This window comes from Aotus nancymaae, unplaced genomic scaffold, assembly GCF_030222135.1.
Source record: "Aotus nancymaae isolate 86718 unplaced genomic scaffold, 86718_ANA_hifiasm-v0.15.2.pri h1tg000049l, whole genome shotgun sequence".
Lineage (NCBI taxonomy): Eukaryota > Metazoa > Chordata > Mammalia > Primates > Aotidae > Aotus > Aotus nancymaae.
In genome coordinates this window covers 28,941,801-29,063,384 of record NW_026988463.1, presented here as the reverse complement: position 1 = coordinate 29,063,384, position 121,584 = coordinate 28,941,801, and the positions used below count along the sequence as shown (strand labels likewise).

At 40.6% G+C, this 121,584-nt stretch overlaps 1 protein-coding gene and 1 pseudogene across 3 annotated transcripts; one reads left to right on the top strand and one right to left on the bottom strand.

The window, feature by feature from the left end:
• Window positions 1–13,029: 13,029 nt before the first annotated feature.
• Window positions 13,030–13,807, top strand: LOC135269071 (RNA-binding protein 4-like; annotated as a pseudogene).
• Window positions 13,808–31,862: 18,055 nt separating this feature from the next.
• Window positions 31,863–111,634, bottom strand: LOC110569393 (zinc finger protein 722-like). Of its 3 annotated transcripts, XM_064362702.1 has the most exons (10): window positions 111,579–111,634; window positions 93,332–93,630; window positions 90,848–90,954; window positions 73,040–73,080; window positions 72,762–72,849; window positions 69,343–69,438; window positions 68,502–68,564; window positions 46,003–46,129; window positions 45,449–45,544; window positions 31,863–32,169 (listed from the first exon to the last, which is right to left on the bottom strand). In XM_064362702.1, exons 6-10 carry the CDS (start codon window positions 69,358–69,360, stop codon window positions 32,099–32,101), a joined length of 375 nt encoding a protein of 124 aa, XP_064218772.1. In that variant the 5' UTR covers window positions 69,361–69,438; window positions 72,762–72,849; window positions 73,040–73,080; window positions 90,848–90,954; window positions 93,332–93,630; window positions 111,579–111,634; the 3' UTR covers window positions 31,863–32,098. The 3 variants fall into 3 exon arrangements, with proteins under 3 accessions (XP_064218772.1, XP_064218773.1, XP_064218774.1); XM_064362703.1 differs by lacking the exons at window positions 31,863–32,169; window positions 111,579–111,634 and adding an exon at window positions 39,210–39,627 and having other exon boundaries at window positions 93,332–93,523; XM_064362704.1 differs by lacking the exons at window positions 31,863–32,169; window positions 111,579–111,634 and having other exon boundaries at window positions 39,210–45,544; window positions 93,332–93,523.
• Between the last annotated feature and the right edge of the window lie 9,950 nt (window positions 111,635–121,584).

Sequence of the window (121,584 nt, the reverse complement as noted above, 5' to 3'; positions counted from 1 at the left end):
ACTGCTAATTTTCAAATGTATGTAGGTGAGTTGTAATTTAGGAGTTTTTACATAGTCAACAGGTGCTAAAAGTAATACTAAGATCATATTGGAGGTTCATAAAAACGTTTTACATTTTTTATTGAAACTTAAGCTTTAGTTAGGAAATCACTTCATTAGTCCAGTTGATGTCTAGGTCTGAGCTGTCCAGTATGGTAGCCATAAGTGACAATTTAGAGTTAGAATGAACTTAATCAAAAATTCATTTTATAGTTGCCCTAAGTACATTTTAAGTAACCATATGTGGCTAATGGCTAAATGACTGAAAAGTACAGATATGGAATATTTCCAGCCTTGCAAAAATAGATATTGCTGATGTTGACACTTAAGGTGAATAAAAAGCAACTTAACCATAGTATATAACCTTAGCAGAGGTAACTCATCTAATTTATAGCATAACAGAGAGCAATGAAATTGGGGATGGTTAAGGAGTTTCTACCCTTGTTCAGTGAACAAATACATTATCTCTTCATAAAGAAATAAATGAAATTTACTGTTTTTCCCTGGGTATTGCCTGGATTGTAAAATGCTTCTTCCACGTCCTTACCCCAACCTTCTTCCTTGTAGGTTAAAGTTACTTGTTATTGGTAAATAGCCTCTAAGGGGGGTAAGGATCAGAAAAAAACACAGAAAGAGGAACAGTGGGCCCAAAGCTGAAAAGAAAAACAAGCAGCATCTGCAGGATCTCCAACTAGAAGACGAAGATGATGCCAGGAAGAAAAATCCCAAAGCTTTTGCAGTTCAATCTACTGTGCAGGTGGCTCTATCCTTTCACAGGTATGTTTAGCTGCAGTCTGGTGGTTCTTCTGCTGATTCTTTTTAAATAGTAGGAGCCTCTCACAGGTGACATTTAGATTCATGAGTCTAGTCCAGCTCCAAAGGACATAGAGATGCATGCTGTGTGGCTTTCACGAAAACGTGGGAAGCCTTTCCCATAGAAGCTGCCTTGCCTCCAGCATCTGCACACTGGTTGGTGTTTCTTGCTCAAGATAAAAGAATTCACAGAATTTGTTTGTTCCTAAACTTGAAACTGTTTCTCTGGTGATAAGTGTGCTTTTTCTCTCTGGATATGTTTTACATAGTGGTAATATGAAATACAAAAATTACAATATTTAATACTAATATAGCTTTATTTATTGAGTCCTCATGATATGCCTAGCAGCATACTTTAAACATTTTTCCACTAAATGCTTCCAGCAGCCTTACCAGAGTAGGAATCATTCTTGCCCTCATTTTATGGATAAGAAAACTTAGGTCAAGAAAGCAAGTTACCTCCAATCATATAACCAGTAAGTAGGAGAGTCAAATTTAACTCTAGAGCTTCTACTCTTATCCGTTCTGATGCACTGCCTCGGTAGTTACGTTTTGTTTTCTTTTTCAAAACTATTAAAATCACTCACAAAACAGTCAGATTTAAGGAGTGTTTAATTTTCAATGCTCTATACTATTAATGTTATCTTATTACATCTTATTGAACAGCAATTATTTGGATGGGGACCAGAAGTTAACAAGCCAATAATTGGCAAGTTAATATATTTATATATTGTCTGTTGTACTCTCTAATTAATATGCTAAAGTATTCTCTATAAGTATACTAAAAAAATGTCTACTTATAAGGTTGATGCATTTTATTCTATTTTGAAAGTAAGTTTACTATTTCTTTTTTTTGGAGACGGAGTTTCGCTCTTGTTACCCAGGCTGGAGTGCAATGGCGCAATCTCGGCTCACCTACTGTTTTTTTTTCATGAATAGGACTCAGGATTTGAAGACAAAGAAGCATCCTATTCCAGTGGTTGATGGAACTCCACTAGAGCCCCCACCAACAGTGGTGGTGGTGATGGGGCCTCCAAAAGTTGGAAGCAGCGCTTTGATACAATGCCTCAGTCAGAACTTCACCCAGCAGAAGTTGAGATCTGAGACTCTGACAATTGTGTCAGGTAGGAGATGCTGCCACAGACACAGTTGGCGTGGCTGTTGTCATGTGAGGGTCATGCATGTATTTGTTGTTTTCTTGAGTGGAACATGTTAAATATTGTCACATCATGTTATCTCTCTTATGCTTTTACTAAGTTGGCTATGGCTTCAGAAAAGGGTAAGTTCCCAGAGATAAGGATGTGATATATATCTTATCTTAACTGCCCTATGGCTTTGCCAGGTATGTTCCTTGGAAGGGCCTAGCAGGCCTGGTTACCATGAAGACATCATTTAACAGATAGCACCCACTTCCTATGTGCCAGGTGCACATGATTGCCCTTATGGAGCCACATACTGGTGGAAGCGAGAGTTTTCTCTTTTTCCTATGAGAATTTGTCTGCACTGGGAGATGATGACCTTTCCAAGTTTGAGGGAAAATGAAACAAGCTTCCAGTGGTAAAATGGCAATGTACAGTCTGAAATCTTTTGTTATTGTAAGAATATAGTTGGATTTGGGCATTTCTTTATCTTTGGAGCATCCATATTTTCTTTTTCTTTTTTTTGAGACAGAGTCCTACACTGTGGCACAGGCTGGAGTGCAGTGGTGTGATTACAGCTCACTGCAACCTCAACCGCCTAGGCTCAAGCAGTCCTGACTCCTGAGTAGTGTACACCACCATACCTGGCTAATTTTTCTTCCTTCCTAACCACCGTCCCCCCCTGCCTGCCCACTGTAGAGATAGCATTTCCCCGTGTGGCCCAGGCTGTTCTCAAAACTCCTGGGCTCAAGGGATCCACCTGCATTGGCCTTCCAAGGTGCTGGGACTACAGGCATGAGCCACTGTGACCAGCCCATATTTTCTTGACCATTTTCCTTTTACCTTAATTTTTTTTCTTTTTTCCCCCTTCTTCTTCTTTTTTTTTAATGCATTTTATGTTTTGGGGTACATGTGAAGAAATGCAAGATTGTTGCATAGGTACACACATGGCAGTGTGATTTGCTGCCTTCCTCCCCATCACCTATATCTGGCATTTCTCCCTATGCTATCTCTCCCCAACTCCCCAGCCCCTGCTGTCCCTCCCCTCTTTCCCCATACAGACTCCAGTGTGTGATGCTCCCCTCCCTGTGTCCATGTGTTCTCATTGTTCAACACCCACCTATGAGTGAGAACATGCAGTGTTTGATTTTCTGTTTTTGTGTCAGTTTGCTGAGAATGATGGTTTCCAGGTTCATCCATATCCCTACAGAGGACACGAACTCATAATTTTTCATGGCTGCATAATATTCCATGGTGTATATGTGCCACATTTTCCCTGTCCAGTCTATCATTGATGGGCATTTGGGTTGGTTCCAGATCTTTGCTATTGTTAACAGTGCTGCAATGAACATTCGTGTGCATGTGTCCTTAGAGTAGAACGATTTATAATCCTTTGGATATATACTCAGTAATGGGATTGCTGGGTCAAATAGTCCTTGAGGAATCGCCACACTGTCTTCCACAGTGGTTGAACTAATTTACACTCCCACCAACAGTGTAAAAGTGTTCCTATTTCTCCACATCCTCTCCAGCATCTGTTGTCTCCAGATTTTTTAATGGTCGCCATTCTAACTGGCGTAAGGTGGTATCTCAATGTAGTTTTGATTTGCATTTCTCTAATGACTAGTGATGATGAGCATTTTTTCATATGTTTGTTGGCCTCATGTATGTCTTCTTTTGTAAAGTGTCTGTTCATATCCTTTGCCCACTTTTGAATGGGCTTGTTTGTTTTTTTCTTGTAAATCTGTTTTAGTTCTTTGTAGATTCTGGATATCAGCCCTATGTCAGATGGGTAAACTGCAAAAATTTTTTCCCATTCTCTTGGTGGCTGATTCACTCTAATGAACAGAAGAACCACCATATTTGCACTTGAAAGCAGCATTAGTTCTATAAGCAAGAGATCACTAAATAATGACAGAGTAAGAAATAGTCTTCTGATGATAGAGTTCATGGTATGAAAGCAAACAGTATTTACTGATATGCAGAAGATTGCTCAGAGTCACATTGAAAGAAGCCATAGTGTACAAGATCAGATTACTACTGAAAAAAAAATGAGAAAAAATAAAAGAACAAGAAATGCCAGGTGAAAATGATGGATTTATGGTTAAACCTCACCAACCAGGAACTGCTGGGGCTGACTATTGTGGCCTGAAGCAAACTCAAGAGGCAGGTCCTGCAGATGGAGAATCTTCTCATTAACTTGTTTTGTAGAAAATATTTTACACTTGAAGTCACTCTGGAAATATAGTGACTCAGACAGAACTGGAGACAACAATAACACCATAGTAAAAAGCATCACTATATAGATGAGGGCCAGGTCATAAATGGTCAGGTCAGATCAATGGTTAGGCCTGCATTACACAAAAGGTGTGAAGACATGGAAGAAAATAAAGAAGTTGATCTGCTGATCAAGATTCCAATGCCAGCTTGGAAAAAAGAGGCATTCTTCAATGAAAATGTAATTGGAATGTAATAATCTAAACTGCAAAAGAGAAACATAATTTCAGTAGCTCAAAATAATAGACTTTACATCACAAATGTTATTTATTGTATGTTCAAAATCATCACTAACATATTTTTATCTCATGAACATTTTTTCTTAATTCTATTACATTAATTTTAAAAAATACTCAGCATTATTTTATACACTATAATGTATAATAGAATATTTGTGTGTGCATACATAATTGAAAAAACTTTAAACAATCTGAGTGACTCTCTAATTACAGCATTAATTTTCTCAGCCTCTCTTTCAGATTTAAGAACTTTTGTGATTACCTTAGGCTCAAACTCAATTCAGATAAAATCAGATGCATTCAGGGTGGTATGACTGTAGACACCAAACTCATAACTCAATCTTATTTTAGAGTCAACTGATTATCACCCATTTTTATATCTGCAGCCTCAATTCTTCTTTGTCATATACCATACTACATTTCTAGAACACAGGGGTTAAAACATGGGCACATTTGTGGAGATGTGGGCACATTTATGGGGCATTACTTTATCACAACTCCTATTAAGGTTATTTTATTAAAATAATCCTGGCCCTGTCCAACTTTTATTTCCATTTCAGAGAACATTTATATAAACTGTTTTTATCTTGGAAGAAAATTGAAACCAGGTGCAGTGACTCATGCCTGTAATCTCAGCACTCTGGAAGGCTGAGTTGGGCAGATCACTTGAGGTCAGGAGTTTAAGACCTACCCAGGCAACACTATGAAACCCTGTCTCTACTAAAAATTCAAAAATCAGCCAGAAATGGTGGCACATTCCTGTAATCCCAGCTACTCAGGAGGCTGAGGCAGAAGAATCATTTGAACCTGGGAGGAAAAATTTGCAGTGTGCTGAGAACATGCCACTGCACTGCAGCCTGGGTGACAGAGTTAGAAATTGTCTCAAAAAAAAAAAAATGCTGAAATACAGCTCTCAATATTAAGACAACTTACACTATCATTCTCTGTCTTTTACCATGAAAAAAATTGCATTAAAATAATCACATGATGATCTTCATTGAAACATCAGTTATTAACAAGATATTCATCTATGCCTTGAAAAAATACTAAGGTCTTTAATACAGAAGATAATTTGCTATATCTTAAAGAGAATATTTCTGTGTGAGAATATTTTATAAATTTATGGAATACTTTTGCAATTACTTTCTCTTGTTACTGTTCTTGGATATAGGCACTATTATTGTACCCAATTAAGTTAATCCAGGGCTTACAATAATTTAACTTTATAATACACACACACAAAAAAATTAAATAAATTACTCCGAGTTTAAATAAAAATGTTAGATTATGATTTCAAGTTCACTTGCAAATATACCAACTTATAAATATGGAAAACAATGAAAATAACATTTTTGACATTTTTAGATTATACTCAGATATTCACATCTGAGTTAGAAACTGCTCTAATACCAACTGATATAAATGCATTTACAAAACAGAAATTGTTTAGTTGATAAAATTGTTGTTGTTTTATCTTTCAATGAATAATCTAGTATAGGTACACATTTATCTCAATGTCCAGAACCAAACAGCAGACATTTGCCACCAACATATACTGGTGCCTTTAACATACTTAGGTTTTGCTTCCATGTTAGATCCAGAAGTTCCAGCATTATGTCAGATTAAAGGCATGATAATCTCTCCATTTGAAGTACAACAGTCTGGTACTAGCAAAACAATCATTGAACTACTAATATATAACAATCAGTTTACGAATATACTGTGTGTATTGTAAGTCATGTACCAGAAAAAAATAATAAAAATTAGAAAAAAATACACAAAAATTATAGTATTTTTCCTTCCCCAATGTCATATCTGGGTCACATATTTTAATACTGGCTTTATATTTTTTAAATAACTACTACCTACTGCAAAAGAGTTTATCTGTTAAATTATCTTTTTTTTTTTTTAATCTCCAATGAGAATTTTGAGGATATTGGTACTAAGTCCAGAGGAAAAATTAATGGTTTTCACAGAAAACAGTTAAAAAAATTAAGGATACTTTAATTTGAATTTTAAATAAATAATAATTATTGATCCAAGATGGCCAGTTAGGAGCAGCTCAGGAATGCAGCTCCCAGTGAAAGCGCAGAGGGTGAGTGGACACCACATTTCCAGATGAATATTTATTGCCCACAGACCAGGAGATTCCCAGGCGGAGGAGCCCCTCGGGTCACCAGTGTGGCTGTTTTGACCAGAGCGGCTTTTTTGCCAGCAACCTGGAATGGCGGCGTGGTGGTTCCCAGTGCAGACTAAACAGAACTGTGTCCCCATTTATCCAGCAAGGGGAGCTGAAACAGGGAGCCAGGCCAGGAGATTCTTGGGCAAAAAAGTGCCACGAATCTCAGAGCTGTGGTTTCTGCCAGCGCAGTGGGTCGCCAAACAGGAAATCACACAGATCCCAGTGCCTTTTTTAACAGGTGACCAGGACACCTGTGAGAGAGCTGACCACTCAGTTAAAAAACAAAAGGCTCTGAGGCAGGAAGCCAGGTGATCAGGCCCAGCTGGTCCCACCCCCACAAAAACAAAAACAAAAACAAAAAAAACAGCAATTGGAAATGCTCTGGGTTGAGACTTTCACAGAAAGCACAGCTGAACCCGGGACAGTCCAGCTCTGTGGCAGAGGGGCATCCACTATTACTGAGGCACTCCAACACTATGAAGGCAGCCCACCATTGCTGAGGCAACCCGCCATTACAGAGAGAGTCCATCATTACAGAGGCAGGCCACCATTGCCAAGGCAGTTCTAACTACACCCATATAAACAGGAATGCAGGGAAGTTCACACGGGAGCTGGGCAGAGCCCACAGCAGCTCAGTGAAGCCTCTGCAGGCAGAGAGTGACTAGGCTGCTTCCTTGTGGGCAGGGCAGCCCTGAAGAAAAAAAAAGGCAGCAGCACAGTGGAAACTCATAAAGCCCTAACTCCCTGGGACAGAACACCTGGGAAAAAAAAGGGGTTTATGAGTTCTGCTGCTGCAGACTTAAACTTACCTGCCCAGCAGCTCAGAATGAAGAACAGAGCTCACAGCTCAGCACTTGAGCTACTATAAAGGAGAGACTGTTTCCTCAAGCAGCTCCCTGACCCCCATATATCCAGAATCACCTCATAAAGGAGAGCTCAGAGTGACATTTGGCAGATATCCTTCTAGGATAAAGCAGAAGAAGAAACTGGTAGCAACTTTTACTGCTCAGCAGCTGCTGCAAGTGATCCCCAGGCAGGCAGGGCCTGGAGTGGACCTCAGCAGTCCTACAGCAGAAAGGCCAGACAGTTAAAAGGAAAACTAAGAAACAGAAATAACAACATCATCAACAAACAGGATGTCCACTCAGAGACCCAATCAGAAAGTCAGCAACTACAAAGTCAACAGGTGGATAAATCCACAAAGATGGGAAGAAACCAGTGCAAAAAGGATGAAAACACCTGAAACCAGAACACCTCTCCTCCTCCAAGGGATCACAACTCCTCACCAGTAAGGGAACAAGACTGGATGGAGAATAAGTGTGATGAAATGACAGAATCAGGCTTCAGAAGGTGGGTAATAAGAAACTTCCGTGAGCTAAAAGAACATGTTCTAACCCAATTCAAAGAAACTAAGAACGTTGAAAAAAGATTTGATGAAATGCTAACAAGAATGGACAACTTAGAGAGAAATATAAGTCAATTGATGTGAAACACAATTGTGAAAACACAACACGAGAACTTCGTGAAACATGCACAAGTTTTAACAGCCAAATTGACCAAGCAGAAGAAAGGATATCAGAGGTCGAAGATCAACTCAATGAAATAAAACGAGAAGGCAAGATTAGAGAAAACAGGGTAAAAAGGAATGAACAAAGTCAACAGGAAATATGGGACTATGTGGAAAGACCTAATCTACGTTTGATAGGTGTACCTGAATGTGACAGAGGGAATGAATCCAAGCTGGAAAATACTCTTCAGGATATTATCCAGGAAAACTTCCCCAACCTAGGAAGGCAGGACAATATTCAAGTCCAGGAAATACAGAGAACACCACAAAGATATTCCTCAAGAAGAGCAACCCCAAGGCACATAATCGTCAGATTCACTAAGGTTGAAATGAAGGAGAAAATGCTAAGGGCAGCCAGAGAGAAAGGTCGGGTTACCCACAAAGGGAAGCCCATCAGACTCACAGGAGATCTCTCAGCAGAAACCGTACAAGCCAGAAGAGATTGGGGGCCAATATTCAACATCCTTAAAGAAAAGAACTTTCAACCCAATTTCATATTCAGCCAAACTAAGCTTCATAAGTGAAGGAAAAATAAAATCCTTTGTGAACAAGCAAGTACTGAGAGATTTCATCACCACCAGACCTGCTTTACAAGGGCTCCTGAAAGAGGCACTACACATAGAAAAGAACAACCAGTACCAGCCACTCCAAAAACATACCAAATGGTAAAGAGCATCAACACAATGAAGACTCTGCATCAACAAATGGGCAAAACAGCCGGCTAGCATCAAAATGGCAGTATTAAATTCACACATAACAATATTAACCCTAAACATAAATGGATTAAATGCCCCAATCAAAAGACACAGACTGGCAAATTGGATAAAAAGCCAAAACCCATCAGTGTGCTGTATCCAGGAAACCCATATCACATGCAAGGATACACAAAGGCTCAAAATAAAGAGATGGAGGAAGATTTAACAAGCAAATGGAGAGCAAAAAAAGCAGGAGTTCCAATTCTCATCTCTGATAAAATAGACTTTAAAGCAACAAAGATCAAAAGAGACAAAGAAGGACATTACATAATGGTATAAGGATCAATGCAACAAGAAGAGCTAATGATCCTAAATATATATGTACCTAATACAGGAGCACCCAGATACATAAGGCAAGTAAATTCTTAATGACTTACAAACAGACTTAGACTCCCAGACAATAATAGTGGGAGACGTTAACACACCATTGTCAATATTAGACAGATCAACGAGACAGAAAATTAACAAGGATATCCAGGACTTGAACTCAGACCTCAACCAAGCAAACCTAATAGACATTTACAGAACTCTCCACCTCAAAGCCACAGAATATACGTTCTTCTCAGCACCACATCACACCTACTCTAAAATCGACCACATAATTGGAAGTAAATCACTCCTCAGCAAATGCAAAAGAATGGAAACCATAACAAACAGTCTCTCAGACAACAGTGCAATCAAGTTAGAACTCAGAATTCAGAAACCAACCCAGAAACGCACAGCTTCATGGAAACTGAACCTTTCTCTTGAATGTTGACCGGATAAACAATGAAATGAAGGCAGAAATAAAGATGTTCTTTGAAACCAACGAGAATGAAAATACCACATACCAGAATCTCTCGGACACATTTAAAGCAGTCTCTAGAGGAAAATATGTAGCAATAAGTGCCCACATGAGAAGCAAGGAGAGATCTAAAATTGACACCCTATCATCAAAATTGAAAGAGCTAGAGGATCAAGATCAAAAAAACTCAAAAGCTAGCAGAAGACAAGAAATAACTAATATCAGAGCAGAACTGAAGGAGATAGAGACACAAAAAACCCTTCAAAAATTCAATAAATCCAGGAGCTGGTTTTTTGAAAAGATCAACAAAATAGACAGACCACTAGCCAGATTAATAAAAAAGAAAAGAGAGAATAACCAAATAGATGCAATAAAAAATGATAAAGGGGATATCACCACAGATTCCACAGAAATACAAACCATCATCAGAGATTATTACAAACAACTCTATGCACATAAACTAGAAATCCTGGGAGAAATGGATAAATTCCTGGACAGTTGCCTCCTCACAAGCCTAAACCAGGAAGAAGTCAAAACCCTGAATAGACCAATAACAAGGTCTGAAGTTGAGGCAGCAATTAAGAGCCTACCACCCAAAAAAAGCCCAGGTCCAGATGGGTTCACAGCCGAATTCTACCAGACATACAAAGAGGAGCTGGTACCATTCATTCTGAAACTATTCCAAACAATCCAAAAAGAGAGAATCCTTCCCAAATCACTTTATGAGACCACCATCATCCTGATACCAAAACCCGGCAGAGAATCAGCATGAAAAGAAAACTCCAGGCCAATATCCATGATGAACATAGATGCAAAAATCTTCAATAAAATACTGGCAAACCAATTGCAACAGCACATCAAAAAGCTTATCCACTGTGATCAAGTTGGCTGCATCCCAAGGATGCAAGGCTGGCTCAACATATGCAAGTTTATAAATGTAATTCACCACATAAACAGAACCAAAGAGAAAAACCACATGATTATCTCAATTGATACAGAGAAGGCCTTTGACAAAAATCAACAATGCTTTATGCTAAAAACCCTCAATAAACTAGGTATTGATGGAAAGTATCTCAAAATATTAAAAGCTATATACAACAAACCAACAGCCAAAATCATACTGAATGGGCAAAAAAAAACCTGAAAGCATTCCCTTTGAAATAGGCACTAGATAAGGTTGCCCTCTCTCACCACTCCTATTCAATATAGTAATGGAAGTGCTAGCCAGATCCACCAGGAAAGAAAAAGAAAAAAAGGCTATTCACATAGGAAAGGAGGAAGTCAAATTGTCTCTATTTGCAGATGACATGATTGCATATTTACAAGACCCCATGGTCTCAGCCCAAAATCTCCTGAAACTGATAAGCAACTTCAGCAAAATCTCAGGATACAAAATCAATGTGCAAAAATCACAAGCATTCCTATACACCAATAACAGACTTAAAGAGAGCCAAATCAAGAATGAACTGCCATTCACAATTGCGACAAAGAGAATAAAATACCTAGGAATACAACTAACAAGGAACGTAAAGGACCTCTTCAAGGAGAACTACAAACCACTGCTCAATGAAATAAGAGAGGACACAAACAGATGGAGAAACATTCCATGTTCATGGTTAGGAAGAATCAATATCGTGAAAATGGCAATAGTGCCCAAAGTAATTTATAGATTCAACGCTATCCCCATCAAGCTACCAATGACCTTCTTCACAGAACTGGAAAAAAACACCTTAAACTTCATATGGAAACAAAAGAGAGCCTGCATAGCCAAGTCAATTCTAAGCAAAAAGAACAAAGTGGGAGGCATCACACTACCGGACTTCAAACTATACTACAAGGCTACAGTAATCAAAACAGCATGGTACTGGTACCAAAACAAAGATATAGACCAATGGAACAGAACAGAGGCCTCGGAGGCAACACCACACATCTACAATCATCTGATCTTTGACAAATCTGACAAAAACAAGCAATGGGGAAAGGTTTCTCTGTTTAATAAATGGTGTTGGGAAAACTGGTTAGCCATGTGCAGAAAACTGAAACTGGACCCCTTCCTGACACCTTACACTAAAATTAACTCCAGATGGATTAAAGACTTAAACATAAGACCTAACACCATCAAACCCTAGAAGAAAACCTAGACAAAGCCATTCTGGACATAGGTGTAGGCAAGGACTTCATGACCAAAACACCAAAAGCATTGGCAACAAAAGCCAAAATAGACAAATGGGACCTAACCAAACTCCACAGCTTCTGCACTGCAAAAGAAACAGTCATTAGAGTAAATTGGCAACCAATGGAATGGGAAAATAATTTTGCAATCTACCCATCTGACAAAGGGCTGATATCCAGAATCTAAAAAGAACTAAAACAGATTTAGAAGAAAAAAACAAATAAGCCTGTCCAAAAGTGGGCAAAGGCTATGAACAGCCACTTTACAAAAGAAGACACGTATGAGGCCAACAAACTTATGACAAAATGCTCACCATCACTGGTCATTAGAGAAATGCAAATCAAAACTACATTGAGATACCATCTCATGCCAGTTAGAATGGCGATTATTAAAAAATCTGGAGACAACTGATGCTGGAGAGGATGTGGAGAAATAGGAACACTTTTGCACTGTTCCTGGGAGTGTAAATTAGTTCAACCATTGTGGAAGACAGTGTGGCGATTCCTCAAGGACCTAGAAATAGAAATTCCATTTGACCCAGCAAACCCATCACTGGGTATATATCCAAAGGATTATAAATTGTTCTACTATAAGGACATATGCACACGAATGTTCACTGCAGCACAGTTTACAATGGCAAAGACCTGGAACCAACCCAAATGCCGATCAATGATAGACTGGACAGGGAAAATGTGGCACATATACACCATGGAATATTATGCAGCCATCAAAAACGATTTGTGTCCTTTGTAGGGACATGGATGAACCTGGAAACCATCATTCTCAGCAAACTGATGCAAGAACAGAAAATTAAACACAGCATATTCTCACTCATAGGTGGGTGTTGAACAATAAGAACACATGGACACATGGAGTGGAGCATCACACACTGGGGTCTGTCAGGGGGAATCAGGGGAGGGACAGTGGGGGGGGAGTTGGGGAGTGATAGCATAGGGAGAAATGCCAGATATAGGTGAAGAGGAAGGCAGCAAATCAAACTGCCATGTATGTACCTATGCAACAATCTTGCATGTTATTCACATGTACCCCAAAACCTAAAATGCAATTAAAAAAAAGATTATGTCTTCGTCCATGCTCATGGAACGGGCAAAGGATGCAGTGGAGGGCATCAGGGTCCTTGGTAACACACAATTTCAAGGCAAACATATACACATCCAGTTGTCCCACCACCTGGCTCAGCACTGCATGTAGGATAAGACCAGAGTGGCTGCTATCGGTGCAGAAAAGAGAAGCACTCATGCAGGAAAGAGAAGTACTGGTCCAAACAGTGTCCAATAGATCATTGAGGCCATGTGGCAGACTTCACTGAGCAATATAATGAGCAATATGGAACAGTGTGTAGTAAGTCTTACACCATGATCTATGCAGATTCCTTGTATTACAACAACACATACAGAGCATTCGATGCCTACTACAAGTGCTGCCATGTTGCCCTGTCCTATGAGGCAATGGTGACTGCAGCTGCATCCATGTATAATTATGCAGAGTAGACCCTGTCTCATACTGGGTCATGTCAAACACAAGTCCAGAATACAGTCATGGCCAGTCACCTCTCCTCCACCTCTCTTGATCCCTATGACAGACACCCATTTCCAACCTCAGGGGCTGCTACCTCCACTGCTGCTGTTATGTCAGCTTCCACATCATACTACTGTCAGGATCAGAGCCCTCTGAAATGTGCTACAGCCCCAGTGCCCACTACTGGAGAGGGCTACAGTTATGGGCATGATAGTGAGCTATCACAAGCTTCAGCAGCTGTACAGAATTCTGTTTGACATGACCCAGTATGAGCATGATCAGTATACCAATTGGGTGTGATGTTCAGCCTTTTAAAGCTTGACGTGGGCTGTGTGTGAGCTGAAATTCTGAGTTGTGGTATTGCATGAGAATACATCCTTTGTAATACCCCAGCTCCGGGACATTCTTAACTCCATGTATTCAGTCCCTCAGGAACTGTTGACCTTAATTTGCATTGCTAAGTTCAGACTTATCTTCCTTTCCTTTCTCTTTCCTTTCCCTTTTCTTTTCCTTCTCCTTCCCCTTTCCCCATTCCCCTTCCCTCCTTCTTCCCTCCCTCCCTTCCTTCCTCTGTTTCCTTCTCTCCCATCCTCTCCCCTCCCCTCTCCTACCTATATTCCTGTTCCTATGTCCTTCAATACCTCTGTAGCTTCCCATTCATGTTCTATTCTCCTATTGTGTGATGAAACTGTGGTACACGCCTTATTCTGTGCAGAAACTGTAGTGAGGGATGTGCTGTCTCTTTCCTGCCTCCTGCCTCCTGCCTCCTGCAGCTGTTGGATTTGGGAATTACTTTAGTGAGACTCTCACTGACCCTGGATCTCTTTTTTGTTCAAAGGCAACACCTGTAGAGTTGGATTATTTTTCCAGTAAATAATTTTTCAAATCAAAGCAATAGTAATAGGGAAAAGATCCATCATATACAAAGGTTTAACAGTAAAATTAATGGTAATTTCTTACTAAAAACCATAGAGTCATGAGACAGCAGGATGACATATTTAAAGAGGTGAAAATTCAAAATGGAAACAAATAAGTCTATTTTCAGCAAACTGTTCTTCAAAGATAAAAGTGATATCAAGATATTTCTATTTTGAACAAATACATAGGGTTTGTTACAAATAGATATTCCCTGATACACATGATAAAGGCTACCTTTTTGGCTGAAATAAAAGGATACACTATAAAATAACAAGGCCATATAAAAAATAACACCAGTAAAAGTAAACATATGGAGAAATATAAATGCCATTATTAAAATGTTTTTATTACATTACATTTTATTTTTTTAAATTCCTTGCATATGATTCAGAAGACTAATGCAGAAAAGTAGTTATAAATCTCTATTAATTTCAGGCAATGCATAATTATATAAGCTGGAATTAGCTGGAAATACAAAAGTTGTAGAAACAAATTTGTATGGACACAATTGTTTTAATTAGTCCAAATTTAAAATGGTATTAACTCATATACAAATTCATGAGATTAGTTATAAATCCTTAATCGTTAAAACTAAAAAAAGTAAAAAAAAAAAAAAAAAAGACTAAAAGAGAATATAAACTGTAGACCAAAAAAAATCAATAGAATAAAAATCTCAACAATAAATAAACTAGATTTTAAAAAGATATATGACAAAATATAAATAGCAAAATAGTAGAATTCCATCTTTTGTAAATACTTTAAATAGAAATAAAACTGTACAGTTACAGTGCAAACAGTGGAAAATTATTTAAAAAAAGAAATATAATCCAGCTTTATGTTATCTGCAAGAAACTCTCATTAGTGCTTCTCCGTAAGTCGTAAGTGAAGGAATTCCTAAAGATACTTTAGACAAAGAGTAACCAACAGAGCTGGGGTGGGAAAGTAAATATTGAGATGAAAATCTTACAAGAGACAAAGGAGGACATCATATGTTGAAGAATTGTAAACATACCAATATGACATAAAAATTGTAATTGTATCTACACCAAACAAAGATCCCAAAATATGAAACAAAAAGACAGTTAATGACAGAAGAAAATTATACAGATTTGTTGACATAACAATAAGAAATAGATCTACCAATCAAATACAAAAACTCTTTACATTACTTGCAAAAGAAATTAATTTAGTTTTCAGATTCTGAGTTGGTTTTCAAAAATTAATTTAGCAATCTTATTATATGAAATGGTTGTTTTTGGAAAGATATATATATTTTAAAATTATACTTTGAGTTCTGAGATACATGTGCAGAACATGCATGTTTCTTTCATAGGCATGCATATGCCACGGTGGTTTGTTACACCCATCAATCCAACATCTAGTTTTTTTTAAAAATTTTACTTTAGGTGCATACTATATCCGGCATTTCTCCCCATGTTATTCCTCACCACCCTCTGCTGTCCCTACCGTAGCCCCCACAACTTCCCCCAGTGTGTGATGCTCCTCTTTGAGTCCATGTGTTCTCTTTGTTCAACACCCACCTGTGAGTGAGAACATGTGGTGATTGGTTTTCTGTTCTTGTGTCACCCTGCTGAGAATGACAGTTTCCAGATTCATCCAAGTCCTTATAAAGGACACGAACTCATCGTTTTTTATGGCTGCATAGCATTCATTTCTGTATATGTACCACATTTTCTTTGTCCAATCTATCATCAATGCACATTTGGGTTGGTTACAGGTTTCTGCTATTGTACACAAGGCTGAGAAAACATATGTGTGGATGTGTCTTTATAGTAGAACAATTTATAGTTCTTTGGGTATATACACAGTAATGGGATTGCTGGGTCAAATGAAATTTCTATTTCTAGATCCTTGAGAAATCACCACACTGTCGACCACAATGGTTGAACTAATTTACACTCCCACCAACTGTGTAAGAGTTTTCCTATTTCTCCACATCCTCTGCAGCATCTGTTGTCTCCAGATTTTTTAATGATCATGATTCTAACTGGCATGAGGTGGTATTTCAACTTGGTTTTGAGTTGCATTTCTCTAATGACCAGTGATGATGAGCATTTTTTCATGTTTGTTGGCCTCATAGATGCCTTCTTTTTAAAATCGTCTGTTCATATCCTTCACCCACTTTTGAATGGGGTTGTTTTTTTCTTGTAAATCTGTTTTAGTTCTTTGTAGATTCTGGATATTAGCCCTTTGTCAGATGGGTAGACTGCAAAATTTTTTTCCCATTCTGTTGGTTGCCAGTTTGTTCTAACAGTGATTTCCTTTGTTGTACAGAAGCTCTGAACTTTAATTAGATCCCATTTGTCTATCTTGGGTTTTGTTGCTATTGCTTTTGGTGTTTCAGTGATGAAGTCCTTGCCTATGCCTATGGCCTGGATGGTTTTCCCCAAGTTTTCTTCTAGTGTTTTTGTGGTGTTAGGTTTTATGTTTAAATCTTTAATCCATCTGTAGTTCATTTTAGTATAAGGAGACAGGAGGGGTCCAGCATCTGCTTTCTGCACACTGCTAGCCTGTTTTCCCAACAATACTTATTAAACATGGAGTCCTTTCCCCATTGCTTATTTTTGTCAGGTTTGTCAAAGATCAGACAGTTGTAGATGTGTGGTATTGCTTCTGAGGCCTCTGTTCTGTTGCATTGGCCTATGTCTGTTTTGATACCAGTATCATGCTGTTTGGATTACTGTAGCCTTGTAGTATAGTTTAAAGTCCAACATCCTGATTCCACCAGCTTTGTTCTTTTTGCTTAGGATTGCCTTGGCTATGCAGGCTCTCTTGTGATTCCATATGAAGTTTAAAGTGTCTTTTTTTTTTGAGTTCTGTGAAGGTCATTGGTAGATTGATGGGGATAGCATTGAATCTATAAATTACTTTGGGCAGTGTGGACATTTTCCTGATATTGATTCTTCCAAACCATGAGCATAGAATGTTTTTCCATCTATTTCTGTCCTCTCTTATTTCCTTGAGCAGTGGTTTGTAGTTCTCCTTGAAGAAGTCCTTTACATCCTTTGTTAGTTGTATTCCTAGGTATTTTGTTCTCTTTGTAGCAATTGTGAATGGGAGTTCACTCTTGATTTGGCTCTGTTTGTCTGTTATTGGTATATAGGAATAGACTCAACTTTGAGTCTATTCCTATATACCAATAACAGACAAAATCAGTTGTGATTTCTGCACATTGATTTTGTATCCTAAGACTCTGCTGAAGTTACTTATCAGTTTGAGAATATTTGGGGCTGAGAAGATAGAGTCTTCTAGATAAACAATCAGAACATCTGCAAATAGAGACAATTTGACTTCCTCCTTTCCTAATTGAATATCTTTTATTTCCTTTTTTTCTCTGATTACTCTGGCTAGAACTTGCAATACTATATTGAATAGGAGTGGTGAGAGAGAGCATCCTTGTCTAGTGCCAGATTTCAAAGGGAATGCTTCCAGTTTTTGCCCATTCAACATGATACTGGCCATGGGTTTGTCATAAATAGCTTATATTATTTTGAGATACATTCCGTCAATACCGTTTATTGAGAGTTTTTAGCATGAAGTCCTATTGAATTTCGTTGAAGGCCTTCTCTGCATCTATTGAGATAATCATGTGGTTTTTGTCTTTGGTTCTGTTTATGTGATCGATTCCGTTTCTGGACTTGCATATGTTGAACCAGCCTTGCATCCCCGGAATGAAGCCTACTTGATCGTGATAGATAAGCTATTTGATGTGCTGTTGCAATCAGTTTGCCTGTATTTTATTGAAGATTTTTGCGTTAATGTTCATCATGGATATTGGCCTTAAGTTTTCTTTTTTATTTGAGTTTCTGCCTGGTGTTGGTATCAGAATGATGTTGTTCTCATAAAATGAGCTAGGGAGGATTCCACCCTTTTGTATTGTTTGATACAGTTTCAGAAGTTACAGAACCACATCCTCTTTGTACGTCTGGTAGAATTCAGCTGTGAATCCATCTGGACCTGGACTTTTTTCGGTTGGTAGGCTATTGATTGCTGCCTCAACTTCAGCCCTTGATATTGGTCTATGCAGTGTTTCAACTTACTCTTAGTCTTGGTAGAGTACAAGTGTCCAGGAACTTATCCATTTCTTCCTGGTTTACTGGTTTATGTGCATAGAATTGTTAGTAGTAATCTCTGATAGTGGTTTGTATTTCTGTGGGATTAGTGATTATGTCCCCTTTATCTTTTTTTATTGCATCTATTTGATTCTCCTCTCTTTTCTTTTTTATTAGTCTGGCTAGCAGTCTGTCTATTTTGTTGATTTTTTCAAAAAATCAGCACCTGGATTTGTTGATTTTTGAAGGGTTTATTGTGTCTCTATTTCCTTCAGTTCAGCTCTGATCTTAGTTATTTCTTGTCTTATGATAGCTTTTTAGTTTTTTTGATCTTGCTCATCTAGCTCTTTCAGTTTTAATGATAGGGTGTCAATTTTAGATCTTTCCTTGTTTCTCATTTGGGCATTCATTGCTATAAATTTTCCTCTAGACACAGCTTTATAGGTGTCCCAGAGATTCTGTGACTTCATTCTGATTGGTTTTGAATAACATCTTTATTTCTGCCTTCATTTCCTTTTTTATCAAGTTGACACTCAGAAGCAAGTTGTTCAGTTTCCAGGTGGTTGTGTGGATTTGAGTGTATTTCTTAATCCTGAGTTCTAGTCTGATTGCGCTGTGGTCTGACAGATTGTTTGTTATGATTTCTGTTCTTTTGCATTTGCTGAGGAGTGGCTTATTTCCAATGATGCGGTCAATTTTAGAGTTAGGTGATGTGGTGCTGAGAAAAATGTATATTCTGTGGATTTGGAGTAGAGTATTCTGTATACGTCTATTAGGTCCCCTTGGTCCAGCTCTGCATTCAAGTTCTGTATGGCCTTGTTAATTTTCCATCTTATTGATCTGTCTAATATTGACAGTGGACTGTTGATGTTTCCCAATATTATAGTGTGGGAGTCTAAATCTCCTTTAGGTAGTTTATAACTTGCTTTATGTATCTGGGTCCTCCTGTGTTGAGTGTGTATATATTTAGGTTAACTATTCCTGTTGGATTGATCATTTTACCATTATGTAATGCCTTTCTTTGTCTCTTTTGATCTTAGTTGGTTTGAAGTCCATTTTATCAGAGACAAGGATTGCAAGTCCTGCTTTTTTTTTTTTTTTTTTTTTTTTTTTTGTTCTCCATCTGCTTGGTAAATCTTCCATCCCTTTATTTTGAGTCTATCTGTGTCTTTGTATGGGAGATGGATTTCCTGAATACAGCACTCATGGGTCTTGACATTTTATCTATTTTGCCAGTTTGTGTCTTTTGATTGGGGCATTTAGGCCGTTTACATTTAATGTTAATATTATTATGTGTGAATTTGATCCTGCCATTTTGTTATTAACTGGTTTTCTTTCCCAAGAGTTGACTCATTTTCTTCATTGCATTTTTGGTCTTTACCAATTGGTGTGCTTTTGCAATGACTGGTACTAGTTCCTTTCTATGCTAAATGTTTCTTTCAGGAGCTCTTGTAGGGCAGGTCTGATTGTGACAAAGGCTCAGTAATTGCTGGTCCATAAATGACTTTATTTCTCCTTCACTTACAAAACTTATTTTGGCTGGATATGAGATTCTGGGTTGAAAATTCTTTAAGGATGTTGAATATTGGCCCCCACTCTCTTCTGGCTTGTAGGGTTTCTGCCAAGAGATCTGCTGTGAGTCTGATGGGTTTCCCTCTATGGGTGACCTGATCTTTCTCTCTGGCTGCCTTTAGCATTTTTTCTTCATTTCAACCCTGGTGAGTGACGATTGTGTGCCTTGGGGTTGCTCTTCTTGAGGAATATCTTTATGGAGTTCTCTGTATTTCTTGAATTTGAAATTTGGACTGCCTTGCTAGGCTTGGGAAGTTCTCCTGGAAAATATCAGAGAGTGTGTTTTCCAGCTTGGATTCATTCTCCCCATGATATTCAGGTACATCAATCAAGCATAGATTAGGTATTTTCACATAATCCCATATTTCTTGGAGGCTTTGTTCATTTCTTTTCACTGTTTTTTCACTTGTCTTGCCTCATCTTTTTATTTCATTGAGTTAATCTTCAATCTCTGATATCCTTTCTTCTGCTTGATCAATTCAGCTATTAAAACTTGTGTTGGCATTGCATAGTTGGGGGGCCTACAGGAGAGACAATGGGGGTGGGGAGGGAGGGGAGGGATAACATGGGATGCAATGCCAGATATAGTATGCACCTAAAGTAAAATAAAAATAAAAATTAAAAAATCTTGTGTTTGCTTCATGTAGTACTCGTGCTGTGTTTTTCAACTCCACCAAGTCACTTATATTCTTCTCTAAGCTGGTTAATCTAGTTAGCATTTCATCTAAACTTTTTTCAAGGTTTTTGGTTTCTTTATATTGGGATAGATCCTGTTCCTTTGCATTGAGGTTTCTTTGCATTGAGATAGAACGTGTTCCCTTAGTTGAGAAAAGTTTGTTATCATCCACCTTCTGAAACCTGTTTCTGTCAATTCATCACACTCTTTCTTGGTCATGTTGTGTTCCCATGTTGTTGAGTTGTGATCCCTTGAAGGAGAAGAAGTTTTCTGGTCTTTGACAGTTTCATCTTTTTTGCACTGGTTTTTTTCTCCATCTTGGTGGATTTATCTGGCTGTGATCTCAGGGAACTGCTTGATGAGGTTGCTTGTCTGCCTATGGAGGCACTACTAGATTTCTAGGCACACTTTCAGGTTACTAGGTAAGCTTCATGTGTCTTGTTTATACTGGGAGAATAGGCCCACCTCTTCTGCGGACCTAGAGGGGCTGCTGGGTGGTCAAGAACACCATCCCATGGCTATGTAGTCTTCCTGTGTTTTTTATTAAAACATGAAGCCAAGTACCACCCCTTTAAGGATTGGTTGTCTTTTTTCCACTGGGCTAGATCATTCAGTGTTCAGCTCAGACTGTGGCACTGGCTGCACAACCCACTAAAGCTATTGCTTCAGCACTCTAGGGTTTGTGGGGGAGGGCAGGGACCTGCCCAGCCACACCTGGCCATCTCCCCAATTTCCACTTCCTCTCTCTCTGATCATGGGGGAGGGGCCCACCCAGCTGCTCCATCCGTCCTCCTGCTCCCTCTCTGGGCAGGGAGAGGGGGCAATAGCTCAGTCAGCAGGCTCTCATGGCCGGCTTTTGGGATTATGCATTTGCTTAGATCTGTGCACCAATCCTGGACACCATCCTGGATTATTATTCAACTCCATGCTTGTAATTTCCAGTGCTTGATTGGCAAAAAACCCCTGTTCTGTGTATTGCTGAGGCTTTGGGGGAAGCACTGTATCTGGACCAGAGTGCCAGAGAGGGAGCCTCTGACTTCCCAGATACACTGTCTGGGTGAAGTGGCACCCCTCACTTGCCTCAGTCTGCCCTGTATGGGCTTTGCTCTCAGACCACAGCTGTTGAAATGCATCTGGTACCTCGGTTGGAGCTAGGAGATCTCTGGATTTCTGCATCTCTCTCACTGGGTGTTGTGCACTCGTTTTGTCTATCCAGCCATCTTGGCTCCTCTGGAAAAATATTATTTTAAACTTTGCATAATCACACTCAATTCAATGTTTCTGGTATATTTTTTGTTATAAAATCATAGAAGTACAAACTATTTGCATTTTCATCAAAATAATCATGAATCTGTGACTCTATTGATGTCTTTTATTAACATTCCTTTTCAAAAAACTGCATTGTGATATAATTACATTTTCTATCTATACGCTAGTACATTTTATCATATTTCAATCTGCTTTCTTTTCACTTATGATGTATTTGAGATACATTCTTCTTTTTCTTATGTATTGGGAAATGTGTTTAAAAGAAAAACAGAAAAAATCTACATTGATTTATATTTCTGCTTTTTCTTTTTCTTTAGAAATGTTAAGTCAAGTATTAGCAAAAATACTTAATCAAGAATTAAGAAAAATACACTTGACCGGGAACACTGGCACATGCCTGTCATCCCAGTACTTTCAGAAGCTGTGGCAGGTGGATCACTTAAGGCCAAGAGTTAGAGAACAGCCTGGCAAACATAGTGAATGCCATTTCTACTAAAAATAAAAAATTGGCTAGCATGGTAGTATGTGCCTGTAATCTCAGCTACTCAGAACACTGACACATGAGAATCTTTTGAATCCAGGAGGCAGAGGTTGACATGACTCAAGATCATACTACTACACTACAGCCTGGGTGAGAAAGTAAAACTGTCAAAAAAAAAAAAGAAGAAAAATGAAGGAAGAATGGAAGGATGGAAGAAAGGAAGGAAGGACAAACAAAATAAAAGACAAACTAAAAAAAAATCTAGGGTTGTTAAAACAATAGAGAGACTAGTTAACACTACTTTATTGTATGTCTCGAAATAGCTAAGGGAGAAGTTCTGGAATATTCCCAACACAAAGAAATTATAAGTGTTCTGGAACCAAGCCATGAAAAAAATTTTCTTGAATAAATGTTTCAGCTGACTTAAAACTAACAAAGCTAATAAAACTACTAAACTTTATTACACATTGTATGCTTGTGTCAAAATACTACATGAGCTCTGCATATATGTACAATTTTTATGTATCCATAGAAATAAAAAATAAACAAAATTCTCACAAATAGTAAGATAAAATTTTAATTTATAAAATGATCAGAGAAAAGGGTAGTTAATATTGAATCACTTATGAAAGTAAACTTTAGGGAGTCTAGTCAACTTTTGCTTTGTAAAATTCTTCATTCTAATTCACTTTAAAGTGCACAGAAAAATGACAGCTGCCCTTCAGGAGAATAGGAGTTTCAGTGTTGTACTGTACCACATTCTTTGTCTTCTCTTTTTGGTTCTCATTTTCATTTTTGATCACAATCAAGGAGTGTAATTACCTAATGACTTCCTGTTTTAAGAGATTATGCAGTGTCCTTTATCTTTTGGGTGGCAGTGAGAGATCTGAATTTGTTATCCCTATAAGACAACACCAGACACAGCTGATCCTGAATGACCATAACACAGAACATTTTAAAGGCCAAGCCCTGAACTTTTTAAACACAAATATTCACCTTTGCTTTCTGGTATATGGTAGACGCCTGAGAGGTGTGAGTAAACTATTAGGAAATCAGAGAACCCTATTTGCTGACATTAAGCAGGTTTAATCAGCAGAGATCTGGGGAACCCACACAGCCTCAAAAGGGAAGCTCATCAGACTAAGAACAAATCTTTCAGAAGAAATCCTACAAGTCAAAAGAGATTAAATCTCAATATTCAATGTTCTTTAAAATGAATTCTAACCAAAAATTTATGTCTGATTAAATTTAGTTTCAGAAGTGAAAAAGAGATCACGTACTATTCAGATAATAAAATGCTAGGCCAAGCATGATGGCTAATGCCTATAATCCCAGCTACTCAGGAGGCTGAGGCAGAGAATTCCTTGAACCTGGGAGGAGAAAGTTGTACAGTGAGCCAAGATCATGCCATGGCACTTGAACCTGGGTGACAGAGTGAGATTCTGTCTCAAAAAAAAAGAAAAGAAAAGAAAATACTAAGAAAATTTGTTACTACCAGGACTACCTTACTAGAACTGCTAAAGAAAGAACTAAGGAAAGAGAATTACCAGATACTACAAAAACACATGAAGTACACAAACGAGTGATACAACAGCAACCATAAAACACATTTACACAATAAACAATTCTGTAAAATAACAAGATAAGATTATGATGACAGAATAAAATCCACACTTACCAATACTAACCTTAAATGTAAATGGGCTAAATGCCCCAAAGAAAAGACAAAGTGACAAATCTGCATAATCAAGACACAGTTGTATACTGTGTCCAAGAAATTTACATCACATAGATGCAAAAAGATGGATAAAAACCTACCTTGCAAATAAAAAGACAGAAAAAAGCAAGTGTTGCAACCCTTGTCTCTGACAAAACATAATTTAAATCAAGAAAGATTATAAAAAGGTAAAGAAGGGCATTATATAAAGGTAAAGAATTAACTATGCTAAATACATATACATCCAATGTAAAAGCATCCAGATTCATAAATCAAGTTCTTAGAGACATTTAAGAGACATCAACTCTTATACAATAGTAATGGGGAAATTTAACACTTCAATAACAATAATAGATCACTGATACAGAAAATTAGCAAAGATATTAAAAACCTAAATTTGACACTGTGTCAAACTGACCTGAGAGATATTTATAGAACTTTGTAACCAAAGATAAAACATACATTTTTTTTACCACCATGACGCATGCTCTAAAATCAATCATATAATTCGAAATAAAACACTCCTCAAAAAATGCAAAATAGCTGATATAGCAATCTCTTGGACCACAGCAAAATCAAATTACAAATTGACTAAGAAATTCACTAAAAACCATAATTACATGAAAATTGAATAACCTTGCTATATCAGAATAAATAAGTTTTTTGAAATTAGTCATAACAAACCAAAATCTTTAGAATGCAGCAAAGGGAGTGTCAACACAATAATTCACAGAGTTAAATGCTCACAACATAAAGTTAGGAAGATCACATTAAAAGCCTAATTTTACAAGTACATAAACTAGAGACAAGAAAGCAAATCTCAATGCCAGAATAACACAATATTAAGAACAAAATTTAGAGCTAAAAATACTGAATCTATTTTTAAAAATCAGCAAATGCAGGAGCTATTATTCTTTTTAAAAATTTGATATTTCTGTGAAAATGTTGGAAGGTATTCCTTTTAAATTTTTCTGTGTATAAGATCTGTAATGCAAGCAAAAGTACTGCATTTTTCCATTTTTAATTTTTCTGTACAGTAAATTTTTACAAAGTAAAATTGTGGACTGTAAGTCTTTTTAAAATGCCCCTCAACAGTAATTAAGTTTATATTGTATATTTTCAGTATGAAATCTCCAATATTCAACAAAATTTGGGGACCTTTTAAAGGCTTTTTTATATTTTCAACACTTGTAGAGTTTTTCTTCATTATGAATAGTGTCATGTTTAGTAAGGGTTGAGAAGCACTTCAAGATTTTGCTGCATTCTTCACATTTGTTAGGTCTGCTTCTAGCATGAATTCTCTTCCACTTAATAAGGTTTGAGGAGTGGAAAAAGTTGTGCCATACTCTTCACATTGATAGGGTTTGTCTCCAGTATGAGTTCTGTTATGATCAATAAGACCTGAGGACAACATATAGGCTTTGCCACATTCTTCACATTTTTAAGGTTTCTCTCCACTATGGATTCTCTTGTGTCTAACAAGAGTTGAGTTGCAGCCAAAGGCTTTGCCACATTCTTCACATTTGAACAGTCTCTCTCCTGAATGAATTATCTTGTGTAAATGAAGAACTGTGGTGCAGCCAAAGACTTTGCCACATTCTTTACATTTGTAAGGCCTCTCTCCAGTATGAATTCTTACCTCTGAAAGAACCCTAAAGACTGTGCCATTCTTCACGTTTGAAAGGTCTCTCCTCAGTATGAATTCTCTTGTGTTTTTTAAGATTTGAGGAGCAACCAAAGGCTTTGCTGCATTCTTCACATCGGTAAGGCCTCTCTTCATTATGCATTGTCTTATGAACAGTAAGCTCTGAAAAATCCCTAAGAACTTTGCCACATTCTTCACATTTGTAAGGTCTCTCTCCAGTATGAATTCTCTTGTGTCTATTAAGAATTGAGGAGCAATCGAAGGCTTGGCCACATTCTTCACATCTGTAAGGTCTCTCTCCAGTATGAATTCTCTTGTGTCTAACAAAAATTGAGGACCAAACAAAAGTTTCACCACATTCTTCACATTTGAACGGTCTCTCACCAGTATGAATTCTCTTGTGTTTTTTAAGACATGAGGAGTGACCAAAGGCTTTTCCGCATTCTTCACATTTGTAAGGCATCTCTAGTATGAATTATTTTGTGTCTCTTAAGAGTTGAGGAACGATCAAAGGCTTTGCCGCACTCTTCACATCTGTAAGGTCTATCTCCACTATGAATTCTCTTGTGTCTCTTAAGAGTTGAGGAACGATCAAAGGCTTTGCCACATTCTTCACATATATAAGGTCTCTCTCCAGTATGAATTCTCTTGTGTTTATTAAGAGTTGAGGAGCAACCAAAGGCTTTTCCGCATTGTTCACATTTGTAAGGCCTCTCTCCAGTATGAATTCTCTTATGAACAGTAAGCTCTGAAAATCTCCAAAGGAGTTTGCCACATTCTTCACATTTGTAAGGTGCCTCTACAATATGAATTATCTTGTGTCTGTTAAGACGTGAGGAATGATCAAAGGCTTTGCCGCACTCTTCACATCTGTAAGGTCTATCTCCTGTATGAATTCTCCTATGAATAGTAAGCTCTGAAAAAACGCTAACGGCTTTGTCACATTCTTCACATTTGTAAGGTCTCTCTCCAGTATGAATTCTCTTGTGTCTATTAAGAATTGAGGGGCAATCAAAGGCTTTGCCACATTCTTCACATCTGCAAGGTATCTCTCCAGTATGAATTCTCTTGTGCCTAGCAAAATTTGAGGACCAAGCAAAGGTTTTGCCACATTCTTCACATTTATAAGGTCTCTCTCCAGTATGAATTCTCTTGTGTTTATTAAGAGTTGAGGAGCAACCAAAGGCTTTTCCGCATTGTTCACATTTGTAAGGCCTCTCTCCAGTATGAATTCTCTTATGAACAGTAAGATCTGAAAATGCCCAAAGGACTTTGCCACATTCATCACATTTGTAAGGTCCCTCTCCAGTATGAATTATCTTGTGTCTGTTAAGACGTGAGGAATGATCAAAGGCTTTGCCGCATTCTTCACATCTGTAAGGTCTATCTCCAGTATGAATTCCCTTATGAAAAGCAAGCTTTGAAAAAATCCTGAAGACTTTACCACATTTTTCACATTTGTAAGGTTTCTCTACAGTATGTATTCTGTTGTGTTCAATAAGAGTTGAGGAGCAGATAAAACCTTTGCCACATTCCTCACACTTGTAGGGTTTCTCCCCAGTATGAATTTTCTTGTGTTGACTAAAGTCTGAGAAGCTATTAAAGGCTTCAACATATTCCTCACACGTGTAAGATATCACTCTGCTACAAATTTTCTTATCTTCGTTTAGAAATGAGCACCACTCAGAAGTTTTGCCACATTTATTACATTGACATGTTTTACTATGGGTGGTTGATAAACATTGATGAGGGCAATTACAACTACTCTTCGGCCCCTTGCAATCATTCACATTTGGCCATTCTTCCCTTAAGTATAAATTATCAAGGTGACACTTTTCATATTTTCTCAGTATTATGTTTTTAGATGAATCTTTTATGTACTGCTTTGGCAATACCTCTGCAGAAAAAAAAAAAGACCAAGTTGAAAAACAAATGATCTTACTTGTTAGATTAAGGTGAATACACTTTATGCATATAAAATTATACTAATTACGTTAACACAGTGAGACAACAAAATGCTACCAGCTCTAATTTCTTTATACACATATAAACTTAATAGAAATATACTAACTAAAATAAATACAAAAACCAGTTAACTATTTGCAACAACACAAGTGAGTATAATGCCAAGAATTATATAGAAGTGGAAGAAAAGTTATTTAGCCACTACACCCATTCTTTTTCCCTACTACAGCACAGTGCCTTTGAGTATAAACACCCAATTTCTGGCTTCTCCTTTGAAAAATAAATAGTGCCAATGTGTCCATACTCCTGGCTTTCTTTGGCCTTGCCAAAAAACAATTTCTATGTTCCATGACAGTGCTGAAAGAAATGGTGATATACTTTGAATGACAGGTTTGGTCAGCTGAAATAAATGACAGTTACAAAAGACGAAAAACCATAGATGGGCAATGGGTATAGAAAGTGATTGTAGGTTCTATATAAAAAACATGGGAATCTTCTTTAATGGAAAAACTCACAAGCCCAGAGAAATCACATTCATATAACAGGTTTGAGAGACTCAAAAAATCTCTAGCCTAAAAAATTGGTGCCATATTAGCCCAAACCAAAGCCACTACATAAATATTTTGACATGTGGCTTTTTTTGTACAAATCACAACCAGAGATTACATACACAAAACATCAGGATGATGTGGCTGAATCAAAGAATAAAATGAATATCCAGAAATCAATCCTAGAAAAATGGATGTGTAAAAATTACCTGAAACAATGTGAATTTAGCTAGAACTGTTTTTTGAAAGAAAAACAAATCACCTTAATGATGCTTAATTAGTGAAATGGGTACATAGAAACAAAATAAAAAAAAAAAATGAAACTATCACCTAAGAGATAAACACATACAAAAAAATTTGAAGCAGAAGTACAAAGTAAGACTGATACACATTTCCACATTTTAAAAAATAAACTAAAAATCAAGAAGCTAAGCAAATTTTAACTAAGATTAACATGAAGAAATACCAAACAACAAAAACAACAACAACTCCACAACATAATAATGATTTGAAAGTCACAAATAAGAAGAGAATCTGGAATGCAAGAGAAAAGAAAAGAAAGGTATCATTTATAGCCATGATCCTGCAAGATTGCCATGAGATTTCTAAACAGAAACCTTTGAGGCAAGAAAAAAGTTGGATGATAAAGTTAAAACACTAAAAAATAATTTTTAAAAATGTCTAAACAAGACTACTATGTTCAGCAAGGTATCCTTTCAAATAAAAGAAAAAATTGACTTTCCAAGGTAATCAAAATGTAGAAAACAGTGTGAAAACTTTTCTACAAGAAATGTATAAGTTTCTCTCACTGAAAATAAGATAAACAAAAAACATAAAATCATGTAAAAATAAATAACTCTCTAAAAAAATATGCACATACTCAACTATAAAAATGTGTAGTACGGAGAGGAAGATCCAAGATGGCCACTTAGGAGCAGCTCAGAATTGCAGCTCCCAGTGAAAGTGCAGAGAGTGAGTGGATGCCGCATTTCCAGATGGATTTTTATTGCCTACAGACTAGGTGGAGGAGCCCCATGGGTCGCCAGCACAGCTGTTTTGCCAGTGTCCCAGCACGGTGGTTCTCCATACAAAACACACTGGTCTGGGTCTGGTGAGTGGAGGTCTGGGAAGCCACAGTTGCCCATTCATATGATTAAAAAAGGGGGCTGAAACAGGTAGCCAGGCCAGGATATACCTGGGCAAAAAAAAAAAAAAAAGCTCCACGAATCTCACTGCCGCTGTTTCAGCCAGCTCAGTGGGTCACAACATGGGAAAGCACACAGATCCCAGCAACTTTTCAGCAGGCAAGAGAGTCAACTATTCAACTAAAAGAAAAAAAAAAGGGCTCTGAGGCAGGGAGCCAGGTGATCAGGCTCGGCTGGTCCCACATCCACAAAAAAACAAACAAACAAACAAACAACAACAACAAAAAAAAACAGCAATTGGAAATGCTCTGGGTTGAGAGCTTCACAGCAAGCACAGTTGAAAAAGAAATAAGGGTATTCAAATAGGAAAGGCGGAAGTCAAATTGTCTCTATTTGCAGATGACATGTTTGTATATTTAGAAGACCCCAACGTCTCAGCCCAAAAGCTCCTGAAACTGATAAGCAACTTCAGCAAAATCTCAGGATACGAAATCAATATGCAAAAATCCCAAGCATTTCTATACACCAACAACAGACTTAAAGAGAGCCAAATCAAGAATGAACTGCCATTCACGATTGCTACAAAGAGAATAAAATACCTAGGAATAAAACTAACAAGGAATGTAAAGGATCTCTTCAAGGAGAACTACAAATCACTGCTCAATGAAATAAGAGTGGACACAAACAGATGGAGAAACATTCCATGTTCATGGTTATGAAGAATCAATATTGTGAAAATGGCCATACTGCCCCAAGTAATTTACAGATTCAACGCTATCCTCATCAAGCTACCAATGACCTTCTTCACAGAACTGGAAAAAAACACCTTAAACTTCATATGGAAACAAAAGAGAGCCTGCATAGCCAAGTCAATTCTAAGCAAAAAGAACAAAGTGGGAGGCATCACACTACCGGACTTCAAACTATACTACAAGGCTACAGTAATCAAAACAGCATGGTACTGGTACCAAAACAAAGATATAGACCAATGGAACAGAACAGAGGCCTTGAAGGCAAGACAACATATCTACAACTGTTCAATCTTTGACAAACTTGACGAAAACAAGCAATGGGGAAAGGTTTCTCTGTTTAATAAATGGTGTTGGGAAAACTGGATAGCCATGTTCAGAAAGCAGAAACTGGACCCCTTCCCAACACCTTACACTAAAATTAACTCCAGATGGATTAAAGACTTAAACATAAGACCTAACACCATCAAAACCATAGAAGAAAATCTAGACAAAACCATTCAGGACATAGGCATAGGCAAGGACTTCATGACCAAAACACCAAAAGCATTGGCAACAAAAGCCAAAATAGACAAATGGGACCTGATCAAACTCCACAGCTTCTGCATGGCAAAAGAAACAGTCATTACAGTGAATCGGCAACCAACGGAATGGGAAAAAATTTTTGCAATCTACCCATCTGACAAAGGGCTGATATCCAGAATTTACCAGGAACTAAAGCAGATTTACAAGAAAAAAAAAAAGCCCATTCAAAAGTGGGCAAAGGATATGAACAGACACTTTACAAAAGAAGACATACATGAGGCTAAGAAATATGAAAAAATGATTGATCATCACTGGTCATTAGAGAAATGCAAATCAAAACCACATTGAGATACCATCTCACGCCAGTCAGAATGGCGATCATTAAAAAATCTGGAGACAACAGATGCTGGAGAGGATGTGGAGAAATAGGAACACTTTTACACGGTTGGTGGGAGTGTAAATTAGTTCACCCATTGTGGAAGACAGTGTGGCAATCCCTCAAGAACCTAGAAATAGAAATTCCATTTGACCCAGCAATCCCATTACTGGGTATATATCCAAAGGAATATAAATCGTTCTACTATAAAGACACATGCACACGAATGTTCATTGCAGCACAGTTGACAATAGCAAAGACCTGGATCCAACCTAAATGCCCATCGATGATAGACTGGACAGGGAAAATGTGGCACATATACACCATGGAATATTATGCAGCCATCAAAAACGATGAGTTCGTGTCCTTTGTAAGGACATTGATGAACCTGGATACCATCATTCTCAGCAAACTGACACAAGAACAGAAAATCAGACACCGCATGTTCTCACTCATAGGTGGGTGTTGAACAATGAGAACACATGGACACAGGGAGGGGAGCACTACACACTGGGGTCTGTTGGGGGGAAATAGGGGAGGGGACAGTGGGGGGTGGGGAGTTAGGGAGGGATATCATTGGGATAAATGCCACATATAGGTGAAGGAGATGAAGGTAGCAAATCACATTGCCAAGTGCGTACCTAGGCCACAATCTTGCATGTTCTTCACATGTACCCCAAAACCTAAAATATGATTAAAATATAGTACTATATTATGATCAAAAATTTTTTTTAATTATGCCTGCAATTTAAATATGTTTCAGCTATTCCTTGATTTGTTAAAATAACAGGAAAAAAAAAGAAAGATAAAAGCATACAAATAATTTTGAAAATGTTAATATGTAGGAAACATAGCATATTATTAGTGATACTGATAACGTTGAGAGTAAATATAATGAAGATAAATTTTTGTGTGCAAAAGATGGCAAGTCGTTAGCAGTTTAAAATCAATAGTAACTTTAAGAGGTTTTCAGTAATCCCCACGTTTACCACATGGAAAATACCTATAAAGAAAAACAAAAAGTTGGAGTCAAGGGATTTCACTATCAAGTAAATATTACACAAAGAAAGAAGAAGCAATAGAGACAAAATTGCTAAAAGTGTCAAATAAAACAACAGAATGGTGATAGTAAGATTTTGTTTTTCATAAAATTATTTAAGTAATAATGGAGTAAACTTTCTAATCTAAACTCATATACTGACTATGAAAACTTAAAAAAAAAAAAAAAGATCTAACTATATCATGTCTCCAAGAGACTCACTTCAGATCCAATTTAACAGTAGATTGAAAATGGCAGGATAGAAAAAACATTCCATACAGGTATTAACCAAATAAGGAGAGGCAACGATTAATCAACAGCTGTCATATTTCATGTAGTTTCCTTTAAGTCAAAATTCACAACAAAGTAAGACAATAAAATGTAGGAGGGTTCATTCATGAAGAACCTACAAATAGAACTCACATTAGTTTTTTTTTTCCCAACATATGAAGCAAACATTGACAGAATTGAAGCAAAACATAGATAACAATGTAATAATGGTAAGGTAGTTCAATATCCCACTTTCAGTAATGAATAAAGCAAAACTAAATATAAATAAGGGAACAAAAAGTTGAACGCAGTATACAATAATTACAGTTAACAAATGTATACAGAGAGCAGAATACACATTCTTTTTAATAGATCATGAAACGTTCTGTTAGGTAGACCACCTGTGATACCACAAGTCTTAACAAATGTTTTAACATTGAAATTTTGAACTATTCTTTATATCCCAAATGGAATGAAAATATAAATCAGTACCAGAAGGAAAACTGAAAAATTTACACACTATAAAAATTAGCACATTCTTCAGCATGCTCTTGTTCAAGGGTTGAAAGATATAATAATGTGAAGATGTCCATACTGCCCAAAGTGACTCACATATTGAGCACAATTCTTTTAAATTTCCATTTTTACTTTTCTGAAAATAGAAAACAACAAAAACAAAATTATATGAAATTTCCAGGGACCATAAAAAGCCAGATAATTTTAAAGAAGAAGAAAACTGAGATTCAGGATGGCTGATTAGACACAACTCCAGTGCACAACATCCAGCGAGAAGAGATGCAGAATTCGAGATCTCTTAGCTCCAACTGAGGTACCAGGAGCATTTCAATGGGTCTGGTCTGATGGTGAGCAAAGCCCACTCAGGGCAGGCTGAAGCAGGGAAGGGTGCAGCTTCACCCAGGAAAGTGCATCTGACCAGCAAGTCAGAGGCTCTCTCTCTAGCACTCCAGTCCAGATACAGTGCTTCCCCCAAAGCCTCAGCAATACACAGAACAGGGGATCTTTGCTACTCAAGCACGGAATTTACAAGCATGGGGCTGAATAAGAGCCTGCAGACGGACCTAACGCCCCCTCACCTTTCCCAGAGAGAGAGAGAGCTATAATCGGGAGCAGCTGGGCCGGCCACTACCCCATGACTGAAGAAGCTGAAAGGGGGAGATGGCCAAGTGCGGCTGGGTGGGTCCCTACCCTATCCCACAAACCCCAGAGGGCTAAAGCGCTGACTCTAGTGGGTTGTGCAGCTAATGCCACAGTCTATGAACCCTGAATGATCCAGCCCAGTGGAGGAAGGGCACAACCCATGACTAGAGGGGTGGGACTGGGCTACACGTTTTAATAAAAAACACAGGAAGCCTATGTAGCAACGGGATTGTGTTCTTGACAACCCTGCAGTGCCTACAGGTCAGCGGAAGAGGTGGGCCTAATCTCCCAGTATAAATGAAAAAGATACAAGAAGCTTCCATAGTAACTTGAAGGAGTCCCTAGAAACCCAGAAGTGCCTCCACAGGCGGAAAAGTGACCCCATCAAGCAGCTCCTTGACATCACAGCCAGGTAAATCCACAAAGATGGGAAAAAAACAGTTCAGAAAAGGTGAAACCATCAAAGACCAGAACACCTCTTCTCCTTCAAGGGATCACAACTCCTCAACAACACAGGATCACAACTTGACCAAAGAGTGTGATGAATTGATGGAAACAGGCTTTGGAAGGTAGATAATAAACTTTTCTGAGCTAAAGGAACACATTCTAGCTCAATGCAAAGAAACCAAAAACCATGAAAAAAGGTTACACGAAATGCTAACTAGAATAACCAGCTTAGAGAAGAACATAAACAACTTGATGGAGTTGAAAAACACAGCACAAGAACTACCTGAAGCAAACACAAGTTTTAATAGCTGAATCAATCAAGCAGAAGAAAGGATATCAGAGATTGAAGATTAACTCAATGAAATAAAAAGAGAAGACAAGACAGAAGGAAAAAGAGTGAAAAGAAATGAGCAAAGCCTCCAAGAAATATGGGATTGTATGAAAAGACCTAATCTACGCTTGATCAGTGTACCTGAATATGATGGGGAGAATGAATCCAAGCTGGAAAACACACTCCAGGATATTATCCAGGTACCCCAAGGCACACAATCATCAGATTCACCAGGGTTGAAATGAAGGAATAAATGCTGAGGGCAGCCAGAGAGAAAGGTCAGATCAGACTCGCAGCAGATCTCTCAGGAGAAACTCTACAAGCCAGAAGAGAGTGGGGGCCAATATTCAACATCCTTAAAAAAAAGAACTTCCAACCCAGAATCTCATACTGAGAAAAACTAAGTTTTGTAAGTGAAGGAGAAATAAAATCCTTTATGGACAAGCAATTACTGAGAGATTTTGTCACCACCAGACCTGCCCTACAAGAAAATAAGCAAAATGTTTATTTTCCTAAAAGAAACACTAAGCACAGAAAGGAACAAGCACCAGTCACTGCCAAAACAAACCAGTGGACAAAGACCAAAAATGCAATGAAGAAAATGAATCAACTAATGGCAAAGAAAACCAGCCAGTAGCAAAATGGTAGGATTAAATTCACAAATAACAATATTAACATTGAATGTAAATGACCTAAATGCCCCAATCAAAAGACACAGACTGACAAACTGGATAAAAAGTCAGAACTCATCAGTGTGCTGTATTCAGGAAACCCATATCACTCACAAAGACACACATAGACTCAAAATAAAGGGATGGAAGAATATTTACCAAGCAAATAGAGAACAATAAAAAGCAGGGATTGCAATCCTAGTCTCTAATGAAATGGACTTCAAACCAACAAAGATCAAAAGAGCCAAAGAAGGACACTACATAATCGTAAAAGGATCAATCCAACAGGAATAGCTAACTATCCTAAATATATATGCCCCCAACACAGGAGCACCCAGATACATCAAGCAAGTTCTAAACGACCTGAAACAAGATTTAGACGCCCACACAATAATAGTGGGAGACGTCAACACTCCACTGTCCATATTAGACAGATCAATGAGACAGAAAATTAACAAGGATATCCAGGAATTGAATGCAGAGCTGGACCAAGAGAATCTAATAGACATATACAGAACACTCCACCCCAAATCAACAGAATATACATTTTACTCAGCACAACATTGCATGTACTCTAAAATTGACCACATCATTGGAAGCACATCACTCCTCAGCAAATGCAAAATAATAGAAATCATAGTCTATCAGACCATAGCACAATCAGACTAGAACTCAGGATTAAGAAACACACTCAAACCTGCACAACCACTTGGAAACTGAACAACTTGCATCTGAGTGTCGATTAGATAGACAATGAAATGAAGGCAGAAATAAAGATGTTCTTTGAAGCCAAGCAGAATGAGACACAACTTATCAGAATCTCTGGGACACCTTTAAAGCAGTGTCGAGAGGGAAATTTATAGCAATGAATGCCCACATAAGAAACAAGGAGAGATCTAAAATTGACACCCTATTGTCAAAATTGAAAGAGCTAGAGTAGCAAGATCAAAAAACCTCAAAAGCCAGCAGAAGACAAGAGATAACTAAGATCAGAGCAGAACCAAAGGAGATAGAGACATAAAAATCCCTTCAAAAAATCAATAAATCCAGGAGCTGGTTTTGTGAAAAGATCAACAAAATAGACAGACTGCTAGCCAGATTAATAAAAAAGAAAAGAATCAAATAGATACAATAAAAAATGGTAAAGGGGATATTACCACTAATCCCACAGGAATACAAACTACCATCAAAGGTTACTACAAACAGCTCTACTCACATAAACCAGTAAAACAGGAAGAAATAGATAAATTCCTGGACACTTGTACTCTACCAAGACTATACCAGGAGGAAGTTGAAACCCTGAAGAGACCAATAACAAGGGCTGAAGTTGAGGCAGCAATCAATAGCCTACCAACCAAAAAAAGTCCAGGTCCAGACAGGTTCATAGCCAAATTCTACCAGACATACAAAGAGGAGCTGGTTCCATTCCTTCTGAAACTGTATCAAACAATACAAAAGGACAGAATCCTCCCTGACTTATTTTATGAGACCAACATCAGCCTGATACCAAAACTAGGCAGAGACTCAACTAAAAAAGAAAGCTTCAGGCCAATATCCATGATGAACATCGACACAAAAATCTTCAGTAAAATACTGGCAAACATATTGCAACAGCACATCAAGAAACTTATCCATCACGACCAAGTAGGCTTCGTCCCGGGGATGCAAAGTTGGTTCAACATACACAAATCCATAAATGTAAACTGACATATAAATGGAACCAAAGACAAAAACCACATGATCATCTAGATGCAGAAAAGGCGTTTGATAAAATTCAACAGCCCTTCATGCTAAAAACTCTCGCTAAACTAGGTATTGATGGAATGTATCATAAAATGATAAAAGCTATATTAGAAAAACCTACAGCCAATATCATACTGAACAGGCAAAAGCTGGAAAAATTCCCTTTGAAATCAGGCGCTAGACAAGGACTCCCTCTCTCACCACTCCTATTCAACATAGTATTGGAAGTTCTAGTTAGAGAAATCAGGCAAGAAAAAGAAATAAAGGGCATTCAATTAGGAAAGGAGGAAGTCAAACTGTCTCTATTTACAGATGACATGATTGTATATCTAGAAGACCCCATCGTCTCAGCCCAAAATCTTCTGAAACTGATAAGCAACTTCAGCAAAATCTCAGGATACAAAATAAATGTGCAAAAATCACAAGCATTCCTATATACCAATAACAGACAAACAGAGAGCCAAATCAACAGCAAACACCCATTCACAATTGCTACAATTGCATTCTACCCATCTGACAAAGGCTAATATCCAGAATCTACAAAGAACTAAAACAGATATACAAGAAAAAAACAAACAACCTGATTCAAAAGCAGGCAAAGGATAAGAACATTTTTCAAAAGAAGACATGTATGAGGCCAACAAATATATGAAAAAATGTTCATCATCACTAGTCATTAGAGAAATGCAAATCAAAACCACATTGAGATACCATCTCACATCAGTTAGAAAGGTGATCATTAAAAAATCTGGAGATAACAGATGCTGGAGAGGATGTGGAGAAATAGGAACAGTTTTACACTGTTAGTGGGAGTGTAAATTAATTCAACCATTGTGGAAGACAGTGTGGCAATTTCTCAAGGATCTAGAAATAGAAATTCCATTTGATCCAGCAATCTCATTACTTGGTATATACCCAAAGAACTATAACTTCTTCTACTATAAAGACACATGCACATGTATGTTCATTGCAGCCCTGTGTACAACAGCAAAGAACTGGAACCAACCCAAATGCCCATCAATGATAGACTGGACAAAGAAAATGTTGTACATGCACACCATGGAATACTACACATACATAAAAAATGATGAGTTCGTGTCCTTTGTAGGGACTTGGATGAATCCGGAAACCATCATTCTCAGCAAACTGACACAAGTACAGAAAGCCAAACACCATATATTCTCACTCATAGGTGGATATTGAACAACGAGAACAGGCAGACTCAGGGAGAGGAGCATCACACACTGGGGGCAGTTGGGTGGGTAAGGGAGAGATAGCATGGGGTGGGGAGGGATAACATGGGAGAAATGCCAGATATAGTATGCACCTAAAGTAAAATAAACAAATTTAAAATGAATAAATAAATAAAAAGAAAAATATTGAAGGCATCACACTTAATAATTTCCAAACACAAAACAAAGCTACAGTAAACAAAACACTTCAGTACCGGTATAAAGGCAAAACACCAAAAGCAGTAAACTAGAAGGAAGCACAGATATAAACTCTTGCATATATGTTTAAATGAGTTATTTACACATAATTTATTGAAGCATTATCTACAAAAGCTAATAGGTGAAAACAATTTAAACATCTTGTACCAAATAAATGGACAAATATAATTTGAAATACAAAGAAAATGAAGTATTACTCCACTTTTAAAAAGCAGAAAATTTTCTAGTATCTACCATAAAGACAAAATTTGAAGAAATTATGTTATATTTAATGTTAGTCACACACACAAAAAATACTGTAAGAATATACTTACAGGGAGTATCTAAAATAGTAACATCTTTAAAAAGAGAAAACAGAATGATGTTTGGAAAGTGCAAGTTAATAGGAATTAATAGTGTCTTCATGTATATTGCATATTTATTTTATAAAAATATGTTCTAGTGATATGTTGCTAATATACTTAAGTATAAAATTGAAAATATTAAAGATTGTAAATTTTGTTATGTATTTTTTAGAATTAAAAATAAAACAACTATTCACAATCAACCAAAAAAACAAAGCCAACTCTTCAAGTCATGAAAGAGGGACAATATTTATACAGTCAAACAAACACAGAAATAATTATATTGGAAATAAATATATAGATTCATATCTCATTGTCTTAATGTATACAGGATTAAATATTGACATAGAAAATTTTACTTTGTAAATAAAAACAAAAACACAATTAATTAATGTGACATAGCCTGTACTAAAATCAGACACAGGAATGTAAAATGGCAGAACACAATTTAACAACAACAAAAAAAAATTAATGAAAACAATTTAAGAATAATATACTACTAAAGAAAGACTTCTTCTAGATAGCTACAGTTTTCAACTATGACTGCACATTTACAAAGAGAACATATTTTGGGTTTTTTTTTTTCAACTTTTACTTTGGGTTCAGAGGTTACATGTGTAGGTTTGCTATATGGGTATACTATAGACTGCTAAGCTTTTGGGGTACTACTACTATACAGGTAGTAATCACAGTACACAATAGGTAGTTTTTTAGCCCTTGTATTCTCTCCCTTCCTCCTCTAGTGGTCCCCCATGTCTATTGTTTTCATCTTTATATTTACATAACCCCATACTTAGCTCTCACTTACAAGTAAGAACATGCATCTTTTGGTTTCCTGTTTCTGCATTAATTTACTTTGCATAATGATCTCCATATGCATCAACATTGTTACAAAGAATTTGTTTGTCCTGTTTTTATGATGATGTCGTATTTCAGGGTGTATAGGTATCATATTTTCTTCATCCAATCCACCACTGTTGGGCATCTAGGTTGATTCCATGTCTTTGCTATAGAAGGCCATGAAGTTTGAATCATTAGTGTACAATGAAAGCCATAACATTTTATAGAAAATGCATTATTATCATTCATACTTTAACAAATTTAAAGAAACAAGCACTGAAATGGTACAGAAGAATCTTCTTTATTACATCATTATTATTTTGCTATTTTTACACAAAATGTAAAGGTTATAATTTGACCTTTGGAAGCAAAGCAAACTATTAACATTTCTAAATAATATAAACATTATAAATACTGTACAATATGGTATGAAACACTAATACACTAAATGAACAATTAGAAACAAATGCATATGATTATTTAAATCACATAGTTTGAGAAAAGTGAATAAAAATGCTAGTAACTTTTTTTTTTTTTTTTTTTTTTTTGAGGTTATTTTTGCCTATAGAAGGAAGAGTAATAGTGTGGCTACTTGGAGCAATGATGGCTCTCATTAGAAAAAAAAATGTGTATTGTATAACCAGCATTTAGAAGACCACTTGAATTATGTGGGGTTCCTAGTAAGGTACTGGCTGTCATATATATGTTTGTGTGTGTTTAGGACATATACATGTATATATATACACATATATGACATATACATTTATACATATATTAAATATTTAGAGAAGTATACATAGACACACACACATGCATATATATATATGCTTATCTAAATAATTGATTTCTTTTTTTTTTTTGCACTTAAGCTAAAATAATATTGCATCAATTTTCTTTGTTTAAAAAAATCCCTGTGACCCATCAATTCTACATTTTTCCCTAAAGGGTGTTATTTTTACACCATGAATATTCTAATTATAGACTCCATGTTGGAAATCATCTGTAATTATCAAACAAAGCAAAGCCAATTATTACAACCTGGTTGGAAGAGACCTGAGGGTTGGTCTGAACCTTGTTTGCCATGAACCATCTTCTTAGAACCATCCCCTGGAGGTCCTCTGACCCTGCTCTAGTGGCCACTGCAGGAAGATCTGCTCTGCTGAAGAGCAGGGGTTTTGGATTCAGTCGCATATGGATTTGAATCCCAGCTCTGGTCCTCAGCAGTGAGCTCTTAGGCAATTTACTGAAGATCTCTGAGACTCAGTATCTTTTTTTTTTTTTTTTTTTTTAAAGAGAAAGAGAGAGAGAGAATAGGAAGGAGGAAAAAGGAAGAGAAAGAGAGAGAGAGAATGGGGAGGAGGGAGAAGGAAAAGAAAGAGGGAGAGAGAATGGGAGTATTGCTTTCTTGCCCAGGCTAGAATGCAATTTAGTAATGGGTATTGAAAACCTCTTTTATACTGATAATTATACTTAATGATGTAGTCAGGAAGGAATAAGGGAAGAAGATAACAAACAAACAGCCAACCAATATTTAATTTAAACCTATGAAATGCTATGCGATTACTGAGGAGTGATTTACTTCCAATTATATAGTCACCTTTGGAATAGGTGTGAGGTGGTAATGTATGTTTTGTGTATTTGAAGTGGAGCGTTCTATAAATGTTTATTAAGTTTACTTGTTCCGGGTCTGAGTTCAAGTTCTGAATATCCTTGTTAATTTTCTATCTCGTTGATCTATAGAATCGTTAGCTCTTCTTGTTGCATTGATCCTTTTGCCATTATGTAATGTCATTCCTTGCCTCTTTTGATCTTTGTTGCTTTAAAGTCTACTTTACCAGAGGCGAGAATTGCATCTCCTGCTTTTTGTTTATTAGTTTATTTTTACTCTCTGTTTGATTGGTAAATCTTCCTCCTTCTCTCTGAGTCTTTGTGTATTGTTGCATATAAGATGGGCCTGGATGCAGCATACCGATGGGTTTTGGCTTTTTATCCAATTAAAATATATATAAGTTTAATACCGGCGTTTGATGCTAGCTGGCTGTTTTGCCCATTAGTTGATGTAAATTTTTTATTGTGTTAAAGTTCTTTGCTTTTTGATATATTTTTGGAAAGGCTGATATTGGTTGTTCCTTTATATGTATAGTGCTTCTTTCAGAAGCTCTTGTAAAGCAGGCCTGGTGGTGGTGAACTCTCTAAGTACTTGTTTGTTCGCAAAAAGATTTAATTTTTCCTTCGCTCATAAAGCTTAGTTTGGCTGGATAGGAAATTCTGGGTTGAAAGTTCTTTTCTTTAAGGATGTTAAATATTGGTCCCCACTCTTTTCTGGCTTGTAGGGTTTCTGCTGAGAGATCTGCTGTAAGTCTGATAGGTTTCCCTTTATGGGTAACCTGACCTTTCTCTCTGGCTGCCCTTAGTATTTTCTCCTTCATTTCAACCCTAATAAATCTGGCGATTATGTGCCTTGGGGTTGGTCTTCTTGAAGAATATCTTTGTGGTGTTCTCTGTATTACCTGGAGTTGAATATTACCTTGCCTTGCTAAGTTGGGAAAATTTTCCTGAATGATATCCTGAAGAGTATTTTCCAACTTGGATTCATTCTCTTCATCACATTCAGGTACACCTATCAAACGTAAATTAGGTCTTTTCACATAGTCCCATATTTCCTGGAGACTTTGCTCATTCCTTTTCATTCTTTTTTCTGCATTCTTGTCTTCTCGTTTCATTTCACTGAGCTGGTCCTCGACTTCTGATATCCTTCCTTCTGCTTGATCAATTCGACTGTTTAAACTTGTGCATGCTTCGCGAAGTTCTCGTGTTGTGTTTTTCAGCTCCATCAATTGACTTATATTCTTCTCTAAATTGTCCATTCTCGTTAACATTTCATCAAACCTTTTTTCAAGGTACTTAGTTTCTTTGCATTGGGTTAGAACAAGTTCTTTTAATTCACAGAAGCACCCACGTTTTGAAACCTGCTTCTGTTATTGGAACACACGTGTAATCTATTAAGCCTTGTTCCGTTACTGATGAGGAATTGCAATCCCCTGTAGAGGGAGAGGCATTCTGATTTTGAGTATTCTCTACCTTTTTACGCTGGTTTCTTCCCTTCATTATATATTTGTCCTTCTGTTGTCTTTATAATTACCGACTTTCTAACTGGGTCTCTGACGTCCAATTGTTGATTCCCTGCGCCGAAATCTGAGCAATCTACTGAGCCGGCCAAAACAGCAGTGTTAAGATTGATGGTGCTTTTCTGCCTGGGAATCTCCGGACTCTGCACCAAGAACTGGCGTGCTAAGGCACCAGCAAAACCGCCACGCCGGCCACAAGAGTCGCGCTGGCGACCCGTGGAGCTCCTCCACTGGGAATCTCCTGGTCCGTGAGCAACTAATATTCGTCTGAAAGTGTGGCGTCCTCTCGTTCTTTGCGCTTTCACTGGGAGGTACGTGCCCGAGCTGCTAATCATCAGCCATCTTGGATCTCTCTCTCGCTAGTAACTTTTTATATTCAGTAAATGTATAAAAATTTTTAACGAATGAGGTGCCTATTAATTATATAATTCTGTTTTTATATAACATATACATTCAAGTACATTACCTTAGAACTTGTGAAGTTACAGGCAAAGTTGGCATACAGAGAATGAGAAAGTAAAAAGAAAAAATGTAGGACACAGTCCTCCATTTCTACTAATCTTCACAGTCCTACTAATCTTCATAGTAAGATAAAATTATGGAATAGTTATTAAAAAATTAGTAATAATTGGGAGTTTACTATATGCCGAGCAGTGTTGTAAGTAACCTATGATATTAGTGTTTTTAATAAATTTATGTGGTGACTAAGTAAAATCAAATATTCAACCATTAAGTTATTTGTCATAGATGTTTTGTGCTCTGATGAAAGTTCTGTCTCGTTTTTTATATGATCACCTGACTGGAAATTACAAGGCAGAGAAAATATGACATTTGTTTCTGGTGCCTCTGGAATCTCTTAACCAAATTTTAATGCTTCCATTACTCCTCTCATAGATGTCTAATGTAATGTAAAAACAGATCTTTTAAAACAATCTAACATAGTGGTTTTTGAAAATGCACGCACTTAGAGAATTTAAGAGCATAGTAAGCATACATCACAAAATTTTTCTCCATCACAGTAACATAAACAAACCTGGTTTTTAAGAATCAATTCCATTTGGAACACAAAATTTCAATCCCTATTTTAAACTGTGGTTTTTCTCTTTTACTTTTGAAGCTTTCACATATGTTACCTGCTAAATCATTTATACTAAGTGTATGACTATTATTTCCCCTCTTTCGCATTCCTGGAACTTTTCTATGCTGCAGAAGGTAACCAGGTTTAGCTTAAGACTGTCCAACACAACCAACACAATGATAAAGTAATGCTGAGAAGAAAGGTAAATGCTTGTCACAATACTAAAGTATTGCAATGTCAAAATCAACTAGAAAAGCAAAAGATTATAAATTCTTAAAAGAAAATGAGAAAAAATCTCTTTAACTTAGAAATAACATATAAAAGTAACAAGACACAACTGAGAACATGTTTGTGAAACACTAAATATCCATAGCCTGGAGTATTGCTTTAATCACTCCTCAAGTAAGTCTTTCAATATTAGATTAGATGGCTATGTATTGCTTTCCAAATTTCAGCAAAGGATCTCAGGACAAAAGAAAAAAAGGCGGTGGGGAAGGATAACATGGGAAGAAATGCCAGATACAGTATGCACCTAAAGTAAAATAAATAGATTTTTTACAAAAAGAAAAAAAGCAGAAAATTTACCCCACTTGAAGAAACAAAAGGTGGGGAAAATAAGAGATGTTGTTCAAATGGTACAAATTTTTAGTCATAAAACAATTTATGGTGACTTAATTTACAGCTTGATGACTATAGTTAATAATGCTCTTATGTAGGCTGAAAATTTGCTGACAGATCTTAATTGTTCTCACTACACAAAAGGTAACTATATAAGGTGATACATCTGTTTGTTCACTAATTTTATTATACTAACCATTTAGTATGCATACATATAAAATCAATGAACTGTATACAATAAATATCAAAATATTCAGTTATTATATGTGAAAATATTCACATTAAAAACACATACATATATACACAGATGTATACCTATAAGCATTGTGTGTATATATACATATACACATATATTTGAATGACAGAGGCCCAGTAAGCCTTATATTAAAAAAGAGAAAATTATGAAATACAAATTATTTAAAAATAAAGCTAAAATTGAGCTTTTAGTATATACTCAACAATGTTTTAAACTCCTCAATGACATAGTCTATTTTATAAATGTATGAAGCAGATAAACTGCAGCATATTACAGTTGAGGGATTTAGGCATAGAGAGTTTAATTTATCAATATCAGTTTATATAAAAAGAGTAACATTTTCAAGTAACAAAATTTTAGACATTCTTATATTTAGGGAGATGCTTAGTGTTTTGATTAAATTACTGAGTATAAATTTCTATAAAATCACATTTAAAACCCCTGTAGGATAGAAAAGTATAAAGCAGAAACATACATCTTTTTGATGTTCCTGGGATTTCTTAACTAATTCCCAATATCATTAAAACTCTAATATATTTTAGACATCATACAAAAAAAGAACCTTAAAAATTGTTTAACATAGTTTCTCAAAATTACAGATATTACTATTTCTTTCAAAGCAATGAAAGAGCATTCAGATCGCACGTTCTTTTAAGTTATGAGTAAGACTTTCATTATCACTGTAAACTAAGAAAACAATCAAAATAACCATAACTGAAGAGGACATTAAAAGTTAATGAGAATGAGACAAAAGATGTCCTTATGTCAAAGCAAGAGAAAGAAATGTAGGCTAATCAGAAACTATTTCCATTGGCAGAGAGCCTCTTAAATTATAATTAAAAATCTGGCACCCTCCTTGACACTGGGAACTCTCATTTGTGTCATTTTCTTCATTCACTCCTACCTACCTGGGTGTTTGACAACTGTCTCCTGTCTCTTCACATTCCAAGGATCTTTTCCTTGCTCCAGATGGGTAATTAATTCTGGCTTGGAGTCACCAAGACCTGTTTTATTAAAAAACAGAACATAACTTTTGCTAGAACAGTCCAATTACCAATCTAGTACTGTGCTCAGTAGAGAAGAGAGAACATTATAAACGATTCTAGAAAATTAATCTCAACATAACTGTTTCCTAAGGGGAATTTTATAATATTTATATAGCATTTTGAATTTGTGGTTTCTTAGCTCTACTACTCAGTAACAATAAAAAAATTAGTGGTGAAAATTTGATTTTAAAGTGTAGGTGACAATATTTTATGCCACTACATTTCTGGTATTAAAAAAGATTATTGTTAAGATAAATCATCTTGAAAGTTTTTCTACCTCAACAGATACCCATTTTCTTGCTTTATTTTGAAGCAGAATTCTGAAACTCATTCATGCAAAGCATAAATTCTGAGAAAACAAAACAAAATAAATTATTAAGTGTGGAATGTGAGTTGTATATTGAAATTATTCTCACCCAGGAACACCAGGTTTCTGTAGTTCTCTAACATCACATCCCTATACAAATGTTGCTGAGAAGAATCAAGGCATTCCCACTCTTCTGGACAGAATCCTATGGCCACATCCCTGAATGTCAACATTTCCTGAAAAACATAACATATTTAGCAAGTGGTCATAGGAAGAATTCTAAACTTTACATCAGGTAAATTGAGAGCAAAAAGAACTGTTTCTGACTTATATCAGTGTAATTATCCAATGATATATATATATATATATATGTATATATTTGAAACAGAATTTCAATGCTGGAGTGCAATGCATGATCTCTGCTCATTGTAACCAATGGCTCCTGGATTCAAGTAATTAACCTGCCTCAGTCTCCCAAGTAGCTGGGATTACAGCCATGCACCACCATGCTCAGCTAATTTTGTACTTTTAGTAGAGACAGGGTTTCACTATGTCGGTCAGTCTGGACTCAAACTTCTCACCTCAGGTGATCCACACACCTCAGCCTCCCAAAATGCTGGGATTACAAGCATGAGTCACTGCACGAGGCCCAATAAAATACTAAAATACTCTCTAATGTATTCTTTAACTCTGATAAAAGAAAATGGCATAGGATCCACAAAACTACTGTATATACAACACTTTTCTTGATCATACAGTATAAAATGAAGGACACCAACACAGACATATACTTCTGAAAGCTATATTTATATAATATAAAATAAGCTCTCTACAGTTAGTAAATAAAAACTTCATAGTAAAATAGAAACGCATTTCTCAAATCTTATTGTGTGCAACAATAAACAGGAGCTCTTGTTAAAATGTAGATGTTGATTCTGGAGATTTAGAATAAAGCTTGAGTTTTTGAATTTCTAACAAGTTTGCCACTGGTGTCATTGCTTTTGGCCCAAGGATAATATTTTGTCAAAAATATAGTAAGTGGCACAGCACAGGTTTTCAGATTATTTGACCAGTAAATGAAGATGAGAGTCTTCATTTTTTACAGCACGCTATATGTCAAGAGAATCTAAGAAAAAAGAACTATCAGATTAAATTCAGTTTAATGTTGGGAGCCTTCCTGTGTGAAATCTTGTAGAGCGAGTTTCACAATACAGGGAGGCTAGAATCCAGATACAGTGTCTCTGGGAAGGAGGAACTTGAGATCAGATATCCAGGAAAAAAGGAGAACCACCTTAAAGATAAACTAGAGAAAGAATGCATTCACAAGGAACAATGCTTTAGCATAAACATAAACAATCATTAACCTTTTATGAGGACGTATGGCATTTGTTAATCTTTTACCTTGCATAGTTGTGAGCACATGATTTGTCCACTGATTACTTATCTAGCTGTAACAATTGAGGAACAGAAGTCTGAAAAATGTATATATACAGAGCTTCTGAAAGTAAAGTTGTTGGAGCACTGACTCCTCAACCCTCCTGACCCCATCTGTCTGTCTTCTTTCTTTCCCGTGCACCCCCCACTCAAGCTGGAATCCTCTTGCTGGCTGAGAGTTCCTGGCAGTTTAATCTTTTTGGTTTTTTGCCCATCAGTTAATAAATCTCCCCTAAGTACTGATTAATAATAAAAATTAAAATAGATAACTCTAGAGTAGAAAAAATCTGAAGAACATATTTACCAAGTGAATACAATTCACATCAACTATAATAAAATAAATTGATTTCAGATGGTGATGTGCACAGGATTATCAAACACTACTGTGATACTATGAACTCAAAAAAGAGTCAACTTAATCTGAATCTAGTCATAAAGAAACATCAGTTTTAAGGAAAGCTTAAGCTGCAACTATTTCCCATGTTCTGTAATCTCTAATGGTGTCTATAAATAAGTTTAGTTTTAGCATCCTAGAGAGGCAGCTGCTTCTAATTATTTTTTTAGATGTAGTTTTACTCTGTCACCCAAGCTGGAGTGCAATGGCATGTTGGCCTACTGTAACCTCTGCCTACCAGGCTCAAATGATTCTCCCACCTCAGCCTCCTGAATAGCTTGGATTACAGACACCCACCATCATGCCCAGAAAATTTTGGTAGTTTTGTGGAGATGGGGTTTCACCATGTTGGCCAGGCTGGTTCTGAACTCCTGACCACAGGAGATTCTCCCACCTCAGCCTCCCAAATAGCTGGGATTACAGGCATCAGCCACCATGCCCAGCATCTATTTGTTATTCAGCACTTTCTGAGTTTTCCTGGGCTATAAAGGCCATTCTCATTAAATGTGTATTTTTATAATTTGCTTGGCATAGAGTTAATGAAAGCTAACAGCCTTTTTCCTCACTGATATCGAAGGACCTCATCCCATCTCTAACAGGAATCTTGGGCATCCACAACTTCCCATGTTCAAAAGCCTCAAAAGGAACATTTGTAACATTACATGTCATAAATTCATGGTGATGACTTTTCTTGGCTTATTACATGCTGGATGCAGAGAATAAAGAGAAGGCTCTGACATATAAGAAAGAAGTATTTCTCAGAGTCCCTTGCCTATTATAAGAAAAAAAAAAAGAGGGAAAAGAAGTTAAAAGAAACTTATTAGGCAGGAACATCACAAGTAGAGAAGTAAACATTTGCAAATTTTACAAACATGACATTTCAGAAGGAAAAGTGGACACACTACCTGACCTGAAACATATTCACCTTAGAATAAGCCAGTTTTTCATTTTTCTCCTTCTGTGTAATCCCAAGACACATTATAATCTCCACAACTTACACCTGCATCTTTAAAATATGCCTTTGAAGCATCAGCAAATCTCCTTCCCCTATATCACCAAACCCACAGGCAGAAGAACCTAGAATTGCAGATAAAGTCTGCCTTTTTCTCTTCTTTATCACAAGAGCAGTTCAGAAACAATAAAATCATATAAAAAACAAAATATGAGCTTCCCCTTTCCAATACTCAGGTGTCCTCCTCTGCCAGACATGCCAGCAATTTTTGCTGCAGCAACAGGAATATGGGCCGCCTTGACCTGACCATGCCAAACCCAAATAGCAATCTCTATGATCTTTGTTTGGAACTAAAGCTAAACTCGCCTCTCATAAATATATCTGGAAGCACTCATGGTTGACTCTGGGCTCACCTTAGCCTCACATGTGGCACTTAATTACAACAACATGGCTGCAGAGGAAAAGTGGAGCAAGATGACTAAACAGAACCCTCTAACAATTACCTCCCTGATGCAACAACAAATTGAAAAACTATCAAAAGAAGAAGCATCTTTATAAGAACCAAAACTCAGGAGAGTAATAACAGTAAACTGAAGATGGTAAAAAAGCAAGCCCTGGATTGCCAACAGTACCTCTCCTCCATTTCCTGGTAAATCAGCTTGGCAAGAAGAGCAAATGAGTGCTTACAGAAAGAACAGTGCAATGAGGGTGAGACATTGCAGTACAACTCAGTGCTGACTGTCATAGCAGAAAGCAACACAGGGCAAAGTTCAGCCAGAGCCCAAAGAGAAAACACTTATAACAGTCCTGTCAAAATGTTAATTGTCCATTATAGTGGTCAAAAACCAAGCTTCAGATAGTCCCACCACCATGGGCTAAAGCACTCTGGGGTCCTGAATAAATTTCAAAGGCAGTCTAAGCCACAGGAACTGCAATTTCTGGGCAAATGCTGGTGTTTTCCTAGACTCAGTCAGAAAACTTGAAGTGCATGTGACCTTGTGAGATACCAACAGAGATGCCCATAGATGTGCTTACATTATCCTTACCCCAGACACAAGCAGTGCAGCTCAAAGCTTCAGGAGAAACTTTTTCTGTCTACTTGAGGAGCGGAAAAGAGAGTAAAGAAGACAGTGTCTTGCAATTTGGATACCATCTAAGCCATAGTAGAATATGGCACCAAGAAAAGTCCTGAGGCCCCTCATTCTAGGACATAGCCCCTGGGTAACAGTTCTAGACACATCTTGAGCTAGAAGAGAACATACTGCATTGAATGGAAAAACCCAGTTCTGGCAGCATTCATCACCTGCTGACTGAAGAGCTCTTGGGACTTGAATAAACATCAACAATGACCAGGTAGCACTTGCTGCAGGCCTTGGATGAGACCCAGTGCAATCCAAGTTGTGGTAGCCATGTGGAGACACTTCAGCTTGAGGAAAGGAGAGAGAAAAGTAAAAAGAACTTTATTTTGAAACTTGTTTACCAGCTCAGCCATAGTGAGGTAGAGTAACAAGGGCTCTTGAGGTCTCTGAATTTAGGCCTTAGCTCCTCGATGGCATTTCTGGAACACTGGGCCAGAGGGAAGCTCACTGTCATGACGTGAAAGATGCAGGCCTGGCAGAGTTCACCACAACTGATGGAAAAATGCTTGGGTCTTTATTGAATATTAGCAGTAGCCCGACAGTACTTGCTGTGGGCTCTGGGAAGAGCCATTGGGTCTTCAGTGAGTATCAGCAGTAGCCCGGCAGTACTTGTTGTAAGCTCTGGGAAAAGCCCTTGAGTCTTCAGTGAGTATCAGCAGTAGCCCAGCAGTACTTGCAACTTGGGTCTTTAATGAATATCAGCAGTAGCCCAGCAGTACTTGCTGTGGATTTTGAGAGTTGGTGGCCAAAGAGAGTGGCTCCCTATGCTTGAGAAAAGGAAGAGAAGACAAGATAGTTGTCTTGTCACTTCAGTGCCAGCCAAGTCAGAGCAGAATAGGACACCAAGTAAATTTCAAAGGTTCTGACTCCATGTTCCAGATGACATTGTTACTTTCACAAAGATGATTGCCCTGAAGGAAAGGACATGGGTCTGGCTGGATTTACCATCTCCTAACCGAAGAGAACTTGGGCCTTCAGTGAACATCAGCAGTAGCTAGGCAGTGGTCACAGTGGGCCTTGTGTGAGACTCAGTCCTGTGCCGGCTTTGAGTCTGAAACAGTAAAGTTCTAGTGATGGTGGCCACAGAGGTACTTGTGTCACCCCTAACCCAGCTCTAGGCAGCTCGGCATGAAGAGAAAGACTCCATTTATTTGGCAGAATGTAAGAAAAGGGAAAAAAAGAGTCTCTACTAGTTTGCAAGCATCACAATGTTACAGGGTTTGGGGTTTCCCTTAATGCAGATATGACTGCAATAAACAAAAACTTAAATTACAACACTGCATTCCCTTTGAATTCTTAGAATGCCTTTCAAAGAACAGGTATATAAAAAAAAAAAAGCCCAGGTGCAAAGACAAAATTAAAAACCAAACTCATTAAAGCCCAGGCATCAATGAACATTCACAAAAATTAAGATTATTTAGGAAAACATGATCTCATTTAATGAACTAAATAAGACACCAATGTGCAATTCCTGAGTAACAGATATATGTGACCTTTCAGACAGAGAATTCAAAACAGGTCTTTTGGGAAACCTCAACAAATTTCAGAATAACACACAAATAAATTAGAATCTTATTCAATAAATATATTTAATTAAAGTGATTTTGAAATATCAAAAAGACATTCTGGTGTTGAAAAACTCAAAAGACATTGAAGAATGTATCAGAATCTCTTGACAGCAGAACTGATCAAGCAGAAGAAAAAATTAGTAAGTTTGAACACAGGCTATTTGAAAATATAGTTAGAAGAGGGGAATGAAAAACAATAAAACATGCTTATCAGAGCTAGGAAACAGCCTCAAAAAGGCAACTCCAGGACTTATGGCCTTAAAGAGGAGGGATAGAGATAGTTCAGGGTAAGGAATAAGAACTTCCTACACCTAGAGAAAGATATTAATATTCAAGAACAAGAAGTTATAGAATGTCAAGCATAATTAACTTAAGACTACCAAAAAGTTTTTAATAACAAAATTCCCAAAGATAAAAGATTCTAAAAGCAGAAAGAGAAAATAAACAGATAATATTCAAACAAGCACCATATGTATCACAGCAGACTTTTCAATGAAAACCTCACGGCTCAGAAAACGGTGGCATGACACACTTAATGTGCTGGGAAACAAAACAAAAACAAAACAATCCTAACAATTTTTATCCTGGAATACTATATCCAGCTCAAATATTCTTCAAACAAGAAAGACAAGTAAAAACTTTTATAGACAAACAAAACTGAGGAATTTTATTAACACCAGACCTGTCCTGCAAAAAATGCTAACAGAACTTTTTTAATCTAAAAAAAAAAGGCATTAATAAGAATAAGAAAACATCTGGTAGAAAACTCACTGATAATATTAAGTACAGAGAGAAACTCAAAATTTTATAGCACTGTAAATGTGGTATGTAAGCTATTCATATTTTGAGGAGACTAAAAAATTATTCTATAACTACCTGTAGTTATTAAATATAATAACTCTTTCTCTACATTCTGTTCAAGGCCAAAACTCTTACATTTCCTTTTTGAGGCTGTTGCTGTTATTAAAAATACTAACAAGTTTAAGACATTGACAGCATAATAAAAGACAGGATAAATGGCAGGCAGGGAGAGAGGAAAGACATCAAAAATCAGATAAAAGAATGACAGAAGTGTATTTACTTACCAATAATAACATTAAATGTAAATAAATTAAAATCTCCAATTAATAAAAAAATATAGACTGGCCAAATGGATTGAAAAAAAAAAAAAGACCCAACAATCTCTTGCCTAGAAAGACACACACATTCCCCATAAAAACACATAGCAACTAAAAATAAAGAAAAGGAAAAAGATATTCCATGCAAATGGAAACCAAGTAAGAGCACAAATAGTTATATTTACAAAACAAATTTTAAGAGAAAAGCTATAAAAACAGACAATAGTCATTATATTATGATAAAGTGCTCAGTTCAGAAAGAGGATATAATAATTGTAAATGTATATACACCCAATACTGGAGAATTCAGATATAAAGCAAATATTAAACATAAATTAAAAAATCAAACCCCATACAGTAATAGCTGGTGACTTCAACACCCTACTTTCAGCAGTGACTAGATCATCCACATAGTAATATCAAAAAATAAACATTAGACTTAATCTGCACTATGGATCAAATAGATCTAATAGATATTTACAAGCATTTCACCCCACAGCTGTAGAATACAAATTCTACATCTCAGTACCAGGATTATTCTCAAGGACTTATTATATATTAGGCCACAAAGTAATTCTTAAAATATTTACCCCCAAATTAAATTATATTAAATATTTCTCTGACTATAATAGAGTAAAACTAGAAATCAATAACAAAAGCAACTTTGGCAACTATACAAACAAATAGAAATTAAAATTAAAATATACTCCTGAATAATCAGTGAGCCAAAAAACAAATTAGAAGAAAATTTAAAATTTCCTTGAAACAAATGAAAATGGAAACACAACATGCCAAGACTTTGGATTAGCAGTACTACAAAAAAAGTTTATAGCAATAAGTGCCTACAACAGAAATAAGAGAAAAAAAAAAAAAAAAAGACTTCAAATAAACTATTGATGTATCATAAAGACCTAGAAAAACAAGAGCAAACCAAATTCAAAATTAGGAGAAGAAAATAATAAAGATCAGAGCAGAAATAAATAAAAAATTAGAAAATATTTAAAAAGAACATTAAAAAGTGAGTTTTTTGAAAAGAGAAACAAAATTCACAAAACCTTAGCCAGCCTGGTTGGAATTCAGGGCCCGATAGTGTTGAAGTACTTTGAGATCTGAAGTTGCCAAGTACACTGAAAGATAGAGCTGAAATGACAAACTGCTCTGCTATGAAGCTATTTTTTTCTAGAAATGTTCTTAAACTACTCTGGAAGAGACTGTATATCACAAATACATAGATAAATATTCTGCCTGCACATTTGGGTGCAAGCCAAAGAGAGAAAAGCCTCTTTGAATTAAAGTTTTGTGGGGACCTCATATGTTTATATCCTGTCTGGTAATTCTGTACAGTCTTTGGGAAACACAATTTAAAACAAAATTATCTGGCCAGTTGTGGTGGCTCACACCTGTAATCCCAGCACTTTGGGAGGCCGAGGCGGGTGGATCACGAGGTCAAGAGATCGAGACCATCCTGGTCAACATGGTGAAACCCCGTCTCTACTAATACAAAAAATTAGCTGGGCATGGTGGCGCGTGCCTGTAGTCCCAGCTACTCAGGAGGTTGAGGCAGGAGAATTGCCTGAACCCAGGAGGTGGAGGTTGCGGTGAGCCGAGATCGCGCCATTGCACTCCAGCCTGGGTAACGAGCGAAACTCCGTCTCAAAAAAAAAAAAAAAAAAAAAAAAGACCAGCCCGGCTGACATGGTGAAAATCCATCTCTAATAAAAATACAAAAAAAAAAAAATTATATATATATATATATATATATATATCTCAAAACTAGCCAGGCATGGTGGCAGACACCTGTAATCCAAGTTACTCAGAAGGCTGAGGCAGAAGAATCACTTAAACCCTGAAGCTGGAGGTTGCAGTGACCCAAGATTATGCCACTGCACTCCAGCCTGAGTGACGGACTGAGACTCCATCTCAAAAAATAAAATAAAATCTCCAAACTCAGAGATGCTCTACAATGGTAAAGATATTTTTTTATTTATATAATTAAACCAGAGTGTGATAGGTAACATAGGCAATCTGCTAAGACATTACAAAAACAGAAAAAAATCAACATATTAAGTCCTTAGGTAGAAGTATTAACAGCAGAATTTGTCATATATAGGTTATCCTAAGTTTACCTGGTAATTGAAAAGGTCATGTGTATATAGGGCACATTCAATGAGAACATAAATTGGTTAAATTCTCACTATGTTTCCCAGGCTGGTCTCAAATTTCTGTCCTCCTGCCTTAGCTTCCTGAGTAGCTAGGATTACCAGGGTGAGCCACTGCACCTAGCTATGTGTTGAATTTTTTTAAAAAGTGATCTGAAATACACATGGTTGGCTGGAAATTTATATCTGTAGTTAACAATGATCCCCTCAACCTTGCTAAAAGAGCATCCCCTGCTCACCCCCAATGGCCTGACATGGTCCCCACTCCCACATAGGACACAAAGAACCTGAACTAGACCATGAGATGCCTCCACTCCAAACCCAGAAATCACCATACCACAGGCTCTGTGGTGTGAGACACAAAGAACATGTGTAACTAGTCAAAGTTGACTTTGCAGTTGTGGGGCTTAGCTTCAGGCCCTTCCTCAAGCTAACTTTCTTCTCTATTAAATGTCCTTGGTCACATTCTCAAACATAATTCTAGAAATGTCTAGATTTTTAATCCTGCTCACACTACCTTTTGATGTCATGAGTTACTATCTAAACACATTTTAGAACAGTGCCTAGCATACTGTATACAGCATTATCAAACATGATTTCCCAGAAAAAAATACAAACATAATTTCTATTTGTAGATAATATAATATACCTAGAGACCCAAGAAATTCAATAAATACAAAGATATGGCATAGTGGCTGCATAAAAAATCTGTTTATAAAATAAATATAAAAATTAATGTCCTATCATATTGAGATACCATGTTAAATACATACTACAATGGCTAGTATTTAAAAACAATAATATAACCCCTATAACAGAAATTGGTGTAAGGTATGAGGAGAAATAGGAATTTTTTTTTTTACTGCTGGTCCAAATGTAAAATGGTACAGCCACTATAAGCAAGTGTAAACATTTCTTGAAAAAAAAAAAAACATAACATGTACATTCTATATTTAGAACACAGAATTATATGATCCAGATATTCCACTACTAAATATATATCCAAAAGAATTAAAAGCAGGAGACTAAAGAAATATTTGTATGCTTGTGATTATGGTGACACTATTCCCAAAGGCCAAAAGACGGAAGCAACCCACATCTTCATCAGTGAATAAAGAGATAAACATGATATGGTATTTACATGCAATGGAATATGATTAAGCCTTAAAAAAAATTCAGACACACGATGAAGTTTAAGGATATTATGTTAACTGAAATAAGCCAATTTTAAAAGAACAAATATTGTATAACTCCACTTACATAATGTACCTAGAATGGCAGAATTCAGAGACAAAAAGTAGAATGGTGGTTATAAGACACAGTGCAGAATGGGAAATAAACAGGTGTTGTTTAAGAAAAGTAGAGTTTTAACTCTGCAAGATAACAAGAGTTATGGAGATGGATGGTGGTAACGGATGCAAAACAATGTGAATGTACTTTGACATCACATTATGTACACTTAATAATAAATTAAAGTGAAGAATTTTATGTTATGCACATTTTATCATAGTATTATTTTTAAATAATTTTCATACAGAAAAACCAATAAAAATTTAACATATACAATGAAGGAGAAGATGATGTGACAAAAGCTAAAATAAATACATTTAGGAGGAAATTTTAAAGAAATATGTAAAACATAAGAACAACTTTAAAAGACAAAAAATAACCTAATTTTTTTTGCAACATCCGAAAAACACCAATTTTAACATGATTTCAGGTATTTAACACAATAGACAAATAGTTGGTGAATAAAGTCAGGTAGCTCATAAATTTGAAAATAAAAACAGAAATGTACACGTGTCAAAAACCCAATATTCAGTGCCGCTGTAAGATACAGACACTCTTGTGCAATCAAAGTAGAAGAGAATGTACAAAATACCTAAGCATTCACTCTGGATTCTGGAAATCCAATTCTATGACTATGCCATGCAAAAGACCTTTACAAACATTAAGAAAATATTTAAAGGTTCATTCGCTGTGGTTTTATTGTCATAGCAAAATACAGAAAGGGCAACTATACTCATTTATAGGGCAAAGGGTGAACAGTCCCATGCCACAATCATATTAGAACACTCAGCAGCCAGGAAGATGAAGGAGTAAAGGCCTCTGTGTGCCTTAATGGAGGCTTGGTCATGGTATATTGTAAAGGGCTGTGTCTGTTAAAGAATGTACTTATCATGAGAAACGTATTAGTCTCTACCCCAGCAAGCTCAATTCCTGAGATTCTAAGCAAACTTATCTTTTTCTCCTTTCTAAAACAAACCTGAAGTTCAATTTTCCTTTCAGAGCACAGACCAACCAGAAACCAAGGTGTGCTTTCAGACAGGGGTGGGCATTGAGGGAAGGCTGCCCTTACATCGACAAGAACCTGCATGCTTTTCCATGCAAGCAGAAGCCAGCTCAAAACATCTACTTACTGAGTGAGTCTCCACATACACTAAGCCCTGCTGCACATCTGGGCCTCCTCCACTAAGCTTGGCAGCTCATGGTTGAGATATTTATGCCCAGGTGGATGTTACAGAACAGCCTTATTTTCTGACTCCTACCTGAAGTGCCATGATTACAGATGTGAGCCACCATGCCTGACCTAAATTAAGGCAGTTATTTTATTTTTTCTAATTTTTTTTTTCTTAGATGGAGTGCCTCAGCCTCCAGAGTAGCTGGGACTACAGGCATATGCCACCACATTCAGCTAATTTTTGTATTTTTAGTAGATATGGGGTGTCACCATATTGGCCAGGCTGGTCTTGAACTCTTGACCTCTAGTGATCCACCCCTCTTGGCCTCTCAATGTGCTAGGATTACAGGCATGAGCCACGGAGCCCAGCCCAATTGAGTCTTTTTTTAAAAAAAAGAGAATGCATAAATTTTTTTTATAGTTGCAGTAGAGTTTAAAATACTTTTATCTTGAGCTTTATAGGAAGAAAAAAAGTAATTAACAATAGAAAAGAGGCCAGGTGTGATGGCTCATGCCTGTAATTCTAGCACTATGGGAGGCCAAGGCAGGTAGATCACCCACAGTCAACCTGGCCAACATGGTTAAACCCATTTCTACTACAAAAATATGAAAAAAAAAAAAAAAAAATTACCCACCCACTCGGAAGGCAGATGCAGTAGATTTTCTTAAACCTGCAAGGCAAAGGTTGCAGTGAGCCAAGATCACACTGCTGCACTCCAGCCTGGGCTACAGGGCAGGACTTTATCCCCCAACAAAAAAGAATAGTAAAGAGCCAGGCATGGTGTACACTTGCAGTCCCAGCTACTCAGGAGTTTAAGGTGAGAGGATGGCTTGAGCCTAGGAGTTCAAAACCAGCCTGGACAACATAGTAAGATTCCCATTTTAAAAAGCAATACACACAAAAATTAAAAAGATACAGATATTCCCTCATTAAGCACAATGGAGAGGGGAAAAGCCCAGCTGGGGGGGCTCAAGGTTGAGCTCTGCTGGTTTCCAAGCCCCAGGCAGCAATTTTACTTCTGAGTCTGCCTCCTCATCTGTGAAATGGAATATTTCTGGCACCTTCCCCAGAAGCTGAGTGAGCACTGTGAGCCAGCCATACCCTGGGAGGCCCTGAGCCAGCCTGACTGAAGCAAGTGCTGGACCCACATGAGCGCTGATGACACCCCTGATGGCACAGGGAGAACAGAGCAAGAGCCTCATAAGCACTGTGTGGAAAGACAATGATGATGGCCAAACCCAGTGACAATGATAATGGCCAAACCCAGTGGTGGCATCATGTGTGGAGGAATGAAGCCCATGGCCCACTTACGGGGCCTAGGACATCAAGAGGCAGCTGTGAGTTCATGAGGACCAACTGAACTTTGTTTCCAGAGAGCAAACCATTGATGTGTAAGACACTTTGAAGTATCTCATCAAAATTTGCCTTTTCTTCCACCAAGTAGGAAATAGTCATAGTAAGTAAGAGAGTGTGCCAGTGTGAGTGTCCAGACCGAGCTGTGACCCAAAGCCGAGTGAAAATGGCCATAGACTCATCATCGCCCTAGGCTAAAAGGACACGATAATCTAAGAACAGTCTCAAGCCCCTTGGTTTTCTGAAGAAAACAGCACCCTGGCAACCTCAGATCTGGGAGCCATAGTCCTCAGAAGGGAGGCACTGGCCTGGATCTTGCTCTCCATCCCAGTTACTATCCAAGTGGGGCAGAGGCCTGGCACCAAGGCAGTATCTCTGCAGGGAGACAAAGATTACTCCCACATGCCTCTTAGGAGCCCACTTGTTCCAGAAAGCCAAAAGCATGAGATGTTAGTGCTTAAGCAAATAATTTTCAAAATCAACTTTAAATACAGAAAGGTCTCAGTTTCTAACAGTAAATAAATTAATACGTAAATAGGAAAAGCTCCTCAGAAACAGAAAAAAAGGTGAATGACTTACAATGCAGAGTTGCAGCTCCTGCCATCCTGAAAGACACAGCACAGGCAGCGTGTAAAAAGAGACCATGAGTGAGTGGGCTCAAGGTAACAACTTCCAGTCTGTTCTGCCCTCCAAAATAAACAAGGCCCATGACAAGTGGGAGTGAGGGAGAGCAGACCTCTCACTACCTGCTTGGCCACACAGTGGAGCTACTGTGAGCATTAAGAAAACATGCTCCACAAGTGTCCATCTACAGATAAATGCATAAGCAAAGTGAGGTAGATCCAGGCAGTGGAATATCATTCAGCCACAAAAAGGAAGTGAGTTCTGACATATGCTACAACATGGACAAACTCGGAGGACAACATGCAAAGTAAAATAAGCCACACACACACACACATACACACACACACACTAAAAAAATACTGTATGAGACTGGCACGGTGGCTTACACCTGTAATCCCAGCACTTTGGGAGGCCAAGAAGGCAGGACTGCTTGAGGCCAAGAGTTTGAGCTTGACCTGAGCAACATGGTGACACCCATTCTCTAAAAATATAAAACAACAAACAGGTCAGTCACAGTGGCTCATGCCTGTACTTGCAGCACTTTTAGAGGTGAAGTTGAGCATATCACTTGATGTCAGGAATTTGACACCAGCATGACCAATATGGTGAAACTCCATGTCTACTAAAAATACATAAATTAGCCAGGTGTGTTGGTGCATGCCTCTAATCACAGCCACTAGGGAGGATGAGGCAGAGGAATCTCCTGAACCTGAGAGGTACAGGTTGCAATGAGACAAGATTGTGACATTGCACTCTAGCCTGGGTGACAGAGTGAGACCCCATCTCAAAAAAAAAAAAAAAAAAAAACTGCATGGCTTCACTGATAGGAGGTCCCCAGACTGGGAAATCTATTAAGACAGAAAAAAAAAAATGGTGAGTGCCAAGGGTTGGGGAAGTAGGGGTGTTCAGGTACAAGTGTCAGTTTGGGAAGAAGACAAATTTCTGAAAGTGAATGGTGGTGATGGCTGTACAATGTGAATGTACTTAACATTCCTGAACTGCACACTTAGAGATGGTTAATATGGTAAATTTTATGTGATGTGTCTTTTAACCACAATAAAAAAAGTTTAATTTTTTTAAGAAGAAAAAAAGGTAGCGTCCTCATCACTGGCAGACACTGGATGACCTCACAACTGTAAATGCTGAGAAACTGAGTGTTCCAAGGTGTGCTTTGGGTGCCTGGGATTCTCTCCCGGCCATCAGACTTGGTGACTCAGCTCTGAGAGAAGCCCAGGAATGTTTACAGCAGAAAAAAACACTTGGCCCTTCAAGCTTGTTCTTTCTGACTGTGGCTGTAGATGGAATGCAGAATCTCTCTTTACCATAGTCCACCCAAATTACAACACCTGGTCCCTTGCTCCCTGACTGCTCTTTGTAAAGTCCTCAGGCCTCTCAGTCTTAGCTCTTCCAGTGAGGCCTGGACATAACCCCTGCTGAAAAAGAGTCATCACATTTTCAGGAATAAGATTTTTTGGACACCATTTCCTATGACAAAGCAGCTCTCTTTCAAAGTCTGCATGATGTCACTAACTGACAGGAAGAAACCCTTCACCATGGTAATTGCCACTGGCAAAGTTCTAAATTACAGAGGTGATTTCACAACCCCTCAGTGACATGATGTCTCATCATGAACTCTTTCTGCACAGACACCCCCACTCAGCCCTGGACCTTTCCAAGAAAGGGAACAAACCAACCATGTAAACACAGGATGAAAGTGCTTGGGGTAGGGGAGGTAGGTCTGCCTGTATTTGGTAGCAAGTGTTATTAATGTCAGGATTTAAGCCACATAAAAGTGAGGAAATGTGACAGTCCTCTGAAAATAAAGGGAGTGTAAATAGGTCTCACATTATCCAAGGAGACCACGCTCACTTCCTTTAGAAGAAATTTTGTACTTAGAAGAAGACAGCCCTCATTTTTTTTTTCTTCTGGAAGCAGTGGCACATCTTTCCAGCCACAACATCCTCTAATTTAAAAATAACACTTGTGCTGCGAGAAGTTTTTCACAAAGCAATCAGAACATTAGGAAAAAAAAAGAACGGTAACATGCAAAGTGGCTGAAAATAAATGAAAAAACAAGGAACATATTTGGGGGTCCACATGCTTGCAAGCTCTCACCACTTTCTCTTCTATTCTGAATAACCAACACAAGCAGAAAAAAACACAGAACGTGACCTAAAAATGCAAGATTCAAACTGCAGCCTTTTTAAGAATCCAGCTTGACACTTAGCTAACTGTCCCAGTAGGCAACTCCCAATTACAGTGAAAAGCAACAACCTTTTCAAAAGATGTTCATTCAAGCAGGCTAGATGGCTCATTCTTGTAATCCCAACACTTTGGGAGGCCGAGGAGAAAGGATCACTTGAGAAAAGGAATTTGAGACCTGCATGGCCCACATGGTGAAACCCCATCTCCAATAAAAATACAAAAAAATTAGCCAGGTGTGGTGGCACATGCCTGCACTTCCAAATGCTTGGGAGGCTAAGGGAAAAGAATTGCTTGAACCAAGGAGGGGTAGGTTAAAATAAGCTGAGATCGTGCCACTGTACTCCAGCCTGGGTGACACAGCTTACTTTAAAATTATTAAAAGTAGCACATACTAGAGATGGGATCCAAGATGACCAAATTGTAACAGCTCTGGAGTGCAGCTCCCAGCGAGAAGGCAGAGGATGAGTGATCACCACATTTCCAAATGAGTTTTTCCTACCCATAGACCAGGAGATTCCCTGGCTGAAAAGCAACACGAGTTTCCAGCATGGCTGTCTCAGCTGGCACAGCAGGTCTCCACACAAAAACTCACAGAAATCTTGGCAGCCATTTCAACTGGTGCCTGGAATGACTAAGAGACAGTCATCCATTCAGCTGAAAAAAAGGGGGCTGAAACAGGGAGCCAGGTGATCTACCTTGGTGGGTCCACCCCCACAAAGACCAGCAATCTGAAATGCTCTGGATTGAAAGTTTCACAGCAAGCACAGCAGGACCCGGGATGGTCCAACTCTGCGGTGGGAAGGACGTCCACCATTACCGAGGCAGTCCACCATGACCTAGGCAGTCTGCCATTACCAGGGCAATCTGCCATTACTGCAGCAGTCCACCATTACAGAGGCAGTCTGCCATTACTGAGGGAGTCCACCATTACTGAGGCAGACCTACATTACCAAGGGAGTTCTAACTATACCTCTATAAACAAAACCTCAAGGAAGTTCACATAGCAACTGGTCAGAGCCCATGGCAGCTCAGCAATGCCTCTGCTGGCAGACTATGACTAGGCTACCTCCTTGGTTGGCAGGGCATCTCTGAACAAAGGCAGCAGCACATCAGGAATGTATAAATAAAGCCCCACCCTCCCAGGATGGAGCACCTAGGAAGAAAAGGTAGTTATGAGTTACACTGCATCAGACTCAAATGTACCTGTCCAGCAGCTCTGAACAGAACAACAGAGCTCACAGCTCAGCACTTGAGCTCCTAAAAGGGACAGACTGTCTCCTCAAGCAGCTTCCCGACCCCTGTGTATCCATAGAGACACCTCATAAAGGAGAGCTCAGGCTGACATCAGGCAGGTATCCTTCTGGGACAAAGATAACAGAAGAAACTGGCAGCAACCCTTACTATTCTGCAGCCACCACAGGTGATCCCCAGGCAAAGAGTCTGGAGGGGATCTGCAGCAGGCCTGCAGCAGAGGGGCCTGACTGTTAAAAGGAAAACTAAAAATCAGAAAGAAATAACTTCATCATCAACAAAAAGGACATCCACTCAGACATCCCTTCTGAAATTCACCAACTACAAAGACCACAGGTATATAAATCCACAAAGATGGGAAGAAACCAGTGCAAAAAGGATGAAAACACTCAAAACCAGAATGCCTCTCATCCTCCAAGGGATCACAACTCCTCACCAGCAAGGGAACAAAGCTGGATGGAGAATGAGTCTGATGAATTGACAGAAACAGGCTTCGGAAAGTGGGTAATAACAAACTTCTCTGAGCTACAAGAACATGCTGTAACCCACTGCAAAGAAACTAAGAACCTTGAAAAAATATTTCACAAAATGCTAACAAAAATAAACAGCTTAGAGGAGAATACAAATGAATTGATGGAGGTGAAAAACACAACACGAGAACTTCGTGAAGCATACACAAGTTACAGTAGCCGAATCAACCAAGCAGAAGAAAGGATATCAGAGACTGAAGATCAACTCAATGAAATAAAATGAGAAATCAAGATTACAGGAAAAAAAGTAAAAATAAATAAACAAAGCCTCCAAGAAATATGGGATTATGTGAAAAGACCAAATCTACATTTGATAGGTGTACCTCAATGTGACAGAGAGAATGAATCCAAGCTGGAAATCACTCTTCAGCATTTTATCCAGGAGAACTTCCCCAACATAGCAAGGCAGGCCAATAATCAAGTCCAGGAAACACAGAGAAAACCACAAAGATATCCCTCAAGAAGAGCAACCCCAAGGCACATAATTGTCAGATTAACCAGGGTTGAAATGAAGGAAAAAATGCAAAGGGCAGACAGAGAGAAAGGTCGGGTTACCCACAAAGGGAAGCACATCAGACTCATGACAAATCTCTCAGTAGAAACCCTACAGGCCAGAAGAGAGTGGGGGCCAATATTCAACAACCTTAAAGAAAAGAACTTTCAACCTAGAATTTCATATCTGGGCAAACTAAGCTTCATAAGCGAAGGAGAAATAAAATCCTTTATGAACAAGCAATTGCTGAGAGATTTCATCACCAACAGGCCTGCCTTACAAGAGCTCCTGAAAGAAGCACTAAACATAGAAAGGAACACAAAGCACCAGCCACTCCAAAAACATACCAAATGTTAAAGAGCATGGACACAATGAAGAAAGTCCATCAACTAATGGGCAAAACAACCAGATAGCATCAAAAGGGCAGGATCGAATTCACACATAACAATATTAACCTTAAATACAAATGGGCTAAATGCCCCAATCAAATGACACAAACTGGCAAATTGGATAAAAAGTCAAAACCTATCAGTGTGCTGTATCCAGAAAACCCATCCCATGTTCAAGGATACACATAGGTTCAAAATAAAGGGATAGAGGAAGATTTAACAAGCAAATGGAGAGCAAAAAAAAAAAAAAAAAAAAAAAGCAGGAGTTGCAATCCCAGTCTCTGATAAAATAGACTATAAAGCAACAAAGATCAAGAGAAAAAGAAGGTCATTACATAATGCTAAAAGGATCAATGCAGCAAGAAGAGCTAACAATCCTAAATATATACACACCCAATACAGGAGAACCCAGATACATAAAGCAAGTTATTAAAGACCTACGAAGAGACTTAGACTCCCACACAATAATAGTGGGAGACTTTAACACCGCATTGTCAATATTAGACAGATCAACAAGACAGAAAATTAACAAGGATATCCAGGACTTGAACTCACACCTGGACCAAGCAAAACTAATAGACATTTACAGAACTCTCCACCCCAAAGCCACAGAATATACATTCTTCTCAGCACCACATCACACCTACTCTAAAATTGACCACATAATGGGAAATAAATCACTCCTCGGCAAATGAAAAAGAACAGATATCATAACAAACAGTCTCTGAGACCACAGTGCAATCAAATTGGAACTCAGGATTAAGAAACTCAGAACCGCACAACTACATTGAAACTGAACAACTGCCTCTTGAATGCTGACTGGATAAACAATGAAATGAAAGCAGAAATAAAGATGTTTTTCAAAACCAATGAGAATGAAGACACATGTACCAGAATCTCTTGGATACATTTAAAGCAGTGTCGAGAGGAAAATTTATACCAATAAATGCCCACATGGGAAGCAAGGAAAGATCTAAAATCGACACCCTATCATCAAAATTGAAAGAGCTAGAGTAGCAAGATCAAAAAAACTCAAAAGCTAGCAAAAGACAAGAAATAACTAAGATCAGAACAGAACTGAAGATATAGAGACACAAAAACCCTTCAAAACAATCAATAAATCCAGAGGCTGGTTTTTTGAAAAGATGAACAAAATAGACAGACTGCTAGCCAGATTAATAAAAAAGAAAAGAGAGAAGAATCAAACAGATGCAATACAAAATGATAAAGGGGATATCACCACCGATTCCACAGAAATACAAACTACCATCAGAGATTACTCACAATTCTATCCATTTAAACCAGTAAACCTGAAAGAAATGGATAAATCCCCGGACACTTGTACCTTCCCAAGCCTAAATCAGGAAGAAGTCAAAACACTAAATAGACCAATAACAAGGGCTGAAGTTGAGGCAGCAATTAATAGCCTACCAACCAAAAAAAATCCAGGTTCAGATGGGTTTACAGCTGAATTCTACCAGACATACAATCCTTGGGATTCGCCCTCTTTTTGGATTGTTTGGAATAGTTTCAGAAGGAGTTGTACCACCTCCTCTTTGATACCAAAGCCTGGCAGAGATTCAATGAGAAAAGAAAACTTCAGGCCAATATCCTTGATGAACATAGATGCAAAAATCTTCAATAAAATACTGGCAAACCAATTGCAACAGGACATCAAAAACCTTATCCATCAGGATCAAGTAGGCTTCACCCTGGGGATGCAAGACTGGTTCAACATATGCAAGTCTATAAACGTAATTCACCACATAAACAGAACCAAAGACAAAAACCTCATGGTTATCTCAATTGATGCAGAGAAGGCCTTTGACAAAATTCAACAGCCCTTTATGCTAAAAACCCTCAATGAACTAGGTATTGATGAGATGTATCTCAAAATAATAAAAGATATTTATGACAAACCCACAGCCAATATCATACTGAATGGGCAAAAACTGGAAGTATTCCCTTTGAAATGTGGCACTAGACAAGGATGCCTCTCTCATCACTCCTATTTGATATAGTATTGGAAGTTCTGGCCAGAGAAATCAGGCAAGAAAAAGAAATAAAGGGTATTTAATCAGGAAAGGAGGAAGTCAAATTGTTTCTATTTGCAGATGACATGATTGTATATTTAGAAGACCCCATGGTCTCAGCCCAAAATCTCCTGAAACTGATAAGCAACTTCAACAAAGTCTCAGGATACAAAAATCAGTGGGCAGAAATCACAAGGATTCCTATACAGTAATAACAGACTTAAAGAGAGCCAAATCAAGAATGAACTGTCATTCACAATTGCTACAAAGAGAATAAAATACCTAGGAATACAACTAACAAAGGATGTGAAGGACTTCTTCAAACAGAATTACAAACCACTGCTCAAGGAAATAAGAGAGGACACAAAGAGATGGGAAAAAATTCTACATTCATGGTTAGAAAGAATCAATAATGTGAAAATGGCCATACTGCCCTAAGTAATTTATAGATTCAACACTATCCTCATCCAGCTACCTATGACCCTTTTCATAGAACTGGAAAATAAACACTTCATATGAAACCAGAAGAGACTCACATAGCCAAGACAATCCTAAGCAAAAAGAACAAAGATATCCATCTTTGCCCTTTAAATAGTTTTAAGTCAACATTACGCTATCTGACTTAAAACTACACTACAAGCCTACAGTAATCAAAACTGCAGGGTATTGGTACCAAATCAGAGATATAGGCCAATGGAACAGAACAGAGGCCTTGGAGGCAATGCCACACATCTACAACCATCTGATCTTTGACAAACCTGACCAAAACAAGCAATGGGGAAAGGATTCCATGTTTAATAAATGGTGTTGGGAAAACTGGCTAGCACTGTGCAGAAAGCAGAAACTGGACCCCTTCATGACACCTTACACTAAAATTGACTACAGATGGATTAAAGACTTAAACATAAGATCTAACACCATAAAAACCCTAGAAGAAAACTTGGCAAAACCATAGAAGAAAACTTGGCAAAACCATCCAGGACGTAGGCATAGGCAAGGACTTCATGACTAAAACACCAAAAGCATTGGCAACAAAAGCCAAAATCCACAAATGGGATTTAATTAAACTCCAGAGCTTCTGCACAGCAAAGAAACAATTGTTAGAGTGAATCAGCAACCAACAGAATGGGAAAAAATTTTTGCAATCTACCCATCTGACAAAGAGCTAATATCCAGAATCTACAAAGGACTAATACAGATATACAAGAAAAAAACAAACAAGCCCATTCAAAAGTGGGCAAAGGATATGAACAGACACTTTACAAAAGAAGACATATATGAGACCAACAACCATATGAAAAAATTCTCATCATCACTAGTTATTAGAGAAATGCGAATCAAAACCACATTGAGATACCATCTCATGCCAGTTAGAATGGCGATCATTAAAAAATCTGGAGACAACAGATGCTGGAGAGGATGTGGAGAAATAGGAACACTTTTACACTGTTGGTGGGAGTGTAAATTAGTTCAACCATTGTGGAAGACAGTGTGGTGATTCCTCAAGGACCTAGAAATAGAAATTCCATTTGACCCACCAATCTCATTACTGGGTATATATCCAAAGGATTATAAATCATTCTATTATAAAGACACATGCACATGTATGTTCATTGTGGCAATATTTACAATAGCAAAGACCTGGAACCAACCCAAATGCCCATTAATGATAGACTGAACAAAGAAAATGTGGTACATATACACCATGGAATACTATGCAGCCATAAAAATATGATGAGTTTGTGTCCTTTCTAGGGACTTGGATAAATCTGGAAACCATCATTCTCAGCAAACTGACACAAGAACAGAAAATCAAACAGGGCATGTTCTCCATTATACATAGGTGTTGAACAATGAGAACACATGGACACAGGGAGGGGTGTATCACACACTGGGGTCTGGGGGGGTGGAACTAGGGGAGGGACAGCAGGGGGTAGGGAGTTTGGGAGGAATAACATGGGGAGAAATGCCAGATATAGGTGATGGGGATGGAGGCAGCAAACCACATTGCCATGTATGTACCTATGCAACAATCCTGCATATTCTGCACATGTACCCCAGAACCTAAAGTGCAATAATATATGTATGTGTGTATGTATATATATATATATACACACACACACATATATATATGAAAGTTAGACCATAGACCTTGTGAAAAACAAGGTACATAGACTTGTTATGAGAGTAAATAAAAAAAAAAAAGCACATACTATTCACAACAGTCAAAAGGGTGGACAGAACCTACATGTTCATTTGTAGATGAATAAAGAAGTGATGCATCCCCATAATGAAATATAATTCAGACACAGAAAGGTGACAAAAAAGAACAGAAAAAAAATATTCATCTGAAGAGGTGTTTCATCCACATTCTGTGGCCACTCACACTGAGACAGAAGAGGGGACACAATCATTCTATAAAGTGCTCAGAACAATGTCAAACTAGAAGAATTCCAGAACAATTCTTTCTGGAAGACAGCCAAGAAGCTGTCCTGGTCACTTACCCTAACAGCCCAGTGGGCCTCTGCTGAGGCTGGTATGACCATCAGAGGATTGCTGGTGCCATCCTGAGAAGAAAGAGAAACATTCCTTTGTGGCTGGGTTAGAATTAAATCATAGGAGGGTGGGTTTGATGAAAAGAATACACATTTCAAAGTGCTTGCAAAAAAAAGAACACTCAAAAAGTTAAACAGAATTACTACATGATCCAGCAATTCCACTGCTAGGTATTAAGTTAAAAACCAGTGATTTTAACTAAAAGAATTAAAAACAGGTGTTAAAATGAATACTCATGGCACATACTATTTATAACAGTCAAAACAGTGGGCAGAACCTACATGTTCAGGTAGATAAATAGATAAGTAAGTGGTCTATCCCCAGAATGGAATATGATTCAGCAACATGAATGAACATGATTCAGAAGGACTGATCCATGCTGAAATGTGGATGAACCCTGAAAACACAATGCTGAGGGAGAGAAGCCAGACACAAAAGGCCATGTTATATGATTCCATTGATATGAAATGTCCAAGACAAGCAATCCATTGACAGAAATAAAATTAGTGGTTGCCAGAGACTGGGACAGGGGAATCAGAGTGGTGATTTAATGCAGATGGAGTCTCATTTTGAGGTAATAAAAATGTTCTGGAAATAGAGGTCATAATTGTACAAAATTATGTATGCAGTAAATGCCACTGAATAGTTCACTTTAAAATTATTAATTCTCTATTATGTGAATTTCACTGAAATAAAAAGGGAGGACTAGAGAAAACACGGAGATATACACACACATGCACATACACACATGCTATTAGAAGAAAGAACTTGATGGACTTGGACACTCACAAACTGAGGCGGTGGCATGCTCAAATTCAGATTGCTCAAGGTAACTTTGTGGCCACTCTGTGCACAGCCCACCAGTCTCAGTGCAACACAAGAACCCTGCAAGTCCAAAGGAAAGAAAGGAGTAAGCAGCACCATATTGCCACTGATGGCAGGGGGAGCTGTCTCCAACAGCGGGCTTTAGGGAAAGAGGAGGTCCACTTCAACAATGAAGGCTACACAAAAGCCCCCAGGAGAGTTGGGCTGAACTGGACTCACCTTGGGGACACTGTTTAAATGAATAGAATAAAATGCACTTGGCTCATTGCATCTGGAACTCTGTAAAATTTCAGATGCAGGTATTTTCCAAATATTATGAGTTCACAATATTTAGGAAAGGTTAGATTGTATAAAGCAGCAAAATTACATGCTTAAGGTGACAATTGAGGAAACAAATGTGCTGAATTTTTGTTTGTTCCTTCTAAAGATGGAATCTCACTGTGTTACCAAGGCCCATGCACAGTGGCAACATCATGGCTCACTGTAGACTCAAACTCTGGTGTTCAAGTGAATCTCCTGACTCAGTCTCAAATTTATGTCCTCCTGCCTTAGCTTCCTGAGTAGCTAGGATTACAAGTGTGAGCCACTGAACCAAGCTATGTGTTGAATTTTTTAAAAAAAGCAATCTGCAATAAACACAGTTGGCTAAAAATTTATATCTGCAGTTCCCCACTATCCCCTCAGCCTTGCTAAACAGAGCATCCCCTGCTCACCTCCAGCAGACTGACATGGACTCCAGTCCCCACATGGGACAAAGAACCTGAACTTGACCATCAGCTGCCTCCACTTTGAACCAAGAACCTCCCACACCATAGGCTCAGGGGACTTGATGCATCATCATTTTTTTAAATTAATTAACTGGACTAGAAACATGAATAGTTTAAAGCTATAAATAAATACAGTTAAGAGTTTTTAAAATGTCTTCAAAATGTTAAGTGCTAAAATCAGTCTCTCAGAAGCACTTGCAGAGTGTAGAGGACCATACTGGGGTGTTGAGGAAGGGGGAATTTAATTCCTGTAAGGCCTGAGAAAAGAAAATAATTAATACATAGATACTTTTAAAAAAAGAAATGAGAAAAGAAAATGGTTGGCCAGGCACGTTGACTCATGTCTGTAATCCCGGCACTTTGGGAGGCTAAGGTGGGTAGATCACGAGGTCAGAAGCTTAAGATGAGCCTGGCCAAAATGGTAAGAACCCGTCTCTACTAAAAATAAAAAGAGAAATTATTGGAGCATGGTGGTAGGTGCCTGTAATCCCAGCTACTCAGGAGGCTGAGGCAGAGAATTGCTTGAACCCGGGAGGCAGACAGTAAGCCAAGATCGTGCCACTACACTCCAGCATGGGTGACAGAGTGAGACTTCAACTCAAAAAAGAAAAAATGGTTATGGGGAACTATATTAAACAAAGTCAAGTCAAATTTCTTTTCCACAGGAATTCTCAGAATACTTAACTTGTAGTAGTGACACTGAGAGCAGTGGTTCATGTCTGTAATCCCAGCACTTAGGGAGGCTGAGATGGGAGGACCACTTGAGCCTAGGAGTTCAACATTATCCTTGGCAATATAGTGAGACCTCATCTCTACAAAAAATAATAAAATATTAGCCAAGAGTGGCAGTAAATGCCTGAGCCCAGCTACATAGGAAGCAGAGGCAGGAGGACCTCTTGAGCCCAGAAGGTAGAGTCTACAGTAAGCCTTAATTGTGCCACTGCACTCCAGCAGAGGGATCAGAACAAGGCTCAAAAAAATTAAAAAAAGAAAAAACATACAAATGTGCACCATGAATCTCAAAGAAGTGAGGTACAAGTAAAGGTGCCTTCCTCAAAGGCTGGATTACGAGCCATGGCATAGCACAAACAAGGTCCCTTCCAACAAAACAGCCATCTACAACCACCTAAAATTACAGTTACAGACTATGTAAATTACAATTACAGACTATGTATCCCTCATTTGAAATGCTTGGGATCAGAAGAATTTCAGATTTGAAATTTTTTAATACCTGCATTATACATACCAATTGAGCATCACTAATTTACAAATCCAAAATCCAAAATGCTCCAAAGAGGATTTACTTTGAATGTCATGCCCTCATTCAAAAAGTTAAAAGATTTTGAAGTATTTGAATTTTGGAGTTTTGGATTTAGGATGTTCAATCTTAAATTTCTTTTATAGAAAATTCTTGAAACAACAAAATTATCATAATGGAAAACAGACCAGTCAGTGCTTGCCAGGAGTTAGTGAAGGTATGACTGTGAAAGGGGCAGGAGAAGGGCAATGATCTGGGCAAGAAACAGTTCTGTGTCTGGATTGTGGTGGTGGTTACACAAATCTATGCAAATGTCAAAATTTCATAGAACTACACACACACCCACACACACAAAAAAAACTGTATATAGAACTGCTCAACTCTGACTAAGGCTTTTAGTGTTACACTGATGTCTACTTTCTGGCTCTGATCACTGTGCTGTTGTTAACCAAGATGCCATCAATAGGGAGAGCTGGAGAAAGATACGCAGAAACTCTTTAAGCTACTCATGCAACTTCCATGAGAGACTAAGGTTGTTTCAAAACAAAAAGTCTGGACAACACTTTAATCACATGTAAGATTACAAAATACTAAAAGATACTCTAGCCATGAAAGATGACTCCAAGTGTTTAAAAGATGTTTATTTTAAAATAAAACTTCCCGTGTTAAGTTTGATAGTTGTGCTCCTGCCTAGTAATACTTGACAGCAGAGGAACATGGAAGGAGGCACAGAGGTCACCCAGCCTGGGGGCTCTGCCCAGCCCCTCCACTTGCTCTGTGCACACATATATATACCTGTTTGTCCAAGAACCCTTTACCTTCTGGGTCAGCCAAGTCCTGTATCAGCAGAAACAAAATGCTCAAAAGCGTGACTGCTAATCTTTGCCCATGTGTTAACAAAAACAAGAGCTACCACCACCACACCACCAGCCTTGCAAACCAAGGGCCTTGTGGGGCAGGAGTGACTGTTTCAAAGTTGCTCTGCAGATGATAAGGTCAATTTAGAGCAGGTGAATGATCTGTCCAGGGGCACACAACCAGTCAGTGGCAGGGCCCAGAGCACATCAAGGTGTACTCAGCCCCCAACCGTGTTTATGACATCCTTATTTCTTCAACAAACATCTACAAGCTATCAAGAACCCAAAAGTTTTCAGGTCTCTTGTCTGCTACCCAAGTGGTGAGGGCTACCACCTGGGCATTTGTGTCCAACAATTACAGCCTGAGAGGTCTGCAGTTACCAGGCCAATCACTAAAAGGCCTGGCACCCTAGAAAAGAATCTGCACAGGCTGGCTCTGACCTGCCAGGCAGAGCTGTGAAGGAGACCACAGAAAAGAAACTTCCAGTTATCTTCACCTACCTTCCTGAGGATAATGTCTGAAAGGCCAGACTTCTTTCAAAAGTGCAGCTTCACTTGCCCCCACTCTCCCTGCACATGTCAGATCAACCTGAGATTGGAGAGCAAAAAGCGAGATAACTGTTCAGCAAATGCAGCAGCAGGTGAAGCAGAACCCACCATGCTGAGTGGCTGGTGATAGAGAAAAGGACAAAGGCCACTCAGCTGGGCTTCTTCTCTGTACTGTGCTTTCCAGCTCAGTCACTCTCTAGTTCAATCTAAAAGACTTCAGTTAAACTTACCTGCTTGTAATAAGTTCATACAATAATTTTTCAGTGGGAATCTGTAAACAAAAACACAGATATTGGTCAAAACCAAACATACCCAGTTGGGAGAAAAAAGGTTAACCCCTCAATTTTGTCATGACCAACATATATGATGACAGTTAAGAGTCAAAACGTATGTATTTTAAACCTCTGAACAGAGAACTCAGATTATATTCAGACACAGAAATTATTAAGCTTAATTGATTTGGAAAACATAAACTTAATTTTCTTCAGTAAATCATAATTCTAGGGCAAACAATAGTCACCCAGAAAACAGCAACAGCAGAAGCCCAGCATCAATTTCCAATAACTGAACAAAGAGATTTCATCTCCTTCGAGAGCTCAGAGAGAAAAGACACTCTACCCTCTGAGATCGGTCTCTGGTTCCAGAATCAGAAGAGGAGTTTCCATGCATCATCATGCATCACCGGGCACACAAGCTTGTGACTGTTTTCTTTGCCCTGGGTCTGGTTCTCACACATCTCATCCCTCCTTCTCCAGCTACTGGAGTGGTCAGACAGGCACACAAGCCCCCACCCAGAGAGAGCTGGCCAGTGATCACTCCCACCATGGCAAGAAGAAAGTACAAAGTCCTAAGCTTGGCACTAAAGACATTCTACTTTCTGGCCCCTCAAAGCCCCAAAACATAGCTGTTTGGAGAAGGTCAATGACTCATCTAGGATCACACAGCTAATTAGGGCCACAAGAGGCCATACCTGGATCCAATCTGGCCAGCAGCCAAGTCTACACACCTCTCACCATTTCCTGACCTCAATCAGGCATCTCCTAGGGGAAAGGAGAGGTATCTAGATAAATGTGTCAACACAGCGGGCAATTAAGCAGCTACTAACATGCTGACTCTAAAGGCTTAAATGTATTGGTGTTTTACTGAATGAGGTAAAAAAAAAACAAAATTAGCACATGACCAGGCATGGTGGCTTACACCTGTAATCTCAGTGCTTTGGAAGGCCAAGGCAGATGGATCACCTGAGGTCTGTAATTTGAGACCAGCCTGGACAACTTGGTGAAACTCCATCTCTACTAAAAATACAAAAATTATCTGGGTGCAGTGGCATGTGCCTGTAATCCCAGCTACTTGAGAGGCTAAGGCAGGAAAATCTCTTCGACCTGGGAGGCAGTGGTTGCAGTGAACCAAGATCATGCCACTGCATTCCAGCATGGGAGACAAAGCGAGGCTCTGCCGATTTAAGAAGTGACAAAAGCCAGGTGTGGTGGCTCATGCCTGTAATCCCAACACTTTGGGATGCCAAAGTGGGCAGATCACGAGGTCAGATCGAGACCCTCCTGGCTAACATGGTGAAACCCGCTCTCTACTAAAAATACAAAAAATTAGCCAGGCATAGTGGCATGCTTCTGTAGTCCAGGCTGCTTGGGAGTCTGAGGCAGGAGAATCACTTGAACCCAGGAGGCAGAGGTTGCAGTGAGCCAAGACTGTGCCACTGCATTCCAGCCTGGGTGACAGAATGAGACTCAGTCTCAAAAAAATAAATATTAAAAAAAATAAGTGATAAAAGTGAAGAATGCACAGTTACTCGTAGTTATACAGAATGGGTGTGTAAACAGCTAAAGAAAATACAATTGGTAAGGAAAAACAGTACTGTCTGAGGGACAGGATTACAGTGTTTTTTCAACAAATTCCTGGACTGCTGTTGTATGACTTCTCACACTGAACAAAATCGGGGTGCATAGGCTCCTTCCAGTTATAGTCACTAGATATGCATCAATATGCACCCAACACTTGCATACTCTTGTATTGCAAAGGGTTATTCCAATTAAGAATAAGGCCCGGATTACAGTCAGCTTCTCTGTGGAGGATGCCAACACCTGTGAACATAAAAAGAACTAAAAGTACAGAGATCAATGCTAAGACAGAGTGAAAATAGAAGAAAAATAGAATAAAGATCTGAAAGGGGAGAGGAGAAAGTCAGAACAAAAAGGAAAAGAAAAAAGAAAAAACACTAGAACAATTTGAAAAAGAAAGAAAATCCAGAGGTTAAGAAGTCATCATTTTAAAAAAGACAAAAACAACAAAGAAAAGAATTAGGAGGTAAGTGTATACCAACAGCGGCCCCCAACTGGCTGTCCCACTCATGCTGGGAGGCCTGTGACACTGTCTCTGTGGGAGTGGTACAGGAAGTACCCAGAGGGGCCATTGCTCTGAGCTTCTTACAATCTCATTAGATGATGGTGTCCAGCCATCATAACTGTGTCAATTTCTGGGTTCAAACTCTAGCTTGCTACCACAATGTTTTCCCAGACCAATAAGACCCACAGAAACAAGGCCAAGTCAGGCAGGCTGTTTGTCATCTATCAGTAAAGGTGACAGTGGTCAGGTCCAGACAGTAAACAGCACATCACCTCCACAGGTTCACAGACTCCAGAGGCCCTTGCTTTGGATGACAAAGCTGCCTTCCCTGCCAATGATCAAAAAGGTCTAGATCTGAAATACATTTTCAGTTGAGGTTTTTTATGAGACAGAGTCTCACTCTACCACCTAGGCTGTAAGGCAATGGCACAATCTTGGCTCTCTGCAACCTCTGCCTCCTCAGTTCTTCTTTTGCCTAACCTCCCAAGTAGCTGGGATTGCAGGGGCATACTACCACACCCAGCCAAATTGTTTATTTTTATTAGAGCAGAGGTTTCACTATGTCAGCCAAGCTGATCCAATAACAGTCTGAAGTAGAGCCTGCTTGATAATCCTTGCATTTTTGCCTTCCTCTCAGAGATTCTGCAGAGGCTTTTCACAACCATTATCCTACATGTACCCCAGCCCTCCCGACAAGCCAGCCCATATTCTGAAGGTAAGGTAACCTGGCTTGGTCATGTGGAAAGCATGTGGGATTGACTCAGTAGCACTCAAAAGGCATCAGAAGCCTGGCATGGTGGCTCACACCTGTAATCCCAGCACTTTGGAAGGCTGAGGCAGTTGGATCACCTGAGTTCAGGAGTTCAAGACCAACCTCGCCAACATGGTGAAACCGTCTCTACTGAAAATACAAAAATTAGCCGGGCATGATGACGCATGCCTATAATCCCACCTACTCAGGAGGCAAAGGCAGGAGAATCATTTGAACATGGGAGGTGAAGCCTGCAGTGAACCAAGATTGCACCATTGCACTCCAGCAAAAAAAAAAAAAAACATCAGGGAAACTCTGGAACATGTCTTACCTCCCTGAACTGGATAGTTAGCTCTCTTCAACAGCACCATGAAATGTTCCTAATCCAGAGCTAGGGTAAACGTTTCCAAGAGAAGGAGAAGACTTGGCAAGTGAGAAAAAGCTTTTACAAATCACAAAGAAAAAGACATCTAAATTAAAAATGAGCAAAAAGTGAAACGCAATTCAGAAAGAAGAGCTGCAGCAAAGTTAGAGAGAAAATATTCTGCTTCAATGGTAATTTAGGCATTGAAAAACAAAATAATGTGCCGGGTTCTGCAATCAGCTTGGCAAAGTCAAATAAAGACAGCCACTGTGTGAGTTTGCAAAGGTGGACACACACATCCTGGGCCCTGCTGATGAAAACGTCAACCTGTCCAGCCCTTCTGGAGAGAAATAGGACAATGTGAGTTAAAATGTGTGCAACCCTTGTACAGAGGTTTAGCCTATTTCCAAAAAAAACTCCAGGAAGATGTTCGGTAAATATAGATAAGATTATTCTAAAATTTACATAGAAAGCAGAGAGGGTACAAAAAAACAGAAAGAATAAAGCCTACTACAATGACAAGTTTGGAAAGTTAGAAAATAAAATGAATTAATAAAAAATTTAAAAGACCTATTCATTGTTGCCATTTTGCAATGAAAAAGAAAATCTATGATTTGATAGCACAATACGGTGACTATAGTAAATAATAATTGTATACTTTAAAACACAAAATAAATTGTTTTTTCAGACACAGTCTCTCAGCTTAGTTTTTTTTATTTGTTTGTTTTTTGTGTTTTTTTTTTTGAGGCAGAGTCTTGCTCTGTCACCAGGCTGGAGTGCAGCGTCACAGTCTCGGCTCACTGCAACCTCTGCCTCCTGGGTTCAAGTGATTCTTTCAGCTTAGTTTTTATATGATATGCCTTACAGAAACTCTCTTCATCTCAGAAGGGAATTGCTACAAAGTCCTGCTCTCAATTTTAAAGGGAAAAAACCACACATTTCTTGAATTTATGGCTTCTATAAAGTTACATTAAAATCCTTATGTGAAATATTTTTTTTTTGATATGGAGTCTTGTTCTGCCACTTAGGCTGGAGTGCAGTAGTGTGATCTTGGTGGACTGTAACCTCCACCTCGCAGGTTCAGGTGATTCTTCTGCCTCAGCCTCCCTAGAAGCTGAGACTACAGGCATATGCCACCACACATGGCTAATTTTGTTATTTTTTTTAGTAGACCTGAGGTTTCACCATATTGGCCAGGCTGGTCTTTAAGTCCTCATATCACAATACACCTACCTCAGTCTCTAAAAGTTCTGGGATTACAGGCATGAGCCACCACGGACAGCTTAATTATTTTTTTATTAAGTACAGCAAAAAAAAAAAGTTTCTTAGTATTTTTTAAATAAAAATCAAATACATTTAGTTAAAAAATATTAAGGCAGGGAAACTAAAATAGCTAAAACAATTTTGAAAAAGAAGAAGTAGAAGGAATCAGTCAACAAGATTTAAAGACTTTCTCTATAACTAGGGTAGTTAAGATAGGAGAGTACTGGCAGGCAGCGGGCACAGACAGCAAAGCACAGAGCAGAATGGAGAATCCAAGAAAAAGACCCACACAGATATGCCCAGTGGATTTTTTGACAAAGTGCAAAAGCACTTCAAGAGGAAGCACAGCTTTTCCACAAATCATGCTGGAGCAATCAGCATTCATAGGAAAAAATGGGCCTCTATCTATATGTCTTATGCTTCATACAAAATAAAACTCAAAATGGATCATGAATTCAAATATAAAACATAATCCTCAGGATCTAGAACAAGGCAGAGTTCTTAGACTTGACCCCAAAGCCTGAATCATAAAAGCAAAGACTGGCAGACAAACTGGACCTCATCAAAATTAAAAATATTTCTACTGTGAAAGAGCCAGATAGAAAGATAAAAAGACAAGCTACAGATTGGAAGGAAATGTTTGCAAAGCACATATTTGAAAAGGACTACTGTCTAAAATATATAATAGAGACCTCTCAAAATTTAACATCATATAAAAGAAAACAATCAAATTAGAACATAGGCAAGCCAGGTGTGCTGGTGCATGCCTGGAGTTACAGCAGTTTGGGAGGTCAAAGTGTTAGAATTGATTGAGCCTAGTAGTTCTAGGCTAGCCTGGGCAAAATAGTGAGATCCCATCTCTACAAAAAAATTAAAATTAGCTAGTCATAGTGGCGCACACCTGCCATCTCAAAGCTATACAGGAGACTGAGGCAAGAGGATCACTTGAGTTCAGGAGTTTGATACCAGCCTGGGCAACATAATGAGATCTGATTTCTGTGAAGAATAAAAAAAAAAAGGCTGGGCACAGTGGCTCACACCTGTAATCCCAGCACTTAGGGAAGCTGAGGTGGGTGAATCACAAGGTCAAGATATCAAGACCATCCTGGCCAACATTGTGAAACCCTGTGTCTACTAAAAATACAAAATATAGCCAGGGGTGGTGGCAGGTGCCTGTAATCCCAGCTACTCAAGAGTCTGAGGCAGAAGAATTGCTTGAACCCAGAAGGCAGAGGCTGCAGTTAGCAGAGATTGAGCCCCTTCACTCCAGCCTGGGTGACAGAGTGAGACTCCATCTAAAATAAACAAATAAATACAAGCATGTCCTATCATGGTGACAAAATCTGCTCCTGGGAGACTGATAATTATGCAGGAGAGGGAAAGGACAAAAGGGTTTGTTCAGTTTTCCCTTCTTGAGGGCACAAATGCAGACTGTGAATGTTGGAAACAGCAGAGGACTGGTTAAGCTACTAATAAATTGCTGTGTCTCCACAGAACAGAATAAATAACTTCTAGACATAAAAACAGCAGGAATGTTTAGAAATGGGGTACAATCTTTATCAGTTTGCAAAGTGACAGGGGTACAATCTAGCAGGTACAGGGTGACATGGCTTATAAGCACACAGCATCATTTTGCCCCAATATCAGAACCCAGCGGGACAAGGGTCACACTAGCCAGGATTTCTACAGATCAACTAGTTTGCTTCCTCTCTTCCTGGTTCTCTGGTGTTCTACGTTAGCATGAGCTGATTTTATAAATCAGACAATCACAGAAATTTGTGCAAGGAAAAGCAGAATCTGAGGAATTTTCATCAAATCTTCCCAGGGATCCAAATGACCTTCTTAAAAGACCAGCAGAAGATGGACACTCTTAGGGCTTAGGGCCTCCCTCCAGCCCACACAGAACTCAGGGACTACAGTGGGGCATGGAACAGGGTAAGGCCTGCAGTCCCTGCCCTGGAGAGGAACCAAGAAGCAAGAGAACCAACCCTCAGAGTTCAGATATGCAACAAAGCAGCAAGGTGAATGACATGGCCCGGAGGAACGTCAGAGCACAAAATCAAGGTTTGAAACCCTTTTTAAATTTTATTTTATTTTTTTCAAAGAAACAGCTCTCTTTCCCAGGCTGGAATGAAGTGACACAATAATAGCTCACTGTAGCCTCAAACTCCTGGGCTCAATCAATCCTCCTGCCTCAACCTCCTGAGTAACTGGGACAATGGACATACACCTCCATGTGTGGCTTTTTTTCTTTTCCCCATTTTTTTTTCCCCCTAGAGTCTCCTAACTTTCCAAAGTGTACCCTGGGCCTTTTCAACATTTCTTTTCTGTATCAGCTACTCTTGGGCTCCAATGTGAGCCTGCCATCTTCTGTTCTCTGACCCGCCATACCCTGACCGAGTACGCTGTCTGGGACTCAGGTCCAGATGGGTCTGACCTCCTGTTCCTGTCCATAGGTGGTGGCTCCTTGCCGAGGATTCCAATATCTCTCACACTGGGCCAGGTCAGTGCCATGCCACCTTCCTTCTCATTGCTGTGGGTGGCAGCATCAGCCTTTCAGCCCACTTTATTTTTCTGGCCCTTCTAACATAAGGCATCTGTTGAGGTTCCTGGATCCCACAGTGAGCAGAAAGATGGTCACTGCCACCATGGAGCATCACAGTTTTGTCTGAGCACCAATGCTAGTAAGCTGGCACATGTACCCACACAGAAGAGAAAGTGCATGGGCAGAGGTGGTGAGGACAAAAACAAGGATTGGAGATCTGTTCTGACGGGAGAGCAGACTTCCACCTGAGGCTCCCAGTTCCCTGCTCACCCCACACATGCCTCTGCAGAACCGGGCCCAGTTCCCTCACCATGGCCCTGCCTTCACCTGCTTCCCTACTGCACCTCACACAACTCACTCCTCAGCTCAGAAAAACACTTTGGGGTGTGCAATGGAAGCTAAGGTCCAAGCTTGTGGTCAAGTCTTGAAAGTGCTCCCTGGCCATCTCCTCCCTTGCTGGGCTGATTTTACTTGACAAACACACTCGGCCACACACACACATACACACCCACACAGGTACATTCAGGGTCACCCACATGTGCTCACACTCACACATACCACACTCAAGCCTCACAATACACTCACAAAGCACTCTCCATATTGAAGCAACTTTCTCCTGTCCCCACACTCCCACAGCCCTGAGCTCAGATGATGCACGTACCTTGAAGTCCATCTGATGAACAACAACAAAAAAGGCTGCTGAAATGACTGGCCCCTTACCTCTCACTACATTCTTAATGCCTGGAAGGTGGAAGGGTTATGTGGTGCCCTCCCGGAAGCAGGCCTTCGGGAAATGTCTGTTGAGGGGATGGGCAGAATTCAGGAGTTGAGGGAGGCATGTAGTAGTTGAATGCAGGGAGGTGCCATCAGCAGGGGGAGCAGACAGACACAGTTACACAGCTCAGCAGCACTGAGGACAAGCTAGCAAGCCTCCCTGTGCCTCAGTGTTTCCATCTGTAAAGTTGGAATAAGAGCACCTGGCCTGAGAATTCCTGTAAGTCACAAATGAGAATATGCAGCTGAACACACTCTGAATGGGAAGCCATTATTGCATCTCTTATTATGATTAGTATTTTGCCATTATTCCTGAGACAGAGAGGCAGGCTGTATTTGCAAGGAATGGTGGTGGCTGAGGAGGGAAGTTAGGCAAGGCTGTGAATCAGTAAGTGTTACAGGCATAAAATCACAGTCCTTATATATCCTACTCTGTCAAATGATCTTTGTCAAACAAGAAAGTATAATATTTCATCAAATATTGGCTATACCACAGAACATATGCTACCTATTTTCTCTACCAACTACTTAGCTAATCAGCTTCTAACATCTAGAATAGAACAGTATTTCAAGCCAGAAACAGTGGCTCATGCCCATAATCCCAACACTTTGGTAGATCGAGGCAGGAGGATCCCTTGAGGTCAGGAATTTAAGACCAGCCTGGCAACATTGCAAGCCCCGATCTCTACAAAACATAAAAATTTAAAAATTAGGCCAGGCATGGTGGCTCATGCCTGTAATCTCAGCACTTTGGGAGACCAAAGTGGGTGGATTACCTGAAGTCAGGAGTTTAAGACCAGCTGGGCAACATGGTAAAACCTTGTTTCTACTAAATATACAAGAAATTAGCTGGGCATGGTGGTGTGTGCCTGTAGTCCCAGCTATAGCTAGGAGGCTGAGGCAGGAGAATCACTTGCACCCAGAAGGCAGAGGTTACCATGAGTCAAAACCATGCCATTGAACTCCAGCCTGGGCAACAAGAGTGAAACTCTGTCTAAGAAACAAAACCACAAGAAGAAATTAGCTGGGCATGGTGGTGTGAACCTATAGTCCCAGCTACTCAGGAGGCTGAGACAGGAGGATGTCTTGAACCCAGGAGTTCAAGGCTGCAATGAGACATGATGGTGCCACTGCACTTCAGCCTGGGTGGCAGTGAGACACTGTCTCTAAGAATAAAAAGAGCATTTCAACAATTCTCTTAATCTCAATGTACAATTTTACACCGGCAGGTAAGTACACACCTATAAAAACACACCTATGTAATTGTGAATTAAAGGACATTTTCCAGTGACTAAATGTGAACAACAATAAATTAAATCAATAAAATCCACTGACTAAATGTCAATTCAGAGACTGGCCTAAAAGAAAATGCCAACCCCATGGCCTGGTGTGAGTGACTAAAATAATAGAATAATTTGCACCCTGGTGATCAACTACCTCACCGGCCCCATTCAGCAATTGTAGAGCCTACTTCTCCAGTCCAGAATTCTCTACTGCATAGATGAAGTCTTCAAAGCCAGCAGAGGGGTGTGCTACAGGCACGATGCATTCTAGTTCTTAGCCAAAACAAAACAAAACAAAACAAAACAAACACTCAAAGGGAGGAACATCTGCGAACACTCACCCAGGTCAATCATGTCTAGGACCCTATGACCACAACACTGCCATTTGGAGGGTGTGGGAAAAATTTAAAAACCCAGTCCATCCCCAAAACTGTACAATCCTTGTTAAATATTCTTAATGTGAGTACCTCATCATCAAGGTTTTTCCTATTTGATCTTTGTCCTTGGAAAAGAGTCTAAAATAAGATAGTTTTCTCTTCCACTGAAAACATAAAATTCAAAAGCACATCCTCTTCAGATTAAGAAAAGTTGGCTGGGCATGGTGGTTACACCTGTAATCCCAACACTTTAAGAAGTTGAGGCTGGTGGACTGCTTTGAGCTCAGAAGTTAGAAACCAACCTGGGCAAAATGGCAAAACTCCATCTCTACTAAAAATACAAAAATACACCACCGGGCATGGTGGTGTACATCTGTGGTCCCAGATACTTGGGAGACTGAGGCTGTAAAACCGCTTGAACCTGGGAGGCAGAATTTGCAGTGAGCAGAGTTCCCACCACTGCATGCCAGCCTGGGCAAAAGAGTGAGACCCAGTCTCTAAAAAAGAAAGAAAGAAAGGAAAGAAAGAAAGAAAAAGAAAACAAGAAAAGCCAGTTTTCTAGGGATCTGTGTAATGATGGAGACAGCCTTGTTGATGTCACTCGTATATGAGAAAAGCCCTTTCCTCAGGAGGATGAGCAGAGATGAGGAAGCAGTGGGACCCCAACCTTGGTGGTGCCCTGACTGCTGTCATCAACCAGTGGCCTGGGATGGTGGCTTTGGGCCCTAGGCATGTTCCTTTGCCCAAGAGACAAAAGATTTCTGTCAACTACCCTCAAAGGCAGCTGGAGAGGTAGATTGTGTTGCTGGCTGCTGTTCCAAGCACCCAGCCTCCAGCTGACAGATGGTTATCACAGGTCCACTATGTGCCAGGAGCCAGATTTCAGGGACTGGGGACAAAGCCAGAAGTGGGACAGACAGAGCTCCTTTTGCCTCCCAGGAGCCCAGGGTGTGGCATCCACAGGACACAATGCTGGCTTTGAAGCTGATCCAGGTGTCTGTTCTCCCTGGTGGCCTGTCCAATCATTTTACCTCTCTCCTCATTTTTCACATCTAGAAACAAGCACAAAACAAAGATGCCATTGGTGGTCCTACAATACCCCCTTACTGCTGCATAAGATCTGCACCCCAAATCTCTCCTAATGGCCCAGAGTCACCTGCCCAGGTCCACTCGCTGGTGATGGTGGTCAGGACTGGGGTCCCAATGCCACCTGTTCTGGGAGACTAGGTTACCAGAATCAAGGAAGAGAGGCTCTGAGTGGACAGAGTAGGGGACAGGAAGCTGTGAAGATGGTGCTGGGAAGAAGGGCCCATGAAGAGGGCTGAGGAAGGATGCTGGTTTGAACAGCGTGAGGCCTGTCTGAGAAGCTGTACCCAACTGCTTCCTCCAGTCCTGCTGAAACAGAGCAGGGGGAGAAAAAGGTATAGGAGTCCTCTTCCTCCAGTCCTTTACTTCCAGTCAACTGGAGGTGATTGATCCACCACTGTGGGTGCCTCCTGACTTCCATGAGTTTGTCACACTGTGTCCTAGTTTTCTGTGTGCCTGGGTGCTCGGCTGCAGTTGAGCTGACCTGGAGGGTGGTGCTGAGTTTTATTCATTTCAATCCAAAGACAATACACATTAGCTCAGCAGAAAAAATCTAATGGTGCCACAGCCCCAAAGCTGGACTTTTTTCCAACTGTACCTAATTTTGGGGTTTCACGTGGTCTGGAGGGTCTCATGCAAAGTGATGGATTTTGCCTCAACTGACACAGTCATGGCCCATTATGCTTCACCCATTCAGCACTCTCACTGCTGCTGTCCTGGCTCCCTGAAGGTGGCCTCATCCTGCTGACTGCACACATCATGCCTGCTTTTTCGCCATGTTCCCTCCCTTCACCTAGACCCTCACCTGTTCAAACAGCTATTCTACATTCTTCCATCAGCCCCTTCTGCTCATCCTGAAACAATCTCAGGCCAGATTTCTCTTGATCACTTCATGCCCATATCACAGGGACCATCTCTGAGCTAGGAACCAGCTCCAAACACTCTCTATGTAAGTAGCAAGACCATCTAAAGGTGTCTTTCCCCAAGAACCTGCCATAGCTTCTTACAGCCTCTCGTAACACCACCTAATCTACATTCAACAGTGATTACTGAAGACCTGCCTGTCGGTTGCAACCTGGGAAACAAGGATGAATAAAACAGGCACAGCCTCTATCCTTGTGGACCTACTATAGGTGGTTAGGAAAGATAATCAATCAAATAACCCCACATAGAAAAAATTACCAAAGGCTAAGTGGAAGAGGTGTCCATCCCCGCCAGCGGTAAGAGAGAAGCTGAGCCAGTTTGTCAGGAAAGGCTTCTTTGAGTAAGCAAGGCCAAAGCTGAGATATGAAAAGGTACAGGAATTCACCAGAGGATGAAGGGTTTGGAAAAAGCATTCCAGAGAGAGGGAACAGCAGATGCAAAGGCCCTGAGGAAAGATAAAGTATCGTCTGTTCAGAAGACAGAAAGAAGAGCCAAGGGGCCACCAGGCAGAGGGAATGGGGAGTGCAGGCCTGGGAGACACAGGGAGCAGGTGTGCTGTCAGCTGCTGGGAGCAATACCTGATCCAGCCCGGCTTCCTATCAGAGTGCACAAGAGAAGTGGCTTTATGTTAGCCTGACCTACACACAATCAGTAAACAGATTCTGCTATGAAATCGACATTTCATGCTGCAGGCAGTGCAGGTGGAAATCAGAGACAAATGTCTGTGGTTATCTGTAACCTCTACTTCTAGCCAACAGCTTGTGCTATAAAGAGCTGAAACTCCTATAAAGGGAAAAGCCCAAATAGGCTTTAAGAGCTAATTGTCTGAACTCCATGTGGAGTGTGACCTTCAAGGTCACCACTGGAATGGCGTTAAAGCCCAGGCCTGTGTAGAGGACAGTGGACAGGTCTCAGCTCCCCTGCTCCCATCATGACCTTTTGTATGTCCATTGCCAGCTTTTATTCTCCTGTTTTATCACCATTTCTTTTAATTTTCTGACTGGACTTTCAAGGTAAATGGTAAGCTGAGACACTACAAAATATGGCCTGAAAATACAGATTGCACTTCATTTGCAGTAAGCTGTCTTTGGAAAAAATAGTAATCATAAAAGAGCTTTAGTTTTTTTTTTTTTTCTCTCTCTTTCTCTCTCTCTTCAAAGCTTTAGTTAAAGCCAAACAGGATTTCTTTGGTTTGGCCTCAAGCATGTTTATTTATGTTGGTTCAGGTCACTCGTTCAGGTATGCCTTTGATTTAAAATTTTGGTTATAGTTAGAGTGTGATGAAAATTTTTGTTCGGTTTTGTTTGTTTAGCCTTCTCTTCTGAACTAAATAAAACTATATACTGTGGTTTGGAAAAAAAAAAAACATTTACTAAAAAATTTCAAAAACAAAAAGCTTTTAATAGTCATTACACTTACCACCAGTAAACAAAAATGTCCCATCTTCAAAATTTCTTTTTGATGTAAATTTTAGAGAGAAAAAGACATATGTTTGCTGTGTACCTGGCTAAAATCTAATTTTTTAAAAAAATGTAAGAGCTCTACAGTCAAAGTCCATTTACTAAAACTGATATTCAAGCTATATATATATATATATATATGTTAATTTGTGGCCTATGGTGTTTTCCTATATGCTTATCAGTCAACTAAATTTATCTCTCCCTAAACTCCTGCCAACTCTAGGGAGGGAGGTCTGTCTGATTTTTCTCTTGTTGACATCCAACTTACAAACTTTGTTTATTGAAAATGCCACAAAATAAAAAATTATCTCCAAACCTGTTGGAAGGAAACATATTAGATATTGTTGGACAATATCTGTACTGCTAAATCAAAGGGCAATGTCTTATAAAATATTTGGTCAACCCATCTATCTATAAACAGCTCTGAAGAAACCCAGCACTTGGACAAATTCTCTCAAAAATTTTACAAGGTATGGCCACCAATTTGTTTTAGATGGAGATTCTATTTTGAGAAAATCTACTAATAATCTGCCTAGCTTACAGGAAAATAGCTTTATTTACTGGGAAAATTTATTTGCCTTGGTGAGGCAGCTCTGTAAGTCAATGCCAGGAATGTAGTTTTATTTGTGCCACTCTGTGATACCATCACAATTTGGCTTTTGGGACACTTTTAACATTTCTCATGGAGATGTCTCCTCTTCCCCCCAACCCAATGTGAGACAGAATTATCAGGGAATGAGCCTTCCCAGTCAGAGAGACACCCTAACACTTAAAATTTGATCACTGAAGCTTTCAAAAAGAAAGATTTTGATCAAAAACAGAAAAATGAGAAATACAAAACTATCTTATTTGAAGAAAGACAAAGCCCCCTCTAAATTATGAGGCCCAATGAAGTAAAGGAATAAAAATGCAATCATGTCCTACTTATCCTCCAGGCCACTGAGCTATATCATTTCTTGCAGTTGCTTGCTATGTGGATTCCAGACTGACAAAAAAAGTAATGAACCTAACCATGCTACATGCTGTACACCATAACCTACAGTTCAACCATGTAGAGTAAATTACTAATCAGCATTATTTCTGTGAACCAATGAAAATTTCTGCCAAATAACTTTGTATTGGCACACTCCTTTTCCCTCTTTTTGTCTTTAAAAACCTGCATATAACAAAGATCAAAGGAGGTTCATATCCAGGTTACTTGAGTCTGAACCTTCCAGGCACCTGTCCTTACCTTGGCTCAAGTAAACTCTTTAAAATTCTATTGTATGCCTTAGTTTATTTCTTTAGGTTAACAAATGTATAAAGCATCAGCACTTGGGAACAAAACCAAAAATAGCATTGCCAACAACATCAAAAATTAAATTTAAACAAGTTTCAAATGGGTTAAATAGGTGAGTCAACTGAGTGAGCCAAGGCCTCAGACAGCAGCATATGTGCAACAGACTGAGGCAGAGAAACAAAAAAATAACCTTTTTGCCATAAAATTAATGAAATGTTAAAGATAACATTCAGTTACTGAAAACTCAAAAAAGGTAAAACCAAGCAAATCCCTGCTTCATGATAAATAGTTAAGCAATAAAAAAATGTCACAACAGTTAGTAGAAGGTAGATGAGATCAGGAAAGCACCAGAACTGACTAAGTCCTGTTTACTCCCCATGGTGAGTCCATGCAGGGTTATATTCATATTTAAACTCAGAATAAAACAAGTAACTTATTTTAAGAATTATCGGGAGACCAAGGCAGATGGACCATGAGGTCAGGAGATAGAGACCATCCTGGCCAACATACTGAAACCCTGTCTCTACTAAAAATATAAAAATTAGCTGGGCTTGGTGGTGCATACCTATAATCTCAGCTACTTGGGAGGCTGAGGCAGAAGAATAGCTTGAATCAGGGAGTCGGAGGTTGCAGTGAGCCGAGATCACAGCATTGCACTCCAGGCTGGTGACAGAGTAAGACTCCATCTTAACAAAAAAAAAGAATTATCTTTCCTTTTCTATGTTGTATCACACAATCCACTCAAATTCTCAACCAATGAAATAAAAATCTTACACTCCAATCATAGAATAAAATTCTTAAATATTGGGCACACTGGAATTATATGGCAGCAAGGTTTTATTTTATTTAAAAAAGGAAAGTAGCCCAGGGAAGCATCCTCTTGTATTCACATTCACAAGAAACCACATGCTCAGTAGGTTAAATGTGTTCCCCAGCTTGGTGTCCACTGTCCTTATGAAGGTAGCCCAAGGTGGCTTACTCCTAGGTGGCAAGTGAAAAAAAAATTAGCACCTGAGAAATGAAATTCTGGGAGCTCCACAATTTCTACTGTTCTCTTCTCACAGTGTGAAAATGGTCTCTCCTCCAGGATATCAGCTCTCGCCAGTGACAAAACTCATCTGGAGTCAGTTTAATGTTCTAACCTGTGATGACTTTTTTCCTGAAAATATTTGACAGCAAATGTGTGGAGCTCACTGAATGCAAACCAATTCTTCAACAATCTGTCCAATAGTTTAATTCTGTCATCACCCAGAGTTAGTACAGACCACACAAGTTCAGTGCTTAGTCACACAAACTGCCCCCATTACAGATGCTGGTCTGGAGGGGGTGGCATCTACACTTCTGAGCATCTATCTATAAATCATGGGCTCCTGTAACTCCTCCAGTTCAATAAATTGTTAGAACTATTCATAGTATTTATTCAGTAAAACATTGTACTATGCTTTCCAGTTGATTATGAAGGACACAACTTAAGAACAGCCAGGTGAAAGAGATGCATAAGTCAAGGGAGAGTGATGGGGGATGCTGGGACAAGTAGGTGACCCTGGTAAAAAGTGGTAACTAAAGCAATCTCCCATCCTTTGTGTTCAGCAAGAGCAACGTACTGCCAAAAACAAAACAAAACAAAAAAAAAACCTCTTCCCATTATGACATTGATGTTGCTCTGTTATTTACCTGTCACAAAATGAAACACAGACACTGCAAATTCCCATTTTTGCCTCATGAACAATTAGATGAACAGTTTTCTTCTTCAGTGGTCAGAACAAAATACTTATTAATCAAACTTTGCTTAAGTTTCTCTCCTTACCCCAGGCTCCTGAACTCTGATCCACCTCAGCCTGAGCCAAACCACAACCTCTCTGCTCCTCCTAAGAACAGGCTGACTTCAGGGCAACACATTCTGATTTCAAAGCTGATATTGCCACCCTCCATCTGGCCTCTCCCTCCCACCTTCTTTCTAATCTTGTTTGCTTCTCTCTAGGGAAACAAACCTTTGTCTGCCTAAACTTTGAGATGCTGGCAGATCTCATGTTTCATGCTTTCTCTAACTGTAATACTCCTTTTATGATAGTTACTTCTAACCATAACTTGAAAACATTTTATTTCACATTTATCTAGAAACAGCCCAAAACAATGACAATTACACCCTCAGAAAAGGCACTACACCCCCTACTCCCATCCCAAATCTCACCAATTTCCCTGTGGATTCCAATTTTTCCAAGACTCTGCATAAAGAGTTCCTTCCATGGTTGGTTTAAACAGACTGGGACACCTGCAGTGAAGACTTCCCAAGAGAAACTAACTCAGCTTTTAATGAACCCCTTTTGCAGAATTCGGTGGATATTTGCTTGGATTCTCTAAGGCCATGTGTCTGCTTTCAAGTCAAGAATATTCACTTAGTTTTAAATAAGTAAAAACCTAGTGATAAGTAAATCCAGCAAAATTACTCAAACTCAGTGTTTATGCTATAGGCAGAATATTTTGCATTTTTATTTTATAATACCTCAACAAAAAAATAAAAGTATCTATCTTTTGCAGGCAGTAAATGTGTCATTTAGTTATCATTTTTATAACAAATCATATAGTAAACAATAATGTATGAACACTTGCAGTAGTTGCCAAGTTCCATTCCATAAAATTTAACATTAAATTGAAATCCAGATAACAGAACTGAGGTACCCACTTTCAAAAATTCTCCACTTTGCACAAAAGAGGAACTGATGTTTTCATAAATGTTTGTAATTTGCATGTTAACCTACTTTTTTGTAGAAATGTATTTATTTTTCTGTAGCTATAATGAGAAACATTTCTTCTATTTTTTTCTAAGGTAGGATTCCCAAAGCTAAGCCCTGAGATTCAGTTTGAAATCATGCTAAAATAGAACAGACCTCAGAATCTTCCTACATTCACTCTGCAAAATAAAAAAGGTAAATGAAAATTTTTAACCAATGGAATATAAAGCAAGATATTTTCTCTGAAATCTATCCCTTTCTTTCCTTAGAAACATTTGTGTTTTTTTATCTTTCAAGCTCTAATGACAAAATACATTATACAGTTAATAAAAATGGAAATAAGTGAACAAATATATTCAAGATGACAAACACAGGGAGAGGTGGTGCTGAGTGGAACACAAACATATTGGACTTGTGTGTCAATCAGTTGAGAGATTCCCCAACCCCACATCCTAAGGTACTTAATCACCACTCTCTCAGAAGGCAGTGCACTTGCCTCCTGTGTACCTGATGTGTATTTTCCTTTGTAAGTTCAGACACTACCTCATTAAGGTGGATTTTTCTTGCACTTTGGGATAGTTATTTTCCCTTCACAAGCCTGAGAGAAACCAGAGGACAAGATGCATGTGTGCCTTTTCTCCTTAGTACCAGCACCAACGTGTCTGCCAGGAAAGGAAGCTGGGACTGAGAGAAAAAAAAATCTTAATATTCAAAACAGTTAGCTTTTTAGAGAAAATGTATATCAGGAAACTGCTCTCAGCAAAAGGGCATCTAGCTGTTTCCCTAAGATGCTCCACCCAACACCTCAGGCTCTCTACTGGGAGAGAGCTGATACTCACCAGACACTCCAAGAGACAGGGCCACTGTGAGCATCTTGGGTCATCCCCAGACAGTTGTAAAACCCAGAACCAGGAAAATACAGAAGAGTTGCTGAGGATGCATCACCCTGCAAAGGTACCAGAAAGCAACCTCAACCCAAAGAAATTTTGTTAAGGTGTGTGCCTAGGCAAAATAAACAGAGAGGTGCAAAGATTTGTTACAGTATTGTCAGGTAATTATTCTTTACTTTTCGTTCATGTGAAATGTTCATAAACAGAAAAATAAGAGGCAACCACCACCCTGTGAAACAAAAATAAACAATTAAAATATTGTGTTTGTTCTAAAACCAAATAAAGGATTAATAGTTGATAACGCTGTGATTTGGGAAAGGGATAATTGGCATTTGGGAATGTGAGTCATGAATTGGAAATTTAGTTTCCTTTTTGTTTTTTTTGAGACAGAGTCTAGCTCTGCTGCAAGGCTGAAGTGCAGTAGCACCAACTTGGCTCACTGCAATCTCCACCCCCTGGGTTCAAGAGACAATGCTGGCCAGGATGGTCTCGATCTCCTGACCTCATATCTGCCCACCTCAGTTTCCCAAAGTGCTGGGATTATAGGCATGAGCCACCTCACCTAGCTGGAAATTTAGAATTTTCTACAGGCCCTAGAACAGCTAGGCTAGGAGAACAAGTATGGATTTGGAGATCCTGCTTGACATACGTTTGAAAAATGCAGGGAAAACCAGTCCCCCTGTGAAGCATTAAAATAATTAAATGGCTCACAATTTGACTAAAATGGCCATAGTGCCCTGGGATTCTACCTGAGGAAACCTAACTATGTCAAAGAAATTTCCTGTGAATTATTAACTTAGAGAAAAACAAAACTTAGGCTTAACCAATCACAAACTGCCAATAAAACTCTGACTACATAACCAGGACACTTCCACCTGACGTGTGCAGATACAATATATAAGTATACTCAGTCAAGTATTAAATGTGGTTTACTTCCTCATGCTTCTTTCTTCCTCATGCCTTTTCTTCAAGTCCCACCTTTGAGCCCACAAACAACAAACCACAGCTGGGTGCTCTCTGATTCATAAATTGGTGTTTGGGCAAATATATGTTTTGTATTAATTCATTCCTGCATTGCTATAAGGAAATACATCAGACTGGATAATTTATAAGAAAATTGTTTTAACTGGCTCATGTTTCCACAAGCTGTACAGAAAAAAAAAACACCAGCATCTGCTTCTGGGAAGGACACATGGTGGAAAATCATGGTGGAAGGCAAAGCAGGAGCTTCCAACTAGGGCAAGGGGGATGAGAAGTGGTATACAACTTTTTTGGTTTGAAACAGAGTCTGGCTCTGTTGCCCAGGTTGGAGTGCAGTGGCCTGATGTCGGTTCACTGCAACCTCCGCCTCCCAGGTTCAAGCGATTCTCCTGCCTCAGCCTCCTGAGAAGCTGGAACTACAGGCGCATAACACCATGCACGGCTTATTTTTGTATTTTTAGTAGAGACCGAGTTTCATCATGTTGGCCACGATGGTTTTGCTCTCCTGACTTTGTGATGGGGGTGGTATACACTTTCAATGACAAAATCTCCCGAAAACTTCTATTGAAGAGACAATACCAAGAGAGGTGGTGCTAAACTATTCATGATAAATCCACCCCCATTATCCATTCACCTCCCACCAGGTCCAACCTCCAACACTGAGGATTACATTTCAATTTGAGATTTTGGCTGGGAAACACTTCCAAATTATATCACTGCTTACTTTCTAAAGATGCTTCAACTTAGGCCGGGGCAATGGCTCAGGCCTGTAATCCCAGAACTAACGAAGGCCCAAGGCAGGTGGATCACTTGAGCTCAGTAGTTCCAGACCAGCCTGAGCAACACAGCAAAACTCCATCTCTATAAAAATTACAAAACTTAGCCAAGCGTAGTGGCACACGCCTGTAGTCCCAGCTACTTAGGGTCTGGGGTGGACGAATCACCTAGGCCCGGGGAGGTGGAGGCTGCAGTGAGCCCTGATTATGCTACTGCAGTCCAGCCTGTGGGACAGAGTGAGACACTGTCTCCAAAAAAAAAAAAAAAATCAATTTAATTTTTAAGAGGAGAAAGCTGGGACTGGGGGAGCCTCACGGACCACTACTTCTTCCCCGGTAAAACTCCGGACTCCATGTGGGAACTGCTTCCCCTTATTCCCTCCAATGGTCCCCACACAATCTGAAAGAGACTTGCGGTCGCACAGAGCTACCCAGAAAGGACTCTAGGCTGGGGAGTACTTCGCGTTTAAGGAAGGGGGTAAGACGCTTGGGGTTTTGGCTGCTGGGTCAGCCCCTAATCTGCGACGGAGGGAACGGAGGGCCGAGCTGTGCCAGCGGGAACTCGGGTCTGCAGACTCCAGAGCTGACCACGAGGCCCAGATCCCACCGCAGCCGGTTCCCACCGGATTCAAACACCCTCCTCCCCCTTCTCAGGACGCCCACCCTGTGTACTCACCGTTTTCCAGCCTCTGAAGGTTCCGGTGTCCTCCCTAGGGATCTCCCAGTACCTGCAGGTCACAGGATAACAGGGTCTGTGGTAGCCTTACCCCGGAGTTGCTGGCGCAGAGAAGACGGAACAATGGAGACAAGAACTGAACTCAGGGGCCCACACCCTTCCAGATTGCAAAGGCCGCCTCTTCCTCTCTGTCTGCGAACCTGATTGGACAGTTTTCACGCTGGCATCACAGGTTAGCTGGGGCACCAGGCTCCACCCCTTCAGGCCCTGAGTGACAGGCGACGTAACCAGAACCTGGGCTGAATGAGGGGAGAGAGGCAGGTTTTTGGTTGCAGCGTTTTCAGAGATTCCTACTTCTGCTGGGACCTGGCCCTGCCTGAGGAGTATTTGCATTTAACCTTGCACGTATCATTATATCACTTTCTGAATTATAGTTGTGTGTGTAAATATGTATACACTTACAGAGTACACATATGTTACTCTCAAATTAAAACAATACAATGGAAATTATTCGAAAGTTTCAGATTTTATAACCTTCCTGGCCTCCGGTCTTCTGAGCCGGAAGCCTGAGCTTTAGAAAAGGTGGCAATGGGAGCTGGGGGCGGGCGGCGGGGCGGATCAGGACCGCGCACAGGGCTGCGGGGCCGGAGACAGAGACTAAGCCGGTTGAGCGCCGTGGAGGGGCTGCGTCGGGTGCTGGCACTCTGGAAGCACTTCCATATCAAAGTGAATCGGGCGGATGAGGCACAGCTGGCGCTGCTGACCATACAGCCGCAGGAAAAGCTCTGCTACCTAAGCGCCCAGCCGGTGGCCTGAGCAGTAGCTCCCGGGAGCGCGCCTTCTACTACCACGCGGAGGCTGGACAACCACTCGACCGTGCGCCCGCGCCTGCAGGAAAGCTGATGCTACTGCTGATCAGCGACCCAAGGTAGTCTGGGCTGGAGGAGGGAGAGCTGTGAGCCGGGGATCTGGGTGCTGGCTAAAGAAACAGGAGGGGGTAGGGCGCATTTTTGGAAGGCACCTCTCCCGCCTCCAGGGGGGCCTAGACGTCACTACAGGGTTTCGGGGCCCAGGTGGACGGGGGAACACTGGCCTGCCTGGCGGACGCACACTGCTTCCGACATTCCCGCTGGAGCCCCAGCCTCTGACACTGACCTAGAACATTGCTGCTCCGCCCAGCCTATCAGGAGGGAGCCTTGAGCCTTCCAGCTCTACTACTGTGTGACTTACAGGCTGTTGCTCCCCTCTTGGAACCCCGAGAGTCCTGTCTTCAGTGGGAAGCACTACGCCATTTTGGAAGGCTCCCATGGGCAGCCAGAAAGCATCACATACAGAGGGAAAGGGAAAGGAACTCTGGGGCATCTTTTCTTTTGCCCAGGACATTCTCCCATCCACACTTTTGTCCAAGACGTGCCCCCTGCCTGGAGCACTTTTCAATCTCTTCTCTGCAGCTCCAATTCACCTGGGATTGCAGCCTCGTTCAGGAAGTCTTCCCAATTTTTTTTCCCCCAGGTTGAAAGCTCTTAGCCTTCTTTGAGGCCTTCACAAGGCCTGTGAGCAGTGAACAGCCCTGGCTGGGAGTGCAGCCCGTCCTGCCCAAACTCTCAAATGACTAAGTGTGGCGATATGGTCATCCCAGCGCCTTCTCGGCTCACCAACTGTGCCCCATCTCCACCTCCAAATACCTTCACAGGAGGCACTTGTCCTCATCCCCTTGGCGGTTTTCTCTTTCCCCTTAAATCCTGATGCCTCACCGCTTGCATGGGATCTTGAGGCCTTGAGAAAAGTAGTCTAAAGGGCAAAGCGGACGCGGATCTGGGAGTGGGGAACTGTGCAGAGGTGTGGGAGGTCATCACAGTGCCTTGCGGGAGGATATGTTGTGGGAATTCCGGGTGGAGACTTTCAGGGCACTATGCAGGGTCTCTAAGCACTAAGATTATAGGTGTGAACCACCACATACAGTCTAAGAACTGCTTTTAGTGTTTTCTGTATAATGTATATCTGCTGGGAACAAATTGCTTCAGTTTTTATTTATCTGAAATGTCTTTATTTCACCTTTATTTCTAAAAGATACTGTTTTGGGCATAAGATTCTGGTGAATAGTTTTTTCCTTTGTACATTGGACAAAGAAGTTATAAAGGGAGTGGAAAGTTTTCAAGAGGACAAGCAAATTGAGACCTAAGAATACTGACTGGATTAGGCAACAAGGTCATAGTAATGATGGCTGGTGATAGATTGGAGTAGGTTAGAGATACCATAAATTATTACAATTAAAGACAGTAGAAACAATGAGATACTATCCTACAACAGTCAGAAGTCTATTATTAAAATGCCAAAATCTAACAGATGTTGGTGAGGTTGTGGAGAAAAAGGAATGCTTACGTACTGCTGATGAGAATGTAAATTAGTTCATTCACTGTTGAAAGCAGTTTGAAGATGTCCCAAAGAACTTAAAACAGAACTACTGCCTGACCCAGCAATCTCATTACTGGGTATACATTCAAAGAAAATTAAATTATTCTACCAAAAAGGAACATGCACTGACATGTTCATTGCAATTGCAATTCACAGTAGCAAATTCTCTCAGCACTTTTCACGTTTATTTTGATTTCTGACTCTATAGACTGTGGGTGTTTTGATTTTACTTTTCTAAGGTATCTCTCTTGCTCACTTTTAGATTTCTTCTTTCTCTTGCTGTTAGGAAGTTTGAATGTTATTTCTATTAAGTTTTTTTTTATCTTTTTTTGATACACTGCAGTTTTGAATTCAAGGGCTTATGTTTAGTTTGAACTTAGATATTTGTAAATTACCATTAATATTGTTGCTTATATTTTTTATTGTAGTGAAAGAAATAGGCATTATTTACTCCTCCTTATAGATTTCACCTGGTTAAAACTATATTTATATTTTACAAAATTTTGTCCCTTTTTATAGTAGTTGGCTGTATTTATTACACTCAATATTCCAGTTCATTAGTTTTCTAATTTCAATTTATAGGTTAACTCACACACTGTGTATTAACTTGATATTCTTTTTTGCTGTTGTTCAAATATGCTTTTAACTTGAGATAGTCTCACTCTTACCCAGGCTGGAGTGCAGTGACATGATATTGGCTCACTGCAACCCCCACCTCCCAGGCTCAAGGGATCCTCCCACCTTACCCTCTCAAGTTGCTGGGACTACATGTGCATACCACCATGCCTGGCTAATTTTTTTAGAGATGTGGCCCAGGCTATTCTCAAACTCCTGAGCTAAACTGATTCACCTTCCTCAGCCTTCCAAAGTGCTGGAATTATAAGCATGAACCACTACACCTGGCCTTAAATTTTATAGCTTCTTGTTCTTTTCACAAAAATAATATTAATTTTGTAATGTATTTATGTAAACATTTTAAACATAATTTCAATAAGAAAAGCTATTGAATTTTTTTTTCCGCATACCTCCTCATTTCTTTTTGTCCATCAGTTTCTAATTTGGTTCTCACTTTTGGAAAATATTACATTTTGGGTTTTTGTGGTTCTGTTATTTTTGTGTTTATTTTATTTTCCCTGGGAGCAAGATGAACAACCACATAGATTTGATATCCTTGTGAACAGTCACTATTAGAATTAGGCACATGCTTCTTAGGTCTACTACTCCTCTGGATTGTTCTCTTGATTTACTTCTGTTCTGTGAGATTCTTGTATTTTCCTTTAACTCTGTTTTGCACTTTAAGTGTTTTTGTAACTTCTTGAGAATTTTTAATTGTCTACATTAAAATATTTAAGAATATGTAGCATTTTTTCTAAAGTTGCAAATATCCACAGCACTTTATGAGATATCCCAAGCTTCTTCACCCAGAATATGCATCTCTCTCAAATATGCCATGTGGTAATAGTAACTGTAAAGGTTAATTTATTTGATTCTTAAAAGTTTATCTTGGCTGGGCGCGGTGGCTCACGCCTGTAATCCCAGAATTTTGGAAGGCTGAGGCGGGCAGATCATGAGGTCAAGAGATAGAGACCATCCTGGCCAACATGGTGAAACCCTGTCTCTACTAATAAATACAAAAATTAGCTGGGTGTGGTGGTGTGCACATGTAGTCCCAGCTACTTGGGAGGCTGAGGCAGGAGAATTGCTTGAACCCAGGAGGTGGAGATTGCAGTGAGCTGAGGTCATGCCATTGCACTCCAGCCTGGCTCCTGGTGATGGAGTGAGACTCTGTCTCAAAAAAATAAATAAATAAAACATTAATCTTATGTTTTACATGTATTTCTGAAAATATAACTTACTGCAGTGAACTAAATTGAACTGAATACAGCAAAAATTACTGTTTTGTTGTTGTTGTTGTTTGTTTTTAAAAAAATGTTAAGTTATCATGGATAGAAATATTCACCTGAATTCAGGTCTTTTCACTCCAGTAACCATGATGCCTTTGTAGCATATTATTGAATTTTTTTTTTTTTTAAACTGCCATGTTGACTTCAGAGCCTGACTTTATAAAAATAATTTGTGTCTGGGCACAGTGGCTCACACCTTTAATCCCAGCACTTTGGGAGTCCGAGGTGGGCAGATCACGAGGTCAAGAGATTGAGACCAGCCTGGCCAACATGGTGAAACCACATCTCTAATAAAATTACAAAAATTAGCTGGGTGCAGTAGTGGGTACCTATAGTCCCCGTGGTAGCTGCCTGTAGTCCCAGCTACTGGAGGCTGAGGCAGGATAATAGCTTGAACTCAGGAGGCAGAGGTTGCAGTGAGCTGAGATTGCACCACTGCAGCCTGGCCACAGAGTGAGACTCGGTCTCAAATAATAGTAATAATAATTTGCTTGCATTTTCTGTTTTATAAATTAATTAAAAGAGACAAATATAATTTGTATGTGGCTAGGTATTTCTAGTGTCATTTCAGTTGCCTAGAAAATACAACCTTTTGGATTTCTACTTATAAAGTCAATGACATTGTTAAAATTAAAATCTGAGCGTTTATTATTTCCCCTCTGGTATTGGAATATAATCTATATCTTCTGTTTCCTAATGAAGAATGCTATCCATCTGTCTCTGTGCCTAGTTAGCCAAAATTTCTAATAATGTTATGTAACATTTATATGTTCATTTAGTTACTGTACATCAAAACATTTGAGTTCATTCTTAATGTTACCTAATATTATTGTAAATGCGTTAATCTATCTTTTTTATGTATTTCTGTTTTATACATGTTGAACCCTTAGGTATTGTTTATGTGTGTGAATTACTTAGAATAATCCCTAATACTTTGTAGAGGATACTAAGTACTAACTTCTCTGATTCATTAAATTTCTACTTGTTCATATCATGTTTCATTTAGCAAATTATTTTTTATTTCTTATTAAAATTTTATTTTCTATTCTATCTATATGTAAAAGATGAGATAGGCTAATGTGCCATATAGATAAAATTTAATCTCAAGTGGCACGCTTAATGGTTTTCTTTTAGAGAGATAGCTTTTCTGACTCAGGCAATAAATGCAAGTGATAAGTACAGCAGTTATAGTCATTTTCTCAATTCTAAAACACGTGAAGCTTTGGATAATTTATTGATTTTCCCAAAGCTTTATTCTCCTATGTTAATCTTTCTGAATCTTTCATTGCAACTGCCTAGAAAATCTAGAAACATAGAATATTACAAATCAAAATAAATACCTTGACAGGCTCAAAATAACCAAGGAAACTCTAGACAAATAGAATATGTGAGTAGACCTATAACACAATATTTATTATTATTATTATTATTATTTTTGAGATGGAGTTTTGCTCTTGCTGCCCAGGCTGGAAAGCAATGGTGCAATCTCGGCTCACCGCACCTCCACCTCCCGGGTCCAAGCAATTCTTCTGCCTCAGTCTCCGGAGTAGCCGGAATTAAAGGCATGCATTACCATGCCCAGCTAATTTTGTATTTTTAGTAGAGACGGGTTTTCTCCATGTTGGCTAGGCTGATCTCAAACTCCCAACCTCAGGTGTTCCACTCACCTCAGCCTGTTAAAGTGCTGAGATTACAGGCATGAGCCAATGCAAGAAAAAGGATAGATATGAAACTTTAGCACATCAACAGACACTATAGATAATGCAACAGATTGTAGAAAATATGTGCAGTATGTTAAACACACAGGGATACATAGAGAGAGTTCCTACTAGTCAAAAGATAAAAGTAGGGAGAGGTGTGGATAGTTAATGGGTACAAACAACATAGAAAGCTCAGCTAGGTGGCTCACACTTGTAATCCCAGTACTGTGGGAAGCCAAGGCAGCAGATCAGTTGGGACCAAGAATTTAAGACTAGCCTGGCCAACATGGTGAAACCCTGTCTCTATAAAAAATTTTAAAAATTGGACAAGTATGACGGCTCATGCCTATAATCCCAGTACTTTGGGAGGCTGAGGCGGGAGGATCACCTGAGGTCGGGAGTTTGAGACCAGCCTGATCAACATGGAGAAACCCCGTCTCTACTAAAAATGCCAAAAAAATTTAGCCAGGCATGGTGGCACATGCCTGTAATTCCAGCTACTCAGAAGGCTGAGGCGGGAGAATTGCTTGAACCCAGGAGTCAGAGGTTTAAGTGAGCCAAGATTGCACCATTGCACTCCAGCCTGGGCAACAGGAGCAAAACTCTGTCTCAAAAAAAAAAAAAAAATCTATTTGGCTGGGCATGGTGGCACACACCTGTTATCTCAGTACTTTGGGAGGCCAAGACATGAGGATCACTTGGGCTCAAGAGTTTGAGACCAGCCTTGGCAACACGGTGAGACACCAGCTCTACAAGAAATACAAAAAATTAGCCAGGCAGGGTGACATATGCATCTGGTCCCAGCTATTCAGGAGGCTGAAGTAGGAGGATTGCTTAAGCCCAGGAGGTCAAAGCTGTAGTGAGTGGTGACTGTTCCACTGCACTCCAGCCTCCTTTTTTTCTTTTGAAGACAAAGTCTCACTCTGTTACCCAGGCTGGCGTGCAGTGGCATGATCTCGGCTCACTACAACCATCACCTCCTGGGTTCAAGTGATTCTCCTGCCTCAGCTTCCTGAGTAGCTGGGACTACAGGTGCACATCACCACACCCAGCTAATTTTTGTAGTTTTAGTAGAGACAGTTTTGCCATGTTGGACAGTGTTAGTCTTGAACTCCTGACCTCAGGTGATCTACCCACCTCAGCCTACCAAAGTGCTGGGATTATATGTGTAAGCCATCGCACCCACCTGCCTATCAGCCTCTTTTGTTTTTTGAGACCCTGTCACCGCTACCAAAAAAAAAAATATTTTTACTATAAAGAGATTTGAAACAAGTCAAAATAAGAAAAAAATTGCATATGTCAAAACAAAGACAGGCAAAGACATGAACAATTAGAAATATGAGTATCTTGAAAACCCAAAAGGGCTGGGTGTGGTGGCTCACACCAGCATTTTGGGAGGCTGAGGTGGGAGGATCACCTGAGGCCAGGAGTTTTAGACCAGCCTGGCCAACATGGTGAAACACCATCACTACTAAAAATACAAAAAAGTGAGGTGGGCGTGGTGGTGTGTGTCTGTAATCCTAACTTTTTTGAAGCCTAAAATGGAAGAATCAACAATTTGGAAGAGTCAGCTATTCCAGAGGCTCAGGTGGAAGGATCACTTGAACCCAGAAGGTGGAGGTTGCAGTGAGCCAAAATCATGCCACTGTACTCCCACCTGGGTGACAGAGCAAGACTGCAAGACTCTGTCTCCAAAAAAAAAGAAAAAAAAAAAGAAAGAATGAATAAAAGGATGTATTTGATAGCACAAATGGGTGATTACCATCAATAATTTAATTGTACATTTAAAAATAACTACCAATATAATTGAATTGTTTATAACACTTACAATGAATGCTTGAGGGGATGAATTTACCATTTTACATGATGTGATTATAATGCATTGCATGCCCATATCAAAACATCTCATGTACTGAATAAATATACACACCTACTACACATCCATGAAAAATAAAATATTTTTTTTTAAAATAAAGCCAGGTATCATGGCTCACACCTGTAATCCCAGCACTTTGGAAGTTGAGGCAGGCAGATTACTTGAGGTCAGGAATTCCAGACCAGCCTGTGCAATGCAGCAAAACCCTGTCCCTATAAAAAATATAAAAATTAACTGGTCATGATGGCTCAGACTTGTGGTCCCAGCTACTCAGGAGGCTGAGGTGGGAAGATCACCTCAGCTTGGGAAATTGAGGCTGTAGTTAGCAAGATCACTCCAACCTGGATGACAAAGTGATCTGTCTGAAAAAAAAAAGGCTCAGTGCAGTGGCTTACACCTGTAATCCCAGCACTTTGGGAGGCTGAGACAAGAGGATCACTTGAAGCCAGAAGTTCAAGACCAGCCTGGCCAACATGGCAAAATCCATCTCTACTAAAAATATAAAAATTACTTCAGCCAGGTGTGGTGGCTCACACCCGTAATCCCAATACTTTGGAAGGCCAAGGTGGGCAGATCACTTGAGGTCAGGAGTTCGACTAGCCTGGTGAACATGGTGACACCTTGTCTCTACTAAAAACACCAAAAATTAGCCAGGCAAGGTGACAGGCACCTGTAATCCCAGCTACTTGGGAGTCTGACACAGGAGAATTGCTTGAACCCAGGAGGCAGAGTTTGCAGTGACCCAAGATCACGCCATTGTACTCCAGCCTGGGCAACAAAGTGAGACTGTCTAAAAAAAAAAAATTACTTCAATTTCCATTTATGTATCCTCAGCAAACTAACAGGAACGGAAAACCAAATACCACATGTTTTCACTTATAAGTAGGGGCTGAACAATCAGAACACATGGACTCAGGGAGGGGAACAATACTCACTAGGATCTGTGTGAGGGTGGGGAGAACATCAGGATAAACAGCTAATGCACGTGGGGCTTAATACGTAGGTGATGGGTTAATAGGTGCAGCAAACCACCATGGGACACATTTATGTAACAAACCTGTACATCCTGCATGTGTATCCAGGAAATTAAAATTTAAATTTTTAAAAAACACAAAAATTATCTGGGCATGGTGGCAGCTGCCTATAATCCTGCCTCCTTGGGAGGCTGAGGCACGAGAACCACTTGAAGCTGGAAGGCAGAGACTGCAGTGAGCTGAGATCACGCCACTGCACTCCAACTTGGACAACAGAGTGAAGCTCTGTCTCAAAAAATTATAATAATTTAAAAAATGTTTTCAGAGAATAAGTGTAGCTTTGATACAAAAAGAAAAACTAAAAAAGGTGGGGGGAAGGGGGGAGAATGGGAAGAAAAAAGCCCAGTTACAAAATAAGCAAAGAATAAGCAATTCCACTGAAAGAAATACCGCCGAAAAAGAAATAAAAAGATGTTCAAACTCACAATTTGGAAAATGCAAATTAAACAGTTTTTGGTCCATTAGTAAAAATGTACAAGATTGATAATACCCAAGTATTGGCAGGTATGTAGAGATATAGGCACTTTCATAAACTGCTGGTGTAATGCAGCACACATGGTACATAGCCTGTATGAAGGGCACCTTGGAAGTATCTATCAAAACTGAAAATATGCAAATCTTTTAACTAACAATAATGAGTCTCTACAGGTATACTAGATGCAAATAATAATAATAATAATAATAAGGGATGTTCATTTTAGTGTTGCTGGTAACTGCAAAAATATAGGACAACTTGAATGTCCATGAATAAAGTTAAACAGTTAACATTGAAATAAATTTCAGTAATTCAAACTGAAATACAGTCAGCTGTTAAAAACGATGTACTTACAGGATCTCGAAGGCACTGATAAGTTTTTTTTTAAAGCTGCATAACAACGTACATTGTCATTTCCTTTATGTAAAAAAAAACATAATAAATAGGTATATAAATTATAGAAAAAGAAAACCCTGTCTCTACTAAAAATATAATAATTAGCTGGGCAAGGTGATGGGCACCTGTAGCCCCAGCTACTCAGTCGGCTGAAGCAGAAGAATTGCTTGAACCTTGGAGGTGGAGGTTGCACTGAGCTGAGATCACACCACTGAACTCCAGCCTGGGCAACAAGAGCAAAACTCCATCTCAAAAAAATAAAAAAAATAGGCCAGGCATGGGATCACGCCTGTAATCCCAGTACTTTGGGAGGCCAAGGTGAATGGATCATCTGAAGTCAGGAGTTTAAGACCAGCCTGGCCAACATGGTGAAACCCCATCTCTACTAAAAATACAAAAATTAGCCAGGCTTGGTGGTGGGCACCTATAATCCCAGCTACTTGGGAGGCTGACACAGGAAAATTGCTTCAACCTGGGAGGCAAAGATTACAAATGAGCTGAGATTGGGTCACTGTAATCCAGCCTGGGTGACAGAATGAGACTCCGTCTCAAAAAATTAATGAATAAAAATAAATACATAAAATGAGATCACTTGTCTTTTCTTTTAGCAACAGTGTCTCACTCTCCCTCTGCCACCCAGGCTGGAGTACAGTGGAATGATTTAGCTCACTACAACTTCAAACACCTGGGCTCAAGGGATCTTCCCACCTCAACCTCCCAAGTAGCCAGGACTGCAGGCGCATGCCACCAGGCCCAGCTAATTTTTTTAAACTTTTGGTAAAAAATTAGCCAGGGCTGGGCACAGTGGCTCACATCTGTAATCCCAGCAATTTGGGAGGCTGACGTGGGTGGATCACCTAAGGTCAGGAGTTTGAGACCAGCCTGGCCAACATGGTAAAACCCACCTCTACTAAAAATACACAAATTAGCTGGGTGTGATGGCACATGACTGTAATCCCAGCTACTTGGGCTGAGGCAGAAAAAGCTTGAACCCAGGAGGCAAAGGTTGCAGTGAGCTTAGATTTCACCACTGCATTCCAGCCTCGGTCACAGGGTGAGACTCCATCTTAAAAAAAAAATTAGTAGTGGGTGCCTGTAATCTCAGCTACTCAGGAGACTGAGGCAGGAGAATTGCTTCAACCTGGGAGGCAGAGGTTGCAGTGAACTGAAATTATGCCACTGCACTCCAGCCTGGGTGACAGAGTGAGACTCTGTCTCAAAAAAAAAAAATTTTTGGTATAAGCCAGGCAGGTGACTCACACATGTAATCCCTGCACTTTGGGAGGCTGAGGCAGGCAGATCAGCTGAGATCGAGAGTTCAAGACCAGCCTAGCCAACATGGTGAAACCCTGTCTCTACTAAAAATAAAAAAAATTAGTCAGGTATGGTGGGGCATGCCTGTAGTCCCAGCTACTTGAGAGGCTGAAGCATGAGAATCACTTGAACCCAGGAGGTGAGGATTGCATTCCAGCCTGGGCGATGGAGCAAGACTGTGTCTCAAAAAAACAAAACAACAAAACTGCATGTATTTCTTTTTTCTCTTCTTTCAGACAGAGTGTCTGTCAGTCACCTACCCTGGACTGCAGTGGTGGGATTATGGCTCACTGCAGCCTCAACTTCCCAGGCTCAAGCAACCTTCTTGCCTCAGCCTCCTAAATAGTTGGGACTGCAGGTATATGCCACCAGATGCCAGCTAATTTTTAAAACTTTTATATAGAGATAGGGTTTTGCCATCTCACTGTACCCAGGATGGTCTTGAACTTGTGGGCTCATGCAGTCCACCCACTTGGGCCCTCCAAAGTGCTGAGGTTACAGCTATCAGCCACCACACTCAGGTTAATATGTATTATAATGCAGTTGTACAGCTCCACTTTTGTCTAACACAGAGAAGCATTTACTAAAATGGGCCAGCAGTGCAGCTGAAGACAGAAAGATTAAACAGTAATATAGCAAACCAAATATAGGAAACACCTAAATAAAACACCTGAATCACTTATCCTTAGTACCAGCAGGTGGTATAAGTACAGTTTAAGGTAATCAAGTAATCAGTTTGTACTCTATCAGCTATCAGTAAATAGCCTCTTGACAAAACTGGTTTTCCAAAATTAGTTGAGAACACCTATAACTCTATATATAGTAATTATCAAATATAACTTGGCAATGTGATACAGTACAAGGAATAGTTAATTGGAAACCAGGACACCTGGGACGTTGCAGCTGTGTGACTTTGGGTAAGTCATTTAAAAGCTCTCTAGATTTGCTGGGCTCAATGGCTCATGCCTGTAATACCAGAACTTTGGGAGGCCGAGGTGGGTGGATCACCTGACGTCAGGAGTTCAAGACCAGCCTGACCAAGATGGCGAAACCCTATCCCTACTAAAAATACAAAAATTAGCCCAGCGTGGTGGCAGGCACCTGTAGTACCAGCAACTTGGGAGGCTGAGACAAAAGAATTACTTGAACCTGGAAGGCAGAGGTTGTTGCGAGCCGAGATCCTGCCACTGCACTCCAGCCTAGGTGACAGAGCAAGACTCCATATCCAAAAAAAAAAAAAAAAAAGGGCTGGGCACAGTGGCTCATGCCTGTAATCCCAGAACTTTGGGAGGCCAAGGTGGGTGGATTACAAAGTCAGGAGATCGTGACCATCCTGGCCAACATGGTGAAACCCTATCTCTACTAAAAATACAAAAATAAGCTGGGCATGCTGGCACACGCCTACATGCAGTCCCAGCTACTTGGGAGGCTGAGTCACAAGAATCCCCTGAACCCAGGAGTCAGAGGTTGCAGCGAGCCAGGATTACAGCATGGCACTCCAGCCTGGTGACAGAGTGAGACTCTGTCTAAAAAAAAAAAAAAAAAAAAAAAAATCTAGGCTTTAGTTTCCTCAGTTAAAATGAATGGAATAGACTGATTGACCTCTAAGTATTCTAGTAAGTCTAGGACTGATTATCAATACCTCATTAGTGGTATTTATCATTTTCACTTAGGTTTTTTGTGGTTCTTTCTTTTTTTCAGTAGAAATAGGGTCTCATTCTCTTGGCCAGGCTGGTCTTGAATTCCTAGCCTCAGCAATCCTCCCACCTTAGCCTCCCAAAGTGCTGGGATTACAGACATAATCTCACTTAGATTTTTAAACAAGCCATTTACAAAGATATAAAATTTGGGGGCAGAACATGGTGGCTCATGCCTATAATCCCAGCACTTTGGGAGTCTGAAGCAGGTCAATCATCTGAGGTCAGGAGTTCGAGACCAGCCTGGCCAACATGGTGAAACCCCATCTCTACTAAAAATACAAAAAATTAGCCAGGCATGGTGGCAGACACCTGTAATTTCAACTACTCGAGAGGCTGAGGCCAAGAGTGAAACTCTATCTCAAAAAACAAACAGGTCAGGTGCAGTGGCTCATGACCATAATCCCAGCACTTTGGAAGGCTGAGGTGGGTAGATCACCTGCAGTCAGGAGTTCAAGATCAACCTGGCCAACATGGCGAAACTCCATCTCTACTAAAAATACAAAAATTAGCTGGGTGCGGCAGCACACGCCTGTAATCCCAGCTACTCGGGAGGCTGAGGCAGGAGAATTGCTTGAACCTGGGGGGTCAGAGGTTGCAGTGAGCTGCATGGCACCACTGCACTCCAGCCTGGGTGAGAGAGCAAGACTCTGTGTCAAAAAATGAAAAATAATACAAAGATATAAAATTTGAATTTCAACTAGAAAATTGTATTATGGCCTTTGGAATATAGAATGAAAAAAAAAAAACCTCTACACAAATATATATAAACATGTGACACATACATCCATTTCTCTCAATATAAAATAGCTACAGTATGAAAATATGTTTGACTAAATGCCTTAAAGTCTGTTGTAATAACATTTCCCCTATATATAAATACAGATAACCATTTCCACTACTAAAATGATCACTTGCTGGAAGCTTTTACAAAATATGTAATTGCTTGTTATGACTATTTTCCCAAGCATAGCTCCCTATACAATTATACACAGCAGGAATATGATAATTTACTAAATTCTCTATGTAAAAATACAAATTTCATATTTAGCATAATGCTAACATTTACATTAGTTTCTCCTCATGTAGTATAAATATCTGGGGGAGAAAATCTATGAATAAAAAAACAGATACCACTATCCATTTATACCTTCCAAGTCCCACCCAGAATTCTGGTCTCCTGGCCAATTCCACATGCAACCTCTCCCCACTTCCTCCATACCAAGACTACCTTCCTCCCTACAAAAGAAAGAAATTCTTTCTTAGTGTCTTAAAATCAAATAAATTTCCAACACCAATCTCTAATCTACCATTTACTAGTTCAATAACTTTTGGTAACTTCCTGAATTTTTTAAGCCTCAGTTTTCTTATCTTTAAAACTAAAGGAACTAGTACCAGATGCAAAGCAGAATACTATTAATAAGATAAAATGAAGTAATGTGCCTGGCACATTAATAATCACTCAATGAATGTTAGCTACTATTATTATTGCCTCAAGACTGTTGTAACATTTATTTATTTATTTATTTTGAGACAGAATCTCATGCTGTTGCCTAGGCTGAAGTGTAGTGGCATGATTTCGGCTCACTGTAAACTCTGCTTCCTGGGTTCAACCAATTCTCCAGCCTCAGCCTCCCAAGCAGCTTGAATTACTGACATGTACCACCATGCCCAGCTAATTTTTGTATTTTTACTAGAGATGGGGTTTTGCCATGTTGGCCAGGCTGGTCTTGAACTCCTGACCTCAAGTGATCCATCTACCTCAGCCTTCCAAATTGTTGAGATTACAGGCCTGAGCTACTGTGCCTGGTCCATATTTATTTATATTTACAGTAAAAGAGTACTAAAAAAGACAATTAGGACCAGCTCATGCCTATAATCCCAGCACTTTGGGAGGCTGAGGTGGGAGGATCGCTTGAGCCCAGCAGCTTGAGATCAGCATGGGCAACATAAAGATCCTGTCTCTAGAAAAAGTACAAAAATTAGCCAAGTATCTATAGCCCCAGCTCCTGGAGCAGGTGAAAAGCAAGAGGATTGCTTAAACCTAGGAGACTGAGGCTGCTGTGAGCCATGATTATGCCACTGCACTCCAGCCTGTGTGACAGAGAACTCATTTTTTTAAATAAAGGGCTTAAATTTTGAACTGATCAGTAAATTTTCTCCTCAAATTTCCATTCTTTTATCTCTTCTGAGAAACTTACTCTGTGTTTCATTAATGCAGCACAGTTTATAATTTGCTTAATACTTTGTAACTGGGAAAATTATTAGGCTGGGCACAGTGGCTCAAGCCTGTAATCCAAGCACTTTGGGAAGCCAAGCTGCCAAGGCAAGAGGATTGATGGGTAACTAGCCAGACCACCCTAGGCAATGTAGCAAGACCTCATCTCTACAAAGAAATTTTAAAAATTAGCTGGGCATGGTTGCATGTACTTGTGGTCCTATCTACTCAGATGGCTGAGGTGGGAGGACAGCTTGGGTTCAGGAGGTTCAGATGGCAGTGAGCTGTGATGACACCACTGCACTCCAGTCTGAGCAACAGAGTGAAACCCTGTCTCAAAAAAAGAAAAGAAAAGAAATATTCTTCAGGAGGCTGAGGCAGGAGAATCACTTGAACCTGGGAGGTGGAGGTTGCAGTGAGCTGAGATTGTACCACTACACTCCAGCCTGGGCAACAGAGCAAGACTCCATCTCAAAAAAAAGAAAAGAAAATTCTTACTTTGGGAGGCTGAGGTGGGGTATCACTTGAGCCCAGGAGTTTGAGACCAGCCTGGCAACATAGCAAAACTCCATCTCTAAAAATAAATCAGCTGGGCATGGTGGCCCTCACCTGTAGTCCTAGCTCTATTCAGGAGACAGAGGTATGAGGATGGCTGGAGCCCATGAGGTTGAAGTTGCAGTGAGCCATGATCTTGCCGCTGCACTCCAGCCTAAGTAACACAGTGAGACCCTGTTGCAAAAAAAAAAAAAAAAAAAAAAGAGACAATTCATTGTCTTGTCAACAACTATATAAATTCTTCAGGGCCAGAACTTTGTCTCATACTTTCATGTTCACATATTGTGCTTATCACATTGTAAGTACTTTTTTCTCTATCAGTCTGCCCTCATAGGGTCTGAGCGATTCCAAGGCAAGTTCTACCTGTATTTGTATCCTGAAGGCTTAGTAATCAGACACAAAATAGGTCTCAATAAATTTTTTGGAGGGGATGGGGTCTTGCTCTGTAACCCAGGCTGGAGTGCAGTGGCAGGATCTCAGCTTACTGCAACCTCCATATCCCAGGTTCAAGTGATTCTCCTGCCTCAGCCTCCCAAGTAGCTGGGACTACAGGCACCCTCCACCACAGCCAGTTAATTTTACATTTTTATTAGAGACGGGGTTTCACCATGTTGTCCAGGCTGGTCTCGAACTCCTGACCTCAGGTGATCCTCCTCAGCCTCCCAAAGTGCTAGGATTACAGGCACGAGCCACCTCACTCAGCCAAGTCTCAGAAAATAGTAAGGGGATAAATGAATTAATCTTTTTTCCCTGCAGTGCCTTCCACAGTACTTTACACATAACAGGAATTCAGTAAAGCTTGTTATTTGATTCATGCAGAAATCTTTTGGGCTCAATCAGCACACAAAGCTTTGCGTTGCCTCAAAAAAACACTTCTACTTTAAAGTTTAGCTGCTGACATTACAAATTAGGTTTTACTCTAACATGTATGAAATAAATGGGTTCAGTGATTAACCACATCAAGACCAGTTCAAATTAAGAAGAATTTTAAAAGTCATTCTTTTTTTTCTTCTTTTTGACACAGAGTTTCGCTCTTGTTGCCCAGGCTGGAGTGCAGTGGCACAATCTCGGCTCACTGCAACCTCCACCTCCTGGGTTCAAGTGATTCTTCTGCCTTAGCCTTCGTGATAGCTGGCATTGCAGGCACAATCACGCCTGGCTGATTTTGTATTTTTTGAGTAGAGACGCTGTTTCATCGTTTTGGCCAGGCTGATCTCAAGCAATCCGCTCACCTTGGCCTCCTAAAGTGCTGGGATTACAGGTATGAGCCACCGTGCCCAGCCAAAAAGCCATTATTCTAATTAATGCGTTTGTGAACCTCAACATGAAAAAATCCAGTTATATAATCAAGAGAGATTATCCTTTCAAATTTATACCTACAAAAGATAGAAAAATGATCAGAAAGCTTGTATCTGTCGATTGAAATGACCCAGCAAAGTGGTCCACATCTGTTTCCAGAAAACAGTCCTTAAGACTCAAAGACTAGATGTTTTCCCCTCTCACTGATTTTAACTTCTGAGAGACACCTTTTATTTCAACATTGAGACATTCAAAACATGTTCTGTCTCCCAAAATAAAATCTCATTCATTTCTTAAAAGGCAAATAACTTGATAGGCACACTTTGGGAACAAATAGGTTTTACATTTAAATAACTAACACTATCCCTAGATTCAGTGTTCAGCTTGCTGCTGCAATTTAAAAAAAAAAAAAATTGGTTTTTAAGTTATATTTGTGGAAGGCTTAAGTGTCGTATTTCACATTTTTTCACCATATCACCTAAACTGATTTTACCTTGCATATATTTCATAAGTACACCGTAAAGGAATTATACAGTTGAATGAGCCTGGGAAGAAACGTCATCTTAACACACACCCCCTTCTTCCAACTCAACGAGCTTCAGGGGAAGCAACCTTTTTTTTTTTCTTAAGAATCGCTCTCTCCCGTTCGCCTCCCCACTCCCCACTCTGCGCTTTATTTTAGGGCAGCCATAGAACCATTCGTAGTTTCTCAGCCAAAAGGACCTTCCCAACTAATAGTAGTTCACCAGGACTCTCCTTTCGCATCTGTCCGTGGGGTATTTCTCCGGAAAGAAGGAAAGGAGGTGGTGACGGTCTAGGACACCACCATTCCCGCCACGCCATTTAGGACCCAGGTCCTGACGCGCGGTCCCCGACCAGCCTCAGGCAGAGCCCGGGGATCTGTAAAGGTCTGATCCCTTCTCCTCCCTCCACTCACCTAACCAGTGAAAAATCAAACTGGGCCCAACCAAACTGTGCTCTTATTCAACATACTCTCCTCCTCACTGTACCTCAATTCTTCCCACTTCTTTCCCTGTGTAGCCTGGCCCCTTTATCCAGTTCTGAGTCTCCGTAAACACCCTGCCCCCAACACACACACCCCTCCAAGCTCCAGCCCGCTCCCCTTGAACCCCACTACACCCGGGTCCCTCCCCCTGGACCTCCCAGCAGCTCTTGCCCTCCCCGCGTGCCCCAGACCAGACCGACGCCGCGTCCCTGTACCCACAGGTCCCAGGTCTCTCCCCACACGTCACACTCAGGTCCATTCCTCCCGCGACCCAACCTTCCCCACACCCCCTCCCCAGGCGCTACCCCCTGCACCCCGTTACCCCAAGCCCCGGCCCCCGCCAGGACGTCACACTCACCGCTCCAGCCACCGCATACTTAACCGCCGCGGCTGCTATAGCTACAGGGAGCCAAGGCAACCAGCTCTCGCGACACTTTCCTTGGCTACAGCGAGAGCAGACGAGAAGAGACTCTCGCAAGAAAGTAAATGAATCAGACTGGAAACTGCGAAGTGTATCTCGCGATAGCACTGTTTAAAATGGCTTCCTCAAGGCGTTTCACGGGTGGCCGGGAAAGGGATGGAGGTGGGGTGCAGGCGAGGATGAAGCTTAAGCTGGCCGGGAGTTGGAAAACGATTGCAGGCGGAACCGTCCCTTGGGGCTGAGGAAACAGCGTGGCGGATCCGACGCTGGGATAACTTTAGGGATATGGCCTTCTTTTCCCAATTGCCTAAAACTTAGAGCAGCGTCGCCTTTGGCGACCACCTGTGGAGTCTCTGGACCCTGCTTAGCTTCTGGGCTGTGGTGCTTCAGGCTGCTATGGTGTTCGGGGCTGCCAGAACAAACAGCTGTGGAAGGAGCTCTTTCCTTTGCGGGGGCACAGGCAGGCAGAATGTGTAATAGAAAGCCAGTGTCAGGAGGCAATCGGGAAGCTTTGTGACAAGTGGGGGACAGCAGAAATGAATTGGGAAGCCAAAGCCTGTAGCCCCTGTCCTTACAGGCTGTCTCCCATCCAAACCCCAGCCAGGCCTGACCCTGCTTAGATTCCTGACTGCGGCACCCTAGGGCTGCTATGACACCTGGGAAGGGCTGAGACAAACTGACACCGGAAGGACCCAGACCTTAGTGGGGATATAGGCAAGTGGGAAAAGGGGAACAGAGTGTCAGGGGGCAGTTGGACAGCAGTGGGATAAATGGAGGAAAACTTGAAGAAGATGAAAAGGCAAAATCCCCTCAGCTCCCAGTATTTCCAGGTGGTCCCCCGTCCAAGACTTTGCCAGGCCCGTCCCTGCTTAGCTTCCAGACCACTGCCCACCAGCATTCTTGCCCCAGATTGGGGCCTTCTTTGGGGGGGTTTATCCTGGGAGGCCCCGTGAGCTATGGGGAACCACTTGAGGAGACTGGGCTGGAGGCTTTTGGCCTCCCACTCTTTTCCCTCTTTCCCCTGCTTGTCTCAACACTTAACCACCCCCAGATTCTCTGGACTCCATTTCCTGCCCACCAGTGCCCCCAATATAGACTGGGAACTCCCCATGGTGGTTCATCCCAGCTGACCCTAGTTGGCACACCAGCCTGAGGGCATCTCAGCACAAAAGCTGAGCAGGGTAGTACGTGGCTGCAGCTTAGAGAGGAGACTACCTGGGGAGTCCAGTGGCTGGAGGTTTTTGGCCTCCTGCTCACTTCTCAATTTTCCCTGTTTTGCCAACTCTTCCCAGCTGCCCTCTGACTCTCTGATGCCCCCTTTTCTGCCCACTTGGGCCCCAGCCTTGGCCTGAAACTTCCCCTTGGGGGTCCGATTTGGAATAGCCCAGTCATCATAGCAACCTGAGGGCTGGAAGCTAAACAGGGTCTGGCCTGGCTTGAATTGGGAACAGCATGGAAAGACCAGGCCTGGAGGTTTGCCTTTCTGCTCTTTTCCTGCTTTCCCTCCTTGTCCCAACAGTTCTCAACCGCTCCCTGACTCTCAGACTGCTATGATGTGTGGGGCTGCCTAAAGGGAGCTTCACAGAAAGGACTAGAACCTCAGCGGGGGCAATAGCAGGCAGAAAACAGGAGGACAGGAAGTAAGAGGGTGATTAGAAACCATTGCAGCAAGTAGGGAAAAGTGGAAAGAGAGCTGGAGGCCAAAAGCCTTTAGACCCCCATCTCCCAAGGCAGATCATCAAACAAGCCACAGCAAGGCCTGACCATGCTTAGCTTCCAGCCTGGTGAGCCCTTCTGCAGCTATGGCACCCAGTAGCTCTTGTAATGGACCCCATGGGGACATAAAAAAAAGGGACCAGAGAATCAGGGGTCAGTTTGGAAGTGTTATGACAAGCAGAAGCAAATGGGAAAGGAGCAGGAAGCCACAAGCTTTCAGGCCCATATCTCCCCAAGAATTCCACCATCCAAGCCCCAGCCAGTCTTCTTGGCTCTGACATGGGTGTCCTCAGGTTGCTACTATGACCAGAAGCTGCCATGATGTACCCCCACACAGAGGACTCTGGCCATGGGGTACACAGGTGGGGCAAAAGTGAAATCCAGAGAGTTAGTGGCTGGTTGGGGAGCATTGCAACAAGCAAAAAAACCTGTTGGGAGAGGAAAGCCAAAAGACTCTAGCTCCCAGTCACCCCAAGCAGTCCCCAATCCAAGCCCTTCTGAAGCCTGACTCTGCTTAGCTTCTAGGCTGGGGTGCCTTCAGGCTGCTATGGTGCCAAAGCACTCCTATAATGGACTCCCTCGGGGACACTCCAGGAGGCAGTGGGGGAGCAGGCATGCAGGAGTGCAAAAGGGAAACCCAGAGTTTCAGGGGGTGGTTGGGAAGCTTTGTGACAAGCAGGGGAATTTAGGAAGGAAACTGAAAGCCAATAGCCTCCGGCTCCCATCTTTCCAGGTGGTCCCCCATCCAAGTCCAAGCCAGCTTCAATTGTGCTTAGCTTCCAGGCTGAGGTGCCCTCAGGTTGCCATGGCATTTGGTGACTTCAGAGACAAACCCCTTCAGCAAGGTCCTCGGCCACACCACGGGTGCAGCCAGCCAGAAGATGGCTGGCCAGTAAGTCGGGGGTGGCTGGGAAGCATCGTGACAATTGGGGCATTGTGGGAAGAAAGCAAGAAGCCAAAAGCCTCCCGCACCCTGTATACACAGTAGTCCACCATCCAAGCCCCATCCCTGCTTAGCTCCTGGGCTCGGGCAGCCTCACTGTGCTATGGCACCCAGGGTCTACTGGGACAAACCTTTAAGGGGAAGTCCCAGTTGGTGATGTGCTTGCAGGCTGACAGAAAAGGGGGAAAATGTCAGGGAGCAGTTGAGAAGCATTGTAACAAGGAAAGAAAGCAAAAAGGGAATGGAAAAGAAACAAGCTCCAGCCCCCAGTCTCACCAGGTTGCCCTCCATCCAAGCCCCAGCCAAGCTCAACACTGCATAGCTTCCATGCTGGGACCCCATCAGGGCACCTGAGGGCTGGCAGGTGGACCCCCACAAAAATATCCAGGGCTGCCATGGGGGTTCAGAAGAGAAGAAAAATGTGCAGGCAGTGAGTCAAGCAGTGGCTGGGAAGCATTGGGACAGGCAGGGCAAAGCAAAAGAAAGGGGGAAGCCAAAAACCTCTATCTCCTGGTCCCCACAGGTGGGCCCCTATCCAACAGGAATGTGAAATAGAAAGCCAGAGTGTGAGGAGGTGCTTGGAAAGTGTTGCAACAAGAGAAGGAGAGCAAGAAGGAAGCTTTAGCTCCATAGGGATACTATGGCCCCTGGGGGCTGTCGAGACAAACCCACACTGGAAAGTCCTGGGCCACCACAGGGCTGTCAGAAAGAAGGAAAGAGTGTACAGAGGGTCAGGTGGCTTTTAGATATTGTTGGGAGAAGGGGAGGAAAGCTTGAAGAAGGTGGAAAGGCAAAAGCCTCCAGACCCTGGTCTTTACAGGCAGTGTCCAATCCAAGCCTCAGTTAGGCCCAACCCTGCTTAGTTTGTAGCTGTGGCACCCTGGGGCTGCTGTGGAGCCTGGGGGATACTGAGACAAACCCACTCGGGGAGGTCCCAGGCCTTGGAAGGGACATAGGCAAGCAGGAAAAAGGGGAGAGGGTCAAGGGACATTTGGGAAATGTTGGAACAAGCAGGGGAAAGCTTGAAGGAGAAAAGGCAAAAGCCTTCAGCCCCCAGTCTTTAAAGGCAGTTCCCCATCCAAGCCCCAGCCAGGCCTGACCCTGCTTAGCTTCTGGACTGCAGCATGCTAGGGCTGCTATGGCACCTGGGGGCTGCCAAGTCAAAGTTACACAGGGAGGTCTCAGGCCTCAAGGGGACTTAAGCAAGTGGGAAAAGAGAAAAGGACAGAGTCAGGGGGCAGTTCGGAAGCATTGGGACTAGCTCAGGAAAGGCTGAAGGTGGAGAAAAGGCAAAAGCCTCCAGCCACTGGTCTTTCCAGGCAGTCCCTAATCCAATGCCCTGCCAGGCCCCAGCCTGTTTAGCTTCCAGACCCCTGCCTACAATGATTTTGCTTCACCCTGGGACTTCTTTGTGGTGATTTGTCTTGACAGGCCTTGTGGGCTTTAGCAGCCTGAGGGCACCTCATTCTGGAAGCTAAGCAGGGTTGGGTTTAACTGAGGGTTGGATGAGGGACTGCCTGTGGAAACCAGGACTATAGGCTTTTGGCTTCCTGCTCTTTTCTGGCTTTCCCCCACTTGTTGCAACATTTTTTAACCACCTCCGGACTCTCTGGACACCATTTCATACCCATCTATGCACCCAACACATACTCAGACTTCCCCATGGGGGTTTTTCCTTGTTGACTCCAGTCAGCATAGCAGCCTGAGGGCACCCCAGCACACAAGCTGAGCAGGGTAAGACATGGCTGGGTCTTGGATAAGGAACCATATTGGGAGCTGGGTGGCTGGAGGGTTTGAGGTTCCTGCTCACTTCCTGCTTTCCCCCGCTTTGAGCAACTCTTCCCAAATGCCCTGTGGGAAGAGTTGTGACTCTATGACACCTGCTTTTCTGCCTGCCTGCATCCCCACCTCTGCCTGATACCTCTTTGTGTGGCTCTGTTCCGGCCACCTCTAATCGCCATAGCAGACTAAGGGTGTCCCAGCCTGGAAGCTCAGCAGGGTCGGACCTGACTGCCTTTTGGATAAGGTATGGTGTGGAATGACTGGAACTATAGGCTTTTGGCTTCCTTCTCTTTTCCTGCTTTTCCCTTTTCTCAACTGCCCTTGACCCTCAGAGTTCTGTGGTTTTTGGAGGCTGCCTAGAGGAAGCCCCATGGGCAGGTTCTTGGCCATGGTGGGGAGCAGGTTGGCTTGAAAAAGAAAGCCAAAGAGTTAGCAAGTAGTTGGGAAGTGTTGTGAGAAGAAAAAAAAAAAAATAACCCAGGAGGGAGCAGGAAGCCAAAAGCCTCTAACCCTCAATCTCTTCAAGGAGTCCCCCATCCAACCCCACTGAGGCCTGACCCTGCTTAGCTTCTGGGCTGAGGTCCCCTCAGTCTTCTATGGAGCCCAAGGGCTATTCGGATGGTTCCACTCAGGCATACACCATGATGTCTTGGGGGCACAGCAGTGCAGAAGTCAAAAAGGAAAAGCCAGAGAGTCAGGGGGTTGTTGGGAAGCATTGTGACAAGTGGGGGAAAGCAAATAGGGAACAAAAAAGAAAAAGCCTCCAGCTCCGGTCTCCCTAGGCACCCCCCCCATCAAAACCCCAGCCAGGCTCAACCTTGTTTAGCTTTTGTGCTGGTGACCCCAACAGTGCTATGGCACCTGAGGGTTGCTGGGCAGTCCCCAACAAAAACATCTTGGGCTGCCATGGGGGCAAAGGAGGGCAGAAAATGGGGGGGGCCAGTGAGTCAGGGGGCAGTTGGGAAGCATTGGAAGAAGTGGGGCAAAATGGAAGAAATGGGGAAGACACAAGCCTCCTTCTCCTGATCTCCCCAGGTAGTCCCCTTTCCAAACCCCAGTCAAGTCTGACCCTGCTTAGATTCTGTGTTCAGCCTCCCTCAGGCTTCTTTGGTGCCAGGGAGATGCCAGGATGAACACCCACAAAAATGTCCTTGTTTTTGGTAGGGGCATAGGCAGGCAAGAACATAAAATAGACAGCCAGTGTGTCAGGTGGCACTTGGGAATTGTTGCAACAAGTGGGGGAAAGCGGGACAGAATCTGGAAGTCAAAGCCCCCAGCCCGTGTCTCCCCAGGTTGTTCCCCATCCAAGCCCCAGCCAGAGCAGATCCTGCTTAGCTTCTGGGCTGTAGCACTCCATGGCTGCTATGGCACCTGGGGGCTGCTGGTATCAACCCACAATGGGAAGTCCTCAGACACAGCAGGGGCATAGGTAAGCAGGAAAGAGGGACACAGAGTCAGGAAGTGGTTGGGAAGCATAGGGACAAGCAGGGGAAGCCTGAAGAAGGCAAAAAGGCAAAAGACTCCAGCTCCCAGGCTTTACAGGCAGTCCTGTAGCCAAGTCTCAGCCAGGCCCAACCCAGCTTAGTTTCTGTGCTGCAACACCCAAGAGCTGCTATGGCACCTGGGGTCTGCTATGGCAGCAAGAAACCCACATAGGAAAGTCCTGGGCCAAGGCTGGAGTGTAGGCAAGTGGGAATGAGGGAATCAAGTCATGGAGTGTTTGGGAAGGGTTGGAAGAAGAGGGGGAAGCTTGAAGAAGGCAAAAAGGCAGAAGACTCTAACACCCGGTCTTTCAAGTCGCTCCCCCATCCAATCTCCTGCCAGGCATGATGCTGCTTAGCTTTCACCCCTTGCCTGCCCTGGTTCTCACCACAGCCTGGAACCTCTTTGTGGAGTTTTGTCTTAGCAGGCTCTGTGGGCCATAGCAGCCTAAGGATGCCAAGGTCAAGCTTGACTGATTCTTGCATAGAGGATTGCCTGGTAAGACTGGGGCCTTCTGATTCTCAGACTGCTTTGTTATTCAGGAGTTACCTAGATAGAGCCCCACCAGGAGGTCCAGAACTGCAGTGGGAGTGAAGGCCTGTGGGAAACTTGATGTCAGGAAGTAAGGGGGTGGTTGGGAAGCATTGTGGTAAGCTTGGGAAAGTGGAAAGAGAGCTGGAAGCCAAGAGTCTCCAGTTCCAGGTTTCCCCAGGCACTATGGTACCCTGTGTCTACAAGAACAAACACTTTGGGGAGGTTCAGGCAATGATAGGCTTTCAGGCTGATGGAAATTAGGGACCAGAGTCAGGCAGCAGTTGAGAAGCCTGTGACAAGCAGGAGGAAGTAAAATGGGAGCAGGGGAAAAAGCCTCTAACTCCCAGTTTTCCCATGCAGCTCCCCATCCAAACCCCAGGCAGGCTCTACTCTGCTTAGCTTCCAAGCTGTGGCCCCCTTTGTATGCTATGGCACCCAAGGGCTTCCAAGCAGACTCCCACAAGAACATCCTGGGCTGCTGTGGGGGCACAGGCAGATGGAAAAGGGGAACCAAAAGCCTCCAGCTTCTGGTCTCTCCATGTGTTCCCCCAGCCAAGTGCCAGTCAAGCCTGACCCTGCTTATCTCTGGGGTGGGACCCTTCCCAACCACACCCTGACTCACTGCCCCACCCTCTTCCTCCCATCTGCATCCCATGGCAGCCCAGGTCATTCTAGTGGGAGTCCTCCTGGCAGCCGTCAGGTGCTATAACACCCTGAGGGGCCGTAGTGCTGAAGCTAAGAAGGGTCCAACCTTGCTCGGGTTTGGATGAGTGGCCACCTGGTGAGATCGAGGGCTGGAGGCTTTTTCCTTCTCACTCTCTGTTCACTTTCTCCCACTTGTCACAATGTCTCCCAACCTCCCCCTGATTCTGAGCAGTTGGGCTGAAAAGAGAAGGTCAGAGAGTTAGCCAGTGGTTGATTCTGGCCCCTATTTTCTGTAAGCCTGCAAGCCCATCATAGCCTGGGACCTCCCTGTAAGTGTTTATCCCCATAGACACCAGGAGCCAGAACACCCAGAGGGGGCACCAGTCCTGGAGCAAAGCAGGGTCAGGCCTTGGTGGGGCTTGGATGGAGAACCGCCATGGTGGAAAAAGGCTTGGAGGCTGCTGGCTTCTTGTTCCCTCCTGGTTTTTTTGCTTATCACAACACTTCCCAACCACTGGCTAACTCTCTGACCTTCTCTTTTCAGCCCAACTGCTCCCCACTTTGCAGCTAGGGAACTCACTGTGTGGGTCTGTCATGGCAGCTCCTGGACAAAATAGCAGCCAGAGATCACCCCAGCTTGGAGCTAAGCAGTGTTGGGACTGGCTGGGGTTTAGATGGTGGAACACCTGGGGAGATAAGGGCCTGGAAGCTTTTGGCTTCTCACTTTCTTCCCAGTTTTCAGCTTCTCACAACACTGTCCAACAGAACTGTGACTCTGTGGCCCCTTCTTTTTTGACCCTGTGCACCCTCTCTGTGACCTGGGACCTCCTTGTGGCATCAGATTCATCAGCTTCTGGGTGCAACAGTACCCCGAGAGCTCCCCAGCCTGGAAGCTAAGTCAGGTCTTGCTGTGGCTTGTATGAAGGACCGCCTGATGAGACTGAGGGCTGGAGACTTTTGGCTTCCAGCTTTCTTTCCACTTTCCCATGTTGCCAGAATGCTTTCCAACTGCACTCTTACTTCTTGACCTCCTGTTTCCCACCCACTTTCACCCCCATTTGGTTCTGGACCTGCCCATGGAGCTCCATCTAAGCAACCCCCAAACACCATAGCAGTATTAGAGTCAGGGAACAGTTGAGAACCTTTCCAACAAGGGAGGAAAGCAGGAAAAGAGCAGGAAGCCAGAAGCCTCCAGGCCCAGTCTTTCCACGTGGTCCTTCATCCAAGCACTAGCCAAGCCCATGCCTGCTTAGCTTCTGGGCTGGGGCATCCTTAGGCTTCTATGGCAACTAGGGGCTGCTGGAATGGAGCTCCACAGGGAAGTCCCAGGATGGGGCAGGGTGGGGGGAGGGATGCATGTGTGCAAGAAAGTGGGGGTCAGAGAGTAAGAAGGCAGTTGGGAAGAGTTGCTGAAGCAGGGGAAAGTGGGAAGTGAGTGGGAGGCTAATGGCCTCCAACCATAGGACTTCTTAGGCAATCCCTTATCTAAGCCCCAGCCATACTATACCCTGTTCAGCTTCCATTCTAGGGCACCCTCACGCTGCTATGCTGATTGGAGTCAGCCAGGATGGAACCCCATGTGGGAGCCCCAGTCCATGTTGGGGGCACAAGTGGGTGAAAAACTGTGCCCAGAGGGTCCTTGGTTGGCTAAGAAGTATTGCAAGAAGTGAGGGAAATCAGGAAAACCACAGGAAGCCAAAAGCATCCAGCCCCTAACTCCCCAGGCAGTCACCCATGCAAGCATCAGTCAAGCTAGACCCTGCATAGCTTCCCAGCCTAGGTTCCCTCAGGCTGCTCTGACCCACACAAAGAGGTCCCAGTCTGTGGTAAGAACACCAGCAGGCAGGGTGCCAGAAGCTAACTAGCTAAGGCCTGGCAGGAGATTGGATGAGGGACTACCTATAAAGACTGGAGGATGGAAGATTTTGTCTTTTCGCCTTCTTTAAGCATTTCCCCACATACCCTACCATTTCCCAACTGCCCCATGACTCTGTCCCCTTTCCCACTTGCCTAGGCCCCTGCCTTGGCCTGGGACTTCCCCTTGTGGATTTGTCTCTGCAGACCCCAGGTGCCATAGCAGCCCTAGGATGCTGCAACCCAGAAGGTAAGCAAGGTTGGACCTGGCTGGGGCTTGCATGGGGGACTGCCTGGAAAGACTGGACACTGGAGGCTTTTGCCTTTTTGCCTTCTTCAAGCTTTCTTCTGCTTGTCCCTATGCTTCCCAACCTCCCCTTGATTCTGTGCCCCCTCTTCCCTGCTTGCCTATACCTAAGCCATGTCCCAGGACTTCCTCTTGTAGGTTTGTATCAGCAGTCTCCAGGCTCCATAGCAGCCTTGGGTGCCACAGTCTGGAAACTAAGTAGGGTCTGTACTGGCTGGGGCATGGATGTGGACCACCTGGAGAGACAGGGGCTGCAGGCTTTGGCTTTCCTGTTTCTTCCAGCTCTCCCACACTTTTGGCAACATTTCTCAAGTACCTCTTGACCCTCTGGATATCAATTTCATGTTCCTGCCTTCCAACTGCCCCATGATTCACTGGCCCCCGACTTTTCCACCCACATTTGCCCCCATGGCAGTCCAAGGTGTTCTTGTTGGGGACCACCCAGCAGCACTCTAACACCATAGCACTGTGAGGGGGCCCCAGCACAAAAGCTAAGCAGGGTGGAGCCTGGCTGGGGCTTGGATGGGGATCTGCCTAGGGAGATTAGGGCTGGAGGCTTTTTCTTTCCCACTCCCTTTTTGCTTTCCCACATTTGTCAGAATGTTTCCCAACTGCACCTTGACTCCAGCCCCCGATTTTCCATCAGCCTGCAATCCCATCGTGGTTTGGGACCTCCTTGT

Excerpts from the sequence above, each read along its gene's own strand:
- LOC110569393 (XM_064362702.1), bottom strand. Across the intron at positions 46,130-68,501 it reads AGGCCCACTGGGCTGTTAGG|GAAATGTTGACATTCAGGGA; the intron begins GTAAGTGACCAG and ends TATGTTTTTCAG. Across the intron at positions 45,545-46,002 it reads CAGAAACCTGGTGTTCCTGG|GTCTTGGTGACTCCAAGCCA; the intron begins GTGAGAATAATT and ends TTAATAAAACAG.